The sequence below is a fragment of the Gymnogyps californianus genome, chromosome 11, assembly GCF_018139145.2.
Source record: "Gymnogyps californianus isolate 813 chromosome 11, ASM1813914v2, whole genome shotgun sequence".
Lineage (NCBI taxonomy): Eukaryota > Metazoa > Chordata > Aves > Accipitriformes > Cathartidae > Gymnogyps > Gymnogyps californianus.
The window spans coordinates 9,463,626-9,605,764 of NC_059481.1; the positions used below are offsets into that span (position 1 = coordinate 9,463,626).

The 142,139-nt window shown below is 39.0% G+C and overlaps 7 protein-coding genes across 11 annotated transcripts; 5 read left to right on the forward strand and 2 right to left on the reverse strand.

Annotated features, from left to right (window-relative positions):
* The first annotated feature begins 455 nt into the window (after positions 1–455).
* On the forward strand, positions 456–8,217 carry PYGO1 (pygopus family PHD finger 1). The gene is made up of 3 exons (XM_050903413.1): positions 456–512; positions 4,973–5,058; positions 6,820–8,217. The coding sequence occupies exons 1-3, from the start codon at positions 464–466 to the stop codon at positions 7,939–7,941; spliced, it is 1,257 nt and encodes a 418-aa protein (XP_050759370.1). The 5' UTR covers positions 456–463; the 3' UTR covers positions 7,942–8,217.
* A 9,494-nt stretch (positions 8,218–17,711) lies between these two features.
* Positions 17,712–25,730, forward strand: DNAAF4 (dynein axonemal assembly factor 4). Of its 2 annotated transcripts, XM_050903503.1 has the most exons (9): positions 17,712–17,834; positions 18,428–18,575; positions 18,986–19,119; positions 20,140–20,380; positions 21,132–21,277; positions 21,940–22,049; positions 22,759–22,912; positions 23,906–24,011; positions 25,381–25,730. In XM_050903503.1, exons 1-9 carry the CDS (start codon positions 17,712–17,714, stop codon positions 25,488–25,490), a joined length of 1,272 nt encoding a protein of 423 aa, XP_050759460.1. In that variant the 3' UTR covers positions 25,491–25,730. The 2 variants fall into 2 exon arrangements, with proteins under 2 accessions (XP_050759460.1, XP_050759461.1); XM_050903504.1 differs by lacking the exon at positions 23,906–24,011 and having other exon boundaries at positions 25,381–25,483.
* Positions 25,731–28,317: 2,587 nt separating this feature from the next.
* PIERCE2 (piercer of microtubule wall 2) lies at positions 28,318–28,671 on the reverse strand. The gene has a single exon (XM_050903502.1). It carries the CDS (start codon positions 28,669–28,671, stop codon positions 28,318–28,320), a length of 354 nt encoding a protein of 117 aa, XP_050759459.1.
* A 1,831-nt stretch (positions 28,672–30,502) lies between these two features.
* Positions 30,503–58,260, forward strand: CCPG1 (cell cycle progression 1). 2 transcript variants are annotated; one of them, XM_050903558.1, is made up of 11 exons: positions 30,503–30,520; positions 33,166–33,247; positions 35,281–35,352; positions 40,799–40,913; positions 41,889–41,968; positions 42,157–42,364; positions 46,517–46,771; positions 50,126–50,164; positions 50,263–50,384; positions 51,466–52,868; positions 54,876–58,260. In XM_050903558.1, the coding sequence occupies exons 2-11, from the start codon at positions 33,200–33,202 to the stop codon at positions 55,054–55,056; spliced, it is 2,523 nt and encodes an 840-aa protein (XP_050759515.1). In that variant the 5' UTR covers positions 30,503–30,520; positions 33,166–33,199; the 3' UTR covers positions 55,057–58,260. The 2 variants fall into 2 exon arrangements, with proteins under 2 accessions (XP_050759515.1, XP_050759516.1); XM_050903559.1 differs by lacking the exon at positions 50,126–50,164 and having other exon boundaries at positions 30,505–30,520.
* On the reverse strand, positions 55,971–65,697 carry PIGB (phosphatidylinositol glycan anchor biosynthesis class B). The gene is made up of 12 exons (XM_050903560.1): positions 65,574–65,697; positions 65,362–65,497; positions 64,912–65,029; positions 64,182–64,286; positions 63,887–64,017; positions 63,155–63,295; positions 62,696–62,747; positions 62,057–62,268; positions 60,751–60,815; positions 57,629–57,839; positions 56,685–56,865; positions 55,971–56,102 (listed from the first exon to the last, which is right to left on the reverse strand). Exons 1-12 carry the CDS (start codon positions 65,695–65,697, stop codon positions 55,971–55,973), a joined length of 1,608 nt encoding a protein of 535 aa, XP_050759517.1.
* Positions 65,698–68,038: 2,341 nt separating this feature from the next.
* RAB27A (RAB27A, member RAS oncogene family) lies at positions 68,039–101,569 on the forward strand. Of its 3 annotated transcripts, XM_050903619.1 has the most exons (9): positions 68,039–68,109; positions 68,887–69,021; positions 79,912–80,029; positions 87,827–87,893; positions 93,866–94,038; positions 95,747–95,832; positions 96,602–96,705; positions 97,472–97,595; positions 100,258–101,569. In XM_050903619.1, the coding sequence occupies exons 5-9, from the start codon at positions 93,886–93,888 to the stop codon at positions 100,454–100,456; spliced, it is 666 nt and encodes a 221-aa protein (XP_050759576.1). In that variant the 5' UTR covers positions 68,039–68,109; positions 68,887–69,021; positions 79,912–80,029; positions 87,827–87,893; positions 93,866–93,885; the 3' UTR covers positions 100,457–101,569. The 3 variants fall into 3 exon arrangements, with proteins under 3 accessions (XP_050759576.1, XP_050759575.1, XP_050759577.1); XM_050903618.1 differs by lacking the exon at positions 87,827–87,893; XM_050903620.1 differs by lacking the exons at positions 68,039–68,109; positions 68,887–69,021; positions 79,912–80,029; positions 87,827–87,893 and adding an exon at positions 91,893–91,928.
* Positions 101,570–107,858: 6,289 nt separating this feature from the next.
* Positions 107,859–116,871, forward strand: RSL24D1 (ribosomal L24 domain containing 1). The gene is made up of 6 exons (XM_050903134.1): positions 107,859–107,973; positions 110,301–110,414; positions 112,827–112,899; positions 114,227–114,290; positions 114,771–114,856; positions 116,470–116,871. Exons 1-6 carry the CDS (start codon positions 107,893–107,895, stop codon positions 116,541–116,543), a joined length of 492 nt encoding a protein of 163 aa, XP_050759091.1. The 5' UTR covers positions 107,859–107,892; the 3' UTR covers positions 116,544–116,871.
* Positions 116,872–142,139: the final 25,268 nt, after the last annotated feature.

Here is a 142,139-nt window from a genome sequence, read left to right on the forward strand (position 1 = left end):
GGCCCGGGAGCCGGCTGGCAACGGCGGCCGGGGCACGGCGCGGTGAGCGGCGCTGGTGGCCGGCGGGGGCGCTGTGCGGGGCCGCGGGGCCTGGCAGCCCCGGCGGCGGGCGCCGAGCGAGGCGGGCGCCCGCAGCCCGCGGGGGCCCTGCCCGGCGCGGCTCGGCGCTCCACGGATCCCCGCGCAGCTCCCGGGCAGCGGCCCTCCGCTCACCGGGGCCCGCCTCGCCCGGCCCCCGCCGCGGGCTGCCGTAGAGCCCTCCCGCGCCCAAACTTTGCAAAGTCTGGCAGCTCCGCTGCTGCGGCGGCGGCGGCTACGGCAGCAGCGGGCGGGGGCGGCGGCGGAGGAGGCGGGGGCGGAGGGGGCGGGGTGCGGACCAGCAGCAGCAGCAGCATCAGCATCATCATCATCATCAAAGAGCCTCGATTCTTGCCGCTCTGGGAGCCATGCGCTGCTGTCTGTAATGTCAGCGGAACAGGAGAAGGACCCCATCGCGCTGAAGAGATCCCGAGGTACGGGGAGGGGAGGGTCGGGCCGGGCCGGGCCGGGGGGTGGCGGCGGCGGCGGCCGCTGCTGGGGCCTAACTCCCGTGAGGAGAGCTGGCGGTGCCGCGGGATGCGCGCACCGGCCAGACCCGACCGCCGCTGCCCGCGGGGCTCCCAGCCGGCCGCCGCGCAGTCCGGGCCGGGCCGCCGGCGCCCCCGCCGCGGTCCCTCCCTGCGGCAGGCGGCGGCGGGGCCGGGCGGCGCGGGAGCCGCGCTAAGTTTGCACGGTGGGGCCCGGCCGGGCCCCGCGGGCTCCCGCAGCCTCCGGGCCTTGAAATGCAAAACTCTGGGCTCGCTCTGCGTGCAGATGTGACCCGCGAGTGAAGGCGTGCGGGTGCGTGGTTATGTCTCTTGTGTTTTTCTGGATGTGCCCATTAGTATGCAGCGTGCATACTGTTGGTGCAAGGGAATACGTCGGCGGTGCCACATGTCCGAGTTAGTGTTGATGCAGAGCCCATAAATTACAGTTGAGTGTTTGCTCTTCTACCCTGGTCTTGCTCTTGTGCTTGATTTTAGTCGGGGTTTCGTTTTTCTCTTTTCGGGAAATGAAAAATTTATCGAAATATTATTCTTTATTAATAGCATTGTTGTATGGCTCTAGTGAGGTTTGAAGTATGCATTTATTTGAAATGTGTAAGGAGAAGGGTAGAAATATGGCATCTCTTCTGACTTTGGCTGTGCAACTGACTTTAATGGCAGTAGCACATCAGTCTACGTAGAGGTAGTTGTGTCCTTATGGTCCTTAAAAACAGAAATGCATTTCTGAATGAAGTAATGAAAGACAGTAGGGTGACTGAGTTGGGTGAAAATCAAGGCAAAGTGATAAAATCTGCAATTTATTGCTTCTCTTTTCCTTGCCTCCTGTTTTTCCCCTGGAATTCTATTGTTCTTGATGTTTTAAGCTTTTTTATGGTTGGGTAAGTGAGGAAGGGTGTGGATTCTGCTATGCATATTGTCATTGATTTACAGTTTGCTTTTCTAAAACTGTTCTAGTAACAGCTGGATTGCAACCTTGAGAATGAGAGAATGAAAATATGCAGCAGTGTTACAAAGGAGACTGGGATTCATTAGACTCCTTCACTCTCGAGCCCTGATTCTGCAAATATTTAAGCACATACAGTTTCACATGCCTGAGTTACCCACCGAGTTCCATGCGATTACTGCTTAATATCAAAACTGTTTACAGTATCAGGGCCACAGAATAGGCTCACCAAATCTGATTGAAATTAGACTCCTTTTAGTTTTCTATCTATAATGAAAAGTTTATCTGGCCATTTATGTTTCTTGGGAAAATGTTCTTACTGAGATAAAGCACTGTTTGAAAAGACTCTGGCATCCATCCTGTAAAAACCTAGACGAGATTTGTCAGTGAGAATGAAAATACTCCATAGTATTTGCAGTATGTTAAGTATGGCATAAATTACATGCAAGGTCATAATCTCTTAATATGTAAACAAAACTATAAGTTGCGGTTCTCCTGACTAACACTGAAAATGTCTATCTTGTGTGTGTATGAAGTAAAAAAGAATATGGGACTTATCTCTTCTCCTTTTCCAAAATGTAAATAGCTGAAGTACGTTTTATCCATTATTTAATAAGGGCATAGTTATCAGATAGGTATTTGTATCTCTAGATCCATTACATATATGATGTCCCAGTCAAAAGGATTGTATTTTTTCCTGGAAAATTAGTCTCAGACAATTAAATAATTTTTTGCACCCTTAGTGCAACATTCCAAAATGCTTGGTACACCTTTTAATGAAAGTCTGTGTGGTAGGTACCAAAAGTGACTTTCTGGAAAGTTTATTTTGGCTGCATGAAAATGACTCTTATTCACTCTTTTTTGGAGGTATGCTAGGACTAACATTCTGTTTCCTTTCATGTATAAATTAAATCATTATAAAATCCACAGGGAAAATACAGATTCGTAGGGCTGAGTTAAATCAGCTGTGCTGCCTCACACAGCAAGAAGAGAAAATATAAAAGCTTTGTACCTTTCCAGACATAGGACTCAGTTCTGCAAACCTAGGCATATGAATAGCTTCACCCATGTAAGTAATTAATGTAGAAATCAGTGGAACTTGTCACTTTTTAACATATGCTACTGTAAAATAGCACTGCATATGATCCTCAGTGTTCTACTTGATCACAGATTTACTAATATCTGTGCTGCTACCTGTTGAATTTATTAAAAGAAATCTGGATATTTGTAGTATTTTGCTATCAGTGGTTATCATCGTTTATGTATTAAGAGTACAGGACCATGAACAGGAGTGTATTTTATGCAGTTGTGAGGAATGGTGTTCGTGGTACAATCTCCCACTGAATTTATCGTAAACATATAGGAATGCTGGAGAAGAAGCTAATGGAAAGTACAGTGACAGTTTTGAGCAAACAGTTTATCAAGAAGATGATTTATAGAGTTGGAATTTAAGGGAAAATTGTCATCGTTCTTTATGTAAAACTTTGATTTACATAAAAGCTGTGATCATTTGGTATCTACAGTTAATGCGGTGGCAGTGCTTCATAGCACACTAAGTATATGCAGGATTTTATATTCTAAATCAAGGCAAAAAGGACTCTTTAAAGAGTAATCCCTAGTTACTCTGATGGTAGGTTATACCATGATATGCTATGCTCAAGCATGAGTTTATTTTGAGAACATGATCGTGACTTCATGCTCCAGTCTTTGAAATTCAGACTTAAAATTTGATAGGTGTTGATTTGGGATGTCCACGTATCTTCCTTATGTATAGTGAAAAATTAAATTAAATTAAATTTCAACAGTGACAGCCAAAGCCAAAAGGAACTTATTAAAGCAGAGGCAGAACTGGATTCTTACGTGAGGTAGGACTGGTAAATTCCCTGAAACCTCAAAAAAGGAGGCAGGGAGGAAGGAAGTGCTAGGAGTGAAAATTTGTCAGGCCTTCTTTGATCAGGAGTATTTGAAATAACTGTTGGATATTTCAGCCTGTGTACAGTAGGTCTACTTCTTCCCTGTGAGAAGAGATTTTGTGTTACTTTGCTGAATAGTCCTAAAGCTGGTTTAGCTGTCTGCTGGGAATATTTGTCTAACGTAGAGTGATGTAATGTCATGCAGTATGCTTCTTTGCATAATACTATTGATGATTCACAGTTTTCTTCAGGTTGCCTTTGGTAATAAAGACAAACCTGTGTGTTCAGCTGTACGCTTGCATCTTGATAAAGTTTGACTTGTATTCTGAATATGAGTTTTAAACAAATAACATTAAAATTTTTAAGTTGGATTGCTCACTTCTTACTGTTCTATACTGTTACTATATATATATATATTTTTTTTTTTTAAAGAGCAAATAAGATAGTATCTTAATGGGCCTGGGAAAAAATGAATTAACATACGGTTTCTTAATGTAATGATGTTAGTATCTTAACATGTGTTGCTCTCATATCACCCAAAAGTGATTTTCATACTTCAGCTCAGGGTTTTCTTTGCATTCCCATATGATGGCAAATCCACTTGAGCCCCATGAAGGCAGACCGACTGGGATAATAAGGAATGTGCTAGAATCTTTCCTTTTTTTTTTTTTTTTTTCTTTTTTGGTCTGTGGTCTAACTAGAGTTTTAAAAATGAAAACCACAATTTATACAACTTTGAGAGCTTGTCCCACTGTTATGAAAGGTGAAGAAGAATCCCAGGTGAAGTACACATATTTCTTTGTATTGCTCAGTCAAGTCGAAATGAGTGATCAATAAAATGAACATTCTTTACTTCTTTTTGTGCCAGAGCAACCATGCTCAATTATTCTGTGAGGCTTCTGCAGACTAAGGCAGGTTCGCTTAGAGCCCTTCTCATTTTTGGCAGGTGTCTTTTTGTTTGATCAAGTCTTGCATTTAGTGAAATTTAGATCTGATAAACTGGAGATCTGTCTAAACAACATGGCAGGTTTTCAGCAGTTTTCATTCATGGATCTACTACTGTTGCTTTTACCTTCGTGGCGTATTGTAACATACTGTTGTATATTGGTACAGTAAGTTTGATAAATGCTATGTCAGCGTAAGTTAAATAGGAGGTGAATCTTAGGCATGGTTTTAAGCAGTTCTTTTGAAAGTTTTATGCATTATGCAAACAAGAAATACTTCTAACTAGTCAAGTGGAGATGTTAAGAACCAAGGGACAGATAAACATAAAATAAATGGAAATGTTTATTCCAACTGTAATGAGCATGAATTGAACATTAAAATGGTAATAGAGTAAGATAGCTGTATACGAGGTACGCTAACTTTTACCTCCAGATGTTTGTTCCTTAAGGACTTGCAATGTAAGGCACCAGAATTAATGCAAGTTCAGTATTTGTAACAGATATCTGTTGCTATGACAGACAGAGGCAAACTTAAAATACAGTCTGTAAGAAAACTAATGCAGTATTGCACTGATTGAAATTTTGTAGGTGGTGACAGTGGATTGGATGGGTTAGGAGGACCAGGAGTACAACTTGGAAGCCCTGATAAGAAAAAGCGCAAAGCAAATACACAGGTAAATTCCCTTTGGTTCTTTTGATTTCTTAATAAGTAGTGCACTCAGATGTTGTTTGCTGGTATGACTTATCTCGCATTGTTTAGAATATCAGTCTGTTGTCACAAATAGCAGTTACATACAAAGTATTTCGGTTGTACTGTGAAGTTAAAATCTTCATAATACTAGTTATTCTCACTGAAGTTATTTTAATCTCTGTAGGTTGCCAAAGACCTGTAGAGAGAGGAGCACAGTGAGACTGCAACAACTTGTATTTTACCATATGGATTTGATTCTGAGACAGACTTTCTTTTAATGACTTTGTAGCCATTGGTAGAAATCTGTACAGCATGAGTAGTTGCCATGAGACTACTTTTCTTCTTACTTTTATTCCTATATGTGTAGGTTTGTGGGCTAATGGAACAGTACAGTTTGTTAATACTTTGACCAAACTCTTGGCATATTCCCCAAGTGATTTTCAAGCAAAAGCTGTGAGGCAGGTTCGGCTCCTTTCCAGTGAATCCCTGCAATTTGGCATTTCTATACAGTTTCTGTTTCCAGAAAAGGAAGCCTAAATACAAAACATCTAAAGCAATTAGATATCTGTAGTGCAGAATTTTCCTTTGTATGTTCATTCAGCTTTGAGTGAGAGTATCTGTTAATTTGGTACTGCCCAGTGAGAGTAATTTCATTTATGTAGGTCGAACAATCACTTTCTGTTAGGCCTATCCAGATTCCATTGAAATGTGGATCTGTTTTCTTAATTTTTGTTTTGTTTTAAAGTAGTCATGGTGAAACCTGCTCTGAGAAATATTCAGTTAATTTAAGGGTTTCAGACCTCTTTCTTTGTGGAGCTTTCCTCATGTTCTGGAATGGTGATAACTGTAGAGGGCATGCAGATTAGTTTCGTCTCTTTTCTTACCAGGTTCAAAATTTGCAGCACAGCAGGAATTTCTTGGCGGAAAAAAATGTTCAGTCTTAGTTTATTAGTATTTAAGAGGAAATGCTTTCTGTGAGCACAGTTAGCATGAGGGTGAACCAGCTAGATGTTCCCCACAGGCTAGTCTAGAATGAAATTCAATTGTATAGCCACTCTGATGACATTTAAACAGCCTCTGGGCTCCATTAAACACTTGATTATGCTCTGTAACCAGAAATCCTTATATTTTATACCTACTGACTATGCTTTGCAGACTGCCCACAATCACTGAATGCTCATAAGGGACACCTCTGTTTGGTACACAGAATATAGAAAATTCCTGTATGCAGACTCCTATATTCTATATACCTTTTTTAGAGTTATAGTAACATTAGGTTTGTATATCCTCATAGAAGTGGGGTGTCTTAAGAGATGTATATTCACTAAAATGAATGCAAAATGAAACTAAGGAAATGCTTCAAATCTGCTCTTCAGCATTTGGAAATATTTTGTGCATGTGTTTAAGTGACACATGGCTTTCCGTATTGTTGCTTTTCTTATGTAAAAGATTAAGAAATAGAAGTCACATATCAATTAGTATTTTCAGAAGCATGGTCGTGCAACTGCACAATTTTTAAAGCACTGAGATTACTATAAATCACCGCGTTATCTGGAGCCCAAACTCCTCTCTTGCCTCTGTACTGAAATTTCAGACAGCCTGGCAGGGTACAGTGGGTGAGCTTTACACAACAGCTGAGCAGTTCTTTTAGCAGTAGTGCTGCTAATCCAGGACCTTTGTGGTTGGTCTGTCTTGCAGGGAAATACTAAAACTAATTTAAATGTTGTATTTAAAATATTTTTAGGGATCATCATTTCCTCCTCCATCTGAATATGCTCCACCGCCGAATCCAAGCTCTGACCACCTTGTAGCTGCAAATCCGTTTGATGACAACTATAACACTGTGTCTTATAAACCACTTCCTTCAGGAAATCCATATTTTAGTAATCCTGGTTATCCTGGCTTTGGAGGCTATAACACTTTCAGAATGCCACCTCACATGCTGCCCAGAGTGTCCTCGCCATATGGTGGTTCTTACTCCCTCAGAAACCAACCACATCCCCTTCCTCAAAACCCTGTGGGAATGGGTTTTAGTCGACCCCACTCCTTCAGCTTTGGTCCACATGATAACCCAGGTTTTGGGAATCAACCACCTTATAGTAGTGGTCAGATAAATCAAAATGTCAATATGCCTGGTCAGAATTTCAGACCAAATCCTGGTGAGAACTTTGGCCATTCTGGTCAGATACCTCACCCTGATGTGCCATCTAACTTTGGTCCTGGAAACAATCCAAATTTCCCAAATTCTCAGCTAGAGTCAAACCATTCTTTTGTTCCTCCACCAAACACGTACAACCAGACAAAATCGTCAGCACAAAAGCAAGACTTTAGTCAAGGTGCAAGCAAAGCATCCAGCCAGAACACTGCTGCTCATCAGCATCATCACAGGACAGAGGACATTGTGAGTCAAGGTAACAGTGACCTAAAAAATGTTACTCGAAACAATGTGGTAAATCAGGATAATAGCCATTCTAATAGTGCTGATAACACTAATGCTGGCCATTCAAATGGGACTCAGAGTAAGTCCCGCCAGCCTCGAGGTACTGCTGAAGGATGCAACTCTGAAAAGAGCAGCAAAACACCCCTTCATCCCAGTCGTCATGGTCACTCGTCCTCTGAACCCGTCTATCCATGTGGAATTTGTACACATGAAGTTAACGATGACCAGGATGCCATCCTGTGTGAAGCCTCTTGTCAAAAATGGTTTCATCGGATCTGTACAGGCATGACTGAGTCAGCTTATGGCCTTCTTACAGCAGAAGCATCCGCAGTGTGGGGTTGTGATACTTGCATGGCTGACAAAGATGTCCAGTTAATGCGTACAAGAGAGACTGCAGGACCACCTGCATTGAATACGGATGGCTAACAACGTGATTTGGTGGTAGTGGTTGAAATACTTGCTGTGAAGATTTGGTTACAAATTGGGTACTTCACTTTCTGCAGACAATCAGTTGTGTTTGATTGTCATCTTTTTTTCCCTAATCTGTTTTCATTCATAAACTTCCATCTCAGCTTTTCTACTCTTAATGTGTGCAAATGTTTTACAGGATGGAATATTTTTTTGTTTCTGATTAAACTGTAAAACATAACTGACAACTGATCAGGAGTAGGATGTGCATTGACAATTTTATTGAAGGCAAAAATGTGCCTGTATGAATAGCCCCTAATTTGCTAGCGTTAATGTGTTAACTAACACTAGCATTTAGTGCTCAGTTTTAATGGTACTATATTTGCAAGTACTCATTACATTTTATTTTTTGGGGGTGAATGTCCATTACTGATGTTCTTGCTATCCTTTCTTTGAATATAGTGGAGATGACATGGAGGAATGTGCAGTACTAATAGTTTTTATTTTAGGGAAAGTACAGAGAATTTCATATCTGCTTTTTTCTATTTTTGAAGTAAAGCATTAACACACTATTCAAAAATCAATGACTTCATGCTTAGTAACATAACGAAACCTGCTAACTCTTACACATTTATATTTACTTGAAAAGGCAATGATCTCTTTTGACTTCTCAGCAAATACTTACTTGCTGAAGACTCTTGCTAGGTCTTGCAGTATTTGGAAATAGTTACAAAATATGATTACATTCGAAAAAGAATACATCAAGTTTATGAAGTCCAGTGCTTTAAATCTAGAGAATACCAAAACTAGGGTTGCGTATGTAACCTTAATTCATTTATCTTAAGCACATACATTAGGATACAGTCTCTGCATCTGTCACGGTTGTGCAATCATGCACCTCTCTCTCATCCTTTCTCATTGATGGTTCTAGTCTCCTGCCTCAGTGCTGCCTCAGAATTGTGAATGCGCTAGTGCAGGGAAAGTCCTGCCCATCTTCTAGGGCTTTCAGCTAGAGCCTGCTCGGTCATCCTGAGCTTACACAGTCCACTTGGCATGAAGGAGGGTGCAAGGCAAGGGAGTGTGCTCAGCACAGGCTCTGAATTGCAAGATAACTTGGCTAGCAAAGTCTTAAAACTGAATTCCCATCACTGCCTCAGTCAGTCTTGCAGTGAGGGGGTGGGAAATCTAGGGTGAAGAAAAATACAGCTTTCACATCAGGTGAGTTTAGCTTGTATCAGGAGCAAGTAATCAGAAGTTTAGCTTCTTTGCTAAACTTGATATCCCACTGACAAGTATGAATGGCACTAGAGCTTCATGTGTGATGCTAAGAATTCTATTTTAATATGGGTAATCTGATCTTATTCTTGATCTCAGAAATACACACCCCCCCCCTTTTTTTTAATGTGAGGAAACATCTAGCCTTGAAGACTTCAGCCTTAGCAGTGTGATAAAGTTGCATATGCAACTGAAAATTAGTGTTTCTGTAGAGAGAAGTGTTATTTTAGCTTAATAAAAGGTGGTGCTGTAATAACAGACTCTGCTTGTAATACCACTGTGCTGGAAACTTTTAGTTTTTAAACAGTCAGCAGTTAAATCGTATGTCAGGCATTACAGGTACTAGTCACATTCCTTAATGTGATAAATTGTTCAGGTCTGTGGTGATGAGTGATGTCGGAGCCCATATAGAATACAGTCGTCTATATAAAGAGGTAGTTTTTATGGTAAGCTATGCTAATGAGTGAGAAGTAAGGCCTGTTTGCTAGTTCGCCATTGTGTTTGATTTTAAATGGGCTCTACTGTGGTACTTTCCTGGAAGATACTATGCAGATCTACATAACTGTCCTTGTTTTATTTTAAAAGTGAAAAGTTTTATATACTCTTTTACTGGAGAAGTGCAGTATTGCCCTCCTTTTTGTCTTTCCTCTCATCAGGAAAAAAGAAATAATGTCTAAAGTGTAAATGACACAATTCATATCTTGAGGATTTCCTGTATGGAGATGTAAAGAAAGTGTAAGGCAGATCCAGGGCTTCTGTTTTCGTCACTATTTGCTTTATTTAGTACAACTTAATCTTGTTTTGTTGGAGGTGTGATATTTAAAAACAAACGACAAAAAGACAACCAAGCAACAACCTCTGTTAGAGAGATTTGTTCTTCAGTAGTTTTCCTAATGACTGACTGACGGTTAGAATTTGCTTTTGGTATCTAAAGTAGAAATTAAACCAAACCTTATTTAGAAAGATTTGTCCCTCTGGGAATCAATTTAATCTCTGCAACAATTTGCACTGTGAAGGTAGTGGAGCTGGTTCAGACCTACAGCAATGTAAATGAAATAAAAAATTTTGCTCAGTGAAAATTCAACAAAAGATCCAATGATGATATTGTTACCCAAGCGTGCTGTTTACAATACCTTTGCCACTCCCATACCCCGTTCCTATTGTGACATGTTTGGGGCATTTGTTCTCAGAAGTCCAATTAATGTTTTAACATTTTGGAGCAGACATTGTATTTAAAATAGCCATGTATTTCTTAATCTCGAAGTTAGGCAAGTGTTTTCTATATTAGCTAGCAAGACATTAGAATTTAAATATAGTGTTCTTACAAACTTAAAATCAACTGGAGTATCATTTTATAAGGCCTTAAATTGTGTATTTGTGAAACTTATTCTAACAATTTATTTCAGTTTTTCTAAACTGTTACTATGTTGGGTTTGTAACCCAGTAAATTTTCTGCGTTTATTAACCTACAAATTCAAGGCGTTAGCAAATGCCATTTATAGCAAATAAAAACAAATGAACAAAACCAAACTTGCTATCATACTAATCATAGAAATATGACTGATTAGGATCTCCAAAAGTCATCCAGCCAATATGCTTGCCCTACTGATACGCTCTTGGCATATCTGGACTCTTTATCTGGAGGGAGGGTTATACTTGGTTTTTCTCTGCATGTATTGACTAGTAGTAGTTCAAGTATGCACAGGAAAAACAACAATCATGTTTTGTTAGTAAGGTACTGGGAAAATGTCAGCTGGTTAGAATTAGAAATTAGTTATAGAAGGGTGGGTGGGAGGGAGGGTTGATTAGAATAGGTGAGGTTTTTTGTAATACTCTACATGAAACAATTTGTATTGAACTATCATGTGCTTCTTTCATTACTAGTGATTTAGACTGTATTGGTGCTGCACACTAAAAATACTGGAAAGATTTTGTAAATCTTACAAACCTTAATATTTTTGTGGGAAATGCCTGTGTCCTTTTTAAAAAGCTCCTTGTCATGGTCAGAAATGCAGCCCATATTGCCCAAAATGTTCTTTTTTTTTTTTTCTTTCTTTCTCCCAGCCTCTCCCCCCCACCCCACCCCCCCCCCGGCTGAAATAAATAGGTATAAACTGGATTGAACTGTTCTTAATACTTAGGTTTTTTTGCCAGAGACCAGTTTTAAATGAGAAAATACATAATTTGTTCTTTAAAATACTTGTTTTATTGGTGTGAGGGTGACAGTGCTGCATATAGGCTAGAGGGTAGATATCAAAAATCCTGTTTCTGGCTGTTTTACTGATCCCTTCTACAACTTGAGACAAGCAGGTTAACTGTTTGTGCCTCAATCTCTTCTTTCAGAAGATCCGACTAACGCTTACTTCCCGAGGGTGTTTAGAGGCCCAGTTATTATTTGAGATCTTCAGATGAAAGAGACTAGAGAAAAGTAATAAAGTTTGCTCTATTTAAAACAAAAATATAATTTTGGGGGCTGCTCAAAGAACAATCTACTTTGTGACCTCTGAAGTTTTTCATCTAAGAACCAGTTTTGTAGTCACATTTTTCAGGCTTAACTTCAAGCATGTGAGAATTAACGAAGTGAGCGGAACTGCACGCACGCAGTCAAGAACGTTTCAAAGTGTTTGCAGTTCAGGGCCTATGATATTTGCAAGTGAAATGCTTTTTATGGTTTGAGATTTTTACAAAATCCATGGTGTTCAAATGTAGCACCTTTTTAACATTTGTCTTTATTCCAACTTAATACGATAACACATCTGCATTAAATATATCCCTTTCATTTTATAAATAAACATTGCCTGGCAGTAAAAGTATTGGTGTAACATTTTTAAAAAAGCAAGTCATGCTTCTTATCATGTTGTATGTGACTTAAATGACTGTTTCATATTAAAACTAATCTTTCCTTAGGTACTGCTTAAATATACCTGTTTTGGGATATCAGTTCAGTACTTTTTATACAATCTTGAATGTGTTCCACATTGGTGACATGTATTTTTGCAACAACTTTTTTGTTTCGATTTTAAATTAGAGCATGTCTGAAGTAATACATGCATTAGTGCTGTGGTGTGTGGCAAAGTTAATGTATGTAATTCAAATTGGAAAAAAGTTTCCAGACTTTGTCCAACATTAACCCTGTGGCCAGGGATTAAATTACTATGTAATACAAATTATTTCATATCATGATGTGTTTTAAGCTACTCTATGAAGTATGTGAAACATTATTGTTTATGGATTGGTAGCTGGCATGGTATCTTGCATAGAATGAGGTATGATAGATGGTAGCAATTCATAGTAATTAAAACTGACTGCCTTTCAGAACACGCAGCACTTATGTGCATTGTCATCTTGTTGCCATAACTGTTAGTATGACTTTCTTAATATTATCCACTGACAAATGGGTGAATATTTGGTAATAAGCTCATGGATGTGAAAATTCTATTCTAACACTCTTTACTTGGTTTACAAAACATGTGATTTTTTTTATCTGTTGGATGTGATTAGATATATGCAGGAGGATGTAGAACTGGATGTATTTTAAAGTTATTCTGCAATTACTAAGTTTTGTCTGAAGCTTTCTATATTAGAATAGACTCTTCCTTAAAATTGGAAAATTAAGTGTACTTAGCAGAACTCTTAAGGCAATATAACTATCCTACACTACATCTTGAGTTATGCACATTCACTTCTTTGTATGGATCTCCGCTCATTTCTTGTTGGCTTATGCTTTATATGGAAATAAAGGGTCCCTTTAGTGCCCTAGTGTTGTGTGTCCTCAGTTCTGAGGTAATTAATTCTGAATGGTGTTCAGCCCCTTAGAGGTGCTGCCTATAGCTTGAAGTATTCAATGTTGCCCTTACTTTCCTGGTTCAGAAATGGCTTATCCCAACATTGTAGGGAATACCTATTTTTGTATTTGCCATACATGATTAATTTTCCTTTTCATGTTCAAACAAACTGTCTCAAAATAATTTTTGGTCCAACCCCACCTTATTACTTGGAGGTTTGTGCACTGTAATTCAGGAATTGCTGTATTGGAGACAGTTTGGGATTGGAGTCATGAGAGATGTTGTGTCTATTCCTAGACACTCATCTTCTAAAGGATGGTCTAAATCTGAACTTCCATATAACTTAGGGAGGGCAAGCTTTTAATATATTTCTTCTTTTTTTTTTTTTTGCCTTTCTTGATTTTTTTTTTCATTTGTTTCCTGAAATGTGAAATAATATGGAGTTGTTGAGGGATTTTTACTTAAAAGACAGTCTCTCCTCCAAGCTTTTGTATATGGCCTTTAGAGCAGACACTGTGTTCCTTAGGGCCTTCTAACTTGGAATTTCTTTGTCCGCATTCTCCTTTCAGTGTTAAAGGTGAGTTGAAAAAGGCAAGTTACCAATCTACTGCCATCCAAACAGTGCAAAATATAAGCTGATTGAGATTGTTGACTTTTAATTTTTTTTGTTAATAATGATGTGATATTTTACCTTTTAGAAGAACATGTATCAGAATCTGATTCAAACATTCCTGGAAAATGTATATGGTAGATTTTGTCCAGCACTGTATGTAACTCTGTTGCTTTCTGTTGTCTGGTTTCAGTTTCTTTTAAAATAAAGATAATTTTTGCGGGGAAGTTGCCTGTTGATTTCATGAAGATGATGTAATGCCTAGATTAACTCTTCTAATGTTTTGCCTGTGAGAATGCATTTGGATTAGGCATAATCCTGCAAGAAACAGTATGAGGTCATGTTGATCAGAAAAGACAGCTCCTGCCTCTCCAAGAGAGGTTCACTGTTCTGTAAAGGCATTAATCTGAAGTAACTTCAAAGCAGATTAGAAGAGGTCTTGCACCATAGGCCCCATTTCTTTCTTACAGGATGGGAGGGAAGGCTCAGGCACCGTTTGGCTCAATAGATTTTTTTTTTTTTTTTTTTTAGAGCTTTCTGCACTTGGGAAGAGATTATGCAAAGAATTATTTATTCTAATTTATAAAATTATTACTAAGCTATTCCTGTTTGTTGAAATGCCAGAACTAACATGTATCAAATCAGTACCTTACCAATAATCTTTAAAAGCAACTGATATGGGTGGTCCCAAGCCACACATGCAAAACAGTTTGTTGGAATAAATAGCATCTCATAAAGTGTTCCTGCTCTTCTTAAAAAATATGGAGGGATGAGAGAAATGAGAGAGAATTTAGAAAGGATGGGAGAAAGAAAGGTTATTTATTAAATTAAAGATAAGGAAATGTAAACTATTTAAAGGATTCTTTTTTCCCCATATATTAAAGCCTCTGAAGCCATTAGAAGTGAAATAACCCCTGAAAGAAATGTATGTATGTATTGGCAACTGGAAGGTCCAGAGTATTAGTAATATTATTAAGATTTGACTGGAATATAAATCTCCATCCTTCATAGCACAGGAGATGGGAATTTAAGAATAAAGTTTTCCAGGGAAAATTTTATCTCCTTTCACTACAAAGTTTCTTGCACTTTTGACTGATAAGTGAGTGCCAACAGAAGAAGGATCCTGAATGGACCTCTCTCTTGGTTTATTTTGCAAAAATGTCATAGCAAGAGCTCAGTCATTTGTCCAAGTAAGCTAGCAGTGTGGAATGTGTATGACATAGGTGGAGTTTCTGCAGATACACATCAATACAAGACTTTTAAGGTTGATCCAAGACCTTGCTCAGTCCCTTTTGTGTCCTTTGTCAGCTAAATCTGCTACTTTGACTTAGAAATGTGTTAGTGGCATTTACTGTGTCTTCTACGAGTGAAATACATAGCTTTGGAGATCTAGCTTTTAAGTAAATAGACTTTTTTGTTAATGTATTGGAGCTATTTTGTGTAACTTGAGAACGCCAAATACAGGTGACCACAACTATGTCCTGTCTTGTAAAGTGTGTATACATAGTATGTCCTTTCTGGCAGGAATAAATAATAAGCTGCTTCATTTCAGTATATTCTCTGTGATTAAACTAAAAATGACACCTGGATGACCAAGGCAGAAGACCAGCAGTCAACAAATCTAAGACTTATTGTCCGTGAATGAACTCTCCAAAACTGAAGGATGCATTCTGGATGACTATGGCTGCATTCTGGAGTGGTAGGAGATTTTGAGTTACTATTACATTATAATCGTTCTAGCCAATGCTGCTATTGGAACACCCTGATTTGAAACAAAACATTATCCTCTCCAACCCCCAACTCTTCCATGACTTCATCTAGGAAGCAGGCAAATAGGATTTTGACTACTGTGTGCAGTTTTGGCCTCTCCATTTTCAATATAGTAGAACTGGGAAAGCTTTGGAGGTCAGCAAGGGAGATAAAGCTATGTAAAAGAAATGTAAGCAAGCTAAGAGTCTTTCTAGGAAAAAAGAACATCTCTTAGAGTGGAGAAAGGTCTATAAAAAACTGAATGGCACAGGAGGGATGTTTAGAACTTCCTTGTTTCATCCTTGTCTGCGCTTGCCTGAAGTTTGTCTTGCAATACAGACAACTAAGCGATATTAAATAAAGGTAACACGAGACAGGTTTAAAGCAAACAGGAGGAGTTTTGTTCCCTGAGAATCCTTCCTCAGCTTTTATTTGCTTATTTATTTTCTCTTACAGTTTCTTAGACTGATAGCAGTTTGTTTATGGAGACGTCATGGTTTAAGTCTAGGTTCAGAACTATAAACCACAGAAGTCTCATCTGCTGCAGCTGACAGCAAGGCTCCTTATGCCATGGTGCAGATCCTACCGTAAGTCTGAAAATATGTATCATGCAAAGTTTTTTAAAAAAAAAAAAAAAAAAAAAAGTCACATGTGCCAAAAATACCTAAAGCATTTTGACTTTCAGTTAAATCTCTTTCCTCTTGTACTTTTGAGCGCTCTTGGAATGAGGAATTTAATTCAATTCTCAGATTCCAGTCCCTGCAAGCATTCATCCAAATGATATTGATGTGGGTGAGTGAGGGTGGAGAATAACCCAGAAATCATACCAGTTATGATGGATTTCTTGCTCTGAAAAAGTTTTAGACCTCTGTGATATCTACTTTTATATATATATACTACTTAATAGTAACCATTTGAACATTGCTTTGGAATATAGATACTAGAACATAAAAATTAAATCTTCAGTGATACACATCAGAAATCTTAGCTAATGTGTGCAATATTAAATTCAATTTTTCTTGGTCATATTTTTAAAGAAAAAAGGGAGAAAACAAGACTTTTTGGTTCTGGATTTTTTCCAAATAGTTCTAAGTGATTGTATACTTTTGAGGAACTTATACCTGAATGTTTCTCCAAATGTGTTTGGCTTGCCTTTCAACCCGTGTTCCCCAGAAGCAGTTGCTTTCTATATGGTAGACTTCATTTTGGCAGATACAGTGTTACTGTTTGTTTGAGGAAGGTTGAGCAACAATGTGCAAATTGCCTCCTGAGTTTTTGGCAGACAGCAAAATAGACAATATTGCGAGGCAATAGCATGGAGCTGCCAGTATGACCTACTTATTTTTAGAGGACATCTGGAAATTTCAGTGTATTGCTAAATCAGTCCTCAGCTTTTAATAGTTTTTACCAGAAATTCTCAAACTAACAGCAGTTTGTCTCTTTATGGAAATGTATTTGGATAATAAGAGCTGCATTCCTTCCTACTCTGCTTAGGTGTGAGAGTGATGAAAACCAGAACAGTGCCTTACATTCGCTGTATCTTGGTAAGTCAGTGGGCCAGTATCTAGAGTGGGATTTCTATCAACTAATCTCGCTAAGTTTTAGAAAGTCAAAAGCACTATACGTTTGCTTAACTTCCTGCACTGTTACTTTCAGCCCCAGGGACAGTTTTTGTTGTTTTAAACTGTGTACAGGACTCGCAGGAGAGTGCTTCACTCGCTGGCTTGGGTGGCCTGCACCGCTCCGCCGTTCGCTGGGGACCTGCACCCCACCTTTCTCGCCCATCACGGGCGGCGTGGCAGCTGGGGAGGCCTGGGTGCGCGGTTGGCTCCGTACCGGGCACGGCCGGCGGCAGGCTCGGCGGGAGCCGCGGCTGCCCTTTGCCGCCGTTGTTAGCAGGGGGGCTGGCTGCGGCGAGGCGCTCCCCAACAGGGCTGGCGCCGGTTCCCGGGGCGCCCCCGGCACCGCCAGGCCGCCGCTCTCCCGCTCCGCCTGGCGCCCGGCGCGTTGCAGATCGCGCTACTGTCGCCGTGTTCCTCGGCAGCAGCGGGGAAAGGGAACCGTGGAGTCCCGGGGACTCCGCTCCAGGACCGTGGTGTCGGGGAGGGAGCGGGGGACCCCGGCCTGGGGTACCGCCTCAGACCTCGCCGCCTCAGGGGACCACAACTCCCAGCGTGCGTCGCGCTCCGCCCCGCTCTGCGCGGGGCGCCATTGGCTAAGGCCGGGGGTTGGGCCTGCCAGCACCTTCCGGGGGCAGCGCGGGGGGGGGAATGGGACGACGGGCGGGCCCGGAAGTGTCCTTGGAAAGCACCGGAAGCTCTCCTGCCCCTAGCAACGGCGGCGGAGCGGCCGTAGCAACAGGCGCAGCCATGCCGGTGTGGGTGCAGGAGTACAGCTGGCGGCAGACCGACTCCGCCGTGTACCTCTCGCTGCCGTTGCGCGGCGTTCGGGTCACCCCCGCCAACATCTTCTGCACTGACCAGTACTTGAAGGTGGGGCGGCCGCGCACCGCGCCCTCGGTCGTCTCACGGGCCTTCTGCCCTGCAGCGTCGCTGCCTGGAGACGTGTTGCGCCCGTGGGCCTGGGGCTTGGCGTTACTTTATAGCTCTGTTAAAAAGCACGTGCTTAATACACTATGGCAGCGCTGTCAAGTGTATAATCTTTTATAATATTTAATCTATAATCTCCCTTTGTATGCTGCAGGCTGTTAAATACCTATCCCGCTAGAGATAATGGCTTTACCACTGTTCGTTCTTCTCCGTACTAATGCTCTTGCTACTCAATAGGTGCCAGCTGCCTTTTCTCTCAGAAATGGCATGAGTTATGCACATCTGCTTATATTATGAATAATAATTCTAAATTTGAGGTCCATGGCTTCTGTTGCAGTGCTGAAGAACCAACTTTTTCAATCTCTTTTATCTGATCTAATAAAATATATGATCTCCATACTGGATACTAAGCAAATTAGTTTTGTCAATAACATGTGTTTCTTGAGGTTTACTGCATGCTTGTACTGAGTGTTTTGAATATGTGAGATTTAATTAAAAATTGTAAATATTAGTACAAATTAATTATATTTTTATAGGTAAGCATCCCTCCCTTTTTATTTGAAGCCATTTTTTATGCTCCTATTGATGACACAAATAGCACAGCAAAGATTGGAAATGGAATAATTTTCTTCACTTTGTATAAAAAAGAAGTGGCCATGTGGGATTCCCTAACTCTAGCAAATGGTAAGTTCTCTACTGTGAAAAGTGGATTGCATGTAGGAAGCCCAGAATGTGCCAAAACTTTACCAACTATAATAAGCAATGTGAAACTTCTGCTGCTCGATGTCTGCTAAGTTAAACCTTGTTGGTCATTGTTAAAAATAGAAAGTATATGAAGACAGACAAAGAACATCTACTGGCTCTAGTGCGCACAAAACAAACAATGTTTCTTATAAAACTTATGTTGTGTGTGTAAGCAAATCTTAGTTTTTCTTTTTTAGAGATGGGCTTGATAGAGACTGCTTTGTGGCATTTGAACCATGTTGCGTTTTCCCAGACAAAGTAGCAAAAGGAATCCTGTTTTTATGAATACAGTACATAACAGTAGAACTTCAGGCCTTAATTACTAAAATAGTTTGTATTTGTTTTTTAAGCTAACAAGGAGAAACTGCAATATCTAAGAGAGAATGCTGTTCTAAAAGCCCATGAAAAGGCAAAAGAGGAGACAGAAGCAAAAAAAGTTACAAAACAGGAACACAAAAAATATGCTTTGGAGGCCACAATGAAGGTAAGCTTAGAATGAACACTACAAGACATATGCATATAAGCAATTGCCAACTAATCTGACAGCTGCTTGGTTAAATGTACCTTAAAAAATATGAAAAGCAATTCATTTTCATTACAGTGGTGGAGAACCTTGTTGTTTCTTTGTACTTAAAACATATCTATTAGCAAATATGAAAATGATACAGAAAAAATACTTAGAAGTTGCCATTTTCCATTAGTAATACTAATGAAAATTTTTGGTGAGGAGCTCAGATTTTTGTCAGTTGAAAGGAGACTACAGTAATGCGGCAAAACTGTAATCTTTTGTGGCCTTTGCATCAGCGCAAGTGTTTAGTCATTTAGCACTGTCAAAAATACTGATAAAAAAAAATCTTATTATTAATTGTTATATTTTATATCAGACTTGCTGTTCATTGCCTTTTGTGTGTGTCTATCTGTCGTTCTGCATTTTATGTGTATTTTAAGATATGCTCTTCAAAATTTTTATGTATATAAAAAGTCTGGTCACTTCATTTGTGTTTAAAAGGATTTTTTTAAAGTATACAATGAAATTTTAAGATTGCATATGCAATTTGGACTGAAATGAACTGCAGTTGGTGACTTTCTTAGTAGCAATGTTGTACCTATTCTGCCTATGTAATAACTTCAAAGAGAAGACGAGAAATAAGAAATAGTGTATTAAAATGAAGTCATATATTTTACATTTCTGTATAGTCCAGAGGTCTGCGTTGGAACATGGCTAAGATTGTAATTGTTTACAAGTAAAACTTATTTCTGAATGTTTCTGGATGATACCTTAGTAGTGGTAGTAAAATAGTTAAAAGATATGACTTCTAAAAGCTAATCAGAAATCTTTACTCTCCCAGTCATTTTTAAGCATCTTTCATAACTCTGCTTGTACAATCACATTAATGATGATGCTATGCTTGGGAGATGAAACTGGGAAAATAATGGTAACTTTTACTTAGTCATCTTACTTTTATCAGATGTTACATATCTCATAGGTTTATCATTCAAACAGCTAGAAGAAGCAGAAAGAAAAAGAATTGAAGATCTGAAAGAAAAGGAGCGGCAGAAGGTCACTAAGGAGTTGGACTTATGGCAAAACCAGCAAAAAGATGCTGAGAAGCAAAAGAGGGTACAAAAAGAAGGGGAGCTACATCAAGAAGTAGAGCAATTAAAGGAGAAGAAAAAGGAAAAAATGAACAAGACTAGGATTCCTAATGAAGGAACTTCTAAGACCATGCTCAAATCTACTAAAGGTTGTATTATTGAAGTGTATTTTATCATTCTTTAAAGTGTGGGTATAACTTTATTCCTATATGTTTCTAATTCATCATTTATCTTTGTATCCACCATACTGAACTAATTCTTTTAGTCTGCAGTTATTTTAGTGTCTTTATTTTCAGACAATTTATTGAGCTAAAGCGTGTGACTTCTTAGCTCTTGCTTACGTCTTTGGAAATACAAGGGCAGGTTTTGTTCTAAGCTTTAGAAAAGTAAAACAGAAAGCCTTTCTGACAGTGTAATGCAGACTTGCTGAGGGTGGAGTTCATGTTACCATAAGTTACCTAACTGCTGGTTTTCATAGAAATATGCAATCTCCTTTCGTTCTCTCTGTCCCACGTCTTGGCCCCACAGGGAGCCAATTCAGGGAACTTAACAGAAAATATTTAGTTTTTGTTTTGTTTGTTTGTTTTGGTAAGGTTAGTTTTAGCTCTTGCAGTTGCCCTGTCAGAGAATCATGTAAGTGACAGATAGTGGTGTAAGAGGAGTTTTAAGTTCATTTGTGACAGATAATGCAGCCAGTAAATAGATGTCACGATACAGCAAGAACAAACATTTTTTGAACATTCCCTTCAAAAGAACAAGTCTAAACCTTTCTTAAGCTATTAGAGGTTTAGTTCTAATGTGCAGAGTTTCTAAATTAGGTGTACTTTGGACTTTGGTAGAAAACCAGAAAAATCTCTTTTGCTTTATTTTTCATTTCCAGTACTCCAATTCTTTTCACAGGTCATGGTTCCTATAGTATGTTTTCAGAACATTTAAAGGAAGAACAGTTACCAGCTCCTCGATCTGCTGCTACAATTAAAGTCAACTTTACATCACGAGTTTTTCCTACAGCTCTGCGAGAATCTCGCATCACAGAAGAGGAGGAGGTAAGGATTGCTCTCTGTTTTAATATGATGCTTCTACTGTCTTCCAAGGTGGTGAATTATTTACTGTGTATTCAGTAAGTTGACAAAAACGTTACCTGTGCCAAGGAATGTTACCTGTGCAATATTCTTATCTTCCAAGGAAGGCAGTCTTATTTAAATTAAGATTTAAAGAAACACTTTTATATAAAAATTATTTTCACCAAGCATGTGATTATGCAGATTAATAAATAGCATGTTCCTTTTTTGGGGAGGGGGAAAAAAAAAGGCAGCAATATTAATTGAATTCCTTGAAGTACAAAATTTGAAATGTCTTTACTTTTATATTTAAGATTCTTTAAGTTCTGTTTTCTTAAAAAGAAGCACACAGTTAGCTCTTTTGAGCTCTACTTAATGAACACAAAGAGTCATTTTGGAAGTTCCAAAACAAACAAGCAAATGAAAATGTATTAGTGATGCAGTAACCTTACTTCTCACATAGTAATAAAATATTTGCGGAAACTTGGAAGTTTTTCATATCTGACATTATTAAATATTTCTCTCTGTCCAAAATATGTGGCAAATAGAATTCTTTTGATAGGAGTGAGTGAAGAGATGAAAGCAAAATCCTTTTTTGGATTTGAATGTTCCTTCAGAAATAATACTTGCACGTTGTGTATTTACAGTGGCTACGTAAACAAGCAGAAGCTCGAAGAACAGTAAGTGCTGATTTGTCTGAGCTGGAAGATTTAAAAGAAGAGGAGAAGAATCCGGATTGGTTAAAGGACAAAGGAAAGTAAGTTAGATTCCATTTGAAGATGTATTTAAAATTAAATATTAGTTATATAGTGTGTGTCTATTGTTTAGGTTTGATATTTTCTATTTATCCTAGACACAGATGGTGAATGACTATGTAGTAGAGAATTTATTGACAGCTTATGGGGTTTGAATCTGATAAAGCCATGAGATGCAATTGCTGAAGCTCATGATGGACAAAATCATTGTGAACACATAATGCGTATTCTTCTATGAGGACAGTTAAGTCAGTCCACTATTATACCTAGGTGGATTTCCTTTCATTTGTACTTTTTATTGAGAAGTTAAGCATCTGTCTAAAGCAAACTTTAGGAATTAGATAAAAATATTGGTTTGTTTATATAGCTGTATTATACAGAAAGGTTTGATTAGGCAATCATAATCAGATACATAGCTTTCAAAATTAGTCCTGTGGCTGCATAGATGTGTCTACCTCTTACAGTTCTTCATCGCTTTTAAGCAGTGACTATTTTTGTTAAGTTGTGTGTCTATATGCTATATGGTCAGCATCAAGTTTGACTGAACTTCAGCTATGTTGTTCTCAGAAAAGGCTATAAATGGCCATTTCCAAGGAAAAGCTGCTAAAACTTCAAATTTCTGAAAATGAATTGTTAACAATAATTAGGTATTTATTTTGTGATTTATCACCTTGTTTAAAGTGCATGTTTCACTTTTTGTTTTATACTTAGCAAAATGTTTGCAACAGGAAACTATCTTGCAGCTGTAAACGCATATAACCTTGCAGTGTGGCTAAACAATAAGCTTCCTCTACTGTATCTGAATCGTGCTGCTTGCCACCTTAAACTGAGAAATTTACATAAAGCTATTGAAGATTCCTCTAAGGTATAAATATATAGGTTCTCAGACTGTCATCTTATACCTGACTGTGATTTATTACTGTGATGCTTCTGTTTCAAGCAGATCTGTAAATACTTATTAGTGTGATTCAAAATTTTTAAATTCAAAATTGATATAATGAAGCCATGGTGAAATATAAAAATTTTATAGTGATTGATTAATGAACTTTCAGAAATTTAAAACAAAACAACAACAACAAAAAAACCCAAACCATGCTTCCACACATTTGGGATGAATGGCCGTATGTTGACTCAGTATATGTTTCTTTACAGGTAAAATATTGTAGCAATATATACACTTGAAAAAAAGACAACTTTGAGCAGAAAAAAAGAAAATATACACATATACCTTTTGTATTATATTGGGGTGTTCTTCGTTTGGTGGGAAGAAAAAAAAAAAAAGATGGTGGTGATGAGGAGGATACCTTAAAAAAACCCCAACAAACCAGACGTTTTTAAAGAAGGGCTGTATCATCTTGATGTTTTAGCAGCCGTTATTTGTGCAATGAGAGAGGAGTGATCTCAAATGGCACCTGAATAATTTGGAGAAAGTTTTCCCAGAATTATTATTTCAGAACTAATAAGTACTTGAGGCTTGAAAGTTCTTTTTTCTAGTAACTACTACTACAACATGTGTGCTTTTTTAGGGCTGCTTTTTTTTTTTTTAGCATGGTATGTAATATCATGTATGAAAATAGAATACATTATTTGACTGTAATAAACATTTAACACAATATTTGTCAGTTTTTAGCTGTGGCAATGAAACTGTATTTAGCAAACTGTGGGGTGACAGATACAAATCTTAATGACTAGGTTCACAGGCCATATAGTTAAATTTGAATAGTTATTTTCTATTTGTATACTTATTATGTTACTGTATAACAATAGTAATTAGGTGAGAGAAGTGTGTGTAAGTGAGAAAAAAACAAAATTATGGAAAATCTACCTCTAAATATTTTGGGTGTTTTCATTTGTAAAGGCACTAGAACTGCTGACACCACCTGTTCCTGATAATCAGAATGCTCGAGTGAAAGCATATGTGAGACGCGGAACAGCATTCTGTCAGCTGGAATTATATACTGAAGGTGAGACTTTGATTTTGTGAAAACGTCCACACTGTTTAGCTCGGTGAGACTGCTCACACCTTTATTTTTTCAGGAGGGACGTTAAAGGAGGCCTATACAATCTATGTCTGTCTTTGTTATGAACCTTTATATCACATTCCTTACCTTTTTTTTTTTTTTTTTTGTAATTTACTGGCTAATTGCAATTCCACTTGAAAAATCTTTATGAGTTTTAAGACAATTGATTGTACTCCTAATTTAAGGAGTACAGATTAGTTTTTCCATTGAGGAAAAGGTTTTAGCGAGTTGTCTATCCTCTGGTCTATTGGGCAATCAGTCTTTCTGTGCATAATGGCCAGCTATTGACCATAGCAGCTTGGTGGCCATGGAAGGTATTAGTGAGGAACGAATGAGAGGTCAGAGATGAGTTATTTGCATTGGGAAGCACTCAAATGTAGGATGTAAACTGATATGAAACTAGGTTGCCCTAGTTTTGCTGTTCATGAAGCAATGTTTTACTGGTTTTGAGATTATGTTTACAGTATTTCCAACTATAGAACAAATTAACTTAAAATAACCTGAAATATTTCTAAAATATTTGCTTGTGAAGTGCTTAGTAACATATCTTTGTAAAATGATGTATGAAACCCATATTGATGAGCAAAATGTTTCATGAAGTACATGTGATTTGTGTGAAAATATCTGAATTAACAGTGTACCTACTGAGTTCTCTAAGAGTATCAGTTTAGTTTTGTAAGGCAAATTTGTGAGTGAAAGTTGATAATAGAAAGTGAAGGATATTCAAAATGTCAATGTTGAAATACTAAGCTTTTCACCTTGGTTACCTTTTTCTACCTAAGAATCCCTTTGTCATTCCCTTACAGCTTCATTTGCACTTGGAAACCTTCTAAAAAAGACAATTAAACAAGATTTTATTTTGCTTCCTGTACCCATGATTTGCTTTTTTTCCCCCAAACTCTAGTATTCGCAGTTCATGTCTTTTTTTTCTTCTTTTCATGCACTTTCATTGTCATTCAATTTTTCTCTCTTCTGCAGAACGCTTTTGAACACTCCCCTCATGCATGCGCACATATCTATATGTATATATATGTGAATGAAGAGGCTCTGTTTTCATGTTTCAATACCTGAAAATGTTTATGTAGTAGAGCGTTTCCACTAAGAAGTGTTTTGTAAAATAATATAAACAAAATATAAACTTATTTACTGACAAAAGTTAAATCTAGTGTTATTCTGATTCCATCTTGCTCAATAGCAAAACTCAAGATCAATACTTTATGCATCTGACTAGGGAGCAGTTATTTCCAGTTAGTTGCTAAAGAGGATGCTCTTGCATTATTGATTGACATTCTTATTAATGTATCTATATTAGGTCTCCAGGATTATGAAGCAGCTCTCAAGATTGATCCTAAAAATAAAACTATAGAAAAAGATGCTGAGAAGATTCGACATCTAATTCAAGGAACAGCGCAAGATTCTTAACCAAAAAAAAAAAAGGGAACTTTTTGAAAGGGATGCCTTTTGAAGGCATCAGAAGGAATCTCAGTTCTCTTCAATATGTTAACTAGACATTTTTCTGTTTCCCTCAGAACACCTACAGAATTGGTAAAAGATTGGATATTTGAATTACTATTTTTGGGAAGTACAGTATTATAACAAATATGATTAGATATATTTTATATTATTTTGATACAAAGTTGTAATTTTTTCTTTCTGTGAAATATTGGTGGGCCAAATATTAAAACATGCTTTTGGTACTTGATTTAAAGTTACTCATAACTAAATCAAATATTTTTCTGGAAATATCTACTGAATCTAGACAATGGGTTTTCAACCAGCTTCAGTAGCTCCATATAGTCAACACCTGTTACCTTCTTATCTTTCTGTTCTCCACCAAAGCTGAAACAGTTATGTGTTATATGGTTATGGTTATATTCTTTCCTCTTTTCTTATTGTTCATAGGGTTTGGCACATCTGAAACTAAGACAGTGGATTTCGATACTCCAGGCATCCAATTTGAAAAACCTCCACCTGGAAGCGTAGACGTAGATTTTATGTCGTGCAGAATATTCTTTTGAACATTAAGTAATGTACATTGAATATTTTCAGACTATTTTGAAACATTTGTTTGGGCTGAACAAACAAGATAATTGGAAAAATTATAAACCTGTAGTGTGGTATTGTAGTGTAGTGGTAAATTAATCCTGTGATAAATTCTCCTATCAATGAATATGACTGACTTCTTCCATCCTACTACAATTAGTAATCTTACAGTGTAGCTGTGAAGCATATTCTAAATGAAAAACATTGTTATTTATATAAGAATATGTATTTTTCTTGAGCTGGTATTTTAATTTGTACTCTGTTGATATTGACCAGTATCTCAGGAATACTGGTGTGATTAAAGATTCTCAAAAAAGGGATGATCCTGGTGAGGTTACAAGTGTTGTAAAATGACATGAAGCATGACACTGTGGTTTGAAGTCCTGCACCTGTTGTTTTGGATAGTGGAAGAATGTAATATAGAATTGTATTGTTTATATATATATGTTAGCATTTGTATTACCGTGTGTCATGGCTTAACCCCAGTGGGATGGGGGAGAGAATCGGAAGGGTAAAAATGAGAAAACTCGTGGGCTGAGATAAAGACAGTTTAATAGGCAAAGCAAAAGCCACACACACAAGCAAAGCAAAGCAAGGAATTCATTCACCACTTCCCATCGGCAGGCAGGTGTTCAGCCATCTCCAGGAAAGCAGGGCTCCATCATGTGTAATGGTTACTTTGGAAGACAAACGCCATCACTCTGAACGTCCCCTCTTTCCTCCTTCTTCCCCCAGCTTTATATACTGAGCGTGACATCCTATGGTATGGAATATCCCTTTGGTCAGCTGGGGTCAGCGGTCCCGGCTGTGTCCCCTCCCAACTTCTTGTGCACCCCCAGCCTCCTCGCTGGTGGGGTGGGGTGAGGAGCAGAAAAGGCCTTGACTCTGTGTAAGCACTGCTCAGCAGTAAAAAAAACATCCCTGTGTTATCAACACTGTTTCCAGCACAAATCCAAAACACAGCCCCATACTAGCTAGTATGAAGAAAATTAACTCTGTCCCGCCTGAAACACTGGACTCGAAGTGGTTCTGTTTTGTTAGGCGTTGTATTCAGATTGTGGCCATTTCAACTACACTCCTTTTGGTAGCAGTTTTAGCAGACTAATGAATTTTCCACATCAGTCTGTTTCCTGAATACCATTTATGACTGATTTCTGTCTTTAGAAGAAAATATTTATTATGCAGATATATGTTATTCTGTGTAAATTTTATACTCTTGGAACAGAGAGAAGATGGCAAGTGTTGCTTCCAGTTGCTTTGCTTAGAGCCTTGAGAGGAGTGCTGAGGTGAGTCAGAAATGTCTGGGGTAGCTGCTGTTCCTTCTTTCCTGCAGATACCTACTGCATTGCAATGGAAGGGGCTGCAAATACTTTATTTATAGCAGTTGGAAGGAGGGCAGTGCAGGAGCTTTAGTGTGTCGGTTGAGTGTAACGGTATACTTGCCAAAATAGGGCTATTTTCTGAGAGGAAGTGGGGGCTAAGGACAAGAGACACTGGCAATGGGAAAAAGAAAATGCAAAGAAGCAGACACTCGTTTAAGTTCCTCATTTTCTGTTTTGGTTCCAGAGCCTATTAGAACAATCTGTATATATGTGTGTAGGCTATTTGTATTGTATTGATTGGTTATAGCGACTCAAGGCTATTTTTGATGTAGACAGGCACCTTTTTCTACTGCTATGAAATAGAAACAGTGCCCTCTTTAAAGATTAGGGAAGCAAATGTGCTTGGTGGCATTTCTGATTTCATCTGATTATATCGGCAGCAAATGGATGTTAAAATTCTGACTTCAATACCTGAGCTGACAGTGTGTACACCGTACCAAAGTCATATGCGTTATGTTGGTATTAGTGTCCTGAGATGCAGGAATGTGGTGACTGACTTTAAGTTTTAAAACCAGAAAATACATTAATTAAAACAAATAAACCTTCAGGTCAATGTCTCTTGCACTTAACTCTTTCTATAAAATTAGAGTTCCACATTTATGATACCAGTTTTGAAAGTTTTATTTTTATGGGTTTAGGTCTGACTGAGAGAAGAGTATCATCAAATGGGCTGCATCCTTTTTGATACATCTTATTCAACCCAGCAAAACCAAAATAAATCAGATATCGACAGTTATTCCCAGAATGACTGAAATAAGTCAGATTTGTTTTCTTAAAGCTAAGTGTCTAGTCTAAGTCTATGACAAAAAGATGGAGATGCATTTTTACAGAGTATGCTGGAAATTGGGGTAGTCATATACCCTACTTCTGTCAATGGCAGTGTTGAAATAACTATCTTGAAATGACCCACAAGTGAGTAAGTGTTTTGAAAAGGTTTGATCCACTGGATGATAAGTACAGGGTACCATCTGTGAGATAGGTGGTATAGCACCATATTCACTTGAAGTTGTTTTAAACAGTAAAACCTGAGGCTTTATCAAAGAACCATTGGTCATGAGTGTTTCAGGGTCCAGCATACAGGAAAACACCGGATTGCCAGGATTTGTGCAGAGAGGCAGATGAGGAGATTGGTTTTGCTCAGTGCTCGAACTTGATGGCAGTTTCTTGGCAGAAGTCATCTTCTTTCCCTACTAAGGAGATGGATTTTAATTCAGTCTTTCAAATAACAGGGCAAAGCATTACAGATGTGTTAAATGTTTGTGGTCAGAGCAAATGTTGCTCAAGATGTGTATTGAAATACATGCACGGTGGAAAGTGAGGAACTTAACACTGCTGACTTTTGACCTTATTTAGTAAACTGACCTTATTTAGTAAACTGTGGACAGTGATAAATGGATTCATGTTGACTATGAAGTATAGTAAAAATTGGAATTTGCATCAGTTTCTGCATTAGTGATAATCTTGAGCATAGAAAATATCTTAATATGTGTGGCAGAAATAATTAGTATGGATAATAAAAATATGAATGAGAGTAAGAATATAGTGAGGCTTTGTGGATGGTTTGTTTTGGTTTTGACTTTTCCTTTTCTAATATATAGAAATATGTATGCTAAAATAGAGCCCTAAACAAACCTCCAAATGACTGCACATCCTTGCTCATGTTCACGTGTGCATTTTTTTGTTTTCCTCTCTGTAGGGAGCGAATTAACATATGACAGATACTTCTTAATATGTTCGTGGAAAGTGCTCTAATGCGGTGTTGACGAGCATGCAGTAAAACTGCACTGAATAAGGTACCTCCCTTAGTTTTGCTGAGCAAGCCATTCAAAACCTGCTGCTCTTCAGAGGTGCAATGAAATCTTTTTTCTTTGTTTCTCAATCGTGTAAGAGATGAAGAAAACATGTAAGTTGCTAGCTTAGATAAATCTCAAGTAAGAAATTCTGACTTTTCCTTTGTTTATTAATGAGGCATGTTGTTGTCTCCCATTTATTTTTTGCACCAATGTTAGAGCACTGGTGGGGCCTAAATCTCTGGGCTTTAGCATCTACTCTGTTTGTATTGTGCCCGTTGATAAGATGGGGTCTAGGTGCGTGGTCGGGGTCGGAGCTGCCTTACCCCCAGTCGTGAGCGGCTCTCAGGAAAGGACAGCTTCTCCTGAAGCAGCACGGCCGCAGGCGTCTGATCCCAAGCCTGTGCTGTTGGGAAACTTTCCGAATTAGTTAATTCACAGTCATCAGAGTTTTCCCACCTGTCCAAGACCAGAAGGATCAAATATTTCTAGTCCATATACTGCACCTTTTTTTTTTTTTTTGGGGGGGGGGCTGTTTGTGGGGTGGTGGGGTGTTCTTTGGTGGGGCTTTTTTGTTTGTTTTTTGGTTTGGGTGTTGTTGTTGTTGTTGTTGTTGTTGTTGTTGTTTTTTCCCTTAGTACAAGCATTATTCGCATCTAACGGAGTGCGTCCCTTCAGAGCTGGTTGTCCCTTTGCCTGGTTATCCTGGGGTTACACCTGGAAAACGCTCCCCGCGCTGCAGGTGCCTCTGAGCTCCCTCCCCCAGGGACAAACACCGTCACCGGGCGGCCCGCAGGCCCGCCCTGCTGCCCTCGCCCCTCTCGAGCCGCCCCCGCGCCTCCTCCGCACGAAGCTCCCCCCCTCCGCGGTCCCGCCGCGCCGGCCCTGGCTCAGGCCGGCCCGGCCCGGCCCTACCCGGTGCCGCTGTCCGGGGTCGCCGCAGCCGTTCGGCCCCGAGCTCAGCGGCGCGGCGTTGCCATAGCAGCGGGAGCCCCGGGGGCCCGGCGGGGGCCGGGCGGGCCGCCCGCCGCGGTGCACCCTGGGCGCTGTAGTTCGCGAGGCGTGCGGGCCGACGGGCCGCGGCGGGGCGCGGACTACGCTCGCCAGGGTGCTGCGGGGCGCCGCCGCCGTGCGCAGGCGCGGCCCGGGCGGGTCGGTGTTGTTTTTGACGGCGTCACTGGCGGCTGTAGCCGGCGGTCCCTCGTCGGTGCCGGGCCCCGCTCGGGGCCGCGCTCAGGTAGGCGGCGGGACCGGCCCGCGGGGGCCTGCCGTCTTCCGGCCTGGCCTTGGTGCGCAGCCTCCCGGGGAGCGCGGCGGCTGGGGGTGCGGAGGGGCTGCCTGGAGCGGGGCAAAGCCCCGGGGCGCTGGGGCTCGGGCAGCCGCTGTTCGTCGCAGGGAGCGAGTAACCGGGGCGCTGTGGGGCGGCCGCGCCTCTCTGTGGCGGCCGAGCGGGCTCCGCGGGCGGAGTTCCCCGCCGTGCCGGCCCTGGCGCTGGCCCTAGGCGCTGGCCCTAGGCGCTGGCGCTGGTGTTTGCCAACTTCCTTCTCTTTCGTCGTCTGCCTCTCTCTCCGGCTGATGCAAGGTGTTCTATTTCATAAATTGTGGTGGTGTTGCTTTAACTGTTGGGACACCGTGCTGCTTTCTGTTTCAGGTGTGTTATAATAACACCTGTGAGAGAGAAGTAGTGGGTGCTGAGCAGGGAGTGCGCAGCTTTGGGATGGGTTGGCTTTTGGAAGCCACATTTGCCTTGCTGGAAATCATAGCAAGGAAATAGTCTATGGATTGCTAAATATAGTAATGAAGAAGAATGTTACTTTGGGGAAGAAATTATACTACTTAGTAGAAATAATAGACTTGCATGAAAACCCTGAAGTATAATACCACTGTAACATGTTTTTATTTTTGCTATGCAACAAAGAAGCTACTGTAGAAGAGAACCGTGAGTTTTTACGTGGAATGACAGCACAGCAGACTCTGAAGAAACTGATTCCTTTCGGTGCCTTGTTATTCATCTTTTTCTTTGTTAACACTTACTGAGTTTTTTAGTCTAGGAAATCCTCTTTGAAGATGGAAGAACTTAGGTGTTTGTTTAGATGGGAATGGTTATTCTTTCTGAGACTGGTATTTATTCTGCTTCACAGTGCATAAATAGGTTGTACTATCTCTTTATATAGATATATGGGATAACTTGGTGTTACATTATCGACAATACATATGGCTGTAAACTTTTACACCTTATGCTTCTGGTTTGCACTTCACTAAGGTTAGGAAAGTAGTTCGCGCTTCTGATTCCCTGCCTCCTTCCCCCCCCCCCCCGCACTCTCTCCCCTCCCCCCCAAAATACATAGAGGTTGAACTCTGAATATAATGGATATTTATTTTGTCTAGATAGACATTTAAAAGGCAGTGTCACTGAGAGCATAGAACATTTGTGGACCTAGAATCAGCTTTGCAGTTTAAACTGGAGTATAGAAGAACTTGAACTGTAACTTTCTTTTGAAAAATAGTGGCAATAAAGGTATTTAGTGAGAAGCCAAACCACTGAAGCTGTGTGTGGGGGGTGAGTTTTTCTTTTTTTCAATCTTTCCTTCTGGCTTGGCCTGACATACAGGAGATGTGGAATACTCTGCTGTATCCTCCAGTTATCCCTGCTGTTATTGGACTAGAACCCATTAGCGTCATCTTGATTCGTTAGGAAGTTTGCAGACTTCATGTCTGTTTAATTCCTACCCCAAGCTACCTTTTTTTTTTTTTTTTTTTTTTTAATAGCTTGCATTCAGGAAGACAGTGCCAACTGTATCCAGCACCTTTGGGTGGGTAGGAAAAGCGTACTGGTTCTTAGTGGGTCGTTGTCATTTGGTGGTGGAGAATGTAAGCTGGTGAAGATTTTGTGAGTAGGTCAGTTTAGCCATTGGGCTCAGATTAGTCTTCTGTATTTCATTTTCCTTAAGGCACTGGATTTGACCTCAGACTTAGTTATGACTATGTGTGTGTTATTAATCTTTTACAGAAAGAAGCTGTTTAGCTGTTGATTTAAGTTTAGGAACATTGTACCTAGGTATTTTTTTATTAAAGCTTTTTAGGCTGTTTTGCTCTTTTAGAGCGAACTAATTATAATTAATAAAATGCTTTACTTTTGATAGCTGTTTTACTCGTGTATGTTTGCTGAACGTGCTTGTAGGAATATAGTGACCTTAGAGATGCCCTTCAGTCTGATACCATGCTATCTACATATCACCTTTGATAAATTTAGCAGTTCTACCTGTAAACCTCAATGATTTTGTAATTATTCTTTTTTATTCCATTCTTTTTCTTGGTAGTAAAAACTTTTCTATTTTGGAGATTTGTCACCTGTATACACTTAAATATGCAGTATTAGTGTAATATTCTGGTTAAATACAAGATAAGTAACTTTTAACTCAAGGCCAGCAAGTAACAGAAAATGGTGATTGTTTGTCTGCTTGTTCCTCTGTTTTTTTAATATTTTTTGATTATGCCCATACCCACTTAGTTAGGTCCTGAAGCTTTCATTTGGGAAGGGAAGACAGATGTTTAGTGCTCCGTGGAGCCTGAGGCCATGGTTGTGTATTCAGTAGAATTGGTTTTATGTAGTGCTCAATTACCTGTCAGTCTGTGATCTGGATGGAGTGGGAGAACACAATAGCACTTATGTTGAGTTAGCCAGGGCCCATGATGAAATGCTGAGTTAGCTAGAGGAAGACAGATGTTACAATATCCAGCACAGAGCCTGCTGTTGAAACTTGCCCTTTCAAAATTTGTAGTTTGTTCAAAATCTGTATCAACAGATTTTTTTTTTTTTTGGGGGGGGGGTGTGTTCTATTAAAGGATTTGCATTATGTGACTTCATTGTTTTTCATCTAGCACTGAGATGCACTAAAGCTGGAATTGCCATGTTATGAAACCACAGCCTGAATGTCTTCCACAGTGGAGATCAGACTTGCTAGTAAGGACTGGGTAGCTGCCTGTACTATATTTGCCCCAAACTGTATTTTTTGTGGTTATGCAAAAGGCTTGGTTTTCAATGACTGTAAATTTGGTACTCTTACTATTGTTCTATTCATTGAACTGTAGAATAATTAAATGGGAATATTTTTATACTGAAGAGAAATCTTAAAAGATAATTTCAAATCACCACTACGGTTTTTGCAACATAGCCAGTAACGTTTCTGATAGGTGGCAAGCTCTAGCACTGGTAGTTGCCTTCCTGTGAAAGGAATGCTATTGCTGAATGCCCGGTCAAATTCAAAATAATTTAATGACAGCAAGCAGATGTTATTGTGTCATGAGAACTCTGGAACTCAGTCTTTGCCATTTGGGCATTTGTTACTTTGATGATTGAAGAAGTATGATTTAAAAAAAAAAATTTGATGATTGAATACAATGTGATTTAAAAAAAAAAAAAAAGACAAAACAAAACATACCCCCCAACCCGGATGTTCCCTAGCTGAGATTCCAGGAAAAGCACTAATGAAGGAAGAAAAAGATCTAAAGGAAAATGACAACCATATTCAAAGTAGGGCTTTATAATAAGTGGAAATCCAGTTTCTCTGTAAGTTTGATACCAAAGTTGATTGTTAGTGAATATTTTTGCTTTATAAACTGTGATTGTGATTATCACCAGTGCCTTTTTTACAGAGGAACCCCAAATGTATTAGTTGGAGTTGATGAGGTAAAAGTGTTATGTTAGAAAAACATATGATAACTACCATAATGCAGAGATATGAGACAAATGTTTACTGTATTTTGTAAGAAACCTAAATGGAATTGGAAGTTTTGTATTTTGTTGTGCAGATTTCTAGCCACACTGGCATATTTAGATGTTCTAATTCAAGGTTTGTGTATGTTTTCTGTGTTAACAAACTGGGAGTAAAGACAGGATTGAGAATAGAGTAGAGAGTAAATAAATTTAAACAAATAGGTACTTTTCTCTGTGTTCTTACCAGAAGTAACTAGGTGTGGGAAATAAAGCAGATGTCTGAAGTTCTCAGAACTCTCTGCTTTGTCAATATAATTGTCATTTTGTAGAAGCTTTATTGAACCATGATTTCTTTTGCTGTTTTATTACATTGGATACATAACATAACACACAATTGATTGGAAACTGTTCTATTTTGGGGAATTTTTTCCCCCAAGATAAATCTGTAGTAAATTTTATTTAACAACTTGATGTATTTTTATTTTAAGGAACAAGAAATGCATTAGATTTCTTTTAAAAGTCTTTCTGTTAGTTAAGAACTTGAAAAAATAATCTGAATGTGTACCAATAATGAATACTCTGTATTCCTGGTACAGGAGAAAAAATAAACAGGCAGCTGCAGCCAGGCAGCTCTCTTCTGAAAATAACTACCAAAGTCATCTGGTAGTGTTGTAACAAGTAAAATTTGTACTTCAGGTTTTTTCATTCTGTTTTTGTATTTTCCACGTCCTCTCTCAATTTCCTTCAGAATCACTATATTTGAGTGAAAGAAACACGAAACATTGTTTTGCCCAGTAGTTGAAGAGAATTAATTCCAAAAGATCCTAATTTGTGTCTTCTCAAAAAAAACATGGTGTTTTTCTTGAATGAACTGTAGTTTCTGTGCATGTGACAAGTCAGAAATGACTTCACCACCTACATGTCTTAAACAATGATGCTACAGACAAATTTTAAATTTGATTATTGATTTATTGGCTAGCCATGTGTGTGTGTGTTTTTAGCTAGTCTAAGAGCTTTTCGGCTGGGTAAAATAGGTATGTACCTAGCAAAGCCATATTTGGTCCAAGTATAAAAAAAAGATAATAGGAAATATGTAAAAAAGAATATGTTTTCTTTCTAAACTTTTATTCTATTTTTTTTTTTAATTCCAGAATAACAGTTGTGAGTTAGTGTAGTGTTTTGTAACATCATGATTTGGATTCTTCTGTTTTATTTTTTTTTCCAAGACAGCAATGAAGTCACGTATCTTGCATATTAAAAGAATCTACTTTTACTTGCAGCGTGCTTTGAAAATGTCTGAAAATTCCAGTGACAGTGACTCATCTTGTGGCTGGACTGTCATCAATCATGAGGTACCCAATCTCAAATTAATAAAGTTTTGTCATTTTAAGACTAGCTATATGCAGTAAAATATTATTTCAACTTTGTAGTTTTTGTTTTGTGTGGATCTTGCATATCGACAGAGAATATAAAAAAGAGATTTATAAATAAGAAAACATAAAACTACTGTTTAAAAATGTGTCCTTTACTATAGCTGATATAAGTTCTGTTATTTAAAATAATATTTTTTTTCTACAAAAGTTTTACTTTAAAGAATTGCTAGAATTTTAGTGAGATGCTCTACTCTGTTCCATCTTTCCTGAAAACATTGACATTCTATATAACTTGTCTGTTGTTGCTAATACATTTCTTCGTTTCCTTCCAAATCCCACCCCGTCCAAAAAACCCCAAAAAGTTGGGAATAATGGGCAGGAAAAATATCTCATGCAGAAGGGAATGATTCCATGATTTCTCCAAGTCTTTTCTACCACTAAGGTATCTGATCCTAGCTTCAACAGTTGCTGTTTAGGAACAGCCATCTGTCCTTAGAGTCTGTCTTTCTTGTTATGAAAAAATAGGATAGAGACAAGTTTATGCTCATTGACTAGAATATTAGAAGGCGGCATTTTCAAGGCTCATGTGAATGCTATAGTTTGTACATAACCGACTGCTTTTGTTCCTGGCTGGAACAGTCTCTGTCTTTGAGTTGAGCTTCTGAGCTCAGGAGGTTGAGGACTTGCATAAAGACGTCTGTGAGACATGCTGCCTCTAATCTTTTGTATTGCCTCACTCTGCTTACAGAATGCATAGGCAGTTTGGAGAAAGATGCACATAGGCCTATTGGGTCTTATTTGCATGATTTTAAGCACTTTCGTTTGTGTGGAATGCTGTCCTGCATTGAAAGGAAAGATACGGGGAGTTTAGAGGATCTGGGGTCTCCAGAAATCAACAGTATTGCACAGACTGGTTGGAAGTCCCTTGAAGAAGGTTATGTTACAGAGAGCATGTAATTATATATTCCACACCCAAGATGCTGAAGCTTTCCCAGGCTTTCTTGCCTCAAGTGGAATCTGGGGCAAGCTACCGTGAGTAAAGGAATGCCAACATTTTGTTAGGTTTATTGGGAAATGAAGGTGATGGAAGGGCAGGGCAGCTCTCCTTACCTCTGTACTGTAAGGTCAGGAATGAGAAGGGAAGTATAGCCTTCTCGGAGCTTAAAATTATGATTGGTGAGGGCTTGCCATACTTACACTTGGAGGGTCTTGAAAACGTTAACAGCCTGAAAGGGTTAGAGGGGGTAAGAGATCCTTCTGTGAGAAGGACTGAGTTTTGACATGACTTTGTGTTTTCCAGGGACTCGCAGCAGCTTTTAGCACAAGTTCTTTGCAATTCACTTTGGAATTCTGGGTTTCCTTGGCTCTATTTTTCAGGCAGGGGAGCACAAGGCATAAAATATGTAGAAATAACCTGAATGTTGGCACCTTGTGGAGGAGGAATTCATATGGCAGTGCAGGACTGAGCTAGTGGCAGCAGCTAAGAGAATTTTTTTTTTCCATTAGGCAAAGTGTCACTGAAGAGGTATCTTCCATAAGGAAATATACAAAAGCAGTCTAATTATTGTGTAAGGAAGTTGTGATGGTAGATTGTGTGGCAGCAGGCGAAAGAGCTAACATGCTGTGTGCAAGGCAAAAAACTGTTCTTGGTTCAAAATACTTGTTGTCTTTTAAGACCTAATCAATGGATGTGTGGAGCTCTATCAAATTTGTATGGCTTCAGTTGTGTTTCTGTCCATCTTTTGATCTCTGCTGTAGCTTAATTTATTAGGCATACTTTTATTTAGGATGAAATGCTAGAACTCCTTCATTCTTTGATCAATGGATATCTTGGAGTATAGCTATTTGTAAAGTCGCTATTATGTCTATGTAGCCCTGGTTTAATTTGTGTGTTTGTGTTTCCTATCTGCTGATGTTTGACTAGTTGTATAAAGTGACAATGGCTTTATTAAAACAAAAGTAATTTTTAATTCCTAGTAGAATAAAGCTTGAGACAAAAAAAAAAAGTGAAGCAATTAAAGGTCTGTTGGCATGGGATTCGTTGTTGTCTAGGTGTCTACAGGGTCGGCGTCTGAATCTGATGTTGGTTTCAAAGTTCGGATTGTATAGATTAAATCAATACAATCAATGGAGTCTAGAGAGCGGTAATTTTTATGCTAAGGTCAACACTTACATTTGATCAAATGACTTGCTGTGTTGACTCCACTGACTTGTATTGACTGTAAAGGTGCCTTCAGCAATTTGCTCAGGTGTAGACACTTAAAGTTAGATAAGATTAATGTTTTATCTTACTTTCCCCTAGCATTGAACAAGGCAGGCCTAAGTTGCTCAAACTCTGAGAGGCCCTACCTATTAGTGTGGATCTCCAATATCCTTTTCTCCTTTAGTCCCGAGGATTTTTGTCTCTCTTCAGATCTTGGCTGATGTGTGGGTGTAGTACAGGGGGGGAGTTTGTTTGTTTTGTTTTTTAAGTATTTAGCATTGTTTTGTAAACTGAGCAGGTTATTGAGCCAGAATCCTCAGAGCAAATGGATTAACTGTTTTCCTGGAATGATGCTTACATGTTGGCTCTCTGTATCTTCTTGTTGCCTGCCCCAAAACATTTTCAAGGAACAGTACTTGAGATATTTCGTTCACAGGAGGAAAATAGGAAATAATGGGAAGAGGTCCTGGGTAGTGATCAGCTGTTTCTCCTTCACTGCACACTCCCCGATTTGCAGATTGTAATGAAAATCTGGGTACTTCGAAAGGCAAGGCATTACAAGTTTGTGATTGTACTCAAGTTTTGAAAGCTCAGTTCAGTTTCAAAAGCGCAAGAGATGTGGTTTGTGGCTTATAAATGTTGGGCCACGGTTTCATTTCTGTTGGCAGCAAGGTGGTATGTAAGAGATGGTTAAAACTTTTCCTTGTTTTGGGTTGGATGACAAGTTGGGAATCCTGTCACTGAAAGAGAAATAGAAAACTCCCTCCAGTCCTCAAGACCAGGCGGAATACAGGAGTGCACAGGCTGCTGGACTTTACAGACTTCTAATAAAAGTGAAACGGTTTAAGAGTTGGCTACAGCGGTTGGGTTACTCAGTTGTGAATTGCAGGCTTTATTTTCATACTTGGGATGGTTATTTTACACTGTAACTGAAAATGAATTATGCAGTCTAAATAAATTAACATAATACAAGATTATAGGAAGGCAGGGATTTGTCTAGCCAAAGCAGAACAGATTTCTGTGGTGTAGAGATTTTCTGTTCCCAGTTATTCTTCCCTGACTAAAAGAAATAAAATTCTGTTCGGGGTGGGAAAACACCGGTGTTTAAGTGCTCCCATTATTGGCGTTCTCCTGGCAAGACAGCTTTGAATCTGAGCATGAAGAAAGCAGAATGAATGGGATGGCTAGATACCCTTCATGCACTTGTTATCCAGGGAAGGGGTGACGTGGACTACTGTATACTTCGGGGAGATGATTTGGATATTTAGGAAAGGGATAGAGCTAAGGATTAGACAAATTTGGAATACTATAGTATTACTTTCTTGCGTATTATTGTGACCTGTATTGATGATGACACAATAGAATCAGTTTCTGGATTTGTTTTGCCATTTAAAAGGCACCAAGTTAAGAGGGGCGAGAAATGGCAATTGGCTAGATTGTGATTGTAGAGAACTGACAGCTGTGTATGCTGAATTTAATATCTGCTTTGAACAGAGGAGTGATGCTGTGTATCGTTGGACTACTCTTAAGGAAGGACTGGCTAATTTTGTGTAGGAGTGTAGGAAAAGGAGTGTAGTGAGGAGACAATATCCTTTCTCAACCTCTTTGCTGTTGATGAAATGGAAGGGTGATGGAGGCCTAGCAACAGATTAAGTGAATCGGAGAGTTCAGACATCCACACCAGACTGCACGTGTTTGAAAAACGATGGCTTAACTTGTACTCAGCTAGCCCAGTTTCTTGGTATTTTAGCTAAAATTTTAATCTGTTTTAAGCTGTGTTCCTGATGTTTGCCTTGTTGTGGAGCCTGGGCAAACTAAATTTTTGTTATTCTTCTTCACAACTGAAGAAACGAAGTAGTGGTTCTATTACATCAGAGAACAATTGTCACATAATAAATCTATATACCTATCTATAAAACCCAACCAAGCCAAAAACCCCAAATAATTTTGTATTTTCTTTCCTGAGATTTAACTCAGATTTTGATAAGTTACTTATTATTGAGTGGTAAATTTCTGCAAAACATTTGAGATTAAAATTGTGATACTTTTGTAGTCAAAAGAAAAAATACAAAGTGTTTGTCAAATTACGAAAGCAGTTAATATTTTTAAGCCTTTTAAAAAGGAACATAACTTTATAATGTGATTGTAGAATGTATCTTGCGCAACTCTTTAATCTTCCTGAAGTACAGTCTCCTCTTAAAAGCGTACATGTTTGCTTGAGTCCTGAAATGAGGCATCTAGGGAAACTGATCTGGAAGTATTACTACTACTGTAATTTCATACCTGCTATTGCAAACATAACTATCTCTGTTTACAAAAACAGCTCAAGTTATTTATGGATCAGAGTGACTTAGTATTTTTCAGTTATGTTTTGCATGTTTATGGTTTTCTCATAACCTTACTTGTGTTCCATCAGTTCTTTTAAACAAAAATTACAATATGAAGATTAAATCTTGAGAGTTGTCAGCCATATTGCTTGTCTTTACTGCCCTGCAGTCTCTGAACGTTGCTTATCTTCAGTTCCTGTTTTGCTCTGAGGCTGTTCCTGACTAGCAGCTGACTAATAACTAAGGCTCCTTTCTGGATTAAAGACAGAAATCCAATTTAGAGATTATATAAATACTTGTTTTCCTGGTGTCAGAGATGTACTATTAAAACAGCCATTCAAATTTGCTGACAGGAATTGAGATGGAGTAGAGTTATACATATTTTTTTCCTGGTAGTAGTACTTATTAGAGTTCATGGTGGTACTCTTGAAGTTCCGTTTTGGGGAGAGTATGTGTATTTACGTACAATACATGGACACGTGTACAAGAATTAGATCCCATAGTCAAAACTCATTTGACAATCTCCTCTGTTTCTCTAAATTCTATTTAATAAATAGGTCTAATAAAGCTAATAGAAAATAGTTATTTAAAATACTTAGCATAGTTGTTAATTGATGCCTAAATTTCCCCCCCCCCCCCCCCTTAGAATTGTCCTCCTCTGCCTTTTTTCAATCAGGGTCATAAGTATTACACACTAACAGTTGTTTCCCTCTAGTTAATTACTTGGTATTTCCCTTGCTTTTCTTTGCTTAAAATCTTCTTCTGTTTCAAAGGTTATTATTCTTCTCTTCTGTTTTTATTATTAATGTTCTGGGTTTTTTGTAACCCTTTCCTTCTGCTTTACTGATGGAAACCCCAATAACTGTAACGTTCATTTAAAACTCTTCAACTCCAGGGTTCTGACATAGAGACAGTGACTTCAGAAAATGGAAGCACAAATGATAACCATGAGTTTGTTTCGGAAGAGTATGTTTCTTTGCAAGAAGAGGAGCAACCAGTTGATTTGGAAGGTAAGATATTAAGAGAGGAGCAGTTCTGTAAAATAGGTAAGTGTCTGTTGTAGCATTGGCAGAAAATTAGTATTTTTAATAGAGTTTGTATACTTTGTAGGCCTCTAAGCACTTGCTTCATCAGTGTTATGGAAAATATTCAGTCATCAACTTTTATAAAAGTATTTTTTCTTGAAATAGATGAAATTAATAGAGTATCTTTCCTATTGTCAATACTTTAGATGTGTTATAGAATAGCATGCACTGATGTTGCTGGAAGATAGTTTATAGAAGTGCTATTGATAGAAGAAATATTCCTTAATAATGTCATTGATCAAATAAGAGTAGTTTGGAATCAGTGCTTTTACACCTAAAAAATAACGTTGTGGCACTGTGTTAGCATTTCTTGAGTTGGAAGTGTAAGTCTGGTGCATATTAATATAATGAAAATCCTTCCACTTAATTACTAAATTTAATACTCAATTTGTTAATATTGGTATGAGAACACAGACGTGACAGATTCAGTGTGCAGTTGACTAAATTTGAGCTTGGCCACGTTTCCAAATTCATAACCTCTCCTTGTAGAAACAGGACTAGACACTCAAACTCCAATGACTATCGGGAAAATATTTTAATTATCCTAGCATACAAATGTACTGTGGTATCAACTTACAGTATAGTGTTGGTTTCTATCTAACTGTGCTTTTCATTTATTGGTTACTTGCATTATGATCAGTATGAGCATTTGAATTTAAGTATCATGCAAAACGTTGTATTACATAATGACAAATGGGATTCTGATGTTTGTTAGAGGGATATTAAAAATGACATTTAGTGTATTTTTAGAAAACCTTCCCTGATATGAGTAGATAATAGAAATGTGGCAATTATACCTATTTTAATGTTATATGGGAGTGGGCATAATTTGTGGTTACCGGTTTTAATCCCTTGTTTGTTTGTTTGTTTGTTTGTTTTTTCCTCTTTTTATTTATATAGCTCAGTGCAACAATGATGGAGAGATACCAGTGGTAGATAATACTCTCTCTGCTTTTGAGGAAACTCAGACAGTTCCAGAGGTAAATTATGTTACGTTATTCAGAAGCTTCTGTGAGCCCCATCTGACAATGCCAAGCAACGTTTTGAAGGCATTAAAATAAAGATACTGATTTTTCCTTTTTTTAAAGCATTAAGAATTCTTGCTATTTTTAAAAATTACTTTATATTGTAGGTATCTGAATAATTTTTATGTTGTCCATTTCCCTAGGGAAAGAAAGCAAAAAACCCTGATGATGGGTCCTGCATTGGAACTATTAGCGATGATTCTGACATTGTTACACTTGAAGCTCCAAAACCAGAAGAAACTCAAAGTCAGGAGGAAGCTCCAGCTGATGGTGAAGAAGCTCGAAGTTCAGAGGATTTTAACATGGGTTCCTCCTCTAGCAGTCAATATGCGTTTTCCCATATAGAAACTGGTAAGAGCAATAAACTACTAAGCAACTGTGTGCAAAAATGTCACCGGGGAAAAAAAAAAAATCGTTGCTTAGGGAACCTTCTGTGTGTGGAGAAGGGGAAAAAAAATTGGTCTTGTTGAGTACATGGCCAAGTGTTTGCAGTCTCTAGGACAACTCTAGTTGCCCTAACTCTAAAACTTTGTCCAAATGAACGTCTGCAGTCTTTTTATTTGAAAGTGTTCTCTCCCATTAAGTGTTCACTGTTTCAAATAGAGAGTAAATTTCTAGCATATTTTGGAGAATTAAAATTACTTTTAGTTCGTAGAATAATCGTAGGTTTTCTCTTGACAATTTTTTGGGCTTTTACAGAGTTAGCATAAATGACTAGCGACTGGGAGAGAATTGATTTTTTGGAGCCATGAGGACTAATAGCAGCATGACTACAAAAACTTTTTGCTTACCTTCATGGCTACGTAGAATATATATATATATTTTTTTAAGATACTCCCAGTACTTGGCAGAAGTATGCAATGCATGATATACAGGAGGAAGGATATGAATATTTGGCCAATTAAAAACAAACAAACAAAACCTCAACAAACCCAAACAAAAAAATTTACTGTTGTGTTACTCTTCTCTAGTTCTCTAGTCTTCCTTTTTAATTGTTTGGCTGCTTATTTGTAATCTTTTCTGTTCTCTTCATTGTCTGTAAGACTTTTATGTTACTGATTTTTACCTTTCAAAGTAAGTTGAAGAGCAGGATTTTTCTTAAAATACTGTTTTATCTTAGAAGTAGAATAAAGCATCGTTAAACGTTCACATATCTGTATAGTATCCATTGGAATCAAAAAATGACAGCTTAGCATCTAATTATGACCAGTGATGATTCGTAACAAAGCTGTTGCCTTCTTTAAGTCTTCTGGATGACTTGACTTAATTTTTAATTCAAAATTTAGTTGACTTTCTTTTTTCTTTTAGGGCTGAGTTCTAAAAATGCCTTTTTTTTCCCCCCCCTATGTTTTTGTACACAAAAGTCAGTTGGCTGGAGAAGCTGAGGAAGATTCCTGATTGTGTAAGGGGATGGGGGAATGAGGTGAAAGAGCATGTCTCTCGCAGTCTCCCTTTCCAAGGTGGTGTGATTAAATTTGATCAGCTTTTGTAAAGCTGATTGCTTATGGCTTGCATGGAGTGTTCTTAAAATTATCAGTAGCAATCTGACTTGATGTTGTAGTAGTGATATTCCAAACAGATGCTGAAAGCCAGTCCTCACTGAAGAATTTGGCTAAGCTGACAGTGTTTTATTTGCTGTTTTGACAAATGTTAAACTTACATGTAAATTTGGAATGGGCATCAGTAAGCTTTGCAATACATTTTAATATGTATGCTTGACCATTTAAATGAATGGTTCTTGTTGGATTCCAAATCTATGTGTGACTTTCAAAAAGAATTTCTTCCTTCTAACTTAAGCTGATTTCAGCATGGTCTTTAGTGTTGTGCATTGATTGACCAAGTATTATAGAAAATGTCTGGAGTACTTTTGCATTTATTTTAAATGCCAAAGTTTTAGCAGTCAAAATTTTCATGCTGCTTTTTGGGTATGGAGATCTTTGCCATCCACTTCTTGTTGAATTTTCTCTTGTGTTGGAAAAGGATGAGCTTCAGATTTTCCTAATGTAGGTACTAAAACGTTCTACAACAATTTTCTGCCACTTACTTGCAAACCGATTCCTGTTTAGACTGTCTTCACCATGCAAACAGAAATATTTTAATATTGCTTCATGAATGAAGTTAACTAGCAGAAGCGCTCATATACTGAAAAAAACTGCATCTAGGCTTGAGTCATGTCTATGCAGAAATGTCAAAGAAAATCACATTCTTAACTGACATTGTTACTTCATCTGGTTTCTAGTGTAGAGCTGACACTTCAAAATCATAGCAGAAGCTAGGATTTTGGACTGCTATTGTGGTCACACTTTGTTTCATTTATACTCCTTTTCATCCTGTCAATGTTAGAGTACAGCTTTGTACTGAATTCTTACAGCAGCTGTAAGGCAGTGTCATTCTTGCCTGAAAGTGTAATGCTGTTGACAAGTTGCCAGTAAGTGCTTATGAATAGCTCAGCTTTTCTCTTTGCTTTCTGATTGTCTATTTTTTTTTTTTTTCCTACTTTGCTGTCCAGTGTATATCAGAGAATTTCCCATTTGGCTAGAAGCAGCTTGTTCCTTAACCCCTTTTGTATTCCATATGTGTAAACTTCTTTGGTTGTTGAAAAAACCCTGAAAAAAACCCAAATAAGCAATAATAACACCTGTCTTATTAAGTATGTCCTGTATAATCCTTTATAATGTCTGATCCCTGCATTATAGTAAAAATACCCCTCTTGACTAATTTCTGAATACTTGTCTTTATTGTCCAGGATTGGAGAAATATGCAGCTGCTTAAATGACTGATTCTAAAATAGTGTCCTTTTCTGCCAAGCTTTGTAAATTCATTTAAGAATCTGCATGTCAAGTAGCTGTTTAAGTGGTTTGTCTTTATTGCAATGTCTGCTTGGTCTGTCTGGTTTGACTAATTGACTAAAATGTTTTTTTTTTTTTTTTAGTAAGAGGGGAAGTTATCTTTCATTATCTGACATGTTGCTTGTCCCTGGAGTCAGAAATTAGACATATATTCCAGATAGGAATTGGTAATCTTTTCTGGGGTTGATGCAATCACTTCTATTAAGTTGGAATTTATTTTAAATGAAGAATCTTAATTGGTAATGCTTTTTATAGATAATGGCTAGCACTGCTTGGCATTCTTGTCTCTTCAGTGATGTGTGCATGGCTTTGCTCAAACAAATGATTTTCAGTTGTGAAATGTTCAAGCACAGTAACTCTGTATTTATATTTTTACATTTGAGTGATGATCTCTGATATGAGAATGAACAACCATATTTCCAGAAGGGGCATTAGCATTGTGTAGTTGCAGGCATCAAATTTAGTGTCTGAGCAAGAGCACTTTGTGATGTGCTGGAGGCTTCATCGATCACATTGAATCTATTTCAGGCATGTGAATTAGGTACATGAATATAGGTATTTGAAAGTTTCTTTTTTCACCCTGCTACTGCTTCCCCTTGATGTTTGCCTTACACTTGAAAATGATGCTTTCAGAGGCGGGAGATTAAATAATTGTTACTTATGTACTGGCTTATATAAACTTATTTACAGTAAATGCAGCAAGCATTTGTACCACTAATAGCAACAAGCAATTACAGCTCTATTGTTATTTTTCCAGTTAGAATATATGGCTTTTGGGCCATAGGAACATGAATGTACAAATGGTATCATAAATACTATTTTACAAAAATGCTATAAAAGATATTTTTTATGGTTAGAATTTGTTATCTCAAATCTCGGCCGATTCAATCTTCCAAAACATCAGTCAGGTAATAGAAGCATTTGGGATTCAGAGTGTTGGGGAGGGACAAACACAGAAGCACCTGAGTGGTTCTTCTCCTGTGCAGCAGGGGTTGAAAATGGCTTTTTTGAAAGGTGGGTAAAGGTGTTAATAGGTAGTATATGGTAGATATTAAAAGTAAACAAAATTACATATTTTTGGATATTTATAATACCTACATTAATGGAACTTTAATGGAATTTTGTCTGCAGCTGCCTGTAGATCACAGAATGAAGTTTTTTGAGAGAATATAATAAAACCATATCTGTCTTCTGGAAGGCTTTCTTTTAGTAAGCCTTTATGTTGCTCTTCTATTATTAAATAGTTCAGTCTCAATATCTGTAAGAGAAGAAAAACTGAATTCTTAACCTTTCTACTTCGCAAGAATTTGCAGAGGCAATACATGTAGATGCTTTAAGAGGCAGGATTGTCTGAAAGAAACACTTTCTAATGAGTGAATGATAAGGTATGGGGAAGTGCCATACAGTTTTTTGCTGATGATTTCTTGATTCTCTATCTTTTCCTTTTAAAAAATGAATTTTTAGCTTTGGAGATCAAGCGTTCCTTGCATAATATCCAGCATAAAATATCACATTGAGAATTTTTATTTTATTAATGTTCTCCAAGATAAACGCCAAATATATTTGCATAAATATGATGGATTTTGATACTCAAAATTATTTTTTTAAGGCAACAATTAATGCATTTTAAAGACTGTTCTGTGTTGGTTTTCAGTTTTTTCGTCTCAGGCTAGCAATGATGAATCAAGTAGTGATGAAACTAGCAATCAGTCCAGTCCCACAGTACGAAAACGTCGGGCTAAGAAGAGGCTGATCTCTAGCTCCGAGGCTGAGGGTGGGTCACCTGCTGAACCGGAGTCTGAACCTCCCAGAGAAGAGCAGCACAAACGCCAGTTCAGTAGTGGCCTTAACAGATGCATCGTACTAGCTTTGGTGATTGCAATCAGCATGGGCTTTGGACATTTCTATGGTGAGTTTATAGAAAACAAAATACGTAGAATCAACGTCTTACATAACAAATACCATTTTATTGTGACTCTGATTTTTTTTCTTGTTCTCTGCTAACAATCTAAAGCTAAAAATGAGAAAAAGCAACTGCTAATGTATGGATAACACAGGGAGGCCCTTCAGCGGTGCAATTTTTTATACGCTACTTTAAATAAACAGGAATTAATTTTTGGTTGCCCTTCCAGATAGAAATTTCTTGTTGTTCTCATAATGCAGTGTGTACCCTTCATTTTTCACATCTTTTCTTTTGAAATAAATTTGTGTTAGTGCTTACCATTCCTAATAGCATTCAGAGAGTTATTTCCGGCTTCTGTCCCATATGTACTCATCTGGTAAATGTCAGAGCAAGGCATATTTTTTACAGGAGTTCATAGTATCGATATTTTTCTGTCTCTGGTGGAGAAAAATACGCTGTAGTTGTCCTTGCAGTTCCAGGGTGGTTTAGGGAATCCAGGATAGCAGCAATTTTTCTGTGTTCAGTGCGTGGCCTACAGTTAAGCATTACACAGATTGTTACTACATTTAACAGAACAGCAGAACTCATTCCAGATCTAAATCTATGTAGTGCAATCCTGATCTTATAAGATACATGTGTTGTTATAAAAATGATAGAGGGCATTTATTTTTAATAGTAGTTTTTCCTGAGTAGTTTTAGTTTTATATGAAAATGTGCCTTTATAAGAAGACTTGTGATTCAATTTGAGACTGGCAATATGATTCTAATTGGATTTGATTTTGACTGATTGTTAGGGGTCTAAATTTGGCACTTATTTTGAGATTTATACTAATTTTCACTCGACCCTGATTTTTTTTATTCTTAGGTAAACCTGAAGGTAGGAGTCATGAGTGATGTATTGTGGACGCTGTGCTTGCATTCAGATTTACTTTTTAAATTGTGTGTGTGTATGTGTACGCACACATCCATATATGTATGCATACTTATATTAAAAAAATAATAAATCAAGTCTTAAGAATTACTATTGTATGCGGGATTACAGGAATGACTAATCCAGTTGTGTAAAATACTTTAGTAGCTACAGCTAGTAGTAGCTGGTGTAAAAACTGATTGAGGTGTATTGGCATGCTAGAAGCAGAGAGGAGCACAGTGACTAGGCCAATCTTTGATAGTGCTTTGTGGTGGTAACTTGAGGTTTCAGTTCTGTTTAATCATTTTACTGTGTTTAAATTGGGGTTAATGATAAATACTATCCTTTTAAAGAATTTTGAGATCTATGGATGAGAAATACATTTTGGAAATGTACTCAGGGTCATAGGTTTATTAAGGGATTCACTTTGACTTGGTCATTCATTGAGTCTGTACTTCTAAATTAAAATTGTCGTCGCTGATAACAGTGATGACAGCGTTCTCAGCAGAAAGAAGGCAACTCTGTGTGGCTTTAGTTTTTGCTTCTTCAGGTGAAAGTTCTTCGTGGTTATGTGATAACTAATCTTTCTACCACTAGAAAGGAAATCGAACCCTGCTTTCCATCTTCCTGGTTTTTGTTTGTTTTTTTTAAACACGAACTTGCAAAGAGAAATCCATCTCCCTAGAGGACGACTTTGCATTTTTGTGATTCAGCTTGGAATGAATGTTTTCCACAGCAGTCTTTTAATGCTAGGCTAATTGTTGTGTAAGAGGATTGGAAAGGGTTACTTTTTATGAAATTACTTTTTTTTTTTTTTTGGGTCAGTATCAGGATAGTGTTTTCCCTTTAGCTGGAGCTCCAGGACACCTTTAAGACTTTAAAGATGTAGAAAGCAACTAGGATTAGGTTTTAATCAATAACTGTATCCTAATCAGTATTAAACTGAGTTAGCTGGCTTTATGATGCTCTAGGAAGGAGATCTGAAAGAGGGCAAGCTTTCCAGGAAAACAGGTAACTGGAAAAGCTGAAGTTAGGAAGCCTTTGCCAGAAGAATGTCTCCTTATGGACATTCAGATATTTAATTTTTTTTCTTTAACCAGAATCTGCAAAAAGGAATATTGATGTAACGCTAGGGATTTGGATAGATTACTTAAAGAATCTGAAGGACACTGTGACTTAGTACCAGCTGGAAACACAAACCAATTACTGAGGAATGGTACCTCATTACCTGCATTTTCAGTGTCTTTACCCTTTCTGTGTTGCTAAATGTCATTTTTGCTTACTGTATCTAAATTATTATTCTTGATAAGGAGAGGAACAGAGTTTTAAGTGTTTTTCTGTAATTAAGGTTCCTCTTAACATGAACCCTTTACACTAAATGATGATTTTTGACATGCAGTCTTCAGATTCTTAGGATCAATGGACTTCTTCAAAAATATCTATAAAGCATAAATATGAAAAACAAATTTACTGTCAGTATATTTAAATTCACTTATGCAAGGATCTATGCTTCCAGGAAGTGTTTATTAGGACTCTGCAAACTTAAAATCATTGCTGTAAAAACATTGCTTTCCCTTAGCTGAATTGCACTATTGAGGTTCAACTTGGTTTAATAGAGCACTGTCTGTTTTTAAGTTCATACTTGACAATACATTCAATAGAAATTGCGAGCACACAAAATTCCTCAGTGTAAAAGTATTCATAGAATTTCATCCCCCCGCCTTTAAATACAGAAATAGAACTCTGCATATGCTGCATTGGTTTTGAAAGAAATACCTAAAACTTGCTGTTGCCATCTGCTGTAGAGTCAATTAAAGAGAATCTTAAAAGGAAAGAAATAAAAACTACATCAGTGTTAGGATTTACAGAACATGTGTATAGGTAGGGAAGTACCAGTGAAGAAGTCTTACTTGATGGAAAAAATTGCTGGCTAGTACAATGAAGATATTTTTTCGGAAAAATAGTGTGTCTCAGCCTTTATCTGACAGTTGAAAGATAGGATATTTGCTTACTCTTCAGCCTTCACTCATGGATAAGAATGACAAGATAGGGCCTGCAGATACTTGCTGCTTTGTGAGCAGTGTGTAATAATTGTGTTTCTGCATGAAAGTTTAAATACTGTGCTAATATCCTCTTATTCATGTAACTTAACAGTAAAAGTTGTAGTTCTGAAGTGGATAACGCACGGACTAATGGTCTGCCTTCTATCCTGGTTGCATGTTACTAAGAAAAAATGACAAAAAATTCACACATATCCTTTCCTGCATAACTTCTGTTGTTTTGTATCTAACTTATTTCTATGTAGTGTTCCAAAATTCCTTCATTTGTTATCGTCAAATAAAAGACGGTGTAATAGCGAATTTTTGGGTCTGTTTGAGAAATTGTTTATCGTTGGAAGAAACAGAATCAGTATGTAACAATCTGGTTTTATAATCTTTATTTTGTTACAGCTAAACAGTTACTAGTAAGTACTGGGCAGAAACTGCAAGGTAAGAATGCTTTTGAATTTGCAGAGAAAATAAAGATGATGTTTAGGTTCATCTGTTCCTCTAAAAGAAAGTTGGTGGTTTTTTTTTTATCTTTGTAGGTACAATACAGATCCAGAAACGTCAGCAGTTGGTGACAAAGACACGTGAATTAAAAGATATGAAAGATGATCTTTACCAGTGCCAACAAGAGCAAGGAGATAAAGTGTATCATAAAGTGGGGGTAGGTATGAGTTTAGCTGGAAGTCATTGGGTTATTCTGTCACTATGTGTGTAATTTACACAAAGTGAAATTAATTTATCACACAAATCTATTACACTTTTTTTTTCTTCAGTAAGTTGTTTCTGAGAGTGTCATTTTTCTTTCTCCTGAATTCTTGACAAAGATTTTGTATTTTGATGAAATTTGTTATTGGAATGTGTTTAAGCATACTGGTTTTTAGGTATGTAGTCTAGGAGTTATCTGGACACAGAGACTGTCTCTTTCCTTATGACATAATGCCAGGTTGTCATTAATGAAGACAGCTGAAGTAGAACATGCTGGTAAAAACCTATTATAGGTTGAACCTACAGGTTCTGTGAATTTGCTTTCTAAATTGTCAATGGTTATTAATTTTTTAAATACTTAACCTGTACGGTTAGGTTTTTTACTGTTAGATCATTCAGAGAGAAGATAAGGGAGTGCTTTGTGTCTGTGGGTTTTGGGGGTTTTTTTTAAGTTTTTTATGTTGCTGATAGGAGCATTTATACATAGTTCAATATGTTTAGTTCTAGAGTTTGTCAAGGATGCCAAGAGACTGAGGAGATCCTTTTGTGTTAGGATATAGTTAGATGAACACGTATTTTCAGCAACAAATTTGGTTCAAAATCAGTTCCTGAATTTCTGCCCCAACTGTTGAATTACCTTGCTTTTGCTAATGTATTTGGTTTTGTAATCTGTAAACCCAGTTTGCTGAACATAAATCAACAGCAAACACGCACATTTTCATTTCCTTTTAAGATGTTACAATTCATGTACCAAGTTTACTATCCTTCAGCTAGTTAAACCAACACAAGTGAGGGATGATGACCTCTGGTTGGAAGGGCAAGCCTCTCACATGGTCTTTGTTGCCAAGAAAGTGTTTGTGTGTATATCCGAGATAAACAAACTAGCTCTATTTTTGCATCTTGCTGCAACATGTGTCGCTGCATCCAAAATGACAAGTAAACTCTGTCTGGGCTACCTTGGTCTTTCATCTTTCTAGCTGAAATTGTAACAATTCTAATTGTAGTATTTTTACTTGCTTTCTTTTTGTTTGTATTAGTCACTCAAGGGAGATCTTGCCACATGTTTGACCTCTACTGAGGTGGAGAAGAAATCCTTTGAATCTCAAAAAAGAAGTCTTGCTGCAGAAAATCAGCACTTAAGAGAATCTCTAGAGAAGGAAGAAAAAGCTTTGGCCTCACTTCAAGAAGAATTAAGGAAGCTAAGACAACAAATTAGAAACTTAGAAGATAAAGGTACTAGCACTGAGTCTATTGTAATGGAAAATCAGAAACTAAGGGAACATTTGGAAGAGGAAAAGCAAAGAAACCACAACTTTCTTCGGCAAAAGGAAACACTCTTTGCAGAGGCACAGATGTTAAGGAGAGAACTGGACAAAGAACGTCATGTTACAGAAGCTCTAAAAAAAGAACTGGAACAGTTAAGTTCTCGTCAAACACCTGACAATGCTGCTGATGATGATACATTAAGAGAAAATCAAGAAATAGAAACTCTGCGAGGAAGACTAGTAGAACTAGAAAAAAAGCTAAACTTTGAGCAACAACGCTCTGACTTATGGGAGAAGCTGTATGTTGAAGCGAAAGACCAAACTGAAAAGCAAGAAATGAATGAAAAGGGACAAAAGAAAGGTGCTAAAGGGCAAAGTAAGACTAAAAAGAAATCAAAGGAATCATTTTTTGGTTCAGTTAAAGAAACTTTTGATGCTATGAAAAATTCCACGAAAGAGTTTGTAAGACACCATAAAGAAAAGATTAAGCAGGCTAAAGAAGCAGTGAAAGAAAACCTGAAAAAATTCTCTGATTCTGTAAAGTCTACATTCAGACACTTCAAAGATACCACAAAAAACATCTTTGATGAAAAGAAGTTGTCAAATGATAAAAGACATGAGGCAAACAAGAAAGCTCGAACTTTTTACCGAGAACATAACTCTTATGAGAATCTGAAGCACATGCATTACAGGGGACCTAACATGGCGAAAGAATTCAAAGATGGAAGAAAACATCAGTTTACAACATTTGAAAAAGACACAGATTCACAGAAATGTCTCAGTGATCCTTTGTGTAATAGAAAACATCAGTTTGTCCTAAAGGGCTGCTCTGGTATTTTCGAGTGTGCTCATCAAGAATTCATTAGTCTCTTTAACAGAGTATCAGATCCTATTAGGGTGGATGAATTTAATCGGCTAATGAAAAAGTATTTGCAACAAGTTGTACATAACTTTCATCACTGGAGAGAACTAGAAAATTTCATCAATAAGTTTTTTCATAATGGGATATTTATACATGACCAGATGCTGTTCACTGATTTTGTTAATGATGTCAAGGATTACCTGGAAGATATGAAGGAATACCAAAATAATAATGAAAAGGTTTTTGAGGATCTGGACAAATACATCTACAGATACTACTTTCATTATGATAATTCACCCCAATATGGACCCAGGTTTGTTTCCATGTTTCCTGAACTTGTTAACACAATGAAGTAGTCTTTGCAAAGACAACTAGTGTCCTTGTTCTAATGGGTGGTCTTCTAGTGTGTATGTGTATGTCTATATATATACACACACACACATGCTAGAAGACTTTCTGAAGGACTCAATGGAAGTACTAGATTATGTTTATATAAAGTGGATCTGCAGTACCTTATATATAAATTTTGTGTGTGTGTGTGATGTTAGTTTTGGAGGCACTACAGATCCACTGTACATAGCACAATTTAATATTTCTACTGAGTTCTCTAGAAAACTGTGTAACTGCAAGTAGGATTAGTTTAGACTGAGCAGCTATGATTGCCTGTCTGATGGAATGAATAACTATCTCAGAAGAAGCATTAACTAGGACTTCCTTGTTGTCCTTCCCTGAATGAGAAGGTTTTTGGATATATTTGAGCAGTCTCAAAGACCTGTTCTGGCAGGTATATCCCCTGCTGGCTTTTCAGGAACTTCACTACTCTCTTGTGGCTTAGTATAATACTGAGTTAGTCTGTATGCCTACAGCAGAGCTACTCAAATAGCAGGCTTTAGTTCAGATCCTGACCCTGACTAAATCTTGTTCAGACTTGCTTACAAAGGTCCTTGGCATAAATTGCTTCCTACGTTACTTTCCTGTATCTAACGGTATTCTCAGGGCTTCTACAGAGCAGTTGTGGTATGCTGCCTGGCTGGCCCAATGGAGCTAGATATGGTGGACTGTTTCTACTGCATAGACTTTGGTGAAAGAAAATTAAGCAACCAGCCTTAATATATTGTGTGGAACTTGCTCTTTCTGGAACACTTATGTATATATTTTATGTGGCTTTTAATACCATTGCTATTACAAAATTGGCTATAGTCTCTTGTGCTAATGTTTTATTCTGATCAGGTAAGAAAAAACGTGATATATTAACTAATTTATAATACACAAGAAGTTGTCCTTGTAGTCATAATAGAATTTTTCCCTGTGCTGGTATTCAGTGCAAAGCATATTTAGTATTTAGATCAAGGTGCAGTTCTTCAGGCAGGTTTCTCTTTTGGACTTGTATTGTTTATTATTTCATGTGGTTTATTGCAGCAGGAAGTCTGAGTACTTAACTACTTTGGGGTTACTAAATACTATGTGAGGTAGTACTTTCTCTTATTAAAAGTTGAACCATGAGGATGATACTCCTATTATCATCTACCAAGTAGCCTTTTTAATGTGTAGTTTTGGCAAACACATGACATAACTTCATGTTTTTATTTATATTCCAAGTACTTATTAAAAACTTTATTTTTTAATTTAAATACTTAATTTTTGAGCACTTTAATTCAGTTTGCAGAAAAACAGAATTTCAAATTCATTTACTGGTAGTATTATACAGAAGTTTGTGTGATACTGAGGATGAAAATAGCCTTAGCTTAGCAGAAGGCTCGAGATGCTAGTCATATGATAACAGCATGTAATAATGGGACTGTTTGCATCAAAAACTGCAACAGGTGAGCCACAGTGTTTTGTCAGTACCCCCTCTCTCTGTACAAATGTACTTACTGTACATGAAAACTTCTCGAGTGCCCTTGTTTACACAAAGCATGCTTTTCTAAGGGTCTGTAAAGTTTTCATTATTTTTATAGCGCAGAATGTAATAGAATAACTGAAAAATAGATTGAGACCTCACTCAAGCATCACAGTAGAGATAATTAAACAGCTGTTTACCTGGCTTTATTCTAAAAAGACCTTCGGGCAACCAGCTGCAGAGCACTTTTATTTTTAGAAAGGATTTCTTTTAAATATAGCATCTTATTGATGATTTCAACAAACAAATACCCCCCCCTTTTGCTTACAAGAGAAAGGACTACTTAATACTAATTTTATTTTCTTTTCAGTCAACCTCAGCATGTTAAAAGCTGTTCTCGACAATGTAATTGTGTTTCAAAATGCTTTTAGAGAGATGCTTTCATAAGAGTAGTAACAAGCTTTTGTTTACTCCTTGCAGTCGACCTAAAAGGCCTTCTTTTACACAAACGGAAAATTCCAGACATGAAAAACAAGCTCAGAAGTACCACCACCGTAATAAAAGAGAAGGTAAATGGCATAAACATGGTCGCACTAATGGAAGACACATGGCAAATCTTGAAATAGAATTGGGGCAATTACCCTTTGATCCAAAATATTGAGTAATTTATGGTAAAAACAAGTTTAGAATTCACATCTTCTCCGGAAACTAATTGTTTTTCAACAAAGCAGCAAGATGCAAGTTTTTTTCTCCAAGTAATTTGATTTTTACACATTTTTGTTAAAAGGCAGAAGTCAAGCTTTCTAATTTGCATATTGTGTACCGCTGCTTTAGCTTTCCTTTGGAAGTGATGATAGTTTGGGTGCCAGCAGTATTGTTGCAGAAACTAGGCATGCAATGACTTGTGTATGAAAAATATGCTTAATTGCATTACATTAGTGTAGTTCAAGCTTGAGTCATGCATAATGTACCAATAATTAACTCCAATGTTTGATATACTAACTTCATCTCATCCTTCAAAAAATAGGTCTACATTATGGTAATGTATTTGTTAGTGTTTTGTAATCTTATACTTGGTTCTTGTCTTTGGGGGGGTTCAAGAGCCTGTTGAATTGTGAAGAATTTGCTGTGCTGCATTCTAATCAGCTTGCTGATTTAAGCACTTGAAATGTCTTGCATATCTGCATATTGTAGAAGAAAAATAAAGAGACATTGTGGGTAAAAGTCTTTATTTATAAAACAAACCTAGCATAGCTGTACAGTTCTATAAAAATCGTCCAGTCTTGTCTAATTTCTTATTGTTTAAGTAGCCATATGGTAACTTTGGTCCTCCTGATGTTTTCTAGTGTTGTAAGGTAGGTCAACACCCCCACCCTGCCATACTGCTACTGAAGTTGCCTTCAGGAAGAGGTTTATGTGTTTCCAGACAGCCAGTGGCTGCCTAATCGGACTTCCCCATTTGACTTACCCGGTTTCAGACTCCCTACTCTCTCCTTTCTGCAGTACAAGATCATCTAAGCATAGTACTGCTATGCAAAACTGATCTCATTAGGTCTTAAGTCTAGAAACTGATCTTCAAGTACGATTCATCTCAGTTTTTTTCCTGTAGACGTAGATGTGGCTTCCAACTCGTCCTTGAGGTACATGAGTGTGAAAGACAGTGGCTGTTTTCTCATAGCCCCTTAAAGCTAGAAAGGATGATATTTCCTGTAAATGAACATACATTAGTTTCCATAGTCAGCAAGTGCAGTTGGGAGCATCAGAACAGTGTTCCAAAGTTTTCTAAAAACCATCAATTCAACTATGCCCTGGAAGGTTTATCCTTTATTTTAGGAAAGACTGCTAGAAAAACAGGTACCTATCCTGTTTGATCCTGTCTGGAGTGGATATTCACCAGACACAGTTGTTTGAGTACACGGACTTCATAAAAGAATTGAGGGGAAAAGGTAATCTCACTGCAGGCATTTTTGCTTGTCATTGTTTCTTACTTAAAAGTGTATGGTTCTGGGAACAGACCGCACATTTGTTTTAATATGGCTTGAGGAGAATTGCATAAAACATTATTTTATGGCATGTAGAATTCACACAGAGGAGAGGGCCTACATGAATGTTAAGTATATATCACTGGAATGGTATCTATACTATATTATGGACTAGAGGGTTCAACTTTAAGCTGTGTTTTAAAAAGTTGTGGACAACAATTTTCAAAAATCTTACGTATAACTCTCCCCTAATTTATTTTGTAACTTGACATCAGAACTAGTTTGTTTCATCTTGCAGTTACCATACCTGTTCTAGCACACTGAAGAAGATCAAGTGACTGGGTAATAATGTATCATTGTAAAACTCCTTATTAAGCCAGCCAAGTGGATTAGAGTAAAATACGTCTGCTTCATCAATATAGCTCTCATTTCCGGTTAGGTCTGGGGGACACTGAAGGAATCTCATTTTTAGAGGACAGTGAACATGACTAGGGAGAAAAACAAAAGAAACACTTCAGGATAAACTGACCAATATCTAAGCTTTGAAGTGACTCATCACTTAAAGATACCTCAGTCAGAACCAAAATTGAATAATTAGGATTTTTCCCCCAGAGTCATATTTTCTTCCCTTCTGTACTTCATATGAAAGCAAAAGTAGAACAAGTGGATTCAGCTCCAAACTGCTGTGACTATGTCGTTAGCAGTTCACAGAAAGCAAATTTATCTTAATAAAAATACCATCTGCGTAACGTCAGTTTCTTAAAAAGGTACTTTTCCATATCAGCTTCACTGTTTATATCTGCTTTAACATTTTGTTTACTTGCCAGGATCTATTGCAAACTTTTTGGAATAGTGACCTCAGTCATTGTATGTTGTAGTTACATTTCTTTACTCTCTAGCAGCAGAAGTAAAGGTAATATTAATACAGTTTGACTGTAACAATTAGCCTTTAGTTTTGCTACAAAAATTACCATAATGAAGCAGTATGACTTTCAGAAATCGTAAGGCTTACTGCATATCCTCATACAAAGCTATTTTACAAAAACTGAATAAAGCTTAGATGCTGAATTTTATTCTGTGGTATAAGCATTTGGCTTATTTCCCCTATTCATTCTGTATTAACTGTATGAAAAATCAAAACTCTTCCTGTATACGTTTATCCATCTCAATTTAATAAGCTTAAGAAAAAAATGTTAACTTCTGCTTAAATGTATGGATTTTAATATAGTACACTGTTAACTATTTTAATACCTGTAAAATGGCGTAGAGTGGCACGGCATCATGATGAAGACAAAAGCTTGTGACTGGTAAGAGTTATTACAGAGTTGCTGTATGTGACTCATAACATCAAGAGAGCCTCGCTGGTGAATCAAGCCTGTATACAGGGCTGGGAGTAAGTTTGATAAAAGCAGGAAACTTGCTGCAGATTTCTTCCATGCTTTCAGGTGTTTCAAAGAATATCCTATAGAAACATCTGAGTAAGTTTTAGAGATAAGCAAATACTAACAGTTCCACATAGTATTTTTGAAAGTACCATAACTTACTGGAAAACCATTACTCGGTTGATAACAATGCCTTGCTTTTGAGGTTTTTTAATACAGTGTTCTTTCAGTCTTTACTCTTTGAATGGCAAGTCAAAGGTTAGAGTTTGCCCTTACTAACTCATGGATTTAACAGTGTAAATTTTAAGCCCATACCTGTCTTTTGCAGTACAGAAGTATGATTTCAAAGCTGGTGCTTTGTCTCTTTAGAGCTTAATTTTAATTTCTTGTGGGGAAAAATAGTCCATTCAGTAGTTTGGATGAATGGTATGTGGCAACTTATTGATGTGTTCTGATTCACGCATGTCTAAGTAGACCCAGAATAAATGGTAACTACATGTGCTTTGGTATGGCTGTGGTATTCTTTTTCTCCAACATGCTGAAAGCTACAGCATTCCCTTATTGTTATTCATTTTTGAGCTACTGTCCTTGGAAAAGCTTACTCCTCCATCTTTGCCCATCTCCCATCCCTGCCCCTTCCCCCCCCCCTTTTCTTGAAGGAGGAATAATAGGAGGAGACATTTCTCCTGGTGGGAGACAGCTGTATAAACCTGTTTCTCACAACCACAACTTAGATGAACCTGGCACTGAAGACAGCTTCATGTTGCAACCGGTTTGGAAACCCCTATTAAGTAATGTGCTTGTCAGTATTATTAGGAGATAAAAATATTTTAGGCAACCTAGCTCTGTGACCACCTTTACTGAATCACAAGAAACAAGTTAGAATAGGCCTGTTTCAGAAGTCAGTAACAAGTAAGTTATATTAGTCTTCAGTTGGTCTGTTCTGACAAATTGCAGATCTTTATCTCGGATGAAAACAAAGTCCACTAATTAGTCTGTGGTTTAAACACAAGTGCAAACATTCTATTATAGGCATTTTTTTACTGCTTTTGTGAAATGCTCTTAGCTTTTCTTTAAGTGTGCTTGGAAATGACTGTGAAATTCATGTGGCTTTTTTTTCTCCTTTTATGTTTTGAGCAATTGAAAGACCTCTTTGTAACCACTGAGTTATCAGAAATAACTTCTGTCATTTTTTTCTTTACTAAAGTATCCAAACAGATGATGATTAGCTCTTGAAAAATCACATAGATGACCTGATTCCCTTATAGACATGAAAGTTAAGAGGGATATTGTCGTGGTTTCAGCTGGGACAGAGTTAACTCTCTTCTTAGTAGCTGGTACAGTGCTGTGTTTTGGATTTAGTGTGAGAATACTGTTGATAACACGCTGATGTTTTAGTTGTCGCTAAGTAGCGCTTATCCTAAGTTAAGGACTTTTCAGTTTCCCGTGCTCTGCCAGCAAGCAGGTGTGCAAGAAGCTGGGAGGGAGCACAGCCAGGGCAGCTGACCCGGACTAGCCAAAGGGATATTCCATACCATAGGATGTCATACCCGGTATATAAACTGGGGGGAGTTGGCCGGGAGGGGCGGATAGCTGCTCAGGCATCAGTCAGCAGGTGGTGAGCAATTGCATTGTGCATTGCTGTTTGTTTTTCCTTTTTTTTTTTCCCCTCTTTTTTTGTTATATTCCTTTTTATTACTATTAATGTTAGATTTCATTATTATTATTATTATTGTTAGTATTATATTTTACTTTAGTTACTAAACCATTCTTACCTCAACCCACAAGTTCTACCTTCTTTCCTCATTGTCCTCCCCATCCCACTGGGAGCGGGGGGGCAGTGAGGGAGCAGTTGCGTGGTGCTTGGCTGCTGACTGGGGTTAAACCATGACAGATATTAACAAAAAATAGTGGTCTGATTGGAATTTTTCTGCACTGAGGTAGAACTGGTTCATCTTAAATCTGCTATTGAACTATATATTTGATCTCAGCAGAGAGCAAAATTACTGAAATAAGATTTACTTTTGTTTAGCCTAGCAAAACAGGTTAAAGAAAATTACAGTTTTCATTGATTCATCTGTTTTGAACTTGTATTTAAACTAAAGCTCTACAGCTTCATGTTCCAGAAGTTTTAATCTTTCCTTTGTAACTTTTCAGCATACTAGACTTCACATCACGATTTTACTTTTCCTATAGATACACTACTGTAGTTAATACCTAGTTTTGTAAAATATAAAATACTTCCTTATTAGGCTCTTTTCTGTGTTTAAAAAACACAAACCAGGAAAAAAGATAAATGAATACTTTAAAAGTTTCTGTTGAAATATCAGAAAAATCTTTGTTAGCAAAAGCAATATGCTTTCCAGTTTAAACTGTGGACAGATTCTCTTTAATTTTTAAGTTAACCGCATTAGTTTAGGGACCTTATTCCTGTTTTAACAAATTCACCTTACTGTGCCTGAAGGAAAAAGCTATCACATTAACTGCTCTAAAACTTCTGTGGGAAGTAGCCTCCAGCCGGTGGTTGCTCAAGCGCAGACAGAAAACTAGCGTCATCTACTAACACACCTGAATCTAGAAAAGGATAATTTTAGTTTTTTAATACTTTAATTTTTTGTAGCATACTCAAAGGCATTTGTCAGGCATATTTGAGAGAACTGGATGGAAAAACACTACAAAGGAGCCAAGGAAGAAAATTCACTGTAAGGGTGGCATTGCTAAAAAGTTAGGAGTCACTGAGGCGATTTTCTTATTTTTTGCAGGAGGTACTTTTATCCATGCTAAGGATTCTCCATCTGTGTTTCAGTCACTTGCTGTTCCTCATCTTTTTTTTTTTTTTTCCTTCCTTCTTTCTTTTTTCCTAGCTATAAGAAAAAGTTAGGCTAGTTCTAAGAATCCTTTGTCAAATACCTACATTGACTATTAACAATCTCTCTTTAGGTAAAAATTACATACAGGGAAGGTTGCAAGAGATTTGAAACCAATGCTTACCACAAAAAAACATGCAAAATGGCAGTACTGGATAGATGAACCTAAATTCTTTATGGCTCAGCGTGCTGTAATAAAACAGATATAATACTACAGCGAGAAAGTTAAATGCATCAGTTCTGTTGACAAAATGTGTTTTAGAGCATGGAGGACTAGAAGAAAAGCACTTGCATGTACTAAAAAGCTTTTGGCATTGAAGCAGTTTAGAGTAAAAATCCAAACTGTCACTTAAGAACATAATAAGTACATCCAAATTAAGATTACTTGGTCAGTTTAAACCAAGCACTAATAGAAGTACCTGGCTACTACTCTAGCAATTAAGTGGTCTGATTCTATGACTACTAGATATAACTTAGCTAGTACTTCACCAATTTGCTTTCTGTAATAAAACACAGTAAAAAGTGTGGATGAGAAGCTAAGATGCAAGTACACATTTGTATCTAACAAAGTAACATTCACCTCTGCTAATAAAACTTTACACAATTTCCCATGCCAACTTTTGGGGCTTTTTTGGGGATTACTGCAAGACTTGTGTCATGGGAACCAAACAGGTTCTTACAAGACGAAGGGAGATAAAAAAGGCCTAAAACCAATAGAGCTACGTACATCCAGTTTTGAGATGGACTGAAAGAAGAGATGGCATTTGTAGCCTCACTACTGTTTTGCTGTATTCTGTTACTACTGTAGTCTAATACCATTTATTACTTAGTGTTTGTTAATTCGCTGTATCTTTTCTTGTCTGCAAGTGTCTCTTGTTTAATCTACAGTTAATTCTGATGCTTTAGAAACGGCTTACTTTTTCTTCTACCTCTCAATTTAAAATGAGACATACAGTCCTATGATAAATGGTAAGAGCTCTGTGGAGACTTGTGAATGGAGTAAGTTTTAGAGGCCTAAGAACCTCTCATCTTACTGGGGATATATTAAAGAACCAAATGAAATGGTATTTTCATTAATAGGCATCTAGTAAACACAGTTTTCTAACTAGTTCTGCTGTTGCTTAAACACCTATTAGGTGATTGAGTTTTTTTTTTTTTTCCCATTTTCCATTGAATTTCATGCTGAATTATTTTATTCTTTAAGGGTCTAATCAATTCTAAAAATACGTGTTTGGTAACAATACAAGAAGTAGCATTACATAAAATTCTAGAAACTATTGTATAATTGACTGCATTTCTTGGAGTGTTTGAATATTTTGAAGTTTTCTATCACTTAACCTGAATACTATGCTTTTTTGTTCTAGAGAGGACATGAGCTTTGAAAAGAACACAACCAGTGAAAGATAGTAGTTATGCTTAGGAGAAATTACCTGTATACCAACACTGTCCAAATCACTGCCATTAGAAAGATGCGATACCTTTTTGGTGCCAGCACACAGCCATGAATAAAGAAAGGCAGATGGGTACCCAAGATGACTGGTAGTCCTTGAGTGAAGTACCAATGCCAAGGATGAGATCCGTAAAACGTTCCCAAATTCTGCAGCACGTTGAATTTCAAGAAGTTCAGCTGAACCAGTACCCACTGGGAGATTTGGGGAGGAGGGGTGAGTTAAATACAAATCCAAAGTGAAAATCAACAGCTAAATTGAATTACAGAGTCATCACTGGCCTTAAATGATACAGCATTTTCATTCATACTACTTTTTTTTTCTACTAAGACTTGTCACAGACTTCCTATATTTAGCAACTAAACACAGCAGCCTGTAAGTTTTGTAGTTTGTTGATAACAATTTATTGAGAGCTGAGCATAGTGATTTTAAGTAACAATCTGTCATTTAAAATAACTGAGAAGTCAGTGTTTAAGGGTTTATAGCTTAGGATACATTTAGAGATCATAGGCCAGACACAGTCACAGGAATAACAGAAGTTAGAGAAGTCTGAAACATCTGTCCATGTTAAAATGCTAAAACCCAACATTTTTCTTATAAGTCAAGTTTAAAACAACTTACCTCACCAAAAAACACACGGTCAATTACTAAAGAGGTTCCTACTGTGACCAATCTGCAAAAATGGAAAGTTGGTTGCACTGATATTGCCTGAATTGCTTTTGTATCAGATTCTACTCCAAATAGCTGCCAAAACTCCCTGATTCCTAATCTTTTTTTGAGATTATCCATACTCATGGCTGTTTTACAGCGGCCAGTTGCCATCACCTGGTATCCTTGGCACAATCCCAGATTAAGCTGGAATGCTGTTCATGTCTCGCCCTCATGAAATCTCTCTCTTAGTGCTTTTTTGCAGCATATACATTAAAGGAAGCATGCCCCTTCCTTAAACTTTTGCAAAAGGACTCTTTTTTTCCTTTTTACATGAAATCAGCTTTTTTGGGTTGTCTGCCTTTGCAATAGTAAAATCAATCTTAAGATATAGCTGTGCACAGTCATAGTTTAAATTCAAAAAGAACTTACCCAACTGGAATGCAGTTGTGTAAGATAAGGTCTGCTTTCCTCTGTTCTTGCAAAAAATGACTGAAGACCAAAGGTATCCACGGGATAACAGCGGTGGGACGAATAACAATTGCAAGTGCTATCAAAGCTAAATATTTGCAACTAGAATGAGGGAATATAAACCAGAAGGTCATCAAAAGGTTTGGTCAATTCTTTTGCAGACAGTGACATTTCAACAATTTAAATACTGTCATGTGTCTGACCAGTTTTTCATACTGCAGATAACTCTGATTCTCTCAGTGCAGATACTCTGTTTTGCTTGGAAGGCTGCCAACTACATAATTGCTTTATTAGCAATGGAGTTGCTAACTAGAAGCACATACTTGCTTTAAAATAGATAGCTGGTAAAGAAAGTCATGACCACAAATTCACCTATATCTGAACCCAAACAAGCTTTTGTTATTTTTTCCCAATTTACCAGTAATTCCAGTCCTTTAAATTAAAGTTTCCCATATAGTGATACTTTGCGTAAGGGAACTGGAGCATAGTAATTTTACATACCAGCTTCAAAAAAATATTTAGAGGAATACTGCAATTGCTGTTCCTTCCATGATCTAGAGCTCTTGCTACATGAATGAGGTGGTTTTGGTTGCCTTATATTTTAAGATAAAAGTTAGCATTTTAAACAGTAGCAGTAGATTGGTGTTATCCCAAGACAAAAATTATCAGTACTGTTAGTAGAAAGTTTCTTACCTGCTCCCCATCTTGGAACCTTTTATTGGGTAGTAGGAAAGAGCAAAAATGGTAAGAAGAGTTTCCATGGCGTTTGTTAGAGTTCTGGTACAGGAATACCATGTAAACCAGGAACACAGCTGGCAGAAGTACTGAAAATAATTATGAACAACAGGATACACAGGAAGAAAGGTTGAATTCTGTAGTTTTAAATGAAGGTGATAATTCTTCAAGGTGTGACATTATCATTTTGCTGGTCTACACTGCAACAGTGTTTATTAACATGCATAAAATTTTTTTAAAGGCTGAGACTCACCACGCACTTTGCTGTTTCTGCATTTTCAAGGTGTCGCACTAATGAGTAAAGCTTCACATCAGCAAAAGCTGCTAGCACTGCCTGTGCAAGTCTAGGGACCCATATCTGTGTAAGCAGAGAGAAAATTTTACTTGCAACAAACCTGTTAAATTTCAAGTTCGAAGAGAGGACTACTGAATTAGTGAATGACTGTTCAGACATGAAAATAGTGAATTAGTAAATATTCTCTGTAGCTTTTTATGATTTTTTTTTTTTAATAGTAAGGTCCTTTGGTAAGACTAGTATTTCTGCCAAAACAAAGAAAGTCTGAAGTTCCACTGAAAGTGGTCAGAAATTGAAAGTAGAATTATTTGCCATTCATCTCCAACAGAAGTCAAAAGGGACTGTTGTTACTGAGTTTAGTACAAATATATATTATTGAACACTTTGGAAAACTGAACCACTGACCAATTATGATGTAGTGGCAAACCATATCAGTATGAAACTCAAGGAGATTGACGGAGGCCAAGAATAATCCTCTGCAGTCACAGGCATCAGTACTGTGACTGGAGATCTAAGCATTCTGCACCCATGCGAAACACTTCAGTAGGGTCTCTGTGCTCATACATGTCTAACTGCCAGATTCAAGGCTTTGTATTTTACCTAAATAATGATAAAAAGACACTGAATTTAAATACATGCTTTTAAATTGAATTTTAGTAAAACGGATGCGTTTTTTTATTATACTCACCAGCAGCTGAACATCATCCTTAGCCAGCAGCTGTAAAGCTTTGTAGATGCTTGCAAAGATCAGTGGGTATGAATAGCCCCTTAAGCCATTTGCCCATTCCCAAGTTAGGTAGCCATAATTAGTAATATTAAGGATAGATCATGAACAACTGAAACAAGAAGTTTCATTCGAGCTGTGTTATTCTCAGACTTGTCCGCGGGTCGAGACATGTACCTTTGTGGCCAAAAGCAGTGGGGTTTTTGTCACTGGTCAAGCTAACACCTTACTGCCGTGGAAATCTCTACCCGAGCGCTCCCCCCCACTCACGACGCTGCGGCCGTGACTCTCCAGTCACGCAGGGGCGGTATAAAACTCGGGAAGCGGGGCAAAGTGCCCTGCGGCCCGCAGGAATCGATGGCGATAGCGAGGGGGCCGTGAGGACCGGCGGCAGGGTGGCACCGCGAAGGATATCCGAAAACCATGCGATGCGCCACCTCCAGCGACTGCCAGTACTCATCCGGGACGAAGCTGGTCTGGACGAGGAAGCAGTTGAGCGCCCGCAGCGCCACCGTGAGCGCCAGCAGCGGCGCCGGCCCGCCGGCAGCGCCTGCGGAGGGAAGGCTGTCAGTCAGGGGTCCCTCCGAGGGGCGCGGCCCCCCCCCCCCCCCCGCCGCCCCGCTTACCGGCGCCTCGCTGCCCGGCGGTTCCGCCGGGGGCGCCGTACAGCACCGACCGCCGCTTGCGGAGCCGCACCGCCTCCGGCCTCCGCGCCCGGGCCCGCGCCAGCAGCCCGCCGGCCGCCTCCATCCGCGGGGGCGGGCCTCCGGCGGCGGCGACGCATGCGCAGCCTCGCTGCCTCGGGGACACCGCCGGCACTTCCTTCCGGTCACTCTAGCGAACGGGAGGCCTCCGCTTTGTGGCCTCCCGTCCTTCAGGTGAGGGGCGCCGGTTCCGGCACGGCGCTGCTCGGGGCCGTGGGGCGAAGCGCTCCCGGGGCGGCGAGCGCCGAGCTTTCTGCCCCCGTCCCCTCTCCCCCTTCCCCGCCCGGGGGCGAAGGTGCCGCCGAGGAGCGCGGAGGGGCCGCGGCGCCTCACGCGCGTGTCTGTGGGCGCGGGTGCGGCAGCGCCGCCTGCTGGCATGTGGGGGCGGCTGCCGCTGCCGCACGTGGCGCTGGCCGTGGCGCTCGGCGTGGCCAGCGGGCTCTACATCTACCGGCCCGTCTTCCAGCCGCCCGGGCCCCGACAGCCCCCCGAGGGCACGGCGGAGCCGCCGGCGGACGCCGCGCCGGAGAAGAGGCCCTGAGGGAGTCGTGTGAGCCGCGCCGCTGCCCTGGCGCCGTTCCCCGGTACCGCCTCGTAGCCCGGACCTCCGCGCCTCCCGCCAGAGGAAATGGCGCCCAAGCCTCTCACGAAGTCAGAGCCTTCGTCGCCTGCCGGGGGACGTCACTCCTGCGCCGTGCGCCAGCCGTGGCGGTTGCGAGCGGCCGCCTCTGCAGCCCGGCCCCGCTCTGAAGCAGTCCGACGGCTGAAGATGTGACTGCGTACGTGTGTGTTTGGTACCACCCTGTAGGGACGTGAATGTTGAAATATGTGTGAAATTCTGAGTGTTTAAAGGTATGTCTTCACGTCTAAGTTTAACCACCAGGCAACTGGCAAAAGAAAGTCGCTGTTGTACGGTTACACTTCATGGGGTTTTTTGGATTGCCTCTGATCTGATCCTCCAAGCGATAAATACTATTTTTATCTACTTGTCACGGTTTCAGTTCTTAATACTGCAGTTCTGTTGGGAATGCAGTTGTGCTGATGGCTGAGAAGGGAACTGCACCCAGTTTGGTGTCCTTGGCTTATATTCATACCTGTATATATATACATACACACACGTACCACACATGCATATACGCATCTTTCATTCCTGACAGAATGAGGCTAGAGTGGCTATTTAATAGATAAGATTGCCTGAAAGTCAGGTTGTACTTGGAGAAGCGCTTCAGCGCGTTGCTCAGTAGGACAGCATTAATCTTGCAATAGGCATGGATCAGTCTGACGAAGAGAACAGAATCTGAGACTCAGGGAAACTAAATCAGTGGATATTTCAAGACTTTAGTAAATCTAAAAAGAAAACAAAGCCTGCAGATCATGGGAGGAACTTATGTCAGATTTTGGTTTTAACACAGAATCTTGTTTGGACAGCATGAGGGAAGAAATCCGTTCCCTGGATGTGCTTTTGTTTAAAGCCAGGAATGACGTGACAGCTGGAGGCAGTGGATGGACTTTACAGAAGCTAAGATGAGAGGATAGCAGTAGAAGGTGTACTGGGAGGTGCAGTTGAGCGTGTGATAAATCTAGTTTGGACATGAGGAAGTGCCACAAGTCTGTGATGAGTGCAAACACAGAAGAACTACTGTGACCCCAGCAGCTTCCTTTGTTTACAAGACTCTTATATATTGGAAAGGTTATTTTAAAAAGGCATAACTGAAGTCTAGTAGGCACTTTCTTTGTAAGCATAATTGCTGGAAGCTTGTCCATAAAGATGGCAGTTGATTTTGAAAAGTCTCAAGAAGGAGGATGTCTGAACTGATGCAGACAGAAAGGGTTATTGATGCAACGGACCTTGAGACTGCTGGATTTGAAGTGTGTTTATTGAGCAGCTGTTGAGAGTGCAAAGAGAAAGTACTTTCCTCTTGCGAGGGAAGGTAGCCAGCAGGCGGCAGAAAAAACTCACTAAATCCACCGTGGTGGACATTAACTTGGCACCACGTATTTTCTCTTAAAAACCTGTTTTGCCTCACATGAATTTTTATTAAACGGCGTGTGATCTTCCAGAAAAGTGAGGAGGAGTACGACTGAAGAGCCAGCCTGTTTAATTAAAAATGGCCTTCCGAATTTGAGCCAGGCGAGTGGCAGGAGGCAGCGCCTGAGCATCGCATCGTTGCGGTACGGCGCCGCTCTCGGGCCGTGCCCGCCGGCCCGCGCAGCTTTCCCGGAGCGGGCGCCCGTTTCGGTGAACGTGGGGGGGGCCGAGCCGAGCCACCCCGGGGCGGTGCTGCCCGGCCCTGCCCGCGGCTGCCCCGCGGCCGGGAGGGGCCGTTCCCGCCCCTACCTCGGGCCTTACGGGAAGTGATGTTGCCTTGACGGAAAAGGCACGCTTGCAGCCCAAAAAAGGGCAGGTGCGGAGGGACGCGGCGCTGCGGGAGCCCCGGTGGCCGGGGGAGGCCAGCAGGTAGGAGGGCAGCGAGCGGGGCTGAGGGGGCGCGGGGCTCTCGCCGCCCTGTCACCCTCCGACGGGGCCGCTGCAGCTGCGGGAGGCACGGGGGGGCTTCAGAGAAACGCCTGCGCTGCAGAAGGCGTTAATAAATAATAGCAGGACGAGTGGTTTGGGCAGGGAACTCGAAATACTGGGGGAAAAAAGGTGATTTCCCAGTGCTGCAGAGCCTGGGGAGCGGGCCAGGGTCACAGGCTGCTGGCTGCGGGGACCCCTCTTCTAACACAGCCGGAGTTCAGAAAGCACACCTGTCCAGCGCTGCTGCGCACCGGCGGCCTCTCGCCCACCTGCGCGGCCCCCCGTGCCCACCGGCCACCTCTGCGGCCGGCGGGGCTGGCCGCTTCTCTAACCTAACGTCGTGGGGTTCTTAACAAGGGGGCCTCATTCGTGAGATTAAAGGAAAAAGTCTGAAGCCTCGGCCTTTCGACTGCCCAAGCATGTGCTTAACTTCACAAGTGCTGCTGTGAACACAGCTACACAAATAATCCCTCTCATGACTTCACGTGTAGCAGCTGCAGGGCCTGCAAGTTTCCCACGGCTGAAGACATGCATTTCTTTTGTAAAAAAGTGGATTGCATGTCTGATTTAAAAAAAAAAAAAAAAGCCTTTAAAAATGGTAGATTGTTGAGGGAGCAATATAAGTGTGTGTTATCTGTTTAGCCGGAACTTAAATCTTGTATTTGAGTATCAACAGATCTGTTGCTTCTTTCTGAACACTGCATGTTTGTCTGACAGAGTCTGCTTGCGGAGAGGGTTCAGGAGGTCTCTTCAACCTGATTTGCAATGCCTGGGCTAAACTAACACTTTGATGATCTTGGATCTAAAGTAAAGCTAAATCCATCAGAAAAACGTCTTGGTTTTTCTAGCTCTGTAAGTAACTAGACTATATTAATACATATGTAGTGGTTTTTTATGGTGCTAGCAAAGTATAAAGGACAGGCCTAGAACTGTCAAAACCACCCAACTTTAATTTTTATCTCTCCTTAGAGATGCATCAGGTGTATTTGAGCTTTCTGATCGTATGACTCCTCAACCACTTTCCCCAATGATTAGTGCTTATGAGTTTTTCATCACAGTAATACATACGCGTGTTTGGAGTTCGGAGTTCTGCTAGGTGTTATTGGCAACGTGATGTTTCTCTATATTTAGAGTTTTTATTGAAAGTCTACAAAATGTTTATTGATTTCCATGCATAAAATACATTAGCGGCACTAATCAGTTTCTAAAATCTATTCTGCCTGCCTTTTCTTGGAAATTTATTGTTATGTAGACTTGCCTTCTCAGCCCTTGTTTCTTTTCATAGACTTATACTACTTTTGTGACTGTTCCAAGTATTTTCCAGCCAGGGAAAAGCATATGCATTTCAAATGTTGATATGTAATTGTAGGAATAGTATTTGTGATGCTAAATGGATGTCTCAAAAGCATGGTTAAAAAGATGGGAAAAAGAACACCATGTTCCTGTGTTTCTAGTTCAGGGTTCTAATTTCACGTCTACTTAATCTCTTGCACAAAGGAGTTCTGGGTGGGGGGAATGTGCTACAACTTACACTGTTTCATTTTTACAGTTAATAAAATTTCTCATCTGCAACCAGATATCTAAAACCAGACTGTAAGTTTGTTTTCATCACTATCGTTAAACATGGGAACACGTTGTTTTATCACTTGAGTACACATTTCCTTTCTTTCGAAGAGAAGATTGGTGAGATAGAAGAATTTTTAAGTAGCTTTTGGCATTTACAGAAACAAGTATTATGAGCAGTAATCCTTGTGTGTCTTCTTTGGATTCTTGGTTGTTCTGTTACTGCCAGGTATCTGCTGTGCTGGCATAATGACCCTCGATTAGTCTGTCAGTTTTCAGCATAACTCTGGACTGGCAGATCAATGCCATTACTAAGAGCAGTCTGTCATATTCAACAGAGGGCTAGTAAGAATTTAATTTAGAAACAGGCAAAATTGGCACTAGAGATGGAATATAAGGAATGAAAACTCCTTTTCCCCTGTTAATGTCTCCGCAAATAATTATAACAAGGTGCATTTAAAATGTATTAAACTTATGATTTAAATAGTTAATCAAATACTGTCTTCTGTATTAAAGCTGCGTTATTGTACTCCACTGCACATGTGATCTGATCCTGCAGATAGTTAAGTTTGTTCTTCAGTAATTTCAAAGGGTTACTTACATATTTATAGCTAAGCATTTGATGGGCTGGGCATGTCAAGTGCTCAAGGACTTGCTTTTGCTCCTCTTGTCTTGCAGATACCACTCATGCTGGAGATACAATCATGTTTACAGAACTGACTTCAAACATGGCTGAAAAGTTGTTTAAGTACAGCACGATTTAAGAAATACTTACCTAAAAGGCAGCTTTTTATACCAGAAACACATTTTTTTTCTATTGATACAAATATATTCCCTACCAGTCTTCCTCTGGGAATAGCATCTGGTTATGAGATTTCTTTTCCTCATTGCTTTTTTGGTCATCTTAGTCTAAAAACTGCGTCCCTGTCAGGAGGCAGGACTAACTTGAACCACACTGAATCAGCTGAGATCATACCCTTTTATCTCCAGTGGAGGTAAAACCATAGTGAATGAGAAGTCCTAGCCCCTAATTTCTTTCCTGGAACATCCTTATATTGTTTTGTTTTCATACATAATACAGCAGAATTTACTTTTGGTTATTGTAATAAGTAGTCTCAACGTCTGTGATTTATTTTCCAATCTAATAGGCTTTGAAGATTAAGTTATGGCATATAGATTAAAATATGACACATAACCAGCATAATTTTTTCCTGTGATGTTGCTGTGGCTTCAAGGGGTTGAAAATACTCTGATACATATATGACAGTTTTGCATAGTGCCGGGCGTTGGGAGTCCTTTTCACGTACTGGCCAGCACTTTGGAGTTGACCTGACAAGTTCTTCAGTATTTTAAACTACTGCAGGGGAAAAAAAAGCAAATGTTCTTGCTTTTATGGCTCTGAAGATAACATCAAAGAGTAAACCAATGGAGTGCTATTTTCCTGAGTTTGCAAACCCATTTCCCATAGCTGTTCCCTTTCTCTATGTCTGATACTTGTACTGATGAGAAATGGGTAAGACTAGACCGTATTAGATAAAGGCACTTCTGGAAGACAATGTGAAGACTGGGAGTAAGGTAGGAAAGGGGCAGGAAGCAGCAATGAAGACACAAGCTTAGGAGGAGGAGTATGGCTTTTCTAGAAATTTGTGGTTTGCAGTGGAAAAAAGGAGTTGGTAGATGTATGAGCAGTGTTTTTAAATTAAAAGTTAAATTTATGGGCACTTGCAAATAGTATTTTGAAAATCACTGTACACTTCTGCAGTGATTCTTTGTGTAAAAGAGGTATATGAATGAAAGGACTGTAAGGAGTATACCTAGCTGAAATATTTTATATGCAAATAAACCACTGGATGGGTATAAGGACAACTGCTGCACATACCGAGTAGCTGATTCCAGATTAACTTTGGAGTTTGTGATTGCACCTGGCCATCTTACTGCTTGTGTGTACAGCTATCAGTTGAAAAGGTGATAAAAGAGTAAAGGAATAAATAGCAGAAAAGTTAAGTATTACTCAAGATTCAGTTTTTTTCCTTTCAGGTAAGGTGAGTTTCATGGGTAGAAGTAATGCCTTTCATTAGACCAACTTATGTTGTTGGAAAGGGTAGGTGAGCTTTCAGGTATGTAAGCCCCTTTCAGGTTTGAATTAGAAACAGCAGAGTACAAAACAAAATTGAAAACAATTGATACACGATTTTTGTGTATACTACTTCTGTTAAGCATATTAACCCACAAGGCAGCATATGTCATTAGAAGGTGATGAAGGTTCTCTTGCAGAAGTACTACTGTTTTAAAGGCATCTTCCAGTTTCTAATTAAACACTTCAAAATGGCAGTGCTGTCACAGTAGCTGCTATACAACCATGAAAGTGAACAGCATGTGCTCTCCAAAGTCAACCAAATTTCACTCTGAGGGCCTATCTCATTATTTTCATAACTGTTGGATATTTCCTTTGGTTCTCCTAGCTGCTCAGTCAAAGAGCTATAAGGAAAAAGGTTGCTCTATGAACTAAAAAGGAAGAAAACAATTCTTTCCAATAACATCCTTGGGGAATGGGAATATTTGGACTAGACTGAAGGCTGCTATTAGTGATAAGGACTAATAAAGCATGTATGTTGGATAGGAGGAAAAGAAAAGTTGATTCATTTTTATGATAAAAAAATGCAAGTTTTCTGGTTTTTTTGTGTGTCTCTGCCAGTCTTGCAAGTATAATGTTTCATATCAGTAGTTGCTGAGGGAAATTACATTCCTCCTGGAAATGCCTGCTGATAATTGCATGACTAACATGGAGTGTGATGCATTTTGAAAACTTCAGGATATCACTCAAAGCTAGCAGTTGTGGGAGTTGCTTGTGCTGTGAAACTGTTTTATGCAAGGTTTGCATGAGAGATGAATTGCTGTTACAGTTATTGCCAATGGGTGGTGCTTTCCAAGTCTACTTTGAAGCCTAGCTAACATTCAGAATGTGGATTGTAGCAAAAAGTAGGATAGGTTTTTTTGTGGTTTTTTTTTTTTAATTGCAAACGTTAATCGTAATTCCCTTCCCCCCACTTGTTTGGTTCCAAACCAAACTTTATGCATGACTGCATGTGACACAAAATACAAGTGTCAGGTTAGGTTCTAGCCCTGCTGGTATCATCCAGAGTTTTTCTCATCCAGCACTTTTAAGATCCTGTGCACGTAACAGCACACGCTCCGCTGACTTTCTCCTCTAACCATGATTCAACTTGACAGGTCTTTTCTACTGGGGCATGAACTGTCTGGCTATACTTAATTTTTCCATATTCTTTCTTGCATTAGAAGAGTGTCAGGATAGGCATCTCTGTACAGAGATGGTGTCATCCAACTTTGAAGACAGTACTGTCTGAATTTGATTGTATTTCTTCTAAATTTGATAGCAAAACTCTCATAATTTTAGTTTGGATAAATGTAGCCCTAAGTTGGAGTTGTTAAAGTAGTAGTTTTTTTAATGTTCCTTAGCTATGAAGTAGAAGAGGTGACTATAAAGCTTTATTTGATAGTTTTCTAGAATTGTCAGTTTGAATATAGCACCCGATGCACAGGAACGGGGCCTGAGATCCTGCTGTGTGTCAGTAGAAGCTGAAGAGCAGGCTTTGGAAGACCTATGAAAAGAATGTGCTGCAAAAGTAGAATCATGCTTTCTAGTAGGTTTCAAAACAAAACAAAACACAAAAAAACCCCAAAATTTGAACACCTAATACAGTGAAAAGTAGTTTTTATTCTATTAACTTTTTATTTTTAATAATAGATGTGCTTAATTTTTATTTGCTTTTAAATAGAAAATGTCTTTAAATCCAAATTGAAAGTAAATGTGAAATTGAATGATTGTCACAGTATGTGCTGCGGCTAGTCTGGAGCAATGCATGTACAACTTGGCCAGCTAGTGGATGCTCCTTATAGAACTGAAAAACTGTAACTGCCAGCTTTCAGTGGAAGGCGTGCATCTGACTCTTTCCTTTATCCAGCTGCCAATTTTTCACAAAGCGTATAGGAATTTTGTATCTTTGTGGCTTCTCCCCCTCTGTGAAGGAGCATTAAAACTGATTAACAGATTCAAATGCTGGGGAAGAAGGCAGAAATGACAGAAATTCAGTGTCTCTGCCCGTCTCTCTAATAAGCTTTGTTTCCTTAGGAAACCAGGCTGAGGCATGTCCTCATTTCAGCTTTGTTTTTTGCATTGCAAATTTGGAGCTTTGCTCCAAGAAGTCCTTATTGCATTCGTAATCTCCAGTGTGGTGTGTTGAGCCTTAGGGAATTTTTCTTCAGCCTAGCATCCTGAGGGATCATGAGGAATGGGAGCAGTAACGTTTTTCATAATTGGGAGTCTCACAGCGAGTGGAATAGGGCCAATGGAACTGAGACCTACTTTGGTAATGTACTCCAGAGTCACCACCTTTACAAGCCCACCCATTCCTCTTGCACACTCTGAAGGAAATAAGATCAACCAGTCAGGTTAGTTATACTTAACTTAGGGAGTCACTGAATAAATGTGAAAATGAAGGGGCTCTAATGTTAATGATGTTCACGGTTTAAGAAATGGTAGAGCAGAAAAATAGGCATCACAGGTGTTTGGCTAGGTTTCATATGCTTCATTGCGTGGAAGACTGAACAATAGTATAGGACAAAAGGAATACTTTGCTGTAGCTCAGAAGAGGCATACTTGTATATCTGTCAAATAGTGCAAATAACTAGCCTTCCCATTTTTCCTCCTGAGAGCAAATTTGAAGTGTAAAAGACACTTGTCAGCTTATAAGGAGAATGAAGGACTACTTGCCCTATTAAGTAGATTTACAAAAGATGTGAACAGGGTCATCTTGTGCTGGAAAGAAAACCCAGCTGTGTCCAAATTGGAACTCTGCTGAGATCAGTTTTAATAAGCAGTGTCTTTTACTTGGCAATGACATATTGGCTCAGGTAGTGCAAAGAACAAATGCATATCAATTAAGCTTAAGCATGAATAAAAATAGGAAAGCAACTTTCAAAACTGTATTAATATTATAGGATTGTAAAACATGGAAAATCCTTTCTAAGGAAGCTGTAGTGCACATGTTCCTTTACATTGGTACAACAGCTTCCTGTAAAGCTACGTTTTGTCATTAAAAAAATACACTTGGTCATCAACCCTTTTAATGCGTAGATAAAGATCATTGATCTAAAATGAGATTTCTGACTCTTCAGACTGAAGATAGAGACATCAGATTATTAGCGTGCTTTTGCAGCTTCTTACCAAAATGCAGGGACACTTCTGTCTTCATGCATTACTGTTCTAGGTGCTCTCTTCATGCAATCAGGCACCCACTTTGTAAGTTTTACAAAGTGGAACCAACATAAGTCTCACAGAAGAGCTGCAGCATGTCGAGTAATTCATCCATCTTTAGGTTAAATATTCCTCTTTTAAGTACAGATGATATAATTTGAATAGTGTGAATGTTGCCGAAATACTGTTTCTTACATGGAAAAGGATCAAATTTGTTCATTTCAGACAAAATGAATAATCATGTTTGTTCTTACACTAATACATTTTATTGCTGTTTTAAATACAGAACTTTTTATTCACAATTTCTTGGTGTCTTAACACCTCGTACATGGACACTATTTTTTTTTTCTATTATTTTCTTTCTAATATTTCAGAAATGTAATAAGAGAGAGAGAACCTGATTCAGGAATTAAAAAAATTTTTTTTTTCTTTCCCTTTTCATTCAGATCTGGAGCAAGCACCTACACTCTTGGCTTTGCCTCAGGATAAACTGTGCCTACACTGACATTAATAGAAAGTGATGTGGAGGCAGTAAACTTCTAGTTCAACAGAATTGACAAATAATTAGATCTGCTTGTTTGGGATAATTTTATTAGTCTTTTCTGAGATACTAACAGGTTCTTCAAATATAAGCAAATTTTATTTCGGGAAGCAATCTTTTGATATTTTTCCTGTGAAAAAGATGACAGAGTTTGGTCTAAAGTTTTCCAAAGGGCTGATGTTGAGTGCCCACTTGCTGGGAAGGATTCCTGTCTTTAGGCAGTATGATGTTCCATGAAAACAAAATTGATGCTTTTAATTTGTTGATTATTTTAGTGTTAACTTTTTTTTTATTCTTGAAGAGGCCCTGGTAACTCTTGGAAGTTAGTCATCTAGAGCCTGTCTTGGAGGGGACTATTTTTAAGAAGCTCTTTTCTGTGTAAAACGCTACTGACCTTAAACGTACCAATACTTTACCTCTTGCAATGCTAAAAGAAAGCTCTGTCACCATTACTAGAAACTGCCTAGATTGGCTTATAGTTGAAAGAACAAAACATGAAAATTTTACTTTATAGCATTACTAAATATTTAGCAGATGTGCCTTTTGGGTAGCAGGAAGGCCTGCCTGACCTACTTTCATTTTAATCACTGAAGGGGTAGTTCATGATTTGATGCTGGCAAAGTTCAGCTATTACATTTCTGGTGTGAAAGCTCATCTTCTGAGTGTGGGTTGTCTTTTCTTTGTTTTTTTCTTGGAAGGATATTGGTGAGAGGAAAGCAGAAAAAATTCAATATAAAGGATTTTGTCTCCTCCTTTCAGGTCTTTTTAGTTCTGTCTTGAGGTATTGGCATGTTACTGCATTTATGGACTGCTCTGGCAGTAAGTGGCACGCTCATTCACATGACAGCTGGTCAATTTTCCTTTGCGGTGCATCCCATCAGCCCCTCTAATTTTTTCCAGAGTGTCTTTTTGTGAGAAGCTGACTTTCTTCCAAGGAAACAACTATAATTCTGTTTTACAGTTGTAGGAATCTGCCTGTACCAATTAATACATTTGTATTTTTCCTATTTACTTTTTTCTCATCTCTTTCTCTCGCTGTGAAGTAATTGCTGTATAGCATGTGCTCTGTCTCTTCTTGAAGTTTGCCACCATATATGTGAATCCCATAGGGGGAGGCAGTGTGTCCCAGTGGGTACTTTTCCCCCTCTTGCATTTTTTTAAGTTTCCTCTTTGTTTGCCAGTAGAGGTTTTGTGGCACAGATAAGATTCGTGGACAGTAACAAATACTACTACCCTTGGCTGCCTGCTGGTTGGTTTTCATTCCATAGACTTGCAGGTTATCTGCTGAATGCACGTGTGAAAACAATGGCTGTTGGTAAGGGCATGGTGAGTGTTTAGTGTGTGTTGGAAAAAGCCATTAACTGGTCAGAGTGCTGAAGAGGAGACCTCCAACAGAACTGGGTAATTGGGGGGGGTGAGGAGAGTGGAAGCCGTTGACACTGATGTTAGGCAAGTTCACAGCTTTTGGCTTTGGAAACAGATGAGTTGTTCTGTGGCATTATCTGAAATGGACTGTTGCTAGATCCTCTTCTTCCCCTATTTCTGTCTCCAGTGGCAGATGTCTTAATTCCTGCAAGAACCATGGTCAGACAGGTAACAATCCAGCATTTTCTTCTAGAGAAACCCCCTGCTACAGGAGAGTTTGGACACTTGCAGCTTTTGTCAAGAGCATGGAATGTATGAAGGCAAATATTCTGATGCTTGTGATGAAGAATGCTCCACACTGTCCACTGTGTTTGACTCTCCTCAAATTTCCTCCTAAATTCCTAGGCCTGTGTAGCATAGATCATTTTTACAAGAAGGCCATAAATTCCATGCGTTCAGGTCATCTTGTTCATACAACCTGTTCATAAAACTTGTTCATAAAAACGGTGGGAAGATTTAATAACTAAATAGGTGGCCATTCCTTTGTAGAGCTGTAGCTTCAAAACTACATTTCACAGTTTTAGGACTTTACGGGTGTAATTTTGATCCCGTACATAAACTTAGAAAATGTCCAAGCTCTTATAACCCCTTAAGATTCAGGTGGCAGTGAGAGGAAGGCTTACCTTGGGCTGGCTGCAGTGGTTCCTGTTCCAGCTGTTGCTGTACCGTTTGCGTGCGCTTCCTGCCACTGCAGTAGGGTTGGCTCAGCTGTTTGTGCAGCATTTGCTGAGATGCTGCAAATGTGTTTGTTTAAAAACAGATACTTTAAATAACCAGACATTGATGTCCTCCCAGTTTGTAAACTGGGGCCCTCTGTTTTGGTACTAACTCTGCAGTTTGAAATCAACGTAACTTCACCCTCAGAAAATAAGCTTTATTTCAGCTGTACCTTCCTAGCAAAGTCTTACTGTTTTGGATACAACCCTTTCCTGGAAGGGGGAAGTGGAAATTGGGTGGTATTCCTCACACCAGGCTGGTAAGAGGAAAGTTAAGAAGCCTCATTTTGTCCTGAAATCAAAAGCTGAAGTCTGGAAATTATTTATGATTGCTTTCCCCTTAAAGATGGCAAAAATCTTACTGTGTGGAAGAGCTTGAACTCCATTTACGTTGCTGGTTGAGACTTCCAGACAGGCAGTTTGTGCTCAGTGTGTGTAGCCACCCCCCAGGGTTGTTTGCAACATGGCAAAAGAGTTGTTGCTTTGTCTGTCAACACTTCTTATCCTGTTCCTCCTTCTGTGCTCTGGAGCAGTTACCAGAAGTTCTCGGGTGCTTGTGGTCTGAATATTTCTTCACGGTGAGCAAATGTGCTGGTACCGATCAGGGAAGCAGTTAAAGATTAAAAATGGTCACGTTACTGAAAATTGAACACAAACTTTTTATTGCATGTGGGAGCAAAAAAGGGTCTTCTATATTCTTCTGAAACTGTGGTGGAATTTATAGAAGATCTGAATGAGCCAAGAATGGGTAGAGTTTTAAAAATTATAACCTGTAACAAAATGTCAAAGAAATGGATTTTAGTTAAATCTGGAAAAATGCTAAGGCAGGGCATGAAAAAGTGTTCCACCACAGATACTTGCTTGCCAACTCTGTATAACAGAACTTAGATGTTCACTGGGGAAAGGGCAATAAAAATTGCCTTGATTTGCAGGAAAGGAGGCGAGATAGTTGAGACAAGTGAATTGAGGAGCTTGTGGAGTTGTTTTTGTTACTGGTAGATGAATGCATTAAGGATACATTAAATTTTGTAGCAGGCTGTCTGCAGCACTTCTTAAATGGTAAGAATGGAGAGTAGTCTTAGAAACCTTAATTTCCTTTCTTACTTCTCTGCTCTTGAAACACTGTTGAGGAAAGAAACTGAGACAAAAAATGGTTGTGCAAGGCGACCCATCTTCTGTAAAAGCTCACATCTTCTAAATCTTACATGGTGAGTGCAAAACTCACTTTGTCCACACCTTTCAGTCCTCTACTGTTAGCATCTGTAATGTCAAGGGTGTTTGTGAGAGGGGACGAGGCCTCGTGCTGACTGCAGGCAGCTGTGTAGTTCCTCTCTCATCCCTTGGACCCAGTGCAGTCCAGCGAGTGCCTTGGTGCAGACACCAGTGCCATAATGTGGCCAGACCCGTGAATCTTGCCTGTTGGGTGCCTGTGTTAACAGGCCCTGATGAATGGACTTGTTGTGAGGAAGAGTTGGTTTACATGTTAAATCAGTAACTTTATTTCCTTGAAATTATTTAGATGCGTAAAATGTCTGCATATGTCTCTTAGGATTGAGGGGGAGGCTTGCAGATGTAGCTGCAGTGGTTCAGAAAGTTTCTGGCAACATCTTAACTCTGGTCTTTTGTTGGAGCTTGTTGCCATCAGAAGTGGTTCAGCAGAAGGGGCTGGATGTGGATGCCCACAAAGCCCCAGGTACTGCTGCCACTGTCCACCTGAATCCTTCCAGCTCCTTCTCACGTGGTCTCACTCAGGTGTCGTCATCAATTGTGTTACTGGTAACTTTTTTCTGCCAACTGTAAAGGCATAAAATAAAACCAGGCTCAAAACTGAAATTCTCCATTAGGTTTTGCGAGCATTTGGTGCTCACTGTGTTTCATTATAGTAGACTACCGTGTTTGCTGTATTTTGTTCTATTTTTTGGTCATGAAACATACTGCAACTTCCTCTCCCTATGACAAGAAGGGGGAGGGTCAGTAGTTTAAGCAAAGGCTCAATGTTTGTTACCTGGTTTAGGGAGATCTAGTTAACTATGTTGCTTAGTTTTAAAAGGAGGAAAAGAGATCACTTGATCGGTCAGCAAGACCACATGACAAGCAGCTGAATGTAATTAGGGTGCTTGTGTGGGGCTGTCAGATTTGCATGTCAGTGCAAATTTTAGAGCTATTATTCTGAACTGCACTATTCTGTTTTTATTTTCTCTCTCTGCTGATACTATCTGTAGATGAGAAACGGCTCTTTTTGCATGACTATGGTGTTCAAGAGATCTGAACTGTGTCAGGAAACTTGTCACTGAAGTACCCTTGGAAAACTACAGATCCGTTTGCAGCTGTTAAGCATAGGTATGTAAACACTTTCTCTTTTTTATTTATTTTCATAAGATTTATTACATTGTTTTCCTTGAGCTTACAGTTGTTGTATGCCAGCTGTTCCTCTATTAAGAGCTTTGAAACAATGTTGCTGTACTTTTGGCAAACTGCCTGAAATAATTTGATTTTGAAAGACAGTTCAGCATTGCTGCATCCTCATGTTCTAGAGGGAAAAGTAAACTCGCAACTGGGAAGTATACTGGCTTATGTAAAACAGAGGCTTTGGGTTTAAATGACAAAACTGCAGCTCTTTGCTATGTCTTTGGTCATTGCTTTTCACAGAGAAATCAGTCAGATTTAAAGACAAACCTGAGTAAGTTTATCAATAAGATTAAAATAAATGACTGCAGTGACCAGTGTCTGGATTCAGTAACCATAAGATGCCCTTTCTGGTCCCAAGTCATGAGCCTACATTTCCTTCTGTGTTAAGTCAAACTTGTTCTGCAGTTAGAAGGTGGAATTAGACTTTTGATAGTGAAGTGTACTGTGCAAATAACATTTCATAATACAGAACAAAGTAACTCAGTATTGTGAAATGTTGTACTGCTTGAACTTTTTCCCCCTCTATTTATTCCTGTGTTCTCATTAACATATAAAGATAAATTATACTTAATAAATCAGTCCTTTAGTATGGTGGGTTTTTTAACTGGGTTGTGCACCAATGTGTTTGTTCTCAAGTTTACTAAATGTATTGATGATAAAAGGAATAAAAATCGTGTGTTGCACAGTCTGTCATTTGTAATTAGCAAAAGAAATTGGACTGCAAGGAACCATGAGAGCTCATCTAGTTCACATTCCTTGTTCAATCATATAGTAATGGTTTCAATCTTAAAATTAATTATGGTAAAGGCAATATGGGGGTAGGATGTTATTACTGTGTTTTGTATCTCCTCTGGAAGAAAATCAAAATGTATGTGCCCATCTGACTAGGTCATTCCTTGCCACCCCAAGCATGAATTTGTAATCAGGCATCCTTTCTAGCCCATGTGTTTGCCAGTGTTTTTCTAATCATGGACCAAAACTCCAGTTTTTGTAGACTGTAAATAACCAGGGAGGAGTTGTTCAGAGAACAGAAAACAGTATTCTCCCACTTCTGTGGGAAGGTCACAAGGCTTTCCCAGGGTTTTAATTGATGTCTAGCATAGAGTATCTTAAGATGATTTTTCTAGTCCTGATCATCACCCCTTGACTTGTGTTTATGAGAAAGAAGTGACAAATTTGTAGATGTAGTTAAATAAATATGTTTTCTTGCTGTTTCCTTATAGACATCCTCAGTGTATGAAAAAGTTTATATAAAATAACTGAGAGGAAGGATTTTTGTAAACATTGGTGCTTGACTTAGTGGGTTTTTTCCTGCGCTGTGCTGGATGGATTGGTTGTCAGTTGCTTCACTGTAATTTACTATTATGCTTTTCAATTATTGCATTACATGTGCATTTTGAATGTGTGTTACAGAAACCATTTCTAGCATATTTCAGGGTAGTGATTTCTAATAGCCTGTTATTTGAGGATTAAATTTTGATAATGTTGGGATTCTGTTGTATAGAGCAAAAAAATATTCTAGCATGTGGTGCTGCCCCCCTTTCCCTTACCATGCTCCTAGTGGGTTTCAGTATATTTGCTCTTTTCCAGCATGTCTTTCATTTACAACACTATCTTAAACAAAACACCCTTAGTAATTAAGCCTGGTAAAGACAAACTAGGAATCTAATTCAGCTGGAATTCTTTAAATATGTCGCTATGAGTGGCATCAAAGAGAAACTGTAATTTTTTTTGCCTTTAAAAAAAATAAGTTGAAAAAAAGAAGACCAACAAGAATTCTGAAACTATACAAAATTTAAAGAATGAACTAAAAAAATCTTAAAAGCAGTTAATGGAAAAAGACCTGGAACATATCCTAGTGGAATGAGGGAAATAAGCTCTAGTCAAAGGGAAGCAGAAATAACTTTTTAAGGAGAAAAATTTAAGAATAACTTTTCTTTGCTCTAAAGTGTTTGACTTCATAACTAGGAAGTAATATAGCTCCTGCTTCTGAATTTTGTTTAAACACTGTGTCATAGGGATAAAGTTTCTTTACAAAAATTCAGTTTTGATGCATTATGGTGCAACTGTTGGTATAAACAGAAGCAGAACTGGGATCTTGATGAGGTGGGAATTCTCTGGGAGTGAGTGGGTTGGTGTATGTTAGCATAGCTCCACTATAGGCACTGCAGCTGTACTGATTAGTGCTAACTGAGATTTCTTTTTTCACATACTGAATTTGTTTTTACTGGAATTTCATTACTGGGTTTTTATTTCTTTCTATAGGAAATCATATGCACTGGTTTAAAATCAAACCAAACACTGCAAGCCAAAGTCAGTCTTTTAATAGAAGATGAAACAGCAGCACCTATTTGAATGAGTCTTTTCAAATAGAAGCTCTTGTTGGACAGTGCCATTGCATACTCCCAGTTTCTTGTGACTTGTGCACAGAAGTGTGTAGCTGAATAGATTCTTTCATATCTACTCACCCGTTATATCCCATTTTTAACTTCAGAGGTTTGATGCCTTTCTCAGTCATAATGTAGAACGTAAAAAATTGCAAATCATTATATGAAGTTGGTTTTGTCAGTTTGCGTGAGATTTTCAGATTCTTCGTAAGTATGCAAAATTTCATACTTAGTGTTTAGTCAAGAAAGCAGTCTGAATCCACTGTGGTATGAAAACTACATACGCATTTCCTTGATGCAGTTTTCTAGAGGGAACTTACACTGCTTGGATCAATTAGAGCAGTCTGACTGGCAATTTATTTTTTTAGAATAACTTTGTATATTTTTTCTGGAACTTGGGTTATAGAGGTGGTTGTTCTATAAGCTCCCTGCTGCTAAGCCATTTCTTAGCTATAGCAGAAACATTCTGAATAATAATTTTAATTGAAGACTTCTGGGGGGAGAGGTAGGAAATTGCCTGTTATTGTAGGCCAGTTAAAGTGAAACTTGAGGACACTGTATGATGGCATGAAATGTTACGAAAGAATTCTGCAGGAAATTCAGCATGAAAAGCTGGCAGCAGCTGCCAGGTTTCAGCCAGGGGTGTTACTCTGCAGCCATCTTGGGGCCCTCCCTCAATCCAGGAATAATTAAAATGAATAGTATGGGCAACTGTGGCATTAAACTTGTGATTGTTTTTGCTTTCCTTGCAGGGCTTATGCATACCTCCATGACAAGAATTAGTGTAAGAAATTCTAGTTTGCTGTGCCATTTGTCCGAGCTGTCTTTGCTGTATATCAAGATTGAACTATAATTCATGCTATAATATGGGATTCTGATCAGGGTAGCAAGATAAATAATGTTGGCAACTCCGGTTGAAAAACAGCAGGCTTTTTGAATGGAAGCTTTGTGTTGTGCAGTTCAGCCCGCTTAATCGGTTCTTCTTTTGAATTATCCCTTCCCTGAGGCTCTAGAAAAGCAGCTGTGCTAGGATACGAATTGAAGCAAACATTTTGCCAAAGCGCTGTCTAAATATTTTGGCAGACTGCAAAGCCTCAATAGAAAGCTTGGACAGTGTTAATACGTGCTGCAGTTCCGGAGCTGTTCAAGTGGAAGATTCAGTGACTTGTTGAAAGTATGGTCTTATTTTTCAATTCTTGTGAAAAAAAAAAACCAAACCCACAACTGTAGTTTTAGCTTTGACTTGTTAGAAGAGTTTAAGAGATACTTCTAAGCCAAAAGCGTGCTCCAAAATGACTGTGTCTTGCTATCACAGATCGAGATTTCTGCTTTGCTGTCGAACGTTAGTAACTTCCTGAAGAGAACAGGTTGTGGCCTATTGAGTACTGCCTGGCTCTATTTCAGGCAGAAGTGGTGTTTTACTATGTAATGGACAAGTTAAATTATGCCCAGAGAGTTCTCAGCAAGTTATTTCTAACCTTTTCATAGCATTTATGAAACATGGAAGCATCACATATGCTTACTATTTCCAGACATGTTTACTAAAAAATCCTGCCCAGTACTGGCTGAAAATCTCTCTCTCAGACTGTAGCTATTACAGACTCTGAAATCAAAGGCTCAGTTCCTTTTTGTGACCTCTTAAGAGCAGATTTATTCATGACTGACCCATCTCGCAATTTCTTTGAAGTATCATGCTGCCAGCCTGCAGTGCTCTGTCTCCACATTGCAGTGGTTGCCAGCATGATCTGGAGTAGGCACAGTGAGCTTAGGACCTGCAAGGATGCTTCTGTCAAGATTTTATGATTTTTAAAAGTTTGGGAGAAGTGAATGCTAGCTGTGAGCCTCAGTTTTATCAATCTAGATACAACCTTCCATCTCCGTCCATGTGCATGACTTCCCTGCTTAGCATCTCTGACTGTCCCTTGTATTTCAAGTCCAATCACATTGGATTCAAGATTAAGGAGTAGAAGGAATAACCTTTTCTAGTTACTGGACAGGGTTTTTCCTCAACTGACAGTTTCCCTTGCTTTCCCACAAATAACTATAAATTTATTTTGCCCTTTTTGCTAGATGTATTTAAGAAACCCTTCTGATTAAGTATTTCCACATATAACTTATTATTCCTAATGTCATGCCTGATATTCATAGATAATAGAGATTTTCCAGCTCATTAGAAATGGATATTGATTAGTTGTTCAGTCAATAACTTTGATAACTAGTAAGTTTTCTGAGGAACAGGATGTTTTCACTGGTGGCTGGAAGTGTGATCTGACACATCAGTCCTGCTCCAAAAGGCCATGATGCCTTGTGGTTAGCTGTTTTCATTTGGCAGGTGTAGACAGACTAACTTCTGATGGATTTAAAAATCTTTGGATATTTCAATGTCATCTGAGTAATGAGAAAACTTCTAACTTCCAGAGGAATAAATAGCCAGAACAAAATGTAGGAAATGCTGTACACTGTGTCCCGCTGTTATTTATTGTTGAACTAAATCAAGTAACTTGCACCAAAAATAAGGACAGATCACAATATTATAGAAGAACAATACTGCTAAAGAATGGTAGCAGCTGCAAAAAAAAGTAACTTTTGTTGCATCTTCAAATCAAAAACCAGAGTTAGCAAGGAACAGAGTTTACCTCCTATGAAAAACAAGAGAAGCAGATACTTCCCAATCCAAAGGATGAAAAGATGGATTAAATTCTGCACTGAAATTCTTTCCTGCCTCACCCCTTTGTATGCTTGCCCACATCATGTTAGATGAATGATGTAGTTTTATAGTCCCATTTGTATCATATTTGTGTGGGTTTCAACTTCTATCTAACAGTGACTAGGAGGTATCTTCAGGTTGTCTGTTGCCTGACCTTCTCCATAGACTTTTAATTGACCTAATCATGATAATTTATTTTTGCCAGATTATTCCATGTAATGCAGCATGTATCTTGTATCCTTCATAAGCTTGGTGGTGTGACCTTTTGGAGAATCATTATCTGTATTGCAGGTATCTGTCCTAGAAAACAAGGTGGAAGGCAGCTCAGAACTTTCCTGCCCTGGAGGAGAAAAAAAAAAATATTTTTAAAGAAGCTGCAGATATTTTCCTCTGGCTGTTTACAGTGTGTACTTTAACGGGTGAAAACAAAGAACCTGGCCTAATGTGTATTGCAGCCTACTGAATTGCCCACATAGGCAGAGCATAAAATATAATACTTTCTTTAGCATGAGTACATGCACGTGTTTTCCTTGAGATGTCACTTCATTTATATTCTAACTGCACATATGAAATTGCTTCCTTTTTCAGTTTTTAGATTTTTTACCTTTTCTTATTCCTTTTATTCTGCTTTTTCATGTGTCTGCTTATTCTAGCTGTCTGCTGGAGATTTTTGTTATCTCCAGGAAAATGAAACCATTCCTTAAAAAAATGCTCAATTCTTATGATCCTGCGTGATTCTTATTATCTTCTTTATCTTTCAGTGGCTATTTCTGAGGGCAGAAATAGAAGTGCACTCTTTTTCTTTACCCTTCTGGAGTTGGAAGCGTTGCTGAATGAGTGGGTGGGCAAACTTCTGGATATTTCCCTCCTTCTGTGAATACGACCAGCTTTGTGGGTGAAATCCTGGTGGCTCCTGTGTTGACTGAAGAGTTGGAAACTCTGTCAATCTATGTAAGACTGTCATTCATAATTCCTTGATACTGTCAAGAGCAGGTACAGTGTAGTGATGTGTTACAAATGTTAAGGTTAGGCTGTGGGTAAGCTATGAGCTGGGTCCCAAAGTGGTCAGAATTGTCACATCAAGGAAGGATGCTGGGCAATGCTCTGAATTTCCTGTTTATAAGTTAGTGAAAAAGCATGGCATGCTGACTTGTAAGGCATTGTGGCTTAATGTATTTATTAGAGGAACAGTTGAATGGTTGAGGAAGGAGTAAGTAGTATGGAGCTGTTTTTCAAAAAAAAAAAAAAAAAAAAAAAAAAGCTTTATTTTCCCTAGCCTACTCTGGAGTTTATTCACATGGTACACGTTTGTTTCACTGCTACAACTTGAAAGCAACTTCTGATGTGAGTTCAAAGAGGTAACTTGGGAGGCAAAAGCTCTTGTTCCAGGAGGGGGACAGGTCCTCTCAGAAAGTTCAACTGTTTTCATCAGATACCACTGCAAATCTTTATTTATCTACAGTATTTTCTTACCGTAAAGCATGAAAATGTTAGAAACTGATGAGGGAATAGAGATGGTGCTGTGCTTTTTGCAGAGAAGTTGAAACTGCACAGAGATCCTTCTGTATGGGTGATGTTGGAGTATCACCTGCAACATTCCTGGTTTTATTTTCCATTTTTTTTCAGTTCCATGCTGCCTTTCATTCCATTATGTAACTGAGCCATTCTTTGAAATTCAGCCTCCTTTTCATTGGTTTGGTTATGCTGAAATGCAGATGTAGTTGCAAAACTAACTGTTGTTTCCTTTCCTGGCTTCTCCATTCCCAGTTTCCCCTGGTTTTCTGGAAACGAAATCCAGAATCTGCTGTTTCCTTGCCTGGCCTGTCGTGCAAGGTTCTCACCACATCTGCAGACCTGTTGCTTCACTTACCCCTTTTGTGTCCCCTTTCTGGGTTGGATTATGATTTTATGCCTGGCATCTCCCATTATAACTCAGAGTGCTTTGTGTGCCTGTCAGTTCTTCTTGCTCTGCAAAATTCTGCAGTTCTTGCAATGCTGACAGCTGACAAAGTGTGCTAGAGCACCTTCCGCTGAGATGGAAGTGACATCAGCATTTGGAAGCTAAAGCCTCACAACCTATTTTTTCGCATGTATTTTTGCAGACTCCTATATGTATCCTGAGCACCCTTAAAATGACTTAGAGCCTTCCAAGAAAGAGACAATCCTTAGACATTGATCCTACAATTCCTTACAATTCCTCTATAGTTGAAACGAAAAAGATCATAACAGTAAAATGTCAAGTAAAGCAATTGAGAGTAACCAAAAGAGAAATGCTCAGAGCAACTGAATCTCTTCCTCTCATTTGTGAGAGGAAGGGGTATTTTCCTTTTTGTTATTTATGTTACAGAAAAGTCCCAGAAGTCGCAGAAAGTGTCATTTTGGCCAGAATTAAAGCAAGCCAGGTCATATATTTTCCTAAGGAAAAAATGGCACATCTCAGAATATTTTAGTTAAGTGCTTGTTTATTAACTCTCTTCCCCCAGCATAGCAGTTACTTGAGTTTATAAAAAATTGTTGTAATAGTTTGTTTATATTACATTTGTATGTATCTGGCAGCTTTTAGCCAAAAGCACTTCTAATAAAGTGTTGACTAAGCAGGAGCATTGTTTAACTCTCTGTCCCTTCTTTCGACAGAGCTGACAAGTGTCTGATGGTGACCAGTTCTGCAAGCGTTAAGGTGCTACTGAAGCCCTAGAGCAGGGTGAGGCCGTTTGCTATGCTTCCCCCACACTAAGCAAGAATGTGGTTATTGCTTTGCTGTAGTGTGATGGGAGTGCTGGTATGACAGGATTAGTGAACGTACTCCTTTGAGGTCCAGAGCACGTTCTCAGTGCTTCTGCTGTAACAGATCAGGTGATGTATAAAACAGCTATTGAAGTTAAGTCTGTGTAGTGCCTGAGTGAGAAGCTTTTTTAGTATGAATTTACTTGCATAATGATCAAACCTGTACAAATGCATTATTACCGTGTACTTGTATTTACACATTGTCCATCAAGAGACCTGCAGTATCTTCCTTTTCTGTCTGTGTGGGATTTGGACGACTCTTCCCCCAATGCCCATGTCAACTCTTTAATCATAAGCATGCAGCGTCAACTGCTTTTTAAGAATAAAGCCATATTTGGGGAAAACTTCATTTGCAAAGCATTTTTGAACTCTAAATAGCATTGACTTTTTCATGGTATATTTATAAATATGGCTCGATTATATATGAATACAGTGGAACCTTCTTAAGCAGACTCCAACTTTTTCACCTATTGCACACTGCTCTTGCTGTGCTAGATGCCAAGGGATGTAATCCCTTCACTGCGCTCCCTCTGTCCATTGAGGGCTGGATCTCCATTGCAGGGGGAATATGCAGACTTCACTGCAGTTTGGCTCCTACCTCTAGGACACAGCCTAGTGAATGTCCCACTGTTCCAGTGGGGTCTGGTTTTCCTGGGCAAAGAAGGCAAGGCCAAGACACAACTCATCTGTCTTTGTCTGTAAGATCTACTTGAAAGCTGAGTGACACTTGCAGAAGGTGGACACTGTTAAATGTTAACTGTAATCCCTGAGTGTCTGTTGTCCATCCCCAAAAGGACAATGTGATGAAATCTTGTGGTATCTTAAAATATGAATTAATTGTTGGTCTAATATCTGTGTTTTGGCAAATTTGAATTAGTATGTCTCCTTATAGTTGTGTGGTATATCCTACCATGTCAGTCACTGGCTTTATGGCTGGCTACACTGCAGATCCGGGATGCTGGGGTAATATCTGAGTTGTACAGAGAGTCATTTCACTTGGTATGAGGGGGAAGAGTGGGTTGAGTCAAACAAAAGGTTTTATTTGAGTAGTTTCATACAGAGTAGTGGCTTTTTTGCTCTTGGGAGGGCTGGCTAGGTGGCGTAGTGTGGGGAGGACACCCTCCCCCCCGTTAAATATGTATTGCTTCTCTGTGAAATGGGGTGGTGTGGCAGGTGTGGTCTGAAGTCACGTCAGGTGTAATACCTTATGTTCCAGTCTTTGCCAAAGAATATTTTTTCTCTTCTTTAGAAATCTATGGTAAAGATGGCTTTCACCATGGTACCCATGGGGCAGCGCGGTGTCCTTGAGTCTGTGCGAGAGAGAAAGAAAGAAAACAGCAGTTTGCATTAGAGACTGCTGTATTCTTGCACCCGAGAGAGAAGGATGTAAAGCTGTGAACGGAACTGAACAGCTGTGATCCATATACTCCATCATTAATACATTTTTGTATGAAAACACTTGTTAGGAACAATGTAATTGTATTAAGGTGTGTGGGTGATTTAGCAGATACTTTAGACCTGCTCCTAGGTAGGTCATGCACAAATCTCTTCTGAAATGCTGTTTACCTCTAGGAATAAACGGGACATGTGAACTGTCTAATTGCTTCCCAGCCATGCTGTCAGGCAGCACCCTCGTTAGACATAGAGACATGAGGCACGCCTCTGTCTCTGAGCACCCACCAACATGAATGCAAACAGGTGACACGTAAGCCTCTTGGCTGTGTGCTAAAGAGGTGGTGCTAGAAAAATACTCCTACTGGAAGTACTATCTCCAGTGTGCCCTAACTATTTCTTTAGCAGAGTTTGGGGTAAGTGATATACTTTACTTTAAATTGATGTGCTTGAGGACTGTCTGATTAAGAGCATGTTCAGATTTCCTGAATTTTACACTCTGTGTGTGTGTGTGTGTGTGTACATATTTTTATTTGCAGCTCAGTGCTTTTTTGTTGGCTTGTATTTTCATTTATTCATCTCTTTGTGCCTTCTTCCTTTTTCCTTCTCCCCTCCATCAGCTCTGTACCAGCACAGGAGTTGCATGTTTTGTGCAAGGCCAGTTCAGAAAGCATATTCCCTGTCCCCATACTGCACAGGGGAAATCCTGCATGCCAAGCCAATTTCCTTAATTTATACAGGAGCAACACTGCCATAGTCTTCAAAGTTTTATCACTGGAGGCAAAAATATGAGCCTGTTAACGCTGATGTCTGTTGTGGATTGGACTTTCCTTGGACTAGGAAATCCACTGAACAAGAGCAGCACTTGCTTTGCAGAGCATCCCTTCTTGGCAAGCCACAATTTGGACGTGTGTGTATGTGGAGGCTCCAGAGCAGCAGCTGTACAGGCACAGCTTAAGTGATGGCTGTGGGGGTCCTGTCAGCAATGGAAAAGGCCAGTGGAGTTTTCCCAGCACTTGCTCATAGCCCCTGTCCATCTGCATGCTAGGCGAAGTGCAAAGCCAGAGCTGAATGGGATTTAAGGAGGGGTTTACAAAAGGCAAAACCCTGGAGGGCTTGATGTGAAGCCTAAAACTGTGTCCATCAGTGAATTTTTTCAGCCAAGGAGTTCTTACTCTTAGAAGCAAGATTTGGGAATGATCATTCCAAAATTAATTCAGATTTTTTTTCTTTTGGTGACCTGATGAAGTCTAATTGTATCATCAATTTTCTCTGATTCTTCCTTTTCTACTTCCCACTCTCCTGATACACGAGGTATAGAAACGTGGAAGGAAAAACTGGAAGGTGTGAAGCTATAAAGCCTAATTTAAAAAAAAAGCAAAATTGGAAGGAAGGAATGGGATGGTTTTTTAGTAACAGGGCCATGACTTTTAAAAACTCCACAGCAGTTCTTGCTATGAATGTACTTGGCTGTGAATATATTCTTATTTCTGTTATGTGGAGCTGGATGTGTCTGGGCACTAGGACTGCAGGTCTTGGAAGTAGAGGGTGGAGATCACTTGTTAAATATTTGTACAGGGAGGAGGACAAGGCTTGAAACAGCTATGAAAATAGCTCTTTGCATGTCTCCAAGGATAGGTTAACTGTGCAGGGTTTCACAAGAACCACTCCCTGGAGATATTTGAATAATAGCTTGACATTATGGGGTGCAGTGAAAGGTGTGTGCATTTCAAAAGCCGAAGGAGAAAATTTCCTTCTCAAGCAAACCCTTTAGAAGGCATTTTTATGCCCTTCCTGTGAAGGGCTCCTAGTCCTCTATCAGTCATTTGCAAATTGTATTTGTTACCAGCCATATGGAGAATTGAGGTTTAAGTGGTCCAAATGTTGTGGCGTGTTTGTCCAAACAGATACTCTACAAATCAGATATGACACTAGAAATACCTTTAGGTTTTACTTCCCCAAGGTCCAACCTTGACCTTTCTGTTTAACCAGAGCTTTCACCCAGCTCTGTCCAGTGGAAGGGTGCAGCTGAACCCTAAGTTTCTTACAGCTCCAAGTAAGAGCTGTAGTGCCCTTTCTTCCTCTGTAAGGTCTTGCACAGGGCGCATGATAAGGTAGCTTTCTTACAACATAAATTAGCAGTGATTAGGTGGCACTGTCATTTGTATCTGTTATTAAAAGTATGTTCTATATACCTATAGCTAGCTAACAAAATACCAATGAGACAAGGCAAATACTTCTGTACTGGTGGGATAGCATAGTAAAAGACATGAAGCTAGCTTGTCTTTGTGTAATATACTGGCCCTGAGATTTGCATTTAAGCCTTTTTAAGCAACAATTAATTTAGGGGTATTGAAGCTGAAAGAACATGTACTTGAGTAGAGGGAGAGCTTACACAGCCCTTTGCCCTTGGAGAACATCTGAGGGCAAAAGAAACAACATATACGATGGAAGTCGAAATCAAATCCAGTCTTTAGTAAAAACCTCCTTGTTTGCTTTTTAAAATATTTTTCCCTTTCTTCTAGTGCATTTCAATGAAAAGACTTTGTAGGGCTACAAGGTAGGCAATCTGATTTTACTTTTTTTTTCCCTTCCCCAACAGGGGGGAGGATTTAAAAAACGAAACAAAAACCAAAAAAACCCCTTTTGCTGGTATGTGTGAGTGTGTCTAATGGATCAGGGCTTTTAATTTCTTCTAAAAATGTTCTTATGTCAGTGTGTGGCTGCCTGTTCAACTTGCTTACTTTAATATGCTGCTCCTTCAGACCTGCGTGGTGGATGCAGGCCTGCAGTTGTGTATTTATGTAAAAAGCTCACTGATAACTATTACTGTGGGGTTTTTTTTGTTTCAATCTTTTACTCTATTGCAAAACTTTGTATTAAAACACAACACTGGAAAGTGAATTAGGTGGCTGGGGCGTGGTAGTGTGAACTCTGTCACCTAAAACCCCTTTCCTGCAAGGTTTTACTGTCATTGATGGCATAATGTAAAATATGCCTTGGCTGGGGAAAGGGAGACTTCAAAACTGGAAATGGCAAAGAAGTGTCAGATACTTTCCACTGATTCTTCAGTCGGAGAGTATCTGGGTGTAAATCTGACCATTGTCTGCGTTTGATCGTGGTAAGTCCAGTCGTGGCTAAGTCAACTAATCACAGTTCTGTCTTGTAACCAAGAGCAGTACTAACATAAAGTTGAAGCTTTAAAGATAGTTATGGTTTCAGCTTAATGGTGGTGATTGACGCCCACATACTTGAGATACGGAGTTCCAAACCTCAAGCTAGGAGTTGATATTCAAGAAATGAATTGGTGTTTTGCCACTGATGCAAACTACTGCAGTGTTTGACTTGAAATGAATAATTTTATCTAGTTCAAGCTACAAATAGTTCCAAAAATACTTACTTACAGTTGAAACAGCAGATTTTACTTTTTAAAAAAATTTTATTTCATCATCTATCTTATTTTTTGTATTTTGGTATCTATTTCCCTCCTTCATAAGAGGCAATTTAATGCCAGTTTTATGTTGCTTTTAGAATGGTTATTTTAGGCTTATCTTTTCATGTTCATGTCTTTGAACACAACATAAGGCAGCTCTCTACTGTTTGTTTTGGGGGAAGAAAGGCTCAGTAGCTACTCAACAGGAAAGTACTAGTGCACTTACATCAGTCTTTCTAGTAGACACGAAATTTGCCAGTGATTTTTGTTACACATTCTAGCTGTTACTGCACTTTGATCGGACTATATCTAATATAGTTATTTTTTCAAAGGCACAAAAACAATAGAAATTTCTTAAATGTGTACGGGCCACGGGAAAACGTGTGTGTTGTTTAATGGCAATTCAGGATCAAGATTTAGTTTAAATGATTAGCTAGCATCATGATAAAAACTTCAAAAAACTTTGAAAATTGGTCCTCTAAACAAAACAAAAAACCCCCAACAAAAACAACAACAACAACAAAATCTTGCTTGGTTATTTTTCCTCCTTATATGAAAAAATTTTTTCAAGGCTGAATAATAGCTATTAATAGAAACTGATTGTCATTTTTATTTAAATATAGTGGGGCAGTCTGGAAAAAAAAAATTTTTTTGTATTTAATACTGTCACAGTGAATGTGAGGTCAGAATTGCATTGCTGGTACATTTAAGTAGCTTTTGTCAGCTTCCACGCAGATTAAAAACAGTTCTGCCGTTCATGTTCCAGATGTCTTGAATTCTTTGACCTTGATTTTCCGTCTTTCCTAAAGAAGTTAAAATTGTGTGGCCTTCTCTTTCTAGTAAGAGGAAAGTAATAAAATTAACTATGCACTTTTCCAGTCACAGCTGAATTTGATAATTGGCATAATTGAGAGTTTAAGGTGAAACCAGTGTAAAAGAGTACAGAACTGGTCCCACTGCTGGATGCTTTGTAGTTCAAATAGTGATTTGTATTTTAAACATTTGTCAAAAGAAGCCTTGGCAGAGTTGCCGACTACCTAATCCTTTTTGCTTTGCTTTTTAAGGTGTCTCCTGAATTCTCACTATGTCTGATGGGGACTATGATTACCTCATAAAATTTCTAGCACTCGGTGATTCTGGAGTAGGAAAGACCAGCCTTCTTTACCAATATACGGATGGCAAATTTAATTCCAAATTTATCACAACGGTGGGCATTGACTTTCGGGAAAAGAGAGTGGTGAGTTTTCACAAACAGTGTGCTACTTTAAAATGGTATCTGTCTTGGTGATGGCTAGAATCTATTTTTTAAAAATCTGACCTGCCAATCCTTATGTGTAGGCATGCAATCAATAGTTACTTAATCTTGTGACAAGGAAATGATCTCATTTTACCTGGTTGTTTTTGTTATTGTTATTTGTTGTGTCCCCCCCATTTCCCCCAAAGTTAAAGTAAGAAGAGCTGATTCTAAGCAACCACTTCTTACTGCTCAGCAAGTGTTGATGAGTATATCTACTCCATGAGTTGTGCACATAGTACCTGGAGTAGCACTTTTATTGTTGAACTCTCTTCATGAGGAAGCATTGGGCTGTAGTAAAAATGTTTTTGCTGTTTGTGAACTGAAATGGCTAGTGAACAAAGACTACAATCTTCATTTTAAAACCGTTTTAAAACATGTGAATGAAATGGAATAGCATGATACATGGAGCTGATCTGGCTTCCTAAGCAGTTACCACTACCAGAGAAGAATTGTGAAAAATAAGGTAGGGTTTGTGGTTTTTTTTTTCTTTTTTAACCGCTAAATTGTTATTAAACTAGGCAAACATACTTTTGATATGAAGCTGAGCACTGCATTATGATAACCAATTGGATGCTGGTCCTTACTGCACTGAGAAATTGAGTTGGCACAAGTTTTTTTCATTCTTATGTAGAAGTATTAAATGCCTTTCAGTGTAGTCTGATGATTTCCCACGTGTCCAGAAATCTGGGTGGTGTAATGGGCATTGTGCAGACTGTCTTTTGATGGATGACATGCACCACAGTAGTGCAAGGAGTAAATATCTTAGTGAAATGTGGAACTGGTCTCTTGAATCAGTTAGTATTCCTTTTGTGGGATAGCAAACATGGTGGGTTTACTTGATCAGCATATTCGATAACTCAGGATAAGATTTAGGTTTCACACCCTGAATCATATAATCCACAAATTCAGCAAGTTTATGTGTCTCTAAAGATATGTTTGTAACACTGGTAGTCTTAGGTACAACAACAGTTGAAGGTAAAGAAGATGACCTAACGTGAAGTGTTCTAAACAAGAAAAGAATCTATTTTTATCTGATCCTTCCAAACCTAACAGATGCCCTTATTTATATTTTCATGCTCAGTAAACTCTTCAGCTTTTATTATTATCATCCAATTTCTGCTTTTTAAGCTATGATATGATAAGATCTACCCTCAGCTCTTTTTCAGCAATCTTTTGGCAGCTAAGAAGAGATGTCATTATCTTTATGAGTATATTCTGTTTGCTAATGAGGTTCTGTTAGTGGTACCAATATATTGCCAGATTGCATGATCCGATTGTTGCTTTCTTATATTTTAATTTGAACACGATACAAGATAATAGTAAAAAATAGAAAATAAAAATACTAAAATTAAGCTTGTCTAATGAAACTTAATGGCTGCTCTAAATATCTGTTTGGAGTCCATGGTCTATTGAATACTGTTTTTCCAGTTTCACTTTTACCCTTATTTTTAAATATTCAATTAGATGCAAAATTAAAATGCAACCCATATTACTTTTGTCTTATAAAGCAGAGGGATTGAGTTGTAGCTGGGATCTTTGCATTGGCAATGCTAGTTTTGCTGCATTTAATGACTTTAAATGTCAGTTATTTTGTGTTCTATAGAGGCTGGACTGCTAACACTCAGTCTTGCAAATTTACCTTTTACAGGTGTATAGACCCAATGGGCCAGATGGCGTTGGTGGCAGAGGACAGAGGATACATCTTCAGCTCTGGGATACTGCAGGGCAAGAAAGGTATGTTCCACCCCCCACCTAGCAAGTAAGGTAGTTGTCATCAAGCTAGGTGCAGATGGAACTGAGTACATGAAGTCTCTTTATTGATTGTTACATTTTAATTGTATGACTCAAGATGGGAAAGTGTGCTTACTTTAACAGAGATGGAAAGTTTCCTGTGAATACCCATTAAATTACAACTGAAATTTACAACTGTAGAACATTAAAACTATAATTGTTGCTTTTTGTCTTTTGGAAACTTTCAGTTTATTTTTTCATGGCCAATGCATATAGATGCTTTTAAAGCTTTTCTTTTTTCAGTTTTCCTAAAATTTCTGTAAATATGTTGAGGTCTTGGGAAAGTCAGACAGGTGAAATCACCTCAAAGGATTCTTTTCTATTTGTCTATCAAAAGACTAGCATCCTAGTGGTTGATAGTCTTAAAATCAAGAACTGATGTGTATGGGGGGCAAAGTTCTGTTCAAAGTTTGAATTTCATTCTTATTTTAATTTCTGAATCTTGATCAAGTCATGCTTTATAGTAGAAGACTTTTTCTAAAGCTCTCATGCTCAAGTGAAATGTCTCCTTGACTTCCTTAGGCCTTGATTAGACCATAGTAATGTTAGCTAGCAATTCTTGTTATGCAGTCCCTCATCAGCAAAACAATTATGATGAATATTTCATTCTAGTTAATTCAGTCTTAAGTTACCTCAGTTTTATGACTGCATGCAATTGTATTTTCAAAGTAACTTGTCAGATGAGCCAACTAATTTCACTTTGCTGGTCTAGGTTTCGTAGCCTGACAACGGCTTTCTTCAGGGATGCCATGGGGTTTCTTCTACTCTTTGATCTGACAAATGAGCAAAGCTTTCTGAATGTCAGGAACTGGATAAGTATGGCATTTCTTTATTTTCCTTTTTTCTTTCTTTCTTTGCATGGGCGGGGAGGGTGCTATGTTTGTAAATATGGAGTCTCACTAAGAATTAGAACTGAAAATACTGGTTTTTATAGCTTTCTCAGTAAAAGTAAGTAAATGTTGCATTCAGAATTGTAATAGCTGCTAGTGGTGGCTTCTAGTGCTTACCTGAAATTCAGCTTTGCCTACTGAACTTGAATCTTAACCTATAAAAAAGCAAGCTGAGAGAACATCATATCCCTGGCTCTGGTGATACTCAGTAATATAAGGTGTGGAAAGCCTATGCAAAACTCTATTTTGACTCGCCTGAAGCTTTGTCAGCAAAACTTAATGGAAGGCAAATGTTACTAGGCTGGTGTATCTAGGTGAAAGAGTTCCCAAACTCCATCATCCGTCAGGAGAGGGAAGTATATCCTTTCCTGGCAGCTCAGTGAAGATGCTTGGTGAGCATAACTCCTTAAGCTACAAATACACAGCTTCTGTGCTAACTTTGTCAGGCTTCTGCTCCCCTGGCTTGTTCCCTGGCTTTTTCACTGGGCACATGATAGTGGATGTCCACCTGTTTTCTGGCTCCTCAGTGCAATAGCAGAAGTCCTGTGAGATAACAGAGAGCATACTTCTTTTCTGTCTTTCAAAGAGTCGTTTTCCTGAAGGACTTTGTGTCCCCTGAAATATGGTAGTGTTCTTAGTGAGCTTCATGTGTGACAGTAAGTTGTGACCCCTATTCATGTTGTTGCTGTTAGGTCAGCTACAAATGCATGCATATTGTGAAAACCCTGACATTGTATTATGTGGAAACAAGAGTGATCTGGAAGACCAAAGAATGGTGAGAGAAGAAGAGGCTAAGGAACTTGCAGGAAAATATGGGTAAGTAACTTCCTTCCAGTTATTGCTGTGTTTAAAGCAGAATGAAATGTTTTCTGTACTGCCTTTTCTGCATACTGAAAGGTTATTGTGAGAATAAGCATTTTAGAATGCTTAACTGGCTGGTATGATATCTCTTTTTCTGTCAGAGATTAATGTTTTCTGCATTGCCTAAAAATTCGTACTTAGTATTGCAATAATCTTGCACTGGAGATTGGTTAATCTTCTTGCCTTGGCAGTAAACAAAGGAAATTTTCACAAACATTCTGGAAAAGAGATAGAATTTAGCTGGAGAGGCAGGTGAATGATAGGGGTCTGATTCTTTGCTCTTGCCTGTGCTGAGGCTTTCTGCGGGGCACAGCAAACGCAGGTCTCTTACAAAGTGAAATCCAAAAGAGCATTTGGTGAGGTGATGAGTGTCACATCAGATTTTAGGGAAAACAAAAATAATACCAAGCAATGATATCCTAATTTACAAGCTGAGTTGCTTCACAAAAGTTTGTTGTAGGGTAGCCGTTGTCTCTGGCATGGCCATGGAAACATGCGGTCTCAGTTTCTTTGAGAGCCTCATGACCCATTCACCAGCATTCAGAGAGTGTGCTTACAGAGTGCTGCGTTCCCACAGAAGAGCAGTTCTGGTCCAGATCATGGTTCCCCAGTTCTCTGCCCCCTCCCCATTCAATCTTCCCTCAACTGTTCAAGCAGTTTTGTTAGGACTGTACCTTAGATGAATTCTTAGTGACTTAGCCTCAAAGGGGTCAGCTGTGTTTTCTTCCAGGCATCTGCACTCTCACAGACTCCCAGGGAGTCTGAAAACCGAGTCAGACCAGCAGGAGGACAGGGTAGCCTTGCCCTTCCCCTTCCCGACAGGCACAGGTCATGTGTCCCTAAAGGAACTATGTGAAATCTTTGTTCCTATCAGATACTAATTAATCCCATAGTACTCTTATACTCCGTTAACTCTTCCATGGGTCTCATCTCTGGATTACATTTGCATTTCAGTGTGGATCAGAAGTGCACTTCTGAAGTAAATCTTCTGATCCATTTATTGTGGTTTGATTCACATAGTGGAGCAGCTTTCTAGCATGTGAACTGGATTCCTTCTCAGTTGAAAACTAAACTAGATGATGAGCTCCAACCAGTAATCTGCATTTAGTCCAGAGGAACAGATTAGAGCTGGTCCAAAGTAAAGCCCACAAAACATGCGCAGTGTGAACACTAGGTCCTCGGTGCTAACTGCCTTGTTCTGCAGGTCTAGTCCTGTTGTGCCATGCTATTTCCTATCACATAGTCACAAATTAGCTTTCCTTGACCTTGAAGAATCATTGGAGGCAAATCAGAAGCAATCTATTAGAGACAAATGGGTTTAGTGCAGTATTACCTTCTTACTTTTTCCTTCTCCTGTGAAAATGCTTGTTTGAAGTCCATGTCACACAGACAACAGCAAGTGCATATGGTACTTTAACGAGCTGCTTGTGAAGGAGCAACAACTTTTAAACAGCAGCAGAATTCTGGACTTAAACAGCAGCAATTCTGGAAATAATTTATGAAATGTTTATCTTTGTGGCTGAAAATGCCAACTTAATTTAGGAACAGGGAGCTAAAAGTCAAAGTTATAGATCACGTCCAATCTGTAGGCAGTTACAAAGTTCTCTGCCCTGTAGAGATGAGACAGGATAGCTGCTAGGAGTCACTTACTCCTGAGGGGAAGCAAGATAAATCCTGCTGCAGCAAACAGTCTTCTGGTAACAAAAGTGTGAGATAGTGAATATCTTTCTGTGGAAAGGCCTTGTACCGGTAAGTGACATATTTTGAAAATCATTGCAGGAGACCTACACACTGAGTAAGATAATATTTTTGACCGCTCATTGAATCTTGCAAGTTAAGTAAGAAATACTTAAAATTATGAAGTGATTATATCAGTCACTTGGGGAGTTACGCTAACGTAGCCACTCTAGCACTACCCTGTGGAGAGCACTAAGCGCAGAAGGTCAAAGTCTACAGACCTGCCATTGAAACATCCTGATCCACAACAATAATGAAAACTAGCAATGTATTTTCAATACCAAGGTGTCCAGAAACTTCTGTTAACGAAGGCATAAGTGATCTGAGCACTGAGATTTTTTTTTTTTTTTTTTTTAAATGTAAGAGAGTTTATAGTTGAGGTGTCAATAGAAGAAACTGTCACCTTTTGTAGTGATAAGAGTACCACATTAGGAGCCTTTACTGCCTTGCCTGCAGGGGAACGTCCATATTAGCATTCCCTCTCTTGCAATGACTCCCTAGCTGATGTAGATAGAAATCAGTAAGGAGAACACTTACGCACACAAGGCTGTATAAAGTAATTGCATGTCTTGTGGGGAATGGAGCTGAAAAAAACAGACCTCAGGAGCATAACTTTGGGAACTCATACTGACCAGTGCCTCCGTAAATTGTGGAGTCCATGATGTAAATTAAAGCTTATGCTTCTGCCCTACCTACAGAGTCAGCTATTTCATTAATTTCTTTTGCATTTCAGACCACTGACCACTTAGTGTCTTTCCCCTGTGGAGTAGCAGTAACAGCATTTGTGTGATTTCTAAGTATGTGGCAGTAATCATGTATTGGTTTTTCTCGTATGAATATAAACTGTGTGATGTGAGTTTGTGTTTTTTGTCTTCTGCAGAATACCATATTTTGAAACCAGTGCAGCTAATGGTAATAATGTAAGCAAAGCCATTGAAACTCTGCTTGACCTCATTATGAAGCGCATGGAACGGTGTGTGGATAAATCCTGGATCCCAGAAGGGGTAGTGCGCTCCAATGGGCACAGCTCTACAGAACAACTGAATGAGGAGCAAGAAAAAGGCAAATGTGGCTGTTAACTCAGTTACAATTAAGTTTAATGTATATGATAAAGTACAGTACAGTTGCAGCTTAACTGTTTAACTTATGGACAAATCACATTGTGTAGTTATTTCATGAGCTATATTAATTCTTGATACTAATTTTTGGTTTTTTCCTCTGAAACAACATTGTCCTTTGCTTGCAAGGTATGCAGTTTATTAGTGATGGGACGGAGGTTTAATTTGGTGTAGCACTGGATATTCCTCTAATTCTCTACTTTGGAGGGAAGGGAAGGAGAGGAATTTTCATTACCAAATTCAGAAACATCTCTGTATGGGCAATGAGAAAGGGTAGGCTTCTGAATTGAAGGATTTTCAATTGCCCTTTGAAGGCTCCATTAACTACATAGGGAAGGCATTTAGATTAGATATTGTGACAGCTCTTAGTCTCTACTAACAGCAAGCTTACCAACATGTTTCTTGGTTTTGAACAGAAACATTTAATCATTTCATCGATCAATAACATTCTTAAAGAGCAAATCCTGTGTTTTCCACAAAAGCCTGCAAGCAGCTTTTTCTTGCTCTCTCAAACCATCAGTTTTTAGTGATGAAAACCAAAAGAAAGCTATTCTATACAGAATAAAAAACTACAGAGAAGCACAGGGGTGCATATGTAGAGCACTTTGGGGTATGTCATGAAATTGAACAGGTAAACTACAACTGTACTGTATAAAATATATCCAACACAGCCTATGAGACCTCCTGACATCATTTGAATTTCTAGAACATGCATATACATATATTTATATGTAAATGGCATAACTGTACATCTTTTGTTATGTTTCTTTTATGTTATCACTCATGTTTTAACAGGAATGTAGGGCAACCTAGATGTCAGCAAAATTTCATCAGAGCTAGTGCTTTGCACTGAATTTGGAATGTTTCTTCAAATTTGGATTGAAAAATGAATGATGATTGTCTTCTGGTGAGATGCAGCTAAGATACCAGTTCTGTCTAGATCAGTATTTCTATAAATTTATAATGCTCACTTTATTCTGCCAACCTTTGTGTCCTTTATGTCTTGGTTATCATATATTCATTTATGGCTTGTTCACTTCCTTTAGGTTGTATTTAAAAAAGAATAGAGTTGCTTTTCTCCCCCCCCCCCCCCCCCCCCCCCCCCCCCGCTCACATAAATGTCAGTTTTGGTTTCAGTGGATCATGTTACTCTTTGATCATTTTTATTTATTCATACAACCTAAGGAACAATCAGTCTTTTTTGGGTCTTTTATCCAGACTGATTTATAAGATGTGCCTACCAAACTGTTTTCTACCCTGGCAGAGGTTGTATAACTGTAAAATATTGCCAATTAGAGTCATAACATGCCAAATTGAGTCTTGTTACAGACTTTCCACAGCAGTTTGTTTACAAAACTCCAAAGCTATTACTTCTTCAGAAATTATGTATTTATTTATTTAAATATTTAAACTACTGCAGTTTCAGGCAAGCATTGATACGAGTTGTGAACATGAATTGCAGCATAACAAATTTTTTTAAGGACCAAAATTGTTTCTAGAATAGTAGCTAATTAAAAAAAAAAAAATTGATGTAGCCTCCGGTTATATTAATAATACAAGAATAAGTGTTAAAACTTGGTTCTTAAGATATTTTACAAAGTAATGCATTGTTCTTTAACAAACACAACATGTAAATACTAGATTTTTATCACAGCCTACACGGAATATTTTAAAAGTGCAATATAATTTGACTGCTCTGGGGCTAGGACAGAGATTAAAGCAATTTATATTGAATAAATATAGGGGTTTTTTTCTACTATACAATACCAAGATTCTAAAATGCTTATGGACCGGAGTTACTGTAGTTTAACTCGGAGTGCCTTTTGAAGTTACCATCATGTTTCTGACCAGTAGAGTATCAAACTCTACTGTAGGACACAATACATTTCAACGTACTTCAGTGTCTGAATTTCTTTTAATGTAACTCTTTGCTTTTCAGAGGGTTGCAGTGGAACTTTGTAATGCATTAACTTTAATGGGAGTTTTTGTGCTTATAGCTCCATCCAGTTCCTGAAAACATTAAGGATTATTGTAACCAACTACTGAGCTAAGTGACTACTGAAATGGTGTAAAAATATTTCCTTTTGAATACTTATGTTTAGATTGGATATTAAGTATTAAATACGGAAACTGTCATATTTTTGTCATGCATATTATATGTAACTATTTACTGTATAAAGAGAGTCTACATAAAATTGCTTTGATGTCAGCCTTTGAAATGTGCCATAAAATTTATCTGATTGAATTATTCTGTGACAAAACTTTTCGCTTTTTAACTCTCATGATAAATCACAGTAAATGTTTCTTGAGAGTGAATTACACTATTCTTACTAGTCTAGCACTGGTTTTAAAAAAACAAACAAACGTGATTTTGATGTCTCTCATGTGATGAGAAACTGTTATTTCAGGAAAAGTTGTTTCCATCCAGTGTCAGATGAAAATGTTGATCTGTAATGGAACAAAGTTTTGGAAAGGATTTCCATTATGATGCTTTGTCCCAGGAAACATTCCTGATCTGAACCTTGTCAGCATTTGTTGAACTGAATTGTAACATTTCCTGTTGTCTCAGTTCAATATCAGTCTGTGTCCTTCTGCACTGTCCCTATGTGTTGTGTTTTCTTTAGTTCAAATGCGTCTAAGTTCTCTTCTGTGGCCTAGGCACTTACTGATGTTCCCCTCTTGCGCTGACCAAACCAGCTGGATGGAGGCCTGATGCATCCTGGGTGATGCCAGAAGGAGCTCAAACCCATAGAAGAAAATAGTGGCAACACTTCTGTATTCATAAGACATTCAGAAAGCTGCTACTGTGAGCATGTAGCATGTTCAGAGCAAAGGGAATCAAGCAATAAATTTTGTAAAATCTGTTGCTTCTACAGAGGTAAGGAGCCTGAGTTTTCAGAATAGCTGTGTCCATCAAGAGCAGTGTAGATTACCAGGTAGGTTATGATATGCTGGAGGACACAGCTGCTATTCAGAGGTTCCTTGACAGGCAAGAGAAATGAGCTGAACTAAACTTCATTAAATTTAACAAGGGCAAGTGTGAATGGGTATTCTGTCTGGGTTGGAATAACCCCATGCAGTAGTACTGGCTGAAAAAAACGTTTTGCAGCAAAGGGGGTGGGCATCCTGTTCAAAAGCAGGTTGACCAGGAGCCAGAAGTGTGCCCTTGTGGCAAAGGCGGCCAGCTGCAGCTGGGGCTGCATTAGTAAAATGAAGCCAGCAGGTTGAGGAAGTAAGTCTTCCCTCATATTTGGTAATTATAAGACTGCACCTGGAGTTCTGTGTCCTGTTTTGGACACCCCAGTAGAAGAAGGACCTTGACACACTGGAGTGAGTCAAGCAGATGCCACCAAGGTCAGAGGGCTGGAGCACAAGGGGTAGGAGGAGAGAGAACTGGGTTTGCTTAGCTTTAGGAAGAGAAAACTAAGGGAGGAGACCTTTCTGCTGTCTTGAACTATCTAATGGGAGGGTATACAGAAGATGGAGCCAGACCCATCTCAGAGGGCACAGGGACAGGAAAGAGGCAACAGAGAAAAGCTGGTGTATAGGAAATTCTGATTAGACATTAGGAAAAAATTGTCACCATACAAGTAGTCAGAAATTGGAACAGGAGCTGAGGACGGTTATGGAGTCTCCATCCGTGAAGACACTAAAAACTCAACTGGATGGGGCCCTGAGCCACCTGGTGTTAATTTGTCCTGCTTTGAGCAGGACTTGGGTCTAGATTACCTCCAGAAGTGTCTTCCAACTGACATGATTATATGCTCTGTGAACCTGATCCTAGAAGTGCACATGCCTGACAGTTGTCAGTTCTCTTATATGACTCTATATGACAGTTTATATGAATTGTATATGACAGTTCTTCTGTTAGGAAACTTGAACAAGTACGTAAATATTTGCAGACCAGAGCTTTGCTATGAGTTTAAGGTATTGAGTTGAGATGTTTGGTGAAACAATTCTTGTTGTGGTAATCTGTGTCAAAAATCAAACAAATGAGCCACTCAGTTTGCTGCAAAATCTCTTCCAGTGAGGCTGTTTTTCAGCTGGATACCTAATTCTGTCTCTGAATAACTGTTAACGGAGAAGTAGTACATATTCTTTTTTTATAATTAATCTGGATTCTGGCTCCAGCAACCTTCAATCTGTATTGCCTTTTAGATCAGGAATAAACATTTCAAATCCACAACATAATGGCTTGTACTTGAAGAGGAGATTAGTGCCTTGATATGAAAAAAGGGCGGGGGGGGAATCCAATTGTAAATGCTTGTAGTATCACTGTGCTCTCACATCCCATCTGTCTGCTGGAGGCGTTGGTGACAGTCTGTAATCCACAGTGTTTAAATTGTAGAAGCCACCAAAGACTTCACAATACAGTACTCTGCCAGGAAAAAGCTGTCTCCAGTGAAATAAATACAGCCCATGGGGAAAAAAAGTCACATGGGTGGGAAACTCAAAGTAATCAACCTGAAAAAGAAGGATTGCAATTGCTTATGCCAAAGCACAGCAGCCCTAGACCTAGGCAAACTTGTTTACTATTTGGTTTTGCCTCTAGCTGTAAACTTGGTGTCTTCATAGCTTCCCTCATAAAATTGCTTTGTGTATGTGTCTCTACTACTTCCTCTTATCAGCTGGGTTGCTGTCTTCTGTCACAGCCACAGAGCCTTCCCTCTGGCCTGCAGCATGAGACTAACTAATATCCTGTACAGTCCTATCTTGCTCTCTGTCTCTGAGTCGCTACGGAGCTGTTGTTCCTTAGGGCTGGGGGTGAGTACTAGTCACCAGTCATACGCTCTAGCCTGTGTCTTCTGCAGTAGGATGTGGCTGAGGTCTGATTTTCAAAAAGATTGGAAACAAGTTCTGTGCTGATAAGGTTAGTGACTCTACTGTGCTAAAGCAATTTTTTTTCTTCCTTCCATCTTTCTTAATATAGCCCCGAGCTGACTGCCTTTTTTGTTGTTCTAGAAACCAGAAAGCAAAAACTGCCCTAAAGGCACATGCAATTCAACATATGGATTTTTCACCAAATACTCAGTTAATTTCTTTTAAGTGGAGAAGCAGGAATTGTGGTGGTAAAGCCTTACATGGTGAGGAAGACTTCAGACTCTGAGCTGGGACGGCATCCTAAGATTGAAGAACAGAGAGAAGACCCTCTCCAGTTCCAAACAATTTAGGAAGGTACAGGGCCTAGCATTTAGGTCCTTTCACAATAAACAGGTAACTCTGTAGGATGGGAAACAGAAGGAGTAATAGGTTCCTTAGAGTAATGTGTGCAGAGCCATCGGTTTTAGACAGTACTTCAAATTTTGCTTTAAAAATTAATTCCCCTGTAGAAGACTTGGATCTTACAAATATGGAAATGGAGCAGAAAGTGATTTGCCTGAACTCTAGAGTATATCAACTGTAGATTTAAAAATCTGTCCGATCCCCTTTCCTTGGGTTACTGTCTCTATCCTTACGTTAATACTGAGTGATTTCAGCTTCCTTCATTTTTCACACTTAGAACAAAATTTTGCATTTATAATGAGAAGCCAGAGGGGATCAAACAGAAGCTGATCACAAAATCTTTTAATTTGTATTTAATTTCCATACTAAGATATGAATGTATGTTTCAGGGAAGTAGAGAGTCATTTGGGAAAGAAAAGTCAGCTTACTTTTGAAGATGCGGTATTGTCTAATAGTTCATCCCAACTTAATTTCTGTGTATGGGTTGGTTTTTTTGGTTTTTTAAATATTTTCCATGAGCATGAGTATCTCTCAGCTTTCAACAGGATTCTCTCTGGTGAAATTAAAGGACAGACCATGCTCTTGATATAATGGATTGCAGTTAACATGCACGTGGCTGATGTGTGTATCCGGTGAGTGAACGTAGCGTGTTTGTGTTTTTTGGCTATTACTGCTTTTGTAGATAATCTTCTCACCCTTTCCCCCCAGTAACCTGTTTGCATAATAATTAGAAATTGTGGCTCCAGTCAGTCAAAAAATGGAGCTTTCTTACAGCTTCAAGCACAGCAATGAGAACTTCCACGCAAACTACAGTCTCGGCATTGTTCATGTGGTGGCCTTGTGCCCCAGTTTCTCATTTTTGGAGCAATAATCTCTTCCACATTTTATATATGACTGATCTGTTTTATTTTTATTAAGAGATCTTGCTAAGACATAAGTCTCATGGTCCTCCTTGTATTTCACAACGGTTAAAGCCTGCCAAAGAAATGAAGACGAATTTGAAAAGCTTATGCTACTCTACTACTCAGGGTTAAAACCAAACCAAAATCCTGGAATTAAAAAATTACACATTCTTCCAGAATCCTTGGGAGGGAATGTGGTCTGGAATGTGCTCGTTTCGGTGAGGTGAAGGGTCAGTGTTGTGTTGTGCCGTAAAGGGGTTTATGTCCAACAGGAGCTGTCTTTCCTACTTCTCATTCAGTCTAGCAGAGACTGCATCAGAAAGAGTAGCTATACCTGGTCTCTTCAACCATGCTCAGCAAAAGGAACCCTTTGTTTTTCAGGTAGGCTTTATGTAATCCAATTTACAGCACTCTCGGGGGTATCACGTTATTTCGGGTTGCTGGCTTCTTCACAGGGCAGGTCGCTCAGATGCCTTTAGTGTGTGACAGAGGAGCATTACTGCTCTCCTGTTGCAAGGCTGTTCACTGTGGGTGTGAGGAGAGGCTTCCACGGCCCCTGATACAATTGGAAGTGCTTTTTTTTCAGCGACTAGAGATACATGAAGAGGTACGGCACTGGTGTGTTGTACCTCTTGGTGCAACGTGAGCTGTTAGGGGCCGTGGGGCTCGGCTGGCCGCTGGCTCTCCTGCCGCACCACCAAGCTCCCACCGGCAGAGTGAGGTTGCCAACACCCAGTATGCTGCTGGCTCAATAGCGACACGACGTGAAATGATCCGGCGGCTCTGCGCCGGGTTGTGCCTGCGCCTGCCAAGGAAGCAGTTCGCGGTTGTCACTGCCTGCCTAACGGCTGGCTGGCGCGCCGTCACCCCCGGTAACTCCTGTCGGGCTGGCTCGGCCAGAAAGCCAGAGCGAGCACTTGCCTGTTTCCAGGCAGGTGCCTGTGTCGGGGCTGTTAGAGCTCCTGATTAGCAGGGGCTCCGTTGCAGACGCGGCTGTGTCCAGCGACCGCAGTGAAACGCGGCAAAGGGAGCGCGCTGCCCGCTGCGGGAGGCCTCTGAGGGGCGCGGGGCGGCGGGGGGCGGGGGCGGCGGGGGGCGGCCCCGCCGGTGAGCGCCTGCCGCCTGCGCCTGCTCCCGCGGCGCTTTGGCGCTCCGCGGCCGGCAGAGGGCGCCGTGGCCGCTCTCTCGGGCGGCGCCTTGCCGCTTCCGGTCAGCTGAGCGCGCCCTTCCGGCGGGGCCTGCGGAGCGGCGCGGCGCGGCGCGGGCCCGGCGATGCGGATCGAGAAGTGCTACTTCTGCTCGGGGCCCATCTACCCGGGCCACGGCGTCATGTTCGTGCGCAACGACTGCAAGGTACCGCCCGCCGGGGGGAGGGCGCGGCTGTCGCCTGTCAGCGGCGGCGCCCGGGGCCCGGGCCCGCTCCCCCTCGCAGCCTGCCCGGCGGGGCCTGGCCCAGCGGCGGGGCGCTCTCGGCCTCTCCTGCGCTGGCCCGGGCCTGTGCCGGGGGGCGGCTTCCCTTTGTGAACATGAGGGCCCCGAAGGTACCCGCTCTGCGCGGGCGGGAAGCTGTCACTCCCCCACGCGCGGTGTCCGCTTCTCACGCGGTTCGGTTGCAGACCTTGCCAAGGCCCACGGACCCCCGCCCCCCAGGGCTGGTGCCCCTGTCCCGGGCCGAGGTGCAGCTGGTTACGCGCCTACTGAGCCTCGTTCGGCGTGTGGCGGTCTCGGGCCGCGGCGGGGGCGGCAGGCAGCGTTTCCCTCGTCGCGCTGGAGCCGCCGTAGTCTGCCCACGGCAGTTTGGAGCCAGCGCTCCAGCCGTGCTGGCGTTCATGAGGTGGTGCTGGGTGGCGTCATCCAGCGCGGAGATTTATTTGCTACGTGGGAGCCGTTACGTGGAGTGATACTGTAATCTGGCAACTGTTGTGGCTGTCAGGAAGAGTGTGGGCTGAATTATTTGTTTTACGTTTTTACTAAGAAGTTATATGCTTCGCAGAGCAATACAAAATCTTCATCCTTTAATTTTCTGATTTTGGAGAAGTGGACGCTTCAGATTAATAGCAGGTGATTCTAAAGCTTTGAGCAGTCTAGATTACAGACGGTGTATACTAAATGTAATGGTTTATGTCTCTGTCATGGTACTCTACTAAAATTTGTAACTGACTCAGATATCTGATGTGACTTACCCAATTGAGGCTGTCATAACTGGATGTGCATAGCACTTTGGGCTTTACATTGTGGTGACAATTTTGTACATAAAACGTCCTGTATAGTTTCCTAGTCTCTGCTGTACTCCTTATCACTCCTATAGGGCATTGGAGACCCCAATGTGAAATGAAGCTTACGCAAATAGCGTCCTTCCCTTGCTCAGACGTCAAAACAAATACTGGCTCAACTATATTACTCATCTGAGTCACAGTTTTTGGGAATTTAGAGATAGATGTGGATTGTCATAGTTCCATTTACTAGAAAACGGCCACAAGGTATGCATTTTTAAAAAGAAAAAAAAGTAGCACAATGGCAGGTTAGTTGTGAACAGGTAATGTATGAAAGAGCGAAATATAATGGCAGATTTGTCTGAGTTAAGGTGAAAAAACGTGGTAGAAGAATGTAAAAAAAATTATTTTAAGATGATTACTAGAGATTTCATATTTTCTGTTAATTTTCTTTGGAAGTGACTATTAGATGGGAAGGAGAGCATGGTTGAAGAGAAATAGGGTTTTCAAAAGCTCATGAATAACACATGTAATTTTGAGTATCTTAAGTAAAGTTTCAGCTCTGCTCTGGATACTGTACAGCCCAGGATAGTTGAAAGTGATGCACAAATTTAGGGAAGATTAAGAACTGTAAATAGGGATATGATTATGTCCGTCCCCCCAGCTTACTGCCATCTTGCTGCATACTCTTTTTGACTGGAAAATGTCTGTTGGATTTGGGACACTTTGGGATAGAGGGTTGTTCTTTAGCTTGGTTGTTAGTTACATAATTTCAATACTAATAAAAAGGAAATGTCAAGTATGGATAGTGAAGTTTCTTTTATGCATCTTTAATGGGCCTGAAAACATCACCTGGATGAACATAAGGCGCTTCCTTAAGAAGGTCACTTAGAATGTTTTGGCATATGCTTTAACAGCTTTCAGTAAATTCAGTCCAGGACTTAACTAATGTGCTTAGGACTCCTGCTGCAGGGTAATCTTTAAGGCTTAAAGCTGCATTCTAGAAGACAGACCTTTTTTTTGTGTGTGTGTGTGTATTGTATTAAAAAATGTTATATGAGAGGTGTGAGGATTTTTTGTTGTTGTCAGGGTGGCACTGTATCTAAAAAGTGCTGACAGGTATAGAAAACTGTTTATTCATAGTACAGGTTTGGTTTTATAGCTATTTTTGCAGATGGTAATTCTCACAACTCCGGTATATTTTATTTATAATCAGCTTAATTTTAAGTATTTGTGCATGTCCCTGACAGCTGTGAAAATGACTTTATAATGAAAAAACAAGAATAGTGCTTGAAATTCTTTTTGTTAATAGCTATATTTGAACTAAAAATATTGAAATTTGAAAGATGAATGTCGTTTTCAGTGAGTAGTATTGTTAGAGAAAATTCAGTGTTTGATATCATGCTTGCAATGGGGCAGAAATAACATGATTTGACTGTAAGCTTCCCCCCCCTCCTTTTCTTTAAGATATTTAGATTCTGCAAATCAAAATGCCACAGAAACTTTAAAAAGAAGCGAAATCCCAGAAAGATGAGATGGACCAAAGCATTCCGGAAAGCAGCTGGCAAAGAATTGACAGTGGTAAGAAGTTGAACTGGTTCACACTTTACATTAGCTCACTAAAATGGCAGAAGTCTAGCCTCTTCCAGTTGCAAACAGGTTAGGTTAGCTAATTTAATGCGTTATCATTTAATTAGATGAGCACAAGGGATGGAGTAAGTGGAGAAAAGAGGGATTCTGGAAGAGGTTGTGAGAGTTTTCTTGAGAGCAAGCTATTCATTCAGCTTGACTATAGCTTGGAACTTCCCATTTCAGCTTCAGTGTGGAAGCCAGTGTATCAGGTGTCTATGTCGGTAATACATGGGGGTTCCCGAGTCCAAGGCATTTTTTTTTCCATCTATAAATCTCCTACTCTCTGTACATATACATTTGGTAGTTTTATTTCTGCACCATCAGATAATCTGGGTTACCGGGTACACCAGGAAGTCTCTCTATGTAAACACATAAGATAGTTACCTTTTGAAGTCTCCTTAAAGCATACAATGTATAGGAAAAGTCCTTGCATAGATAGGAATGTTTCAAAAACAGCATATGAGATCTTAAAAACAATTTCAAGACAAAGTTACTTCAGTGGTAAAGATACTAAACGCTCATATTTGATGGGACAGTCCTTAAATAATTCAAGAATTACTGTGACTTACCTGTTTTTTGACAGAATACAAACAATTTAATAAGTACCTTGACACAGTGATTTGCTGCCTGCTGTGGATCTTCCAAGGGGAAGAATGTGATTTTATTTTATTTTTTAATGCGACTCTGAGAAGTCATGATTAATTAGCATCTTCTGTAATTGTATTTCTTGCGTTCAAGTTGTTTCTGGCTAAGTTGAATTACCTTTTTGAAACGAACTTAATTTAAAATTCCTTTATAAATGTCTAAATAGGTGACAGTATGCTCCAATTTTGACATACATCTATGTATGCTAAGAATTAAAACAATATATAAATGTAGTGCTTTGTTGTAGTTTGGTTGGTATCCATTCTTTCATAAGCCAACTTTGGGGAGAGTGTGTAAATAGGCTTGTGACAATGGGAAGTACTGTAGTTTGTAAGAAGGTGACAGTTCTTGCTGCTTTAAACAGGTACATTGGATAGAGGTTAAATATATTTACTTTTTTTCCTGGGTTTCAAGTTTGTTTTTTTTTAATTAAACAACAAAAAAATTAAGAAGGACATAATCTTGCCAGGTGGCTGTTCACAAGGTATTTCTGAGGGATGGTCTTATTCTCTCACTCAGAATGAATGGATTGGTGGTCATTCTGTCCCCTCGTGTTTGGAATTGAAAAGATCCATTGGTCAGTATGAGGCAGCTGTAGTTTATCTCTGTGCATGTAGATTAGAAGACCAGGGCACTTTGAACATCTATACTCTTATGAGACCTCTTTTCGCTGTTTGTGGTGTGTTCTCATGATACAAAACCATGCTGTATATTATAAATATGTAAAAGCTGACACAGTTTAGGATAAACTGCAGTGAACATGATGTGGTGCTGTGTCACACTTGGCTAAAAATGAATTTTAGATAATTTTTTAAATTTTTTTTTAAGAATAAGAATGGCATGTAGGTGTTAGCATACGGTGTGCTCTACAGCTTGTATTTTGGATATTTTGCCTGATGCTATCCCATGGTGAAAACTAACATTTGTCTGCCAGTGGAACATGGCTTGTGAGTGTGTATGTGCCATTTCTTGCTCTTCTGTGTAGTTTCTCTCGTTGGAGCTTTCTTTAGCTCAAGTGAAGATTAGCAACTGGTCTAATAACTCTGCTTTCCCACTACAAAAAAGAACCTTTGGGCAGGGAAAAGTCCTCAGAGAAAGTTGGTATAAAGCTAAGTATGCCTAGCAAAAAAAAAATCAGGAAACTGTTTTTCCATCTTAAACTCTTGGAAAAAAACCAACAAAAAGAAAAAACCCCAGCTGCCCCAAACACCACAATGTCATCAATCGAAATATTTCACAATTTCAAATGACTTTATATTGTTTCAATATTCTTAAAATGAAATATTGTTGGGTTTTTTTGAACCTTTTCAAAATTATAGGCTGTTGAGTAGAACTTATTTGACCTGCATTAAATGCTTTTGACTCTACATGTTTTCAATTTTGCCTTCCACCTGTCTAGTCTACTCTGTATTTCCTACTCCACATTGGTCTTCCCTGTTCCTTTTGTCTCGCTAAAAAGAAAATAGCTGAAGGAGATGTTTTGGTAAATAGTTCTCTTCAGATAAATCACTGTGGCTTCTGACACTTTGAGGTCAAACACTCCACTCTATTTCCTTCTAGTTTAGTAATCTCTAAAGGTTGTTAAAGTATAGGAACTGAGATTCTGAAAGGAAAAAAAAATTATGTAAAATATTAAGTTATATGAGTGAGTGCTATAGTATGTATTGATCTAAATACGCTTCTGTATATAATTTATATTTACTTTTTTTAATATAGGATAATTCATTTGAATTTGAAAAACGTAGAAATGAACCAGTGAAATACCAGAGAGAGTTGTGGAACAAGACTGGTGAGTCATTTTAGAAAAAACAAAAGATGAACTATGGGGAGTGAACTTTTACTCTACATGAACGTGTTTCCAGAAGACTTCTTAGAGTATTGACACTTTGTAGTGATTGTGTTTGAAATTACTGGAATCGTGACCAAATTCTTATGTGTGGAGGAGGTTTGAGTTGTGAACAGGTGCGGAGTTTCACTTGATGTTATTTTTTTCAGAAACTGGTTAGAAAATGAAATGCAGCATTCCTCTATTTTGAATTATTGTCGTGGTTTAATCCCAGCCAGCAACTCAGCACCACGCAGCCGCTTCCCCCTCCCCTCTCCCAGTGGGGTGGGGAGGAGGAAAGGAAAAAAAAAAAAAGTAAAACTCGTGGGTTGAGATAAGAACAGTTTAATAACTAAAGTAAAATAAAATACACTAGTAACTAATAATAATAATAATTGTAATGAAAAGGAATACAACAACAAAAAAAGAAGTAACACCCAAGAAAAGACAAGTGATGCACAATGCAGTTGCTCACCACCCGCTGACCAATGCCTAAGCCACGATCTGCCCCTTCCGGCCAACTCCCCCCAGTTTATATACTGGGCATGACGTTCCATGGTATGGAATACCCCTTTGGCTAGTTCGGGTCAGCTGTCCTGGCTGTGCTCCCTCCCAGCTTCTTGCACACCTGCTTGCTGGCAGAGCATGGGAAACTGAACAGTCCTTGGCTTAAGACAAGTGCTACTTAGCAACAACTAAAACATCAGCGTGTTATCACCATTATTCTCACACTAAATCCAAAACCCAGCACTGTACCAGCTACTAAGAAGAGAGTTAACTCTGTCCCAGCCGAAACCAGGACAATTACTATCTTCAAAAAACCTTAGTGGTTCTCCAGCTTTTTAAGAGGCTCCCAGTTTAAGCCTTTTCTATTGATGCAGTTGTTTCTTTGTTCCTGCTCATTCCACTTTAGTTTGTTTAATAAATCAATTGCTATAAAGTGGAAGAGTTACTAATGTCATGAATGAATGCCACAAAGGAGAAGGTGGTAACTTGCACCTGATTTCAAGTAGAGTAAGGGTCTTTTGTAGTGATGGTTAATTGTAGAAAATATGTGTAGACACAAAAGTGGAAGCATAAATAAGTTTTAAAATACAATTCATCATAGTTGGTACACAGAATATTCCCCTACCCTGCTCTTTGAAGAAGGAATAGCTTCCTCTATATATTGTAAGAGTTGCCTCTGATATAGAGATATTATGGAATACTGGTAGTGTTGCTCTGCAAAATAGCATGTATTTTCAACTGTAGGTATGTAAGCACATTTAAAACAACTTCTGCTTTATTTCAGTTGATGCAATGAAGAGAGTGGAGGAAATAAAGCAAAAACGCCAAGCTAGATTTATTGTGAACAGGTAAGGAGAACTATTTGTATTATGGGAGCTCTCACAAATCTGTATTAGACAGTCAGTCTTTCCACAGATGATCAAAAGTTTTAAATGATTATTTGCTTTGTACATACACAGTTATCCAAACGATGGGGTAAAATAGTTTGAGTGGGCTCTACTACGCTACCAAACCACTACGCTTTATTGGATGTCCAATGAAATGTAGTGTTTGGACAGTCAATGATAATAGTTATATTTCCTTGTTTGTAATGTGGAGTCTTAGATTTAAACAAATTTCTGGTAAGAGTTGATATAGTGCTGGCTTTTTTTCTGGTTTTGTATCCAGTATATGCTTGAATTGGTTTTCAAATACTTTTTACCTTTATTTCCTCATAATCTATTTACAATTTACATACCTTTAGCTAAAGATGTGTCATGCATTAAAACAAAACAAAAACATTCATCTCCTCTTTGAAGGTAATTAAATTTAATTTTCCCCCTCCCCAGATTAAAGAAGAGCAAAGAGTTGCAGAAGGCAGAAGACATCAAAGAAGTCAAACAGAATATCCACCTTCTTCGTGCGCCACATGCAGGTAAGAACTTGCTTTACCTGGTTTGCTTAGGTTAACTTGTGTATACAATTTTGTGATGAATATTGATTTTATTTTTTTTTTTTGGTATGACTAACTCTACAGATCAATAATCCTATGCATTTTTCTTACAATTAATTTGTCTATTGAATATGGAGAATAGCTCTTGCCACTAAATGTAAGCAGTATCTTTGTTCTGAATCAAACAAACCTTTTTATTTATCTAGTCCTGCATTCATCCTTTCTTTTCCTTATCTGAGTATTTTAAACTGTACCCAATACCCGGTACTCTATAAGCTGCATGTTTCTTAACCAATACATTTATCTAAGTCTTCCCTTTGAATTGATTATTTGAACTCAGCAGGCTATACCACTGATTGATATAAAATCCAGTAGTTAAACTCTGCTTTTTGAATTTGTTAGCCAATTGTGAGTGTAGTTTTTTTTGTAGTTCACTGCATATAATGAAACTTAGGTGAAAATACTGTTTCTTCAGTGTAAGCCTAACATTTTTTAAAATATCATGGTAATTTTACAAATTTTCACTAAAATCTGTGCCTAGTTCAGATATAATAATGTATATGCTTTGTTAGTGAACCGAGTTTTTCAGTTGGAAAAACCTGTTTCTCCTAAATAATTTTCTAGTTTCTAAACTATTATAAGTACTACCTTGTGTTAGATGATAAAAATGGATTGTGAAGATGATTTATTTTTTAAAATACAGTTAATGGAGTAATGGAGAGAAGTTAAAAACATTTCCATTAGTTATTGTTTTATAAACATTACCAGTGGTTTTGTCTCCACAGATGTAGGTGTGACATATTACTAGATGTTAACTACAAGTCTGTTCTATGTTTTTTTCTTCCAGTTTGCAGTAACTATGATCTAAGATGGTATATATGTGAAACAAGGTTTTGTCAGGATATATTTAAACTTTGGTTTAATCTGTCCCTTGTTTTTTGAGGGAAGAAAAAGAAAAAAGATCTGTACTCAAAAGAGTAAACCTGAGTGTTTATTTCTTTTGTTTGGCTTTGCTTATGTTAAATGAATGATGCACAATAACATGTAGTACATCTGTTTGTCAAACAACAGCTACCTTTTCAGTGTTTTGCAATTCCTGCTGGGCCTTAAAGAGAGCAGAATCAAATGTCAATCCTGGATATTTTTTTCCTTTTTGGTAGTATTATTGAGAGTTAACACTATTGCCATCCAACACAGCATTCAGGAGGGCTTAAATCTTTATATAAAAACTAATGGGTGAAGGCCATTGGTCTCTTACAAGTAATGCATTTTTATAGTCCGTTGCAAGGTTCTGCTAGGTATTGCCAGCTATCTCAAAGTTCATCATATTAGATGAAAGCATATGTTTGACTGCATTTTAGATTTTGCATAAAAACAGCATCAGCTTTTCTGTTAAAACAATCCTTCAGTAGTTTTAGGTGGTGATGGAGGTTAGCAACAAATACTTGTAAGCTTGATGGGTTTACTCCTAAACAACTCTTTAAGCAATATATTTAGGCTGTTTCACCTAGAATAGACACACATATTGTTCAAAGAAGAACAGTTATTTGGCTGTAGAGACACATCTGGAATTTAATTTTTTCTTTGCTTTGAAGGCACACCAAAACAGCTGGAGGACAAAATGGTGCAGAAGCTACAAGAGGATGTGGCTATGGAAGAAGACTCTTAAAATGCTTTTATTTTCTATTTGTATCTCTTCAACAGTTAACAGTTCCTTACTGCCTCACCTGACATCATTCAGAACTGTGCTTACAGTTGAAGACAATACATTTTAATGAATAGTGGTCATTTACAATTTGAATGATTTTTGGTTTTATAAAAAATAATAAGATGGATACTGGTTTGGGCAGTACTTACAATTATGTAGTCTGAGAAAACCTTGTCAGCAGGATGGAGAATAAGGCATATTGTTTGAGATACTGCTCGTTGGAAAGTTACACTTTCTTTCTGGATAACTTTTCCCTGATAATTCAAGGAATAAAAGATGTTGGCCCTGAGCTTTTCTTATTTTGTCTGTCGTTCTTTCGTAGTGGTAAAAGCAGATAAAAATCTGTCTTAATGGTTACAAGGTGGGGCAGGATGTATTATTTTTCATCAGTCCAGTGCAGTCCAGACTTATTTTCACTCTCGTGGGAAAATTTTTTGGTTTGTTATGAATGCGTATGGTGTTTGTTTTATCTCCTTTTTAAGTCAGCTTCCCCAGGATTACATTGCAGTTGACACCTAAGCCTGGCAAAGCTAACATTGATGTCGGACTTACTGCTGTTTGGAAAATAGTAACGGTGATAGCATCCAGTCTGAAGTTGGACCTGCCATCCTCCTGACCTCCCGAAATTCAAATCTGACATGTAATCAGGCTGATTGAGATGCTCAAAAAATCACACTTGTGACTGTTTTTACATAACACTCGGGATTGTTTTGATAGATCATGTTAAAGTGTAGGTATTTTGCATATTGTGGTGGTATTTATTCAGTGTGTCATCAGTACTGAGATAAATACTCTGCTTTTTTAAAGTGTCCGCAGTTTATCCACAACACGGTGATCAGAGAAGCCTTTCAAAGGCATTTAAAATAGTATTTACTTTCTTGTCAGTGCTAGTTATCCTGAGAAATAGTGATTTGTAGTTCTGTTCCAAACTTGAATATGTGCTATATCAAGCACTGGAAAACTTCCTCATACCTACCACCTACATGTGTATGGTGTAGTTCAGAAAAGAGTCATATTTGAACACATGAAAAGGGGCAACGGGGAGTGTGTGAAATAAACAGGCATTGTACTCAGTTTTTCGTCTCTTGATTTATGAATTATGTTTAGATATTTAGAAAACTTTGATGTATTTTAGTGAGATAAAAATAACTGAATTCTAGTAATAAAAATATTTAATTCCTTCATATTTTCATGAAATTAAAATTTTGCTGTAATTTAAAATTTTCTGATAAGGTGATAGCTGATAAGTATTTTAGATGTACAATATTACTATTTCCCCTGTAAATTGTAATATAAATAACATCTCAAAAGCATCTGGTAAGTTGGCCAGAAAACATATGTCAATGGGGTGAAATCACTAAGATGCTACAGTATAATCCTTGGACATAGTGAAGGGAGACCTTCGCAGAATGTTTAGTATGTTTATGTGTGACTATACAAGTTAACTCAATATTTCAGATCGGGAAATGTGTTTTTTGTGTAGCCTGTTTTACCATAGTATTTGATGTCCTTAATCATTGAAGTGGGATACTTTATCTAAAAATCTTATTACAGATTATTATTTTTTTTTTTACTGAGTTTTAAAGATACGATGTTCAGTGGGTACCAAGTTTTAATTTTCTCCAAAAATAGTAAAGTAAATCTGTGCAAAGCAGAGGAAGGCAATGAATTCCATTGGATGTTATGTAGTATTTACATACAATCTTTTACTTCATAATGAGTTTATTTAGCATTCAGTAATTTATATTACATAATATCTGTAGGTTTTCTGTCCACATATCTTTAAATGAACTGCAATACTTAGCTTGTTTGTGTGCTCAATAAAAGTGTCTCTATGGGATTGTTAACCCTTTCCTATGAAGGTCTGTAAGTGAAGTAGTCGTTGTGCAGCTGCTGAGAAGAGCCATTTGGGGAGTATGCTACAACCATAAATCCTGAACATCCTGCCTGTTGTATGAGTTGCTTAACCTGTGTACCTCATTACAGCCTGTGTAATAGTATAATTGCAAGCAAGGGCTTTGAAAGTTAATACTGAAGTTGTCCATCATTGTGCAGGTGTGCTGTTTCCCTGAGCAGCAGAGACTTGTAGCCTGCTGTGTATACCTTGTGAGTACGTAGGAGGTAGTTGAGTTTAAACATTTGTCATGAGTAACATGCTTACAGCACCTGTTCTGAAGGTGCCCTTGTGATTTTTTTTTTTTTTTTTTTTTTTTTTTTTTTTAAATTTAATTGCTTGGTGTCCTGTTCTCTTGTCTGTGTCAGCTGGAGCAGGATGCTGCTGAGACAGCACATGGTGAGGGGGGAACAACTGCAGCTGAAGAACAACATGGGGCTGGTGGTTCTCCATCCTGCACATCTCTGCATAACCCACTGCATGCAGAGACCTTCCTGAGGAGCTGCTGAGCTGTGGAGGAGTGGTGGTTCTTCTTTTTCTTTCTTTTAGGGGGCTGGCTGTCAAACCCCATTTCTAATAGAAATTGTTCTTATTCAAAGACATTTTGGTGAAGAGCTGTTATTTTCTTTGCTTGCTTAGGATGAAAATTTTCAACTAAGCCAAAGCTGACTGAAAATTCCTTTAGATTTTGGATTTTGTTTACAGGACTTGGAGAGAAAATGTCCAACTGAGCAGTATTCTGGTAGTCATGGAGAAATACTGCCAAATACCAGGAAGTAAACGCATTCTTCTTTCCACTTGAACAGCTCTAGCTCAGATGCTGGCTTGTGGAAGAGTGTGGCGGCGTGCAAACGGGGAGCCCTCGTCCGCCTCCTGCCTGTGGGGCTGAGCAGTGCCCAATCCTTTGGGGAGGCAGGACCTGCCATCAGTTCCTCCAACAGCAAGTCAAAGAGATGGTATTTTATGAGCAGCGCATCGTTATTCATTGGAGATCTCTGTTTTAGTGTATTAAGTCCAAATCACTGATCCTGTCTGTGTTGAGATCTAGTAGGAGCGGAGCACAAGGTGCTGTGAGTACAGTCTGTTACAAGACAAATCATGATGTGTCCATTTGATTCAATATTTAATCAGAAAAATGATTTATTTATGAATAACTGGTAGTGCTTAATTCCAGTATGCAGTCTGTCTTGCTTGGCGTTTACTAGATCCAACAAACTCTTGCCATTTTGTGTTGGTACTCGATGCCATTGGGAGCCTTTCTTCAAAAAAAAGTATGATGGGCTCGATCAGAACAAATGTGATACTCTATTTTTAAGAAATGCTTTTTAGTTTCGGTTGCTGTCATCTTTTCTTACAAAACAAAACCAGATGTATGTTTTTTTACAGACTGTGCAAAAGGTGGAAATGTGGATTTTAATAGTGATTTATGAAGTGACTTTTGCTCATTTTTCCTCTTTTCCTTTTTAATCCATCACTTCAATGATTTCAAGTTAAACACTGGCTTTGTTTTCAGAAGAAATTTAACCTCGTGCTAACACATTTTGGCTACTGCCTCACTTCCTCGTGCTGCAGAGCCCTGAGCAGGCCTGCGGCCCTGTGAGGTTACAGCACTGCCCTGAGTCCCTAGAGATGCCTTTTGGAACTTTTATCAAGTTTCACTCTTTTTCAGTATGTGATTGTCATCGTAACTATCCAAAACCTGACTGCTCAGGGGTGGTGTATGGGGAACCATTTCTGTCACACCTGGGAAGCCTGTGGCCTGCGCTGAGTGGCGCCATCTTAGAAATAACGTTTGCTTTAGGTTTTGTGGGATGCTAAGTTAGGGAGGGGGGGAAAGAAGTATTTATTTCTGCTTATTGAGCTGTGAATCAAATGTGTGTCTATCGCCAAAGGTGGAGCAGTGATGCAGGGGCAGCACCAAGTGAGCTGCCGGGCGGGGTGGGGTGCGTTCCTGAGGTAAAAAAGCCCTCGAGGCCACCCCAGAACAGCCACTCTGCCCCACGGAGAGCTCAGGTGTCCTCTGTGGGCCTGTGCTTTTGCTGAGGTAATTTCCATGTTTTTATACAGAGTAAGACCTGGAGATACTTTTTTTTGCCTTTGGTCATGGGTTGGTTTTGCAATCCATCGCTTGTTGCTTCAGTTGTGTGTGGAGTCTCTTGTTTTCTTGTCAAGTTTTGATCCTGAGAGAATGACTGAAAAAATGAAGTGGTGGGTGATGTTGGGGTTTTTTGGTTTGCTTGCTTGTTTTTTTTTTAAGAAAAAAAGCAAAAACCTTCTCAGGCTTCCCTTTCAGTCTTTCCTTTGCAAGTGCTGACTAATACAGTGTGGACAAAGTGAAAATTACTGCTTTCTGTATAATGAAATTGTGCTGAACTGGTGCAGATTTTCTTCACAGGAAATTGGGCCTTCCCATAGTTTTGAAAGATCTGACTTTTTAGTCAGAGATATTCTTGAGATATTTAGAGTAACAGCACAATGGAGCCCAGAATACATACGAGATCTGTCCTTTGCGACACAAACATAAATCAGTTCAATATGTTGACATGGTCATATGTGTCAATGGCTGGAAAAGCAATATAGACAGCTGCTAATAGATCCAAAGGCTTATGTCCCAGGAGGTGGTATTTCAACCTCCAGGCTGTTAAATTCCTCAATTACTGTTCTGGCCTCAAAAATTCAATCTCCTTCACCAGCCTAACTTATTTATGGGTTGCACTGAACTGCGACCAGAGAGAGCAGAAAGCTGAAATAAATCAGCCACTGATAAAACTGTCTGCTTGTTGTCTATTTTTAGATCTCAATTTAAAAGGCCTTATGCAGAGAAATGCCTAAGATTCTTCTTTTTTTTTTTATTGGTATCACTAATAATTAGTCTTTGGTGTTGTTTGCTAAATACAAGGAAATTTTTTTTCCTAATTGTGACCTAATTGACCTGATTATAGCCATAGTGTTTTGAACAAGCAGCATTACTTGAGACCGGGTAGGAACAGAGGGAGAAATAAGGATTTGTGGAGGCAGCTGAGTTGGAAGACATTCTTCGCTGGTTTTGGTTGTTTGTTGTGTTTTGTTTGTTGGGTTGTTTTTTTTCCCCGCTTAAGTTTTTCATATTATATTTAGTTTGGTAAAGTCACTCTTGTTTCTTAAACTGCTGTTGCTTCACCTTTAAAAAGTACTCAGAGAACATTTTATCTTATACATATTTGGCAGTAAAGGTATGTACTGAGTAAAGAGGGATATCGGCTCTAGCTCTACAAGCAGTGTGATTTATTAGTGGCACTGTTTCAGTCCAGGGAACTGGCTCCTGAATGGAAATAGATGTGTTATTTATAAGGCAATAATATTGTGCATCCACAACTTATCACCTGGAATCAAGGCAGGGGTTTCTGCATAATGGAAAATAAATTCTTGTTTACAGTTATGTAAGCTGTTTTCTGTAAGGCTTCACTGTGCACTAAACTTGCTGATTAAGAGAATTGCTTTGGTAATCCACTTTGACTGAAGTGATTCCTGAGTGGAGAATTTGAGAGATTTCTTAGTACTTGACAAAATAAAAAGCTGTCAGAAATTCTCTCTTGTCTTGAAGCTAGCATTGGTTACAGTATCTCTGTTTATGCAAGATGTTGCCAAAGGTAATGTTCTCGTTCTTCTAGCCTCACTGCAGAAATTGACTCTAAAAAGCAGTACTGGGTGAGGGTGGAAAGACCAGTTTTCTCTCATACAACGACCATTGCCTGCCATTCCTAGCATTGAGCAAGTTCAGATTGCACTTCAAATCCCCATGTATTCAGGCTTTACGTACTCCCTGACACAAAACTCGGGGGCAGAGTATTACAGGCCGTACAGCTTTAGCTTGATTCATAACGGCAGCAGACCTGAGCCCAGCAGCCTTCAGACTCAGCTGTGAAGACAGCTTTTTCTTCTAACAAGCCTAACAAACTGATGGTGGGTTTGGAAGTCCGAAATCATAATGTGATCCTAATTCACATGTGATATTTAGAAAGAAATAGTATTTATCCTTGAGCTAGGAATAAATTTAGAATGATCTATGCACAAAGCACGCTCTAATCCAGATTTCTTTAGGGCATGGCCTTGCTACTGCTTGGGATGCCTCATATAGAGGATCCCCAGGATATCTGGGGAATACTGTGATGCTGCTTGTAAAGAACTTGTGCTTTTTCTTCATAGATGTCTACCTCTATGTCTGGTGTTGACTTGGGAGGTGATTGCGTGTCAGATTTTGTCACTGGCGCTGTCAGAAAGCTGTGATACAAAGGTGTGACAGGAAGCATTCTTCACTTTTTGCAGCTGATGTAAACTCATTTGTTTCGAAAGGGAATGAGATGGCTCTCTGAAAATTGCTTTTATTGGCTGTTGACGGCTTTCTACAGCAGATATATAGAATTCAGGTTCTGCTTAAAAACATACAGCTGTGAACACAGGAGGCATTCTTAGGTCAAACTAGAGGTGCTTGAGCAGGGTAAAAACCTGTAGGCCTCTAATAAATTTATCGACTTCCTTTGTTGATAGCAGAATAGTGTCTGCAGGCAGCAATATTGCAAGCTTTTCCAGTGATCATCATGGTCTGCACTTCACTCAGTTCAATTTATTTTCTTCTTGTAACATATGTAATGTTCTACATGAACCTGGTCATGTGAGGAACATCTAAACCGTACTCTCCCCATTTTCTAAGGATATGCCAACTTTTGCTGAACTACTACTCCCAGCTTTTGGCAGTCATTTAAATCTGCCTTAATTACATGAATTTCATCTGTTTGTGCAAAATTTGTTAATAGTTTTTCACTATTTCATGACAATCATGTTGAGTCCAATTTTGGAAACCTTTAAAGCCTTTAGACTGAAAACAGAGGAACTTCCGTGCTAGTTCGTATCTAAAGCCCATTTGACGTAGTACTACCAATGGTGGCCAGTATGACAGATCCTTTCAGAGAAGTATAACAAAGCATGCATCTGAGTGACCTTTTCCATGGTTTATATGCCCAAATGCAAACAGTCAGTAATTTAGGGATTTCTTTGGAAATTGCTGGTGAACCAGTCTTCCATGACTGTATCTAACCTAATTTTGAACCCCTTTATACTTTCATTTCTCAAATGTTATGTGGTGATGAATACTCCTGTTTAATTGCTTATTGTGAGGAAGAACTTATTTGTGATTTGGGTTTGATACCATTGGGTTTTCTGTAGTTCTGGTATTGCGAGAAGCTGAATAATCATTCTCGTTACCCTCTCTGCAGCATTTGCAGTGTTGTGGACCTCCAGTTACCTATTTTCTAAACCAAAGGGTCCTAATCTGTTATCCTGTTCTGTAGGAAGGCATACTCCTCTGAGCATCTTTGTTGCTCTTTCTTACATCTACTCTTCTTGTCTGGTTTGTGGGATGGAATTATGAGAAATTCTTGCAGTATTCCAGATATGGATGTGCCCTGGATGTCTACACTGTTTCCCCTTTGTTCTGTTTCTTTTGTAACTAACTGTCTTTTGAACTGATACCCCTAGCTTTTTCCTGCATGTTTTGCAGAAAGAAAATAACTTTCACTGTTCACATTTCTTTTGATTTAGAATTTGCCAGGTCATTCACTATGTTTTCTCTTTCTAAATCTTTAATGAACAGACAAGTCCATGGCTACCTGAATGCATCAGACATCATGGTTAGGATTTTGCTTTTAGGAGAAGTGAGATAGACAACATTATAAAAAAATAAACAGACACAAAAGAACTGCAAAGGGATTAAATTCTGTCAAAACACATCTCAACAGGTGGGCATCTGCTGCTCTTAACAAGCCAAAAATATCACCTTGAATGCTTTTTGTTCATGAGAACTGTGACTTGGAAGTGAGTGGTGCTGTTGTCTTAAATGCTTGAGCATAGTTGATCATAGATGCAGGGAAGTGTTCACTGGTATGGAGTCTTATGAATCATTTACCTTTTTAGAACTACATTCTGACATCCTAAATACAGTATGCCATTTCCCTTCCCACACATTACATGCGATAGTTGAGCAGTGAGTAGACAGCTACAAGTCAGCAGACCTGAATTTCATTCCTGGCTCTGCTTTCCTCAGTAATTTTATTCAAGTTGCTCAGCTTTCCTGAGTCCTGTCTAAAATGGTCTACCTGATCCCAAGGAGTACATTCCCTCTCTTCCAACTTTTCCATGCATAGTAAGGGATTGAAGTGGGACCTACCCCAGCAATTAATCTTAATTTTATATTAGAAGCCTACAGGACATTTTTAATGTCATTTCAATCTTACTTTCCCAGCTCTGAAACAGAGTTCCTTTCATTCATCCTTTCCATCTTTTTTTTGATAGGTTTGTGTCACCGACTGGGGCCTCTAGGGCCAGGTTCAGTCATGAGACAGTTTTACTGGTTGCTGTGGAAGTCAGATGGGACTGTTAATGTGTGTGCCTGATAGAAATCAGTATAATACAAATCAGACATGGTGCCATTCAGTAGTGACTCTGTTGGTCTGACCCCAAACACCTGACTGGGAATAAAGAAGCTCCCATGCAAACAAGTTGACTGTTGTTTTACTATGTGAATGCCTAGGGTGTGGGACATCTTTCTTACTTCTGCTTCTTCGGCTGAAGTTAAATACTTGGAAATTCTAGTAGTTCTTATATCTAGTAACACTTTGTATTCTATATGATTTTTCCATTAAGCCACGTTTCAGAAACTCTCTGCTTATGTAATTAGGAAATTCTAATAGACCAGCGTAAGTCTAGTAAGCAACCAAATTTAGCACTGAAATCTCTATATTTATTATCACTAGGGAGACAGGACAGAAGAGCTGAAATATTCCTAAACTATTCACTGAGGAAGTAGTCACATGTATTTTGTGATTTCAAGGTTGCAGATTTTATGATTTATAGCATGAAATGTAATCCAGTATTTTAAAATGTAATTTAAAACTTTTTTCCTTAGCCCTCAAGCTTATGAAGAATGTATCTCAGTCAAGTGTGAATGCCTTAAAGAACTGATGTCTTAGTTTGTGGACAAGCAAAACAGATAAAAGGTGAGACAGATTTCCACTATTCTAAATCCAGTTTTAATTATGAAACTTGGGTTAATCAAAATCAAAACTGGCAACTCTTCAGCTTGTTGATCACAGCAACATTTTATTTCATCTCACTGTCCAAAAATAATTCTTACTACCTGACAACCTTGAAGGTTTTTAAGCTGAAGCTGTTGTTGATGCTCAAAATCTCTCTGGCTTATTGAAAATTCAGACAAAGGCAAATTCAGCATTGAAATAAAGAATATATGGGTTGTGATACTAACTATATAATGTATTTTCATAAATAATCCTTAAAATGCCTCATTTTCTCTTTAAAACAAAACAAAGAAGGCCCTGTTAATTGGTGTCAGAAAACAGTGGAAAATTATGAGAGAGAATAAAGTCCTTGGCTGAAATCAGATTTGTATGGCCTGTGTTTTAGAAACTTGATCTGCTTGAGCCATTGCAGCCTGAAGGAAACAAGTATCTTTCTTGAAAACTTGATGATGGGATCCCAGATAATCAGTAACCTAGGGCGTACTCCTAAGGATGCAGAAAATGCAGTCAGAAAATCTTTCCTTTCTTGGACATTAAAAACTTGAAATTAGTCTCAACATCCAGTCATTAGCATTCAAAGCCCTATCCAGCCACAGAAATGTCTTTTAGCTCTTCTTTCCTCAGCATCGTATTTATTAGATGATAAGAATTTGATACAGAAGCCAGAACCTGAGGAAGGTGTTCGGTGTATTGTGATTCAGCTGCCTGGCAAAAGATCTTGCTTTGGCAGTCCCCAGACTGGTCTTGTGAAGTATTCCTGAGGGAAGAGGATTTCTTTCCAGAACTGTCCTCCTTTGGTGTGACCATCTGTCTCTATACAGTCATTTGGGCAAAAATACAAATTACAAGCAGGAAATTGCCCCCTTGCCAGATTATCTGCAGAATATGCACTGACGCTCTACTCACTCATGAGGATTTAGTGCCAGGGTTCTTTTCTAGGGATAAAACACTGTATCATATTTTCCCTTCCTGTCAGTGTTGGATTATAAACTAAATCCTGCTCGTTTTACTTTCAGAAGTAGTCCCAAAGGATTTTGGTGGGATGAATTGCATATGAAAAGCAAGCAGGATTTGGCATTCTGTGTACTTTAAAAATGAAATAGAGATAAACATTATCAAAAGCTTGAACTTACTGATGCTATTTCAGCTTGTCTTGTGATCTGAATCGTTTCTGCTGAATACTTTTTTAAAGATGCTCGTGTAACTTCAGAAAAATCATTTGAAGTTCTGAAAGGGAAAAGGAAAAAATCTGTGTGTGTAGGACCTCAATTCAGCAAAGACTTGAAATAACTACTCAAGTCCCTCTTCCTCCCTGAAGTTAGGCACATATTTAGGTGCTTTGTTGAATTTGGGAGTTAACAAAGAACCTACTCCTTTTTTTTTTGTCAGATGCACATTTATTTTTTGCTGTAGTTTTTCCTCTGTAATATTCTAAAGCTTCTGCTGGGTAGAGGATGCGAAACACCTTTATAATATATTGGGGATAATGCCCTGAAAAAGCTTTTGTTCTGTGGATTTAGAGTTTGCAGAACAAATTTCAGTTCTGGAGATAGTGTGGGTGGATGTAGGGATGAAGAACTCCAAAAAGTAAAAGTCAATACCTGATGAACTTGAGACAGTTACAGCATCAACTATCCTAGATTTTATGCGATGGGGGAGTGGAAGAAGTTCTGTCAAAACAGACCTAAACTTTTTTTTTTTTTGATCCCTCTACTCTTTTGTAATCCATTTTTATGGCTTTTTGGTGAGGCTATTTCACCTACTTCAGTCTCTGAGCTTTTTGAGATTGCCAATTTGTAATTAAGGATTGTTTTTTGAATGCTGTGCGGAATCTGTTTCAATTACTTGTTCTTCTGCAGTTTAACTGAGTTTACAGTACTCTAGAAGGATCCTTTGGGGAAGGCTGGCTTTCTGGGGGAGGGAATAGAAGGAATCAGGGTGTCCAAGTGCCCTGGGAGCAGAGAGTACATGTAGGCAGGGAGATCAGGGAAGATAAATGTAATTTACCCAACTCCTTCAGACTGCATGGCTTTAAGGTGAAAACCAGAGTAGCCTGGTTAATCCCAGTACCTCAGGGGCACCATCAGTTTTAAGAAACTAATTTCAAGACCCTGAAGATCAGTAGTAATATTGGGTGGAATCAGTGGGCTTGTGTGGAGGCTGAGCCATGGAGAGGGGAGGAAGCACTGTTTGATACCTTGAGCACTAGAGCTGCAGGGTTTCTGTGTAATAGGAGTTCCTTGCTGCTGTTATTTTTCTATCTGTAAAATTAAAGCTAAATATTTTGCAAGGGTAACATCCAGTCTATCTTGGATGTGTTGTGCCTTGGGCTAGAAAGAAGCAAACTGGATCTGAGGGCATCCCTTATTCAAGGGAGACTGATTCTACAGCAGCTTTTGTGCAGGCTGTGTAACAGCTAAAGCAACAACTTTCAATAAATAAGAAATTTCTCTTGTACTTTCTTGCTGCCTTGCAGCTGTTTGCTCCAGCCATCACCATCATCCTTCACAGCTTCCCCCGCAGCTCCCTCCATACCTGTTCTCTGTCTCCTTGCATGGTGGTGTCTGATCCTTTCTTAGTCCATAGGCACTGTTATGATAAACATGTCTTGGGAAATAGTAACACACGATCAATACTTCAGCAGCATTTTGAAAGCTCCATATAAAAGGTGTTCAACTGAAACCCAAGTCCATGATTCCTGACCCGAATTTTTTGTTCCAAGGAAGCATATTAACTTCCTGAATGAACTAAAATGACCTAAAATGGCATGATGTGGCTTTCCCTTTGGACAAGGACACAGTGCTCATCTGTATTTCTGCATTTGCCGTCTTGCTTAGTTACCTCACATATCGGCAGCCCAGAAGTCTTTATGGGGGCATAGGTAATAAATCCTGCATGATAACTTTCTTACTGTTGTTGCATGATCTGGGTGATTTAATGCCACTCTCAGATGGTGACAGACAGCAGCAGAAAACACTAGGCCCCAAGAGCTAGATGTGAAATAATTGCTGTGGTGCTCTTTGCCTCTAATTCCAGACAGAGGGGAGACCTGATGCATGGTTTAAGTGCTGAAATACGTAATGCATTTTTAGTGTTTTTATAAGAATCTTTCACATTGTGTTTAGGTACTCGTCCATTGTGTGGTATACTGGTTGTTTATCAAAAAGTTCAAGAACCAAAGGCATAATTTCATGTAGGTTGATACGAAGGAAGCACAGTGTACGTGAGATGCTGGTATTTTAAACGCTTTTGACTAAAAGTTAACAAACTCATAAATAAAAGAAGAAATTCTTGACATTGTTTTTCACATCCATTTTTGAGCATTTCTTTTGAGTTATCCTGATTTGATCTCAGATGTTCCCTAGTCTCTTTGTTTCAGCCTGTCGTCTCTGAATATTGATAGTGACAGATGAAAACAGAAGATCCAATTGCTTAGTCTTTTTACACATGCTTTCACTTTTAGCAAAGCAGCAAGGTGCAAAACCAGACCATGTTTAAGACAGTGTCAGTCATCATTTTCAGTTGTGGTACTTTACCTCTATAAGAAACAGCTGATGATGGTATGTACAACGTCATATGTACTACACCTTTTAATTCTCACTGCCTGGGTGTTTAGTATGAAGAGCCATTTTATTGGTTAATATGGCTTTGCAGCATCATTAGTAGGGAAATGGGAACATATCAAGAGGTTCTACAGGTACTGCAACATACCAGAGAAGCAAGCTTGTTATTTTTATCCTTTAACAAATTACACCCACTCCCTACTCTGAGATGCATTTAATTTATTTTTTCATCTATGTCTTATTGATCCCACAGCTGTCATGCTTTTCATTTTGTTTGTTACCAAATCTGCACCAGTCTGATCTTGTGGCATCACATTTAGATTTTGAACTGTGGCATTGTCTTCCCGTCTGTTAAAACCCTATGTCTGCTGAGCAGTATTGTGAGAGAGCTGCCAATTGCTAGCCAAGTCAGAGAAGGTAACAGATTTTTAATTATGCAGACAGGATGGGAGTGGTGGGGGACTGAACAGTGAGTGATTATTGCTCAGACAGTGGTCGTGCCTCTTAAACAGCCTGCTAACAGCATGCAGTCTACCAGAAGTGGCTAATGTTGTGCATGCGTAACTGCTCTTTGGAGATAAGCTGAGGTAAGTGGACTTCCTGGGGGTGGGGCTGTGATTGATGGGTGCCCAGCTGTGTGAGAAAAGTGGGCACAGAATTAATTTAATCACAAGTTTGGTAGCTGGAAGAAGCTGAAAGCTCCCTGTAGTCCGCCTTCTGACCTAATGTGTGCTGAACCTATAGCTTCTTGCTTTGATAAATGAGAAGGCCCATATAAATAATTGCTTCCTCTATTTTCCATTGATTAATATTCAGGATAGGCCACTTTGGAACTGAGAATGAAGAGATTAGGTGTACATAACCTCTGCATGTTGGATGCATACAATCTTCAGACCATTTTGCACCAACAGGTTGCTGGCTGCTCACTCGGCCAGTCTCCACATGTGGATCTCCATTTCATCAAAGGAGACAGGAGGGAAGAGGCCCCAGCAGCTCAAAGCAGTTCTGCTATTTGGTTGGGAGAAAAATCCCCTAAGCTTTAACAGGAACTTGTTCTGCTTTATTCTCCTTTCCATACCTTTACAAGTGTACTTGGAAAGAAAAAGGGATTAAGAACATCTATGGCAGCACTAAACTGAAGATCAAAGAGCAGAGTCTGTTTGCAGGGGTTGTGACTGCATAATTAAAGGCTAGTCTGGAGGTGGACTATGGGGGCCTTATTGTTCCCTTAGAATTACTGTGGGCAAACTGGCCATAGAATGAATTTATTTAGGATATAAGAAGGAGGGGATGCCATCTCTAGGCAACAAGGCTGCCTGCAAGCAGTCATGCTGGGTCTGGGTCCTCTGAGAGCGCTGCTAATGCTGCCCGTTGTCAGGACCCTAGGACTGGGACAGAACTGGGGGCCTTAAGTTGCAGGAAGGTGATACATCCCCACCACCATACACTGGGGCTGAGGAAGAGGGATTGCTCTGCTTCTGGCTTTTGAAGCATGACTATTACTCAGTTGGGCCTGACATTACAGCAAGAGATTAGATTTATGGGCTGGAGCCTTTCACAAGTCCTAAACTGTCCTGGCTAGTGTTTTTCATTTCAGCCCTGGCTCCCCTAACTGGAGTGTTTTTAATCAGTGGTTTCTTTTCTTAAAGAACTTGCACTTGTACCCTGACATCATGGAAAAAATTTAAAAAATGGCAAGAAAGTCTGAGTTTGTGTTTCCCTTTCATCTCAGTTCTGCCTTTCTGCCACCTCTGGTACTGAATGAAGCTGTAAATTAACTTTCTCTGCTGCCTGGGCTGTGGGATGGCTGCAGGTGCTCTCTGCATGCCTGGTGGGTGCTGCCTGCCCTGGGCCTCCCCCAAAGAGGAGGGAGAAGCCTGGTTTCACACACACTGAGACAGCTGCTGGAGATGTGGGGATGGGCCCCGGTCCCAAAGCATGATCGATGCCCTGCATTTGTCAGTGCAACCTGTAAAGGGCTTGTATGCTGCCCACATGTTGGCTTTTGCGTTGTGGGGCTTCCTGCTCAATGACTGGTTAAAATAAGGGAAATAGAAGGTACTCTATTGACTTGATTTCCCCTCTGCTGTGCACTTCATTAGACTACGCTAATCTGCGTTATGACTTCTGAGATTTTCTCTTGTAACGAAATCAAAACCTTATGGAAATTTACTTTGCTGAGTCATCAGATCGCTAATCTTGCTTCATTACAGCCCTGTTGTCACAGCCAGGCTTCAGGTACTTCAAATTCCCAAATTGTTACTGAACTGTTTAGTGTGTAGCTTGAGTGCATCTTTGTAATGTTACTGAGACAGGAATTTACTTGCTAATTCTCAGTGAAAGCACCGTTCTTGGCTGATCCAAGGGTAGCTTGTTGGAGAAATTTCAATAAAATTGGGGGGGTTGATTGTTTTGGGGCTTTTTTTGGTTTTCAATGCAGGACAGATATATTTTCAGCATGGTACCAGTTGGAAAGGCATTACAAATGCAAGCTTCTGAGTCAGCAAAGAGCCATCCAGGTTACGAATTAGAATGAACGGTACAAATCGTTTTGACAAAAACAAATGAATCTATAAATGTACCCGTTTAAGCTAATAAATCTTTTCATAAGTATTCATGCCATGTCCTGGTGTGATGCTAGCAAATACCTTTGTTGTCGAAGAAAAAATAGAGGAGAATTTGTGTAGCTGCTAGTGATGCACAGTATAAACAGTTTAGGTTAAATGAGGGTGGGGGAGGAGAATTTAAGGGTGTCTTGAAATAGTCTGTAATTCTGATGAATTGTGATTTGTAGCCAAAATAAGTGGTGCACTTCTAGAAGTGGGGAAGTATAAATTTCATGGGATATTATACCAGGTATCAACAGTCTTGTCTGTACTTTCATCTGTGTTGCTAATGTGAATAAGTTTCAAATGAGCAGTCTGCAAGAGATTTCACTTTCTTGTACAGTGGCCTGTATAAGATGATACTGGGGCTTAGACATTTGCGTTTGTGTAACTAATTAGAACCTTCTCAGTGTGGGCTCTGGTGGACAATAAATTCAATTATCTCTTAAGTTCCCCAGGCCAATACTGAGGGAAGGCTGTGTGCAAAGCAGAAAATGGTGCTTGTTAGTATTTGCTGACTAAAACCTGTAACAAATGTAACTTGGTTATTTTAATGTATTACTGTTATGGTCCCCTGTATATGAAAGGCCAGCATATGGTGAATGTTTTTTTGCCAGGAATATCTGATTTAAAAATTGAAGAAAAATATTCAATCCGCTCCCTAGATATATCCAGTATTAATATTACTGGCATGGCATACTCATCCAAGCTATGAACATATTAATGATATGCTTTTATATATCACTAAAACTTGTGTATGTTTGTGAGTATGCTCCCTAGGAACCTCACTAATTCTTGCTATGTAATCTTGAGCTTTGTATCCCAAGCTTCAAGAATACACACAGAATTACAGCTTTCAGCTCATGTTGGCACGTTGTTAAGTCAGAACTGGTAGTGAGCTGCTACAAAAGCAGATCATCCACTTACAGAGGATGGTTTAAAGTGGTTTTTCCCTGGAAGATCAGATATGTTTGTTCGTCAGGTATGCGTGTGTATAGCTACTGGGCTGGCCTCCCAGGGCCATCCCAGTGCAGGGGCCAGCCCCAGCAGGGTGCCCTGGGGGGTTGGTTTTACCTGCCCTCCTGCCATAGTGCCTGGTAGGTTTGCTCAGTACCAAGCTCTTCAGAGCCGCTTTCAGGTGTTAAAATGCTGAAGTGCGAAGTTTACCAAAGGGATAGGCAAACAAAGCAAGTGTGGCAGAAAGAGCATTGATAGATGCTGCTGGTGGATGTGGAGAAATGATGCATTTCTTTTGGCTGACACAGCAGGGACAACCTGGGTGGAAGTCATGGACACTGAAAGTAATGAGGTGATTTTTTTTGTTTGGGATCCTCTACATCCCCATGACAGTGACAGAAAGAAGATCAGGAAATCTTTATAATTAAAAGGAGCTTGTAGGAGAAGAAAAATATAGTTTGTATAGAATTTTAATTATAATTAGTCAAGGGGAATAACAGCCTTTAAGAAAAAAGCTTAAGATGTGAACACATTTCTAGAGCTAAGCCAGGATTAAGTTCTTTTTTTTTTTTTTTTTTTCCACAACATCTTTTTAATTTGTTGAACAGCCAAAAGCTATTTTGGAGCAAATCCAAGGAAATAAACCTTGTACAATAAATAAGGTAGAGGTTATAAAACATCAGCATTCTAGTGACTGCAAAAATATCATTAGTATTGAATCATTTGACAGTGTAATAAAGGAGGTCTTTTTAAAAAAATGTTCTGAACATATGCTCTCTCACTGCTTACAATCTGAATTTTAAAGTTGAAATATTTAATACACAACTGTAGAGATAATGACTATGCTTGTCCTCATTAAAGTCCTTATTTGGAAAAATAAGAGCAGATAATAAGTGTAAGTAGGTATCTAGACAGCAGGGTCAGTAATAAGAGTAACAATAGCCATCTGGTAATGACTGGGAGCTATACTTACAGAAGGAGAAATTAAACAGAGAAGCAATGGCTTCTAATTACATAGCTAAAAAAAGCGCTAGCTGGTTGTTAACAATACACTGCTGAAAGTATATTGCAGCTAGGGCGTGAGAAGAGATAACCAGTTCTCTGATAAATGGGAACTGGGAATATGCAGTAAAGAAATACCACTCATATTGATATTTTGCCTTTAGTGATGCCTGGTTTCATACGCTCTGCAAAATCTTCCATTGACCCTGGGAATTCTGCCCACGTAAGAATTGATCTCACCTGCCAAGGAGGCAAGTAGCTAGAGAAAAAAGCATTTTTTCCTGTGTCCTGAGAGAAAATATTGATGTAACTTGATGGTAAATATGGAAAATGTGAGTAATCTTTGGGAGCTTGATCCTGCTGGCCGAAACTATCCAGTGTTGCCCCATCATGATTATATTGGTGGGTGATTTGCCTGCCTAAAGGTGAGGCTTAGCAAATTAAATAATTAATATTAAAATTAGTTTTAATATTGCTGCAGCTGTAAATCAGGCCTAAAAATCTTGACACCACGTCTCTGAGTTTTGAGAGGGGAAAAATAATATTTTTAGCTTTTAGATTACATTTCTAAGGACTAGGGAGTAGATCGTATAATTAATATTCAGAAAAGGTACTGACTTGTGTCAAGTTGTCAATTACAAGCATATCAGCCAAAATCAGCTGTGGGTAAAACCTCGATAAAAATAATAGAAAGAGTTTTATCAAAGAAAAGTGCAATTTCATTAGAAACACACATTGGCTGACTAGTGATTTTGATTAAAAAGATAGTGTGATTGCTGGTGTACCTTCTCTAGGACAGAGCAATCCTCATTTACCTTGCCTTAGAAAAAGATGCCGATAATCTTGTTGAAGGAAGAGTAAAACTAAAAGCACAACCAGAAGAATATAAAGGGAGAGGAATGAACATTTTCATGGAGAGGGGTTTGAAAGTGATGGAAACTGCAGTTCTGTGGGCAATTTCATGTACAAACTGTCTTATTCTCATGTATAGCTGAAATACATTTTTAAAGCAAGTTTGATTGCAGAGCAGAATTTAGTATTATGATATATTTAGGAAGATGTTTGCATCTTTTGTGCAGTGATGGAGCTCTGTTGAAGCAAATATATACTTCATCACATGCTTTTGTTTTGCTTTTCCCTGGGTTAAAGTCAAGATACTTTATAGTAGAATTTCTTCACTGATCTGCAAATCTCATTAGAGCAAGAGGATAAATGCCAGCAGTAGGAAAAATGGAAAGATTGGCCTTGATGCTGAGAGACAGCCTCTTGTCTGTGCTGAACTTGTTTGTGACAGAAAAAGTCAGGCAGGTGAAATCTCCAGTGAGGCACGTACATCTCACTTCACAAATCAATTCCTGGATATCTCCCTGAGGATTTGCACTCTAGCCCTGCACAGACACCCCAACAGAAGTGAAAAAATGCACTAGACTTAATGTCACCATCTCCAGACTATGCCTATAGACTTGTACCATTCCACATTTCTCATGTAGACTTCTACAAGATGAATGTTGCCCATGTTTCCCTGTTTTTCAGGTTCTCAGCCGTTATTAGAACAAGTGGCTCTCATTGATTAGTGTGCCTGTCATCAGCCTTTTGATGGATCACATGCCTGGTGTTATTGTTAGCACAACATGTTTGGTGGTGTCACTTGCAAGAGTTAACTGCTGTAAACTGGATTTGAAACAAAGGGAACTGTACTAATTGACATCAGAAAGGATATGTCCCATTATCTCTAGACTTGTAATGATTTTGTTGTAGTTCCCCAGCTCATGTAAAGTATTTTACAGAATGCTTTATTTCTGTTAATTGGCTCATATTATATGCTGTTAGCAGCTGGTGATTTGCAGAAAAAATTGCTTGTTTTTCTTGTGAGTGAAAATAGCAGCCTCTGTTTTGAAAGTGACTTTTAGTGTTTCTCATGTTATCCACCACATGGGCAACCCTTCTGTTATTGCACCTTGTTATTATATTTTAATCCAACTTGCTGTTTCACCTGCATGTCTGCTATCTCAGCTGACACTAGCAAATTCTTCTCAGCCAGCACTGCAATAAGAGAGCCGGGGGTCCTGATCTGGAAAAACTTGCTCCCAAACGTGTCCACTGCTTTTGCAGGGCATGCAGCTCTTATTCCTCTGTAGGGTGGCCCCTGCCATAGTTGAACACTCAGCACTTCTGATGTATTCAGTCTTCTTTCTTCTCTTTCCTCCCTTTCCTCATCATGCTCTTGGTTTCCTGCTCCAACAAAATGAAAAACCTCTCTGGTCTGTGTGTTTGGCAGTTGGATTTTTTCCTTCCTAGAATTTTTCCTTCTTCTGTTTGAAAGCTTGTGTGTTTGTCTCTGGCTGTCATTATTAGAGTGTGAATGTCTCAAGCAATCTTGAATAGGTTCTTGCAAAACTTGTAGTGTCCAGATGACAAACTGGGGCACAGAGGAGAGTGACGAGGTCATAGAGGATTCATTGGCAGAACTACAATCTGAGTTGTGTTTTAGCCATGAGGCCATTTTGCTCACTGCATCAAGAAATAAATTCTTAATTTTCATAGTAACTTTTTTTTATTTTCTTGAATGATTTTGGGGTTTGAACTGAATTCAGAGGTATGTGTCCATTTCTTTTGACAGCAGTGATGATTTTGAGGGCAGGTTTTTTCTCTGGGCCTGTTTCACAACAGGGCTCCCACTGACTGCTGTCCCAAAAGACCAGGAGAGGGAGCCTGGGATAGGGATGAGCAGCAGCCAGAATGGAAATGGTGGTAGGAGCTGCTTATGCTAGAGCTGCCACTGAAAAAAATGTAATCATGCTCAGCACCTACGCAGTAACAGGACCTTCCTTTTTGTTCCTTTTAAAATGATAACTGATCTCTTAAAGTCTTTGCAAAACAAATTTTCATTTTTTGAATTTTGAGACCTCTTAAAATACAACTTTCTTCCTGCAAAAAAAAAATTGCCTTGTTCTCCAGCCCTTGCAAAGGATCTCTTCCCCACTACATACAGGAACGAGGGAAATTAACATGTGTGTAACTGTGGAATGAAGGAGTCTCAGCTCTCCTTTTGCAATTCTCCCTCAGCTTGTTTCAATAGCATGCAAAGTTCCCTGTTCCTTTTGCCACCTGTAAGGCCTGCAATCTCAAGGTATGCAGCTAACAAAATCAGTTCAGCTTTGTAAGCAATTATTCTGCAAATGAACTGGCTGCAAATGAAATCAGGAATCTTTTCTGACTCATCCTCTTTGTTTATAAAGTCACTTTTCTTTCTTTTCAAGTCCCCATCCTTGTCTTCCATGTTCTTTTCTTTGCTACTCTTCTATTGCTTTCCTCCCCCTCATTTTTCCCCATTGTTATTTGTATGAGTCCCAGTTCTCCTGTTTCCTTTCTGCATTATTCCGCTATTTATTCTCTTCTCTCCTCCATCACTGGAGTGCTATCTCCTTCCTTCATCCAGGATACCTTCTACTGATCTGTCCCTACAGAGTGGCAGGCTCTATTCATGACTTTTGTTAAGGCCAGAACTACCTGCAGCATGTAGCTAGTCTCAGCTTCTTCCTTTCTGTCTCTCCTTTTGCCTCTGATGGTTTAGTTCCTGCAGCATAGCTTTTTACTGAACACAATGTGACTGAGAGGATGGCTTTTCTCCTAGACTGAAAAATGCAGCAGGCAAATGTCACACCAGATGGGTGTTGCCAGAGGGACATATAGGTACACACCACTGTTTCAACACACTGATGCATTATGGCATTATTGTCAATTGAAACAGCTGCTAAAGGATTTCAAAAGCTGGCATCCAGACTGCAGATTGTATAATGTATTGTCTGTATTTATGAAAGTGCAAATGGCAGACAATGATGGATACAGCATAAGAACATAACTGAAATAACTGTATTAGACTTTCGGGGTCTAGCAGAATTGGATTGCAGTGAGAAGGTCCCCTTCCAGCTGAGCTGTGTTGCTCTTGCATTTCCAGTGTTGGGGGGACATGGAAGATGTGCCTGCTGGCACCCACCTCAAACCTTTCCAGCTACTGCCCTGTGGGGCTGACTGCTGTCCAGAAACAACAATCTTGAAAAATCAATAGTTGATTAGAAAGGAATTTATTATTGTAACCCACACCAATTTTTTTTCTATTGATGAACCAATGAAGAAATGAACCGATGGCCAAGTCCCACAGGAAATACAGAATATGACCGGTTTTGATTTCTGCACTGTAGCAGCCGAGGGTGAGCATGAGACATCAGTGTGATGGAGTCATAAGTGTATACAGAGATGTTTCTGGAGGGGCATGTAGCTGACCCTCTGTTATTCACGGGTGAATAACCTCAGCTGCAGGTGGATGGAGTCACACTGTCAGAGATACCTGGCTTAGCACTGCATGGATCCAGCTTGGCTCTGGCGGGATCTGTCAGCTGTGGCCCTGCATTGCCGGGATTTGGCTGTACAGCTCCTGTGGCAGGTTTAAGCTAAGTGAACTGGTCAGATGTGAGTGATTTAGTTTCATGCCTGGTGTCAGCCCTGCTGGATGCAGGCTGGCTCAGTGCCCAGCTGATGCTGGATGGATGCATTAGTATGGGTGGGATGCTTTAACAGCACGGAGTGCCAGCAGGGCCCTGCTGATGTCAATGTTGGGGCTGTGCCGTGGCAGGTCTGCAGAGCTAGTGGGGCCCCAGGTGTGGGACACTTGCCTGCTTCTCTTGTGCTGCCCAAGCATCCTGCAGGCTGGCATTACACTGCTGCTTCTCCTCTCACCCTGGGTGAGGGCAAGCAACTGAGGGCCATTGCTCAAGGCCCTGGTAAGCCCTTAACAGTGCAGGTATGTACAATGCTGTCGATGCAGGCTGGAGCAGGTGCAGAAGGAATTGCGAGGCTCATCAGGGAACAGAGAATATATATTGTGAGGAAGTTTGGTTGGCTCAGGAAAGCAAAGCTTGAGAAGGGATGTGTTACTATATAAATATGCCTGAAGAACAAACTCCAGGGAAAGTTTTGCAAGGTAAACATTGGCACGAGTAATGGGCATAAACTGGCAGTGAATAAATCTGGATTGGAAGTAAAGTTGCTGACTGTCAGAAGAATAAAACTCTTGGACAATGTATCTATGGCAGAAGCAAAAGGGGAATTCAAGAGCAACTCTTTAATTTAAGAAAGGTTTATCTGAAGTGGGCATGGTAGCAAGTATTGGAGTGCATATCAGGAAGCACCTTAGTCCTGTGCACTTCATTTGCAAACTACTCAGGGTCATTTTTGTGAGCTCAGACTGGATAAATGTAATAGTAGAGAGAGAAGAAAGCAACAAGTAACCAAGAAACAACAATTTGTACTGTTAGTGTAATGATTTTTCTTTGTGATGTAGTGAATATAGAAAAAATCCAGGGAGAATAATTAAACACCTTCTTAAAGATGAACTTCAAAGTTAGAATATCATTAAAAAATATAGAAACACTTGCAATTTTCTTTCTGAATTTGTGATGCTTTGTGAGGCTGTGTGAAGGTCAGTTATGCAAAACATCTGAATTATCTGATGATTGTGCAGAATGTATTGGAAAATACAGGTGAACAGCTGAGCAATAATATAACACAGACAGCTGAGAAAAAGTTCATCTTTGCATGGTGTTTGGTTACGCTGCAAACCATGACCGGCTAAAGCCTTTTCCAACCAAGGGGCACCTGTATTCCTACGATCCCTGGGGATGTGTCACTGTTATGACAATTCTTAATAAAGAGGTAACATTAAAATGCCGTTGCCACAGCAGCTAAAATTGCTCAGGCAAGGAGAGAAGACATTTTGCTGTGATTGCTTTTAAGGCAGCCTGCTGGTGACATTCTTGGAATTAGTGGTAGAAAAATAGATACTCTGTAAGTTGTCTATGGGAAAGTTTCATCTTCTCATGATCAAACAATAGAATCAAGCATGTGACGCTACTGTAGACCATTGCCATGGTACTAATACCTAACTGTTCTCACTTGTGTCACTCCTGGTTTCAGTCATTCGATGAAGTCTCTACCTTGCAAATTTTAATTTTCTCATTCATTTCCTTGTCAAATCAACAGTTTATTTTTGTCCCACAAATTTCTTGCTGATGTTTATTAAATGCTCAGTGGATGCCAGAGATCAAGCTACCTACCTTTAACCTGGTATTCAGAAATTCAAGCTTCCTTTAATTTCTGGTAACTTTTAATATCTTGTGAAAATGACTACATATGGAACTACTAAAGTGACAGGAATGACACAGGAACTAAAGCCATTTTCTACTGAAAGCTGAATAAAACATGCAAGAGTCCCATCAGATTCTGTTGTCACCACAAGAGACAACATAATGATGCAAGACTTAGGCTCTTCAAGATTTAAGCTCTCCTATTTTGTGAAATGTGAATTTTGAAGTTATTAAAGTTGTATGGAAGCCATTAGTAATTAATATATGTCTATCCCTTCTTGCTAGTTAGTACACTAGAAATCTGCAGAGAGAATTATTTGCCTGATTAAAATATCTTTTTGTTTTGTTTTGTTTTGTTTTGTTTTTTGGAAGGGGAATGTGCAATTTTCATTAGTCCTTTTTCACTGACTGGTGAGATACCTACTTTTTAATCTGTTGAAAAACCTTGAAGATTAGCGGTGGTGTTTAAAATTAAATGAAAAAAATTAAAATAAATGTTTTTAGTTAGATGTAAAGTCTTGACATAGACCTAGGTATTTTCATCTGAGAAGTATTCAAATCTGGATTTTGTGGCTGACTTCTCATTCAAAGAGCTAGGAGCCTGCATACTGGCTGAGCTCTGTTTTTGTTGCTTTTTTCTCTTTGGTATTGCAGCAGAGTTTTGTCCATGATAACACCCTAAAGAGTGATTTATTTAAATTCTAAATGCTGTTCTCATTAAGTCAGGAGACTATGTTAATTGGTACACGTTACACTGAAAATTGAGGGTTTATGAAACAACTTTTCACAAGCAGAGTATAAATTGTGTTCAACTGCCTGGGGAAGACAGGCTAGTGGCTCTTCTGTGTGCTAGTGATCTTAGCCTTAAAAATAGATTCACCTTTGCTTACAACTTGGGTTTAATTTGTAATTAAAGCTGCAGAAGGAAATCTGATTTTTTTAAATTAAATGAAGTTTTGTATGTGAGAAAATATTGTGACTTTCTGAGAAAAGATATTTAAATATGCTTCTCATGAGTTACTCTGCTGACCTTCAGGCCTTGGGTAGGACAAATAACACTTGGATATAAACCATTCATGATCCTCTAAAGCATCTCTAAAACTATAGTTAGTGTAAAATCACTACATTTGCTAAAATAATTGGAGTAAGTTATTACCCTAAGTATGGCCTTTATAGGCCTACCTATATATAAACTTGCTTTGATTTATTTCATTTGGTCGAAACTCCTTTGTTCGATACTCTTATTTTCAGTTTAGTATCAGCATATTCTTAACTGACTTCTAAAATCAAATTGCATCTGAATTAAACTCAACTGTTTTTAACCTTCTATACTGAAATAATTAACTTGGTTTAAAAATAATTACACTTACTTTAGAACAGTGTGACTCATTTTGTGGACAAGCCATTAGCCTGAATAATCAGTCATATTTAGGCTCAGAGATGGTTACTGGTGAACAGTACATGCAAAATACTACTTTGTGCCAGTGCAAAACAGGTTTTCATCAGTAACTACAAAAATGCTGCTTCTCAAGAGGGCACTTGGATTTTCTTTCCTGTCAGTGGATGCTGTCAGCATCCAACTGCAAAGTCAGGCTTCAAAACCTGGTGTTTAGTGTACCCAAAGGAAAGCATGAACATAGACTCTGAAGAAGAGTCCACTGGTTTTGGTTGGAAGCTGCAGCAGTTGCTTTATGCTGGTGTTCGTGGGACTCCTGTGTTTCAAGTGCTGAGTGCCTGGAGACATTCAGCTCTTGGCTCCTTGAGGCACAGAAGTGTTATGAATAATTGTGGCATATGAGAGCCCAGAATGGCAGGATAGGATTCTAGGAGTGAGTTATCTATTTTCTGCCTCCTTAGAGCTGTAGACACAAGCAAGCTGTCTTTTATTTCGTCTCGCTTTTCTGAGTTACTGTGATTTGCTTTTTGTATTTGCATGTCAGCTGCTGTCTGACTGCCTGTTGCATTCTGACACGGAGAAGAAACTGTGATTCAACTTACCAAAAGTGTAATTTCGGAGATCAGCTTTTTATGGTTGTCCATGTCCACATCCAGATTCAGCAGGCACATCTGAGGCAGCAAATCTCCATATACAGAAAAAAATTTTGAAAGTTCCAGACTTCAGCCTCGATTTTCCTTTGCTTGGGAGGCTGTAGAAGTGAGATCCAGCTCTGCCTTAGAGTAGTGTAGATTTTAGGATAATTATTCCTGTAAATATTGAGCTTAACTAATATTCCATAATGTCCATATTCACTAGTGAATAAGACGCAACTGACATCCTTTGCTGCTGTATTATTTTTTGGTCATTATTTCGCTGGATTTTAA

Excerpts from the sequence above, each read along its gene's own strand:
- CCPG1 (XM_050903558.1), top strand. The coding sequence starts at position 33,200 with ATGAAACCACAGCCTGAATGTCTTCCACAGTGGAGATCAGACTTGCTA. Across the intron at positions 40,914-41,888 it reads GCAACCAGTTGATTTGGAAG|CTCAGTGCAACAATGATGGA; the intron begins GTAAGATATTAA and ends TTATTTATATAG. Across the intron at positions 50,385-51,465 it reads AAGTGTATCATAAAGTGGGG|TCACTCAAGGGAGATCTTGC; the intron begins GTAGGTATGAGT and ends TGTTTGTATTAG.
- PIGB (XM_050903560.1), bottom strand. The coding sequence starts at position 65,697 with ATGGAGGCGGCCGGCGGGCTGCTGGCGCGGGCCCGGGCGCGGAGGCCG. Across the intron at positions 62,269-62,695 it reads ACCGTGTGTTTTTTGGTGAG|TGGGTACTGGTTCAGCTGAA; the intron begins GTAAGTTGTTTT and ends CAAATCTCCCAG. Across the intron at positions 60,816-62,056 it reads TGGACAGTGTTGGTATACAG|CACGCTGAGCCATAAAGAAT; the intron begins GTAATTTCTCCT and ends GTTTTATTACAG.
- PYGO1 (XM_050903413.1), top strand. The coding sequence starts at position 464 with ATGTCAGCGGAACAGGAGAAGGACCCCATCGCGCTGAAGAGATCCCGA. Across the intron at positions 513-4,972 it reads CGCGCTGAAGAGATCCCGAG|GTGGTGACAGTGGATTGGAT; the intron begins GTACGGGGAGGG and ends GAAATTTTGTAG. Across the intron at positions 5,059-6,819 it reads AGCGCAAAGCAAATACACAG|GGATCATCATTTCCTCCTCC; the intron begins GTAAATTCCCTT and ends AAATATTTTTAG.
- RAB27A (XM_050903619.1), top strand. The coding sequence starts at position 93,886 with ATGTCTGATGGGGACTATGATTACCTCATAAAATTTCTAGCACTCGGT. Across the intron at positions 94,039-95,746 it reads ACTTTCGGGAAAAGAGAGTG|GTGTATAGACCCAATGGGCC; the intron begins GTGAGTTTTCAC and ends TACCTTTTACAG. Across the intron at positions 95,833-96,601 it reads GATACTGCAGGGCAAGAAAG|GTTTCGTAGCCTGACAACGG; the intron begins GTATGTTCCACC and ends TTGCTGGTCTAG.
- PIERCE2 (XM_050903502.1), bottom strand. The coding sequence starts at position 28,671 with ATGACTTCTGCCAAGAAACTGCCATCAAGTTCGAGCACTGAGCAAAAC.
- RSL24D1 (XM_050903134.1), top strand. The coding sequence starts at position 107,893 with ATGCGGATCGAGAAGTGCTACTTCTGCTCGGGGCCCATCTACCCGGGC. Across the intron at positions 112,900-114,226 it reads AGAGTTGTGGAACAAGACTG|TTGATGCAATGAAGAGAGTG; the intron begins GTGAGTCATTTT and ends GCTTTATTTCAG. Across the intron at positions 114,857-116,469 it reads TCTTCGTGCGCCACATGCAG|GCACACCAAAACAGCTGGAG; the intron begins GTAAGAACTTGC and ends TTTGCTTTGAAG.
- DNAAF4 (XM_050903503.1), top strand. The coding sequence starts at position 17,712 with ATGCCGGTGTGGGTGCAGGAGTACAGCTGGCGGCAGACCGACTCCGCC. Across the intron at positions 21,278-21,939 it reads GCATCACAGAAGAGGAGGAG|TGGCTACGTAAACAAGCAGA; the intron begins GTAAGGATTGCT and ends GTGTATTTACAG. Across the intron at positions 22,913-23,905 it reads CTATTGAAGATTCCTCTAAG|GCACTAGAACTGCTGACACC; the intron begins GTATAAATATAT and ends TCATTTGTAAAG.